The following is a 144,179-nucleotide window of genomic DNA, read 5'->3' on the forward strand; positions in this document are numbered from 1 at the left end:
CTCCATACCTCACTTGACTAATGCTGCCAAGTTCTAGTGTCCAAAGAAGGCAGTTAAGCTGTACTCATCCAGGACATTGCTTTAATGATTGGACTACTACATACTACTGTGAGTTCCAGAACCAAAGGTTTAAATTCTCCTGTTAGGAGACATAAAGAGGTCTATAGATGGGGGCCAACTGACCTAAGTTGTAGAAAGAGAAGACGTGTATAGTCAAAGAATCAGCACCCCTAATCTGGGTGTTTACTTTGTCTGAAATGGTCTAGGTGAACTTGCATACATCCTCAAATTTAATTAAATTTTAAGAATCACAAGACAGATGACTGTCGGCTTTTTTCACCACATCAATGCATAGCCACTTATGCTGCTTGAAACATGGCAGATGATCACGTTTGTGTAAAAAAAGACAGAACAGGAGGAAAGGACAGCAAGAAGGAAGAAAGTTATAAGGGTAGATTCAAATTCTTTGAATGTATGTGTGTGTGTGTGTGTTTGTGTGTGTGTGTAACTGGGGATTGAACCCAGGGGCTCTTTATGACTGAGCCACATCATGAGTACTCTTTATTTTTTAAGATTTTTATTCTGAAAACTCTGTAGTAAGAAGGCTTGGGTTGCAGCTTGTTTCTCTCATTTATTAGTGATGTGACCCTGGGAGAGTTTGTCATCTTCTCTGATTCTCAATTTCCTCCTTCATAAAACACAGATAACCAATAGGCCTTAAGTATCTTGTGTGAAATGTTTAGAACAGAAGCTAGAACTTGGGAAACATTCATCAATATGTGGAATATAGTATTAATAGTTAATTAATAGTTAAAAGAAGGAGTGACTTATTTAAATCAAACAATCAATGAAAACTGAAGAAAAACTGTATCAGCCTAATAACATTTTTCTATATTTTCTGATATATCCCTCTCTGAAGAAATTGCTCCAGAATGTTAATCTAAAAGAGTACATATGCCCTACCAAAGATAACTGTAAGGCCTGTCTTTGATCTTAAGACCAGATCAAGAAATTGGAGAATTCCAAGACTTTAAGGGACAGGTCCTGAAAACAAGTATGAAATATTTTATTCATTTCTCTCACTGCCAGCAACATGCCATCTCCCATTGTCATCAGATCACTTTTCTGAAAAGGGATCTCACTGTCATCACATCACTTTCTCTGGGGAGTCCCGGAGTGGCTGGCATTTGTCAGGGTTAGTGCCCAAGAAGATGTCCAATGTATGATGCCCAGATTAAGCAAACAAAAAGGTGGGACTCAGTTAATTTAAATTTCATCCAAACAACAACTAACTTTTTAGTATGTCTCATGTAATATTTGGGACATATACTACAAAATTATTTGTTGCTTATCTGAAATTCAAATTTTTGTTTTGTTTTTTCTCTTTCCACATTTTTTTATTGGTGCATTATGGTTGTACATACTGATAGGATTTGTTGTTACATATTTATACATGCACATAAAAATATAATTTGGCAAATACCACTCCATAGCACTTATCTCCTCCCTCTTTGCCTCCCATCTTCTAGTTCCTTTCCTCTATTGTTCTCCCTTTGATTTTCATGAGATCCCCACCTTGCCCCCATGTTTCTTTTCCATTTCCCTCTCTAGCTACAACATATGAGAGAAAACATACAACTCTTGACCTTCTGAGTTTGGCTTATTTCGCTTAACATAATGGTCTCTAGTTTCATCCATTTTCCTGCAAATGACATAATTTCATTTTTCTTTATGGCTGAATAAAATTTCATTGTGTATATATACCACATTTTATTCATCAGTTTATCTGCTGATGGACATGTAGGCTGGTTCCACAGTTTAGGTATTGTGAAGTGTGATGCTCCTTTTTGTTTTTTGAGACAAGGTTTAAGTTGCTCAGGCTGGCTTCAAACTTGTGATCCTTCTGTCTCAGTCTCCTGAGTTGCTGGGATTACAGGCACAGGCCACCATTCCCAGTTAAATTATTTGAAAAATAACAATCAGAAATAGTTGTGAAATCTTTGAAGTAACTGCTTAGCTGTTCACAAGAGAAGGCAATAAATTAGAAACCGTATTCTTCATATTGCTGAGTAATCTATATAAACATAAAATAAAACACTTGGAAATTCCTACTTTGATTATAGCCCATCTTCAGAAACAACTTCATGGAAGCAAGTTAATTTTTCAGGCTTGTCCTTCTAATGGAGTCACTAATTCATGCATACAAACATTTACTTATTCAACAAACATTTATTGAGGGCCTCCTGTGTCTGGTATTATATGAAAGGTGCTAAGGTTACAAAAATGAATGACAAGATTTCTGCCACTAAGTGCTCAGTGGCATAAATTGGGATGGTTGTGCAATTCTCTAATTTACTAAAAAAAAAAAAAATTGAAGGATACAATTTAGATTGGTGAATTTTATGTATATAAATCATATTTTGAAATTGCTTGAAACAAACAAAACTAGATGTAACTACATAAAACCAGGAAGAGGTGGCCATAATTCCTCCTCCGAAGTCAGGAGGGAGCCTTCGTCAATGAGGAAAGTCTGACCTGAAATCTTAAAAACAAAAACAAAAACAACTGATACTGTTACCTGATAATGTGGAACAATATATTTCAAACGAAAAGGACAGAATGAAAAAAGTCATGGAGGTGAGAAACCCCGTGTGTGTGTGTGTGTGTGTGTGTGTGTGTGTGTGTGTGTGTGACCTAGGTTGGGGGTGAACAGGGGATACGCAGAGGCCTTTAGATAGCCAGTCACTGGAGGGTTTTATTTAAAACTGGGAAGTGATAAAATCAGTGATTAGATTTGTTTTTGATAAACCACACGGACAGCTGTGACGTAATGGAAATGACATTTAGTTTTCTTGTTTTTTTTTGGGGGGGCGGGGGTTAGAATTAACCTGAGCGTAGGTCTCAGATCTGCCATTTTAAAACTGCACGCGTTACATAAATGTCGAATGCTGTATTATTATTCAATTGATCCTGATGGCACAGCTCGCAGGGCAGGGAAGGGAGGGATGTAAAACCGAATGTTAGATCAACATAAAACTATTACGGCTGATTTTGCGCTGAGCTAAAACGGAAGTTTGTTAGTGAGTGGGATCTCCCTCCCCTTGGGTGCTGGCGAAAAGCCGGGCGGAATTTGTTTTTTTATTTCTGCTGCTGGGGCCAGACCCAGGGCCTCGCGCCTGCTAGGCCAGCGTCTCCCTCGGAGCTACCTCCTCCGCCCAGCCGGGCAGGTTAGAGACATTCTTAACAAGGCTGGAAATGTGGCTGAGGAAACTGGTGGGATCTTCAGCTTTAAAAATATTTTAGGCTGGGTCCTAGGTTTCCTCACGATCTATTAAAATTATTGTACATAGGTAGCATAAAAAATAAAAAAAAAACCGAACAAAATAAAGTAATTAAAGCATCTCTAACAAGATCGTATTTTCCTGAAGGTGGTTAAGCCATCGTACCGGAACCTCTAAACGGAGGGTCCTAGGCAGCACCGAGGAGTGACAGCCACACCGCCACGCCGGCAGAAAAGCCTGTTTTGGTCTCCGCCCTGTTCCTCTTGTTCCTTCTAACCGCTTCCCTCCTCGCCAATTCCGGAACGGAACTCTTTTTTCATTCTCCCCAATTGAATTGTAGGACCAATTTCATCAACACAATCCGGAGTGGTCAACATGGCGGCGGCCGTAAGGTGCCTCGGGAGAGGTAAGGCGTGGGGTGTCTTAGGGAGAAAATAGTTCATTGAGTCTTGGGTTACAGCGGAATGCAAGCCAGAGTCCCCGAAGCACGGATCAGGTATAGGAACTCGACACGCCTCTTGCACTTTCTGGGCTCTAGGTTCTTTGAAGGATCATCACTACTTAAAAGCAACCTTATTGGAGGTTTCATTCCTTTCTGAAGCCAGTCACCTTGAGGGCGGATTGGCGGGGGAATGTATCATTGAAGTCCCTACAACCACCAGCGTGGAAGGCAGGGTTCTATCTCCAGTGTGTGGACTGGGGAGTGGGTAGGTGGAGTTTGATAAGTGAAGAAGTGAGTTTTCCTTAGACTGGTGGTACACTTAAGTGACCTCCATTCTTAAGCCTTAACAGTTTTTAGAGTGCTTGTTGTTGCTTTCTAGATACATCGTTTCAAGTGATTACAGTTTTTAAACATTATCTAATTTGGACCAACGTATATAATTTGGAAGGTATTTCAGCAACTCTTTTCAGCAGTGAATAAAGTCCAATTTTAGGCGGAGGCAACAGCGAGCATACCCTATCCCTTAATTTTATAGAAAGGGGGAGATGATTTTGTTGGGTTGTTGGTATGTGGCCAAATTTATATAATCAATAAGTGGTAGGGGAGGAACTGAAGCTTGCACTCCTAAACCAGTGATTTTCTGCAGTGCTGGCGATTGAACCCAGGACCTCACCAGCGCTAGATAAGGGCAGTACCACTGAGCTACACCTCCCAGCCCTGCTCTCTGCTTTTTGAAACACAGCATTACAGTTTTCTCTTTGAGCTTCTTACAAGAAAGCTGTGTCATCATGAGCATCCTTTACTTGGAATAGTTGTTCAAAAGTTAGGGATAGCATGGGTAGCAAGAGATCACAGTAGACTCAGACCACTACTAAGTAAGCAAACCAAAATGTATATTATTACTGAAAGGAGATTGGTGGCGTTATCTTCCCTGTATGACAGCAATCACATTGCATTAGACAAAACCAAAGAAATCAAAAGGAGAACCAAAGGTTATTATTCTCTTCTTGCCACATTTTCTTCTCTTAGCTTCCTGGATACCTTTCTCTTAATTTTTTTTTTTTTCTATTTCACCTGTCATTCCTTCTTATATTAGTTGACTGATTCCTCTTTCTCTCCCCAGTCTCATTTCTTGGAATAAATTCAAGTATAGTACAAAAAAAAAGGACCAATAAAATTGTTTTTTTCTCAGTCAAGAGGTTTGAATTCTAGAAGAGTACCTATCAATAATTTAATACATGAAATAAACTGTGTATCTTAATTTCCTTTTAATTCTGTGTCTTGATTTCTTGTTTACTTAAAACAAAAATATCACTGCCTGATGCTATTAATCTTTTTAAAAATTTATTTTAATTAGGTATATATGTCAGCAGAATGCATTTTGATTCATTGTACACAATTGCAGAACAACTTTTCATTTCTCTGATTGTACACAATGTAATGTTGAACTGTATGTGCAGCCATACATGAACCTAGGGTAATAATGTCCATCACATTCTACCATCTTTCCTGTCCCCATACCCCTTCTTTGCCCCTCCCTCCCCTTTGCCCAATCAAAGTTCCTCCATTTTTCCCATGCCCTCCCCCATCATGGATCAGCATCTGTTTATCAGAGGAACATTTGGCCTTTGTTTTTTTGGGATTGGCTTACTTCGCTTAGCATGACTTCATCCATTTACCTGCAAATGCCATAATTTTATTCTCCGAGTAATGTTCCATTGTGTATATATAACACAGTTTCTTTATTCATTCATCTATTGAAGGGCATCTAGGTTGCTCTCAGTTTAGCTATTTTAAATTGAGCTGCTATAAACATTGATGTTTAGTATGTTGACTTTAAGTCCTTTGGGTATAGACCCAGGAGTGGGATAGCTGGTTCAAATGGTGTTTCCATTCCAAGTTTTCTAAGAAATCTCCATACTACTTTCCAGAGTGGTTGCACCTATACTTGTTCTTTTTTTTGTCTTTTTTGGAACTGGGGGTCGAACCCAGGGCTTTGCGAATGCAAGGCAGACGCTTTGCCACTGAGCTACATCCCAGCCCATACTTGTTATTTTGAGGTATAGAGTTAATTGTTGCCAACTATAATTGCCCTGTTGTGCTATAGAATATTTGAAATTATTCCTTCTGCCCAACTATATCCTTGATCATATTTATCATCTTCTTTCCATTTCCCTCTCCTTCCCAGCCTCTGTTAACCCCTATTCTTCTCTCTACTTGTGTGAGATTAACTTTTTCTAGTTTCTGAATGTAAGTGAGAACATGCAGAAATATTCATTAGGTTTTGAAGGCTTAGTACAAAAAGTGTAAAATATCTTAATTTTCAAATACTGATAATGAAATGATAATATTATGGGAGGTTAGCTATAGCAAAGTATATTTGTTAATATCACTGTTTTTATTCATTTTTTATTGTGGTTATTAGAAAAAAATACAATTACATGTGGCTCAAATTCTGTTAAACAGCACTAGCCTATAGTTTTCCACATCATCTAGTGCCTGTCTCTTCCCCTAATCCCCAGTTTAACTTCTCTAACTTCTTCTCTAATTAACCTCTCTACACTTAACTCTTATGGTTACAGTTTCCTCCTGGTTCCATAAACACACCGAGAATTTCTGCCTTGGGATGGTTGACCTGGAACATGTTTCTAGGTATTAGTGCTGTTCACTTTCTTCTTTCAAATCTTTGCTCAATGTCACCTTTTTAAATAAGGCCAATCTTAACCACTTAAAGTTGCAAACCACTTTCCTTCTGACTTCATATCTTATCCTGCAGTCCCTCCATCCCCCAAATTATATTTATTGGTATTCTTTCCCAGTAGAACATAAGCACTTTGAGAATAGGATTTTTGTGTTTTGTTTATGAATGTATCCTAAATGCTTAAGGCAGTGTTACCACATATTTTGTTGGTACATTTGATATCTTATCCTGCATTCCCTCCTCCCCCGTATTATATTTATTGGTATTCCCTCCCAATAGAACATAAGCACTTTGAGAATAGGATTTTTGTGTTTTGTTTATGAATGTATCCTAAATGCTTAAGGTAGTGTTACCACATATTTTGTTGGTACATTTATTGTTGAGTGAGTGAATGAATGAATCCTGGATCATCAAGAAAAAATGTCCCCCCTTCAAGTGAGAACAGCTTAGATATATACCTTGCATCTAGGTTCATGTAGCAAAACTTGTTTTTTCTTCTAAAAATCTGCTTTCTCTGCCTGCAGTTCCTGTTTGTGCATAGCCTTCAAACAATTGTATTTTAAAACACCCTCACTCAAACTGCCTGATGAACTGGAAAGTACTTAAGCAAATGCACAGAAATGCAACCGAGTGGGGTACAAAGACATGACCAAAGAATTATGCAATTTTTACAAATACCCATCTTTAAGACTGAAAACTCATTCCTAATACAAGTTATCCACCATAATAATGCTGCAGTTAATAGAGTCTGGATTTTCACACAGATAGGTTTGACATTCAATCATATGACATTTTGAAAAGCACAATTATGAGGGAATTAGGGTATACTGTAATTTCTGGTTGCTCTTTGGTCTATGGACAATATTCTAAAGCACAGTATTCTTTTTTTATGCTTTTAATAGTACATTATAGTTATATATAATAGTTGGGCTAATTTTTACTTAATCATACATGTATGAGATTTAATTGGCTCCATTTCAGTCCCTTGTGCCTCCTCTTTCCTTCTCTTCCTCCTGCCTATTCCTCTTCCTTTACAGGTTTTTCTTTTGTTTATTTTTAATTGGTGCTTTGTAGATATACATAAAAGTAGAATTCACTGTGGTATTTGTATACTTGCTCATAGCATAATTTTGTTAAATTCATTTTACATTTCCTCTTCTTTCCCATCCCTTTTCCCTCCCCTTCAGTTTCCTTCTTATCCATTGTTTTCTCTCTATGCTTATGATATATGATCCCTCCCACTCCCCCATACTTTGCTCTAGCTTTTGCATATGAGAGAAAACATTGAATGCTTGATTTTTTTCTGAATCTGACTCATTTCACTTAGCATGATGCTTTCCATTTCTATCCACTTACTGGCCATAATTTCATTCTTTTTTATGGCTGAATAAAACTCCATTTTGTATATATATATATATATATACACATACCATATTCATCTATTGAAGAACACCTGGACAAAATAAAATATTCTAGGCTGGATTTCTGGCAGGAGCATTTCCTTACCTTGCTGAGAGGTGCCTTGCTTAATGCCCTACCCAACCATTGTCTCTACCTACTTCTGGTACTAGAGGGTATTGTTTTTTTTTTTTTTTAAATAACAGGGACCAGAAAACATTTTCTGTAAAGAGATGAATAGTAAATGCTTTAGATTTACAAGCCATCTGTCTCTTGCAGGTACCCATCTCTGTCATTGTAGCACGAAAGAAGCCACAGACAATAATGTTAATAAATGAACTAGCTGTTTTACAATAAAACTTAATTTTTATTTATTTATTTTTTTGTGGTACTATAGATTGAACCCTGGGCCTTGTGCATGCTAGGCAGGTGTTCCACCTCCTAGCTACATCCCCAGTCTTTTTTTTTTTTTTTTTTTTTTTACTTTTTAATTTTCACACAGGGTCTTCCTAAATTGCCCATGTTGGCATTGAACTTTTGATTCTCCTGCCTCAGTCTCCTGAGGAACTGGGATTATAGGTGTTTGCTATTGTTCCTGGCAAAACTTTCTGAATACATATGTGTGTGTACACACATACACAAGGCGTTCTCTTTGTGTGGTGTAATAGGTAATATTTAAAATAGTTTGAATCCAGGTTTTGCTTTAATTTGTTCATTCATTTAGCAGCTGTTTATTGAGTCTCCATTTGTCAAACACTAAGCTAGGTGGTTAGGGGTACAGTGGTGAACAAGCTATACACATTTGCTTCCTACATAGTATTTACCATCTATTAAGGAACAATTATTTCTTTAATTACAAATGTCCTATGTGTTGAGAAAGAAAAGTACAAAATGCTATAGAAATGTAGGGCAGGAGTTGTGGCTCAGTGATAGAGCATTTGCCTAACATGTATGAGGCACTAGGTTTGATTCTCAGCTCTGCGTATACATTAATAAAATAAAGGTCCATTGACAACTAAAAAAACATTTTAAAAAAAGTGTATATGAGAGACCTAATCTATTCTGAGTCTTCAGGGAGACTGTTCTGAAGAAGTAATGTTTAAGTGGAATATCTGAAACATGACTAGATTACTGTGAAATTCATCATGTGAAGGGAAAGTAGTAGGGAAGAATGTCACAGAGGGAAGAAAGATTTTGTACGAAAATCCTAAGGTGGTAAAGAACAGAGTAACTGTTCAGGTAACTGAAAGGAGGTGAGTGATTTGAAGCATGGTAAGCATGAAGGAATGGTTTTTTGTTTTTGTTTTTGTAACTTGGTTTCTTTTAGTCTGTAGCAGTTTAGTGTTTGATAGGTTAGAAGTAACTCATACAGTATGTTGGTAAGAATTTACTCTGTTCAAAGAGCCAGGTTGAGCTATACAAGTGATTTAAGGACATGGAGACTGATGTCCTTTAAAGAATGATCCTTTTTACTAACAACAGGTGGAAAAGAAACAGAGAGGGCCAAAAGTAGAATAATGGGAGAGTTTGGAGTTTGTAGTAATCCAGGTGGCCTGGTTGAAATGGGGTTATAAAAGAAAGCAAAGACTAGAAGGATGGATAAGATCTCCTGGAGAGTAAAGATGAGAGTTGAGTGAGAAGGCAGTTTACCACTCATTTCTGGGGAATGTAACTATTCAGTATCAATTAAAAGAGTAAGGTAACAAAGGAGGCCGATTAGTTTCCATTTTGTTACCAACATGGGTAGGAGTGGGCAAGACTTTGGAGAATGAGTACAGATGCAGATTAAGTTCTTAAGTAGTTGAGGAAGCTCTGAGGTCTATGAGGTTATCTGCTAAGGGTAAGTGGGTAATAAAGAAAGACTCTTAAAATAAGAATTGAAAATACAGACATCATGGTATAGTAGTCCTACTTAAATAGTGGGTTTTTTTGTTTTGTTTTGTTTTGTTTTTGTAACTTGGTTTGTTTTAGTCTGTAGCAGTTTGGTAGATCTGTAGCAGTTTCTGTTGGAAATTTTAATTTTTGTTTTTCATGACTGGGGATTAAATTGTGCCTACTGAATAGTGGTTCTGCCACTTGCTTTTTTTGGCTCAACATTATGTTTGTGAAACTCAACTATGTAGCATGGTTCGTTTATTTTTACAGTTCTATGGCTATTATAGAAATATACCACAATGTATTTATCCATCCTATTGTAGTTGCTTGAGTTCTTTTTTGTAGTTTTGTTATTACAAATAATGATATGATCATCCTTGTGCATGTCTCTTGGTAGACAGGTGCAAGGGACATGCTTAGAAGTAGAATTATTGCATCATTGGGATATGCATGCTCAGTGTCATTGGGTCGTGCTGTATTGTTTTCCAAAGTGGTATTCCAGTTACACATCTTCAGTGTCCAAAATTTATCCCTGCTTGATATTGTCAGTGACTTTTTGTTAAAGCTTTGTCAATCTGAGTATGTAAAATGGTGCTACTTAAATTATCTATTATCTGATCATAAACTGTTTACCTGTCCACAATGAGATCAAAGCAATTCCTCCTTTGAGAAAATTTTGTGGAAAATATATTGTCAAATACACTAAATAATTACTTAGTGATGTTTTATATGTTGGTGTAATCTTAATTTAGTTGCAAACTATAACAGGCCTCCTGATCACCACTAAGTAATACTGATATAAGATATTTATTAGGTTTTAAATTTTTATTTACTTGGTTACTAATGTGGTTGTGCATTTTTAATGTATTTATGCATTATTTGTGTTTCCTTTTCAATTAGAAGTCTTGGTTTTGTTCATTTCTCAATTCAGTTGATCATATATTATTAAATTATCTTTTATTATTAAAATATTAATCTTTTGTTAATTATGCATTTGCCAATATATCTGACTTATCTTTTCACTTTTTTAAAAATATAGTTTTAGTTGTAGATGGATACAATACCTTTATTTTGTTTATTTAGTTTTTTTTTTTTTTTTTTTTATGTGGGGCTGGGGATAGAACCCAGTGCCTCATGCATGCTAAGCAAGTGTTTTACCATTGAGCCACAACCCCAGCCCATCTTTTCACTTTTTTAAAAAGAATATTTAATAAACAAGCTCTTCACACTAATGCAGCCATATTTTAGTGCTTTTTTGTGAAATAATTTCTTCCCCAAAGTTCATAAAGTTATTTTTCTATATTTTGAAAGTCTTTTTAAGTTTTGGCATTTATGTAAGTCTTTTATCCATCTAGATTTGATGTGTGTGTGTGTGTGTGTGTGTGTGTGTGTTAGTGGTAGCATCTAAATATACTTGTTTCCTTATGGGTAATCATTATCTCTGCACAACTTATTAGATTCAAGTCAATGTGCAATAACATTGCAATAACATCGATTTTATTTCAAGTATCCATATATGCATGTATCTATGGCTGAACTATTTGTTGCTTTATTAATTTGCCTTTCTATACTAGTTCATGTATACACTTTCTATACTAAAGTGTTTTAATTTCTATAACTTTACAAATATTGATCTCTGCTAGGGCACGTCACCCACTTTGTTCTGATCTTCAGAAGGACAACTCTGTGAATCCATTATCTATTAAGAAATGAATGAATGTAAATTATTTAAAAATTCAGGGATACTTAATACTTGCTCCCTAAAAATAGAGCCTGCATACTTTGTTGAGCCTGAACCAGATTAAGTTAAAAATAAATAACAAAATTGTTTGAATAAAAAAATGTGGTTAACCAGGCACAGTGGTGAATGCCTATAATCCCAGCAGCTGGGAGGCTGAGACAGGAAGATCGTGAGTTCAAAGCCACCCTCAGCAAAAGCAAGGGACTAAGCAACTCAGTGAGACCCTGTCTCTAAATAAAATACAAAATAAGGCCGGGGATGCAGCTCAGTGGGCAATCCCCAGTACCACCCCCTCAAAATGTGTTCACCTAGTTTCTAGAAATGTGGTTTCTATTGTTAGACTTTTGTAGAATGGTTAAAGATCACAAAATATTGAATGATTTGGAAAAGCTAATCTTTATAATGTAAAGAATTTTAATATTAATATTAATATTAATTTTAATATTAATGTTAATATTTTTGTTTTTTCTTTTCAAGTCTTGATATGTCATCAGAGATGTCATCTTTCCAAGATGGTTTATCAGATGTCTCTTTATCCTTGTTCTTTAAACATTCAAGTGCCCAACAGACATTTTGCTGCTGCTGCTACAAAGTAAGTATTTTTTGTAATTACTGTTTCATTTACTATTATTTAAAAGTTTGATTAAAAAGAAAAAAAAACTTGCTTAGTTCCATAAAGATTCACAGGGGGATACGGTTGTAAAAGTTTATCATCTCTGCTTCTTTGACCTTGTAGTAATGAATGAAAGATAAGACTTATTACAGTAATACTTAACATTTATTGAACACTGACATTGAGTAACTAATTTAATCCCCACAGCAATCCTATGAGAAAGCTAGTGTTATTATGCTTTTTATTGGAGAAGAAAATCAAAGCACTGATAGATTATGTAACTAGCTCAAGGTCAGAGTTACTATATGTGCTAATGACTTGAACCCAAGAAATTTAGTTCCAGAAAGCCTTTTCCATATGCTTTCATGGCTGTTTAGAACACAACCCACTGTTCCAGTTAATGAATTTTAATTAAGGTATACTCTGTGTGTATATGTTTTTATTTCTGCTCTTTAAATTATTTCTTTTTAGGAACTTTTTATTAGCAGGTGTTATAGGATTACTGGTATTATTTTATAGTGGGATTTCAGATTTCCATAATATATGTATTAAAATATAAATATACCTTTTTTTTTATGTAGAATTTGAACATGTAGAAACCCAAAGAATGAATTTTTTTCCCCCCAACTTGTGATTTCCAAAAACAAGAACTGGTTTTATATTGGAATTAGAATTTAGTCCTTTGCTCCATTCATACTGCCATTGACTGGTTAAATTGAATGATGGTATGATAGCCTGACGGCATTATTGCTTTGTTCCCTGCTGAGGTAAGGGACTGAAAGGCAGGTCTGGGTTAAACTTCCAGGCTTTAGTCTTGTACCATCTGGTTGACGGGCATGGCACTAATTGTTTTTCTATCCAAGTAGCACTGATATTAATGAAGTGTAGAAACAGATAGTAACAGATAGTTGTAGTTAGCTTTTTTCTGAATGTCTCCCTGTATAATGTCACCCATTTTTGAAGCAGAAGAAGTGGCTCAGAGATAATTATAAGAAGATGTAGACTATCAATAATTAAAATTTACAGAATGCTTACTATATTAGAACACTATACAATGCACACTATACCTATTTATTTAATCTTCATAATAGCTCTATGAAGTGCAGATTTTATATAAGCATTTACAAATGAAGGAATGGAAGCCCAACAAAGATCAAATAATATGCCAGGGTTATCCGGCTTGAATGTGCTAGAGGAAGGTGTTCAGCCCAAACTGTTTGACTTCAGAGCTATTACTTTTCATAGCTAGTATGGAATAATGAAATCAGTGATTTTTGGAGAGTATCCTCTGAAAAGCAAATAGAGTTCAATCTACAAAATTTTTGACAAAAAAAGCTTTTTGACAAACTTTTTGACAAAATTTGATAGAATACAATCCTTAGATTACGGGATACCCAAAATGAAAACTAAAATTTAGAAAGTTTTGGTGACTTTCCCCTAGCACAATCAAGCCAGATAGCCCTGGACACATTACTTGATCTTTGTTGGGCTTCCATTCCTTCATTTGTAAATGCTTATATAAAATCTGCACTTCATAGAGCTATAATGAAGATTAAATGAATAGGTATAGTGTGCATTGTATAGTGTTCTAACACATAGTAAGCATTCTGTAAATTCCCAGTTGTTTAATATGTTTTTTGTTTCTTTAAAATTAATTGAGTATCTGGTTATCTTTGCCACAGTAGTTTCTTTCTCTGTCTCTCTGTTTTTCTCTCTCCTTCTCTCTCTCTTTTCCCCTAACCCTTTCCCTCTCCCTCTTTTATCCCTCTCCCTTTATCCTTTTTGTGGTACCAGGAATTGAACTGAGGGGTGTTTTATTACTAAGCTACCTCCCTAGTTCTTTTTACTTTTTATTTCTGAGACAGGGCACCTCTAAGTTGCCAGGTCTGGTTTTGAACATGTGATCCTTCTTCCTCAGCCTCCCAAGTAGTGGGGATTATAGGCATGTGCTATGGCTCTAGTCACTTTAGCATACTTTGATAAGCATTTCTCATTTCTATGTTAGGCACTGTGCAAGATATCATGTTGTGATATGAAGATGATGAGGCACATGTTCAGTTCTTTGCCCTTAAAGATTTCATAATGAATTGAGAGCAACATAAATAATTGCTTTTTGTTGTTTAAATTATTTAAAACAAAATAGTTAATTCTTTGAGAATATTTTATCTTCAAGTATTTGTCTTATAGAAATTTTTCACTTTCAGCCTTTCCCAAATTTTACTCCAGTACAATTGTAAAAGCACTTTTCACCAAACTAATAAACATAACACAAGAAATATGCATATTTTAAAAAGCTTCAAAATTTATAAGCAGATTAATTTTTTCTTATTTGCTAATGAGTTACTTATTACTCAGTAGCTAGATGAGAATCAGAGTGTTCATAAATTTTAGTTATAGTCTTCTATGTTTTAATGTACAGGCTTTAATAATATGCTAAAAATAGTTTTTTAATGCTATTTTTTTTTTTTTGGTCAGGATCTGAGACAGGGTAGAAATGCACATGCTTGTTTATTTCTTCTTCTGTCATTTTTGATCTTCCCAATCTATCATGTATGTACACCATCTATTCCCTACTTACCAGTTGCAGATGGTGATTTAAAAAAAAAAGATCACTGGGTCATCTGAGTCTGGTTCTCTTTTATTGCTTTGTGTATCTCAAAAATATTTTATTGAATTTCAAATATCTTATATAGAATAATAGAGACTGAAGAAATAGTTTTTATGCCAAAAAATGGTCATGCCTTTGATTTGCCAAGAGTGTTGAGTCAATCTAGATAGGGATTGACAAGATTTTGGTCTTGTAGTTGCTCTGGTTACCACCAACTATTGCTTTGGATGGGGGCTGTGTTGCTGGAGAGTTTTTCTCAGTGTTCTGTTCCATGCTCAGTTTTCTGCTTTCCCTGGGGAGGTGCATCTCTTACTCTCTATATTCTTGCTCCTCTCCTAGCAGTAGACTGTTGTTGCCTATTACTCAGTGCTTGCTAGACTGATGGTGGGCCGGAGGCATTCTCTGTGGTCCAAACCTAGCCTTAGTGTTCAGTATGCCTGTTGAGGCTGTATCTTGGAGAGAGGGTTTTTCAGCATTATTGTTCCTCTTCCCAACGCCTTCTATCTGTTGCAGCTCCTGAGGGGCTGTTTCCTGGTCATTCCTGGCTATATTGATATAGATACTGGGCTCAGGATTCTTCCCTGTCCTGCCTCCAAGGGTGAAAATTCTTGTGTTTTTTTTCTTTCTCTCTTTAGACAATGGATATTTACTTAAATCTTTTCCTCCTGCCTGTATGCTCTGGGGAGTCTGTCTGTCTCCAGCCCTGCTTCAGTCTTTCCTGGGAGCACTGGTGGAAGTGTGGAAAACGGCCTGCAAATTGAGTGTGAACTCCCTTATGTGTCTGTATCTCCTAGGGGGTTTATATTGTCATGTTAGCCCTAAATTTTTTTCTTCCTTGCTTGCCTTTCCTCTCATGCCCTGCCACAGCAGAGACCAGAGTGAGGGTGGGGATGAGGGTGGGTTTGACTCTGTTGGATTTTAAGTCTGCAGTCTTGCTCTGTGATGAGATCAAGGAAAGTTTTGATTTTATGCACTTTTTTCTTCATTATTAATACTCTTTCCAGCTTTTACATTTTAAGCAGAAACAGAATTTATGTGCTTGGTTTCAAAGGCAATGAATAAACTAGCATCTGAGAGTTTAGTGAATTTATTTTATTAATATGCCCTAGTCATTTTCCATTTGGTTCAGTTTCGTTGTATAGAGGTTGTATAATTCAACACCAACCCACCTGCCCCTAGAATTCCTCAGTGCAAAGTATTCTGTAGCATTGGAAGGACGTGGATTAGTCTCTTGGAGTCATAGATGTTCAAAGGTTTGAAGTGAACTTTATTATAGCAGTGGGTCTTTTTCTTTTTTTTTTAATTTCCCCTTTTTTATGGGGTCTGACCATGGAATTATTTTTCTTTTCATGTTTTTGAAGTTAGGGGACAGATAAGGCAGGAGAAAGTTATTAGCTGAGTACAATCTCTTATTACTCATTTAATCCGTGTGGTTTAGTTACCCAGGTAACTGCAGTTAAATTCTATTCTTTTAGATTTAGACTGCCAGGTGTTTTTCCCTACCTTCTCCCAAACCTTTCTGGTATGATTTATTTTATTATGAAAATCACAGTATTTAAATGCTTATGATAGTGCCTCACCTAATTGCTTGAACAACAAAGTTCTTCTGAATGTAATTCTTATGAATTAGGATAAACATTTTTGCCAGGGGGAGGGAGGCTGTGGAAAATAGGCAGTAGGTCTGTAAGATTAACTATTATTGAAGGAGTTTGTTCAATTGAAGTTTTTAAAATATTTGAATAATGCATTTTTCTCTCCCTGCTTTCTTCCTGTGTTAGGGATCAAACCCAGGGCCTCATATATACAAAGTACATGCTCTACCACTGAGCAAATGTGTTTTTCTGAGAGTATTATTTGATCTTTTATATTGATGTTATGCTATTTTTGTTTTATTTATATAATAACAATATTCCATTTGAAACTTAAAACTTTTTACTGAACCACCTCAAATGTTTTCTGAAACATTGCTATAATTATAAAATAAATTGCTCTGTAACTGTTTAGTCTCATTGCATATCAGATTTTTTTTGGTTTTTGTAAATATCTATGTTTTTTTTTTTTTTTTTTTTTTTTGTGGTACTGGGGATTTGACTCAGGGATGCTTCCCACTAAGTTGCATCTCCAGCTCTTTTTATTTTTAATTTTGAGATAGGGTTTTGCTATGTTGCCTAGTCTGGTCTTGAACTTGTGATCCTCTTGCATCACTGGGATTACAGGTATGCACCACTGTGCTTGGCTGTAAGTATTTATTAATTTAGAAAGTCATAATTCAGCCACTGGAGATTTCATTGCAGATTAAATGCACTGGTTCAACTATGACTGAAAATTTAGTAGTGAAATCAGCGTTTATATAAAGTAAGTTTGGAGACTGTAGGTAGGACATTTTATTTATTTTTAAATAGGAGACTTTATTCCTAAAACAGGCTTTCCAGTCTCCTATCTTGTATTTGCTTCACTTCTTCCTTACTGAATGTAAGGTAAAAATGTGGTTTCTCTATTTTGGAAGATTTCAAGATTTTATGGAGCACTTCTAAGGTGGCTAATGAGGCATGTTAAATCCATCCAGTTGGGCACTTGCTTAGACTTGTCATCAGTCCAAAAGTACACTTGCACCCCATTAAAATGAGGATTGTCATTATCTGCTATTCTGTTGAATTGCTCATTAGCTGGGAGGATACTCTTATTAGGTGGTAATAAGGATTTATTAAGTGCTAAACGTCAGAATAAAATTATGCTAGATTGGTTTTTGAGACCTTTTTAAAAAAATATTTACTATCCATATCTTTCACATAAATTTTATAGGACCCCATACCCATTTTATTATTGCCATACAAATTACCATAAACTTTGAGGCTTAAAATAAATTTTTTTAAAATTTCATTTTATGGTTCTTTACGTCAGAATTCTGACCTAAAATACTATAGGTTGCACTGGGCAAAAATCAAGGTGTTGATGGTTTTTTACTCAAGGGTGTGGGGGCCAATCCATTTCTTTGCCATTCTCAGCTTCAGGAAGCTGCCCACATTCCTTGGTTTGTGCTCTCTTCATCTTCAAACCAGTTTCAGGTTGAATTCCACTTATGTTTGATTTCTCCAGTGTCATTGTCTTCCCACCTCTGTCTTACATAGCTGGATATGGGGAAAGGTTCACATTTCTAAGGCCCTATGCGATTAGATTGGGCCCACATAGATAGTGATAATCTCTCCATCTTGAGATTCTTAACCATAGTCACATCTACAAAGTTCCTTTTGCTATGTAAGATAATGTATTTACAAGTTTTCAGAATTAGAATCTTGGAAGTACTCCACAAAATCCTAATATCTTCAAACTGGAGAAACCACATTTTTACCTGATTTTAGAAAGGGAGAAGTGAATCCAAGAGGAGGAGGGAGACTGGAAAGCTTGTTTTAGGAATGATGTCTCCTATTTAAAATAAACAAAATGTCTTAAGATGGTAAAATGTCAAAAATGTTTCCATATCTTTGGGAGGGCATTATTTGCCTACCATAGAATGCACATATCTTTCTAGAATACTGTTTTACTAATTTAAAAATTTATGGTTTGAATTAATGCTCAGTTTTGTTCTTACCTTTAAACTCTGACCTGCCATTACTTGTTGAATGTTCTTAGGTATTTGGTAAGTACCTTGATAGCTTTTGCCATGTAACAAACCTCCCCACAATTATTTATCAGTGCCCACTTGTGTATGGGTCAGCTGACCCAGGTTAGAGTCAGATGAATGTGTCTGAAATCAGGGCTTGCTGTGCATCTGTGAGTTTGTAGGTTAGCTGAGAATTGTCTATCCTAGCCTGGGGCTCTGTGGGGCAGCTCTGTTCTACCTGTCTCTCATCCTCCTACCTTTGGGCTAGTCTAGGCATGTTCTTCTTATTAAAATGGCAGAAAAGCAAACCTAGTCAAAACATGAAACCTTTTCTGGCCTAGGCTGAGAAAAGCTGAGAACAGAGAAACTGTCACTTCTACTTTACTCTGTCTGTCAAAATTAGTCACAGGGCTAAGTCAAGGTGCTGGGAAATATGTTTCTATCCCTTTAGTGGGAGGTACTGCAAAGTCACTTAGCAAAGAGGCTAGAATGGAGAGGGAGGTTTAAAAAAAATAGGGCAAATGATAAATCTAGCCTTTTCTCAAACTCTGTATATCCCAACTGTACTTATCTCTGTAACTGTTTGCTTTATTAGAAACCTGTTTTGTTTCTTTGTTTCTGGTCTTAGTTAATGATAGTATTCTATGTCTCATCACTTATCCTAAGAAGTATTTTAATCTTGTCTTTCTCCTTTTCCTATCTTCAATATTTTTTTAAAAATATATTTATTAGTTGTAGGTAGACACAATATCTTTATTTTATTTTATGTGGTGCTGAGGATTGAACCCAGGGCTTCGTGCATGCTTGGCAAGTGCTCTACCACTGAGCCACAGGCTCAGCCTCCTATCTTCAATATTTACCTTGTAAATATTTTTCTGTTCTGCACTCTTTTTCAGCTTCCTTACCATCACCATTCTTGTTCAGGCTCTCATGCCTCCTTGAGAAGTTAGGGAGAGAGTAGCTTTCTAGTTGTCTCCAATTCTGCTTCTTTTAGATCCATTTCTCTTATTTCAACCTTGAAATTCAGCCTCTTGTTCACTGGCTTCTCTTTGCTTTTAGAGGAGACCCTTGTGATGTAGATTTTCCAACATCATTTTATAGTGTTTTCTGCCCTCTCTTTTGCCCTTTTAATTCAAACATGAGCAAACCAGTGGATCTGATCTGATCTGCCACTTATTTTTGTTCAGCATACAAGCTAAGAATTGATTTTTACAGTTTTTAGTGCTTAAAATATAAAACAATGATATATGTGATACATGAAAACTATGAAATTCAAATTCATTGTCTATAAATAAAGTTTTATTGGACCATAGCTTTCTTCATTTGTGTATTGCCTACGGCTGCTTTTGCCCAAGAGCAGAGTTGAGTCATTGGGACAGAATACCACATGACTCACAAAGCTGAAACATTGACTACCTGTTCCTTTGTAGAAAAAGTTTGACAACCATTGCTCTTGTCATATAGAACTTATAATAGCTCCTCTTTTTTTTTTTGAGAGAGAGAGAATTTTTTTTTAATATTTATTTTTTAGTTTTCAGCGGACACAACATCTTTGTTTGTATGTAGTGCTGAGGATCGAACCCGGGCCGCACGCATGCCACACGAGCGTGCTACCGCTTGAGCCACATCCCCAGCCCAGCTCCTCTTGTATATCATTTTATTTCATGGCCCAGTGCTTTTTATTATGTTGTTTCTTTGCATGGCTCTTATTTTTAAAATAACAGTCATATTAAGATATAATGTACATGTCAGTAGTTTTAGTGTATTCAAGGAGTTGTACAACCATCATTAGAATCACTTAATCACTTTTTTTTTTTAACTGTATTAGGTGTTGAATCTAGTGGCACTGGACCTCTGAGCTACATCTCCAGCCTTTTTAAAATTATCTTGCTAAGTTGCCCAGGCTGGCCTTGAATTTGTAATTCTCCTGTCTCAGCCTCCCAAGTTACTGGGATTACAAGTATGCACCATGCACCCTGCTGTAATCACTTTTATTTGGAACATTTTCATTATTCTTCACACACACTCCATCCCCATTAAGAGTTACTCTCCATTTCCTCAACCTCTTTCAGGCCTGGATAATCACTAAATCTACTTTTAGTCTCTATTGATATGCCCATTTTTGATAAATGCATAATGTTTTTAAGGTTAAGTCACATTGTAGGGAGTAGTAATACTTCATTCCTTTTTTTGATTCCTTTTTGTTGCTGATTAACATTGCATTATATGGTTATACAACATTTTATGTATCTGTTCATCAGTTGATGGATGTTTGGGTTGTTTATTTCTTTTGGCTATTAATGAATAACATTGCTAGGGACATTTATGTACAAGTTTTGGGGTGAACATATTTTCCTTTTTGGGGGTGTATATCCAGGCTAACTTCCTTATTCCTCAATAATTGACTCTGGGGTCATCTCTTCTAGCACTCTTTTATACTCTCCTACAATGGGTTGTTTGTTTTCCTAAGACCTTTATAACACTTTCATAGTACTTTTCACATTAAGTTGAAATTATCAATTTGCATGCCTGTCTTCTCTATTCCTCTGTAAATTTCTGGAGAACAATATCAATGCTTTATTTAAGTTTTACTGACTGTAAACAGTAGAAATGTTCACTTAATATTTGTTCAATTTGAAAAACTATAAAGCAATCTATGCTTTTGAATTAAATAAACTTTCTTTTGTTAGTGTTCTGTGTCCTATGTAGATTGGTCTTTAAAAAATCTCCTAGGGCCAGGCATTGTGAAGCTCACCTGTAAACCTTGTGGTTCTGGAGGCAGAGGCAAGGAGGATCATGTGTTCAAGGCCTGGCTTAGTAATTTAGCAAGGTCCTCAGCAACTTAGCAAGACCCTGTCTCAAATAAAAAATATAAAGGGCTAAGGCTATAGCTCAATGGTAAAGTACCCCTGGGTTCAATTCCCTATACAAACGAAACAAAAAAAAAAACTCCTAGAATATTAATATAACTGATCTTGATAATTTTTTTAAGGCCTGCAAAGAAAACAAAAAAAGATACCAAAGAAAAAGCGACAGATGAAAAAAAGGATGAGATAGAAAAAATAAAATCATATTCCTACATGGAAGGTGAACCTGAAGATGATGTCTATTTAAAACGCTTATACCCAAGGCAGATATATGAGGTGGAGAAAGCTATTCAGTTACTTAAGAAATTTCAAATTTTGGACTTTACTCATCCAAAGCAAGGGGTTTATCTTGATTTGACACTGGATATGGCATTGGGGAAAAAGGTATGTAGACCCAATTAAAATATGTTTATTTGTGAACAGTGACTATATGAATTGATATTTCTTAGTTTTTAAAATTCTTGTACCCACTACGACTTTTAGAAAATCTCATGCTCTTTCTATAGTGTGTCATAAAAAATGTTAATTTTAAAATTTTCCAGGTCTGAAAGATGAAATATGAAATATTGAAAACATAAAATTAAAGACACTGTGGAGAGTTGATAAATATATATATCTCCTGTTCTCCTAAAGGATGACTAGTATAAATTTCAACAAAAGTAGTGTTAAAATTGAGATATCATTGTAACTTTGGAAAATAACTTAAGCTATCTGGGTATCATGTTTCTTCTTTGTAAATGAGGGTTTTGGATTAGCTCAAATGTGTTCCTTACAGTCTTAGATGAGACTAAGTTTACATGGCTTAGGTACCAAGCTCCTCACTCATGCTTTAATCGGAGCCTCTCTGCTTTTTATGTTCATACTCTGGATTTCTTCAGAAGACTTATGTTTATAAAACTCTAAAAGAGAGAAAACCTTGAGGTTAGTATTGAGGTCTATTACAGCCCTAAATTTTATAAACGTCTCTTTAAAAAAATCTAACATTTTAGAAATGATATTTTATTTTATTTTCTAAAATGTCTTTTTTGGGCCAAATTAGAAGATTTAAATTGTGTAATACAAATTAACAACCTGCACAGCAAAGGAAAGCAAGCACCTAGGAGGAAGCAGCACAGCATTATGTTTAAGAGTATAGGCAATGGAGTCAAATTACAGTATAAACCAACCCATATTATGCCGTCACCATATATTTTTTTAATTTTTATAGTTGTAGATGGATATCGTGCCTTTATTTAATTTATTTTTTTATGTGGTGCTGAGGATTGAACCCAGTACCTCACACATGCTAGGCAAGTGCTCTGTCATTGAGCTACAGCCCCAGCCTGCCGTCACCATATTTTGACCCTGGACTTCTTTGCTTTTTGGCTTTGGATTTATTGTTTAACCTCTTTAAGTCTCAGTTTTTCCATCTCTTTATGAAGAGAGATAAAATATTTAGTTTGGTTCTACTGAGGATTAAATGAGATAATACATGTAAAGGACTTAGTACTTATTAATTACATTTACTGAAAACTTTCTGTGTATCATTCACAGTACTAAATGTTTTGCACTTATTTTCTCATTTAATCCTATAATGATGTCAGAAGAGGAAACAGAGAAAGTGAAGTATCTTGTTCAAGGTTATAGAGTACGGGTAGAGTTAAGATTTGAATGAAGGTTTATCTCATTTCTTAGTTTTCATTAGAAACAGTTTATACCAGTCATGTTACAATTTTTATTTTGTATGTTATGTTACTCTTAGTTCTTTTTTGGAGGTGGGTACCAGGGATTGAATTCAGGGGCACTTGACCACTGAGCCATATCCCTAGCTCTATTTTATATTTTATTAGAGACAAGGTCTCACTAAGTTGCTTAGCATCTCACCTTTGCTGAGGTTGGCTTTGAGCTGAGATCCTCCTGCCTCCACCTCCCCGCCCCAGCCACTAAGATTAGAGCATGCACCACCACACCCAGCCTTACTCTTAGTTCTTTATCTTAAAAGTTTTGTAGTACAGATGATACTTTTCTTGGTCAACCATTAAAGAAGTTCATAACAATGTCCTGTAGGACAGACACAAGCTTCATTTTGTATATGGAAGTCATTTGAAATGAATGACATTAAAAAGGTACTGTCATTATCCTAGAGCTTTTCTTTTTCTTATAGAGTGCACAACAAGCCAGTATTCCCCGGGGGATGCTGTTATGATTGCTTTACTACTGAAACCAGTTATGACATAATAATGGCAAAGGAATGCAAATCAATAATAAGTTAAATGAATGATATAACATGTGCTTAAGAATTTATGCCTTCTTAGCCAGGTGCAGTGGCACATGTCTGTAATCCTACCTATCCTGGAGGTTGAAGCAGGAGGATCCCAAATTCAATACCAGCCTGGGCAACTTAGAGACACTCTGTTTGCAAAACTAAATAATTAAATAGGGCTGGGGATGTAGCTTAGTGATAGAGTACTTGCTTAGCATGTGGAAGTCCTGGGTCTAATCCCCAATACACATACACATACACACACACACACACCCATACCCACACACACACACACACACATACATATAAATAAATTTTTTAAAAAAGGAAATTTTAAAAATCCTTTTTGTCAGAAAAGAAATCCCCCCCCCCAAGTTGTCTCTACTCAAAAGAATGTTATCTTTCACTCAGTTTTATTAGCAGAATAATGTCTTTTCTCTCTCCTTTTCCCCTCCAAACTTTAAGGCTTGAACAGAACTGTGAAGGGCCTAGAACTTATTTCCATTTGTCTCCCTAAGAGACCTGAGCCTTAGATCTACAAATGCCCTTGGCCAAAATGATGGAGTGGATTAATTCTGAGGCCCTGTAGAATCTCTGCCCATATTAGAGTGCCTCAAATGCATGCTATTGTTTATTTTTGATTTCTGGTTAATACCCCCTGCTCCCTTCAAAAAAAAAATATGATGGTGGCCCAGGTTATTTCAAAACATTATCTAGGGGTTGGGGTTGTGGCTCAGCAGTAGAGGGCTTGCCTAGCACATGTGAGGCCCTGGGTTCAATCCTCAGCACCACATAAACATAAATAAAAAATTATGTCCAACTACAACTAAAAAATAAATATTAAAAAAATAGTATCTATTTTACCTAATTGTTTAGAGCAAGTATGACAATTAGGGGTATCCTACTAAGCAGATGAATTAGATGTTTTCTGTTGTTCATTTTGTATAGCTGTGTTCATATTTTTCTTGACTGTGTCAGAAAATTAGATGTTTTTTTTAACAATTTTAAGTCAATTTAGGAAACATCTGTTTATATCAATGAAATGGTAAACATCATACTAGGTGCTGGGGGCTTATAGATATACAAATATACCTCTGATAAAGAGATAGAAGCAGATGCTAAGGGAGTATGGAGCTGGGAAGAGAGATTTAGATTTTTATTATGTTTTCATAAAAAGGACATACAGTTTCTTGAGCTTTAATTTGTAATCAAAAGAATGGTTCTGGATTAATGACATATGGTAGAATCAAAGAATGAAAAACATGTCAGTTCTGGTTTTTATAGAAAGTGAGAGATAATAGAAAAAATGAACTTTTTATAATTGTTTTTCCTGTTGTATGTTTAGAAAAAAGTGGAGCCATTTGCCAGTGTTATTAGTTTTCCATACCCATTTGCATCAGAAATCAATAAAGTTGCTGTATTTACTGGGGTGAGTAACTTGTAATCTATTTGTATCATTTAGTTTATTTTAGAAATCACATTAATCAGTGGTTTGAATAACTGAATAGAGAAAATTTAGGTATTCATCAGCATCTTGTTTTCCCCATTTAGAGTTCAAAGCAGATGACTTATTTGGATTTATGGTACTAATTTGAGGTAGAGCCAAATAGAAAATTTCACTCATCATTACTAATCCATCACATTATATTCACAAGAAACTGAAGAGTACCGTACAATTTATCTGCGTAACTCCTTCTTACTACTAAAATTTCTTCCTTTATACAAGAGGATTATTTTAAAGCAAGAGTACCACTTAGTGCTAGGTATCCTCAGAAACCACATCTTCTAAAAATATCTAGAAAGTTAGGAAACCAAGTTCATAGCAAATGTTTATAACAAAAGTTTATAACAAATGTAGTAATCCATCTACATCTCTTTGCTAATAATGGATTTGTTAATTTGTTATACTGTGTTTATGTATGTTTTATATTTTGATTCTTCTCTATACAAAGTTCAAAATTGAGGCATTTTTCATTTGCTCTGCCTTACTCTCAAGGAAGATACTTTACTTCTTCCCAGAAAAGTGGGGAATATAGTTCTTGGAATGTCACAGAACTTTTGATACCTAAGAGATTGAAACATTTTCACAATAAAACCATTTTTTATAAAAAAAACTAATACTATTTATTTTTCTTTTGAAATTTTCAGACACCTGGTAAGTTTTTTTTTTTTTTAGTTCTTAAGTTGAAAAAAATTACCCTCTTAATATTGGTTTTATAGGGGCTGGGGATGTGGCTCAAGTGGTAACGTGCTCGCCTGGCATGCGCGGGGTGTTGGGTTCGATCCTTAGCACCACATAAAAATAAAATAAAGGTGTTGTGTAACCGAAAAATGAAAAATAAATATTAAAAAAAAATATTGGTTTTATAAAATGTTTCTGTTTAAGTTAGCAGAACTAAATATATTTTAACCTTTTACTTTTGAAAGGTAATATATTGATAAAACTGATACCTACCATTTAGTTGGTTTCTAATATGTCATTTTGGTGTATTTCATCATGTGCTGTCAAGAAACACTTTACGTACAAATTAAACATGTAATGAATGTCGTAAACTGATATATTTAATTGAAAATTGATGTCAAAATAAAACCATGATTTTTATTTTGAATGCTGATTATTTCTGACAGAATATTAAAAAATATATTAAAGTTGTTCAAAAAGATTGATGTTCACATTATTGTGTTTTGGTAGAATGCATCAGAGATTGAAATAGCAGAAGAAAATGGAGCTGCGTTTGCAGGAGGAACTAGTCTGATTCAGAAGGTATAGTGTTGTTTTCATGTTCATTAGTTATAAAGATTGTTCTGTTATCTTTGCCATCCACTGATTTATTACATGTTGAACATAATCACCAGGCTCATATCTTTTGATAAATTGTTAGTAGGGATTTTTATAGAGCAGGGAAAAACTTTCCTTTTTCAATCTCAAAATCAAGGTAAGAAAAAACAAAATGATGTTGATTATATTTGATTTATTTTGTGGTTTCTTGTCATGTCCAGGATGCACCTCTCTTCCTTTTTGTCCATCAGGGTTTCTTTTTTGGTATTAGGGATTTAACCCAAGGGTGCTTTACCACTGAGCTACATCCCTAGTACCCTTTTTATTTTTTATTTTGAGACAGGGTCTCTCTAAGTTGCTTAGAACCTCATTTCACTGAGTTGCTGAGGCTGGCCTGGAAGTTGTATTCCTCCTGCCTCAGCCTCTCGAATTGCTGGGATTACATGAGTGTGCCACCACTCTTGGCTCACTTTTTTATTTCAAAATGGGGTCTTGCTAAATTGACCAGACTGACCTGGAATTTGTGATCCTCCTGCATCAGCTTCCTGAGTAGCTGGGATTATGGGTATGTACTGTGCCTGGCTCTATTCATCTTCTGAAGATCAAATATCTGTTGTGCTTTCTGGGAGTGATTCACTTGATAGATCAAAAAGCATAGTATCTGACCTCTATAATATAGTGCTTTTGGTTCCTCTTAACTTTTACTCCCTACTCAGTTCTGAGTGGCAGAGGCTCACCATGGTAGCTGACAAATGACTGTGTAGCTGCCTGTAGAAAATAACAGAGCCTGTGGAGTGTTTTTTTTTTTTTTTAAAAGAACAAAATTTTTTTTTTAAGGTGGAAATAGTCACATAGCCTATCTGATACTATAATGATACTTTAATGTTCCATAAAAGCTCCTCTTCTAAAGATAATCATTTAGATTATGGATTTTTTTTTTTAAAGAGAGAGTGAGAGAGGAGAGAGAGAGAGAGAGAGAGAGAGAGAGAGAGAGAGAGAGAGAGAATTTTTAATATTTATTTTTTAGTTCTCGGCGGACACAACATCTTTGTTTGTATGTGGTGCTGAGGATCGAACCCGGGCCGCACGCATGCCAGGCAAGCACGCTACCGCTTGAGCCACATCCGCAGCCCGATTATGGATTTTTTTAGGGGGGAAAGGCAGAATAGGAAAAAGTGATTTAAAAATGTATCCTTTGTTCAGTATCCAGATTTTCATCTGGGGAACTTTTATCTGGGCTCATCCTTTGGAATGTATGGCAGTGCTGGTAATTTATTTTTTTCCCACTCCAATAATATTCTAAATTTGTGGGAGATTATAAATTTTTATATGGAATCTTAAAAATGAGTTTTGGGAGAAGAACTAAAAGAAATTAGGAAGAGAATATACTTTAACAAAGATTCTAGACCAAGTTGAAGGTTAGTACCCAATTCTTTTTAGCTTATCAATTTTAATTTGTATGTTTATTTAAAAAAATATCGTGAAGGCTTGGGGTTTGAGAGTGGAGCTTGGTTTCTTAAGTCAGAGAACTATTCATATTACATTTGTATATTGCCTTTCATCTGTTTTCTCCTGCAAACACAAGGTATCTAGTAGAGCTATCATAGCCACTCTTTCAATTCTCAAACTTTAAGTAAGAAGTTAAGTTACTTATCAAAGAAGAAATGGTAATGGAACAGAAAGTATTTTATATAGCGTTAAGTTCAGCAGAGGAAGCATATTTGAAAAAGTAACCCAAATAAGGAAACCAAATACACTTTGAAGTTATTTGACACATAAAACTTACAGGTACCAGCATTTTTTTTTTTTTAGGGACCTTAGTGGTGGATCTGTTATGAAAGGGACTGTGCCATTTGTATAAGTAATCTTAATCACTGTATTCTTGCAAGTTACCCCATAGTCTCTTTTAAAAAGAGTATCCATGTTATTTTTAGAAGGTATTCAGATTATGAAGTAAATTCTACATAGTTGTGTAAATAGTATCATGGCTGCAATTTTAAAAATGCATTCCTGTATTTTTATTTTAATTAACTAATTTATTTTTTGTGGTTCTAGAGATTGAACTTAGGGCCTTGTGCATGCTAGGCAAGTGTTCTTCCATTGAGCTGCATCCCCAATCCCATTCCTATATTTCTGAATGAGTGTACTATAATTACTTAGTTCTTATAAAATGTAAACTATGATAAAATTACTAATTTTTCAGTTGTTTTTTAGATAAGAACTTTATTAAATTTTATTTTGTAATATCACAAATATGCTTGGTTCTGAGAACTTTTGAAAGTAATTTCATGTTTTTACTTATCTCTAAGAGCATGATTTCCATCCACAGATTTGTATTATTTCAAGGTTAAGGTTAATTATGGCATAACTTTCAAACATAACTTTAATTTAATTTAAAGGAACATGACACAGAATTAATTTTGGAAAGTCTTTAAGTAGAAAACTTACATACAATTCTTTTGACATTTTCAAAATTGCCTCTGCTTTCCTATTTCCAAGGCTGAGAGCCCTGATTCTAAAATCACATTATCTGTGTTTGAATTCTGGCTCTCACTCTGAGGAGTGCAGAGACTAACTTGTCCTCCCTAAGCCGTCAGTTTCTTTATCTGGAATGCGTGGTCAATAGTAGTACCTGCCTAGTAGAGTCGTTGTAAAGATCGGATGAACTAAATCATGTAATATATTTAGCAGAATTCATGGCACTTGAGAAGTACTCATTTATTATTGTAAAGGAGAACATGGTATATTATTTAAGGAGTAAAGAATTTGTAAAATGAAATATTGGTAACAGAAAGATAAAATTCAAGAATCAGTGCTTTTTTTTATTATAAAGTTCAATTTTTTTGGATTCCATATAACCCTAAACCAAGGCTTTGAGTAACATATTTTGGTAGGATTTTATGCAAAAACAGAAAACAAACAAAAATTGCTGAAATACTTGTTGCCCAGGCAGTATTGTTCTAAAGAGTTCTTTCATTTTATAATCAATTAAATTTTTAAGTAGTGTAGTAGTATAATAGTTACTTTAGGTGCTTGCCTGAATCAATGAAAAAAATCTTTTAAAAATTGAATATTAATCCCCTGCTCTGAAAATGGAAATAGAATATGGATAATAAACTGTGCATGAACTTGTCTTTGACTGCCCCCCACATCTTTTATTTTTAGGTATTGGTGACAAGGAGAATTTTAGTTCAGTTCTTTGCGAAAATAATTATAGATTCAGCTCTCTCCATGCTCTAAATTTATAAAGCTAGTGGTTGCTAGTTAGTTTGGCATGTAGTGATTATTAATTTTACATGTGATCTATTGCAAAAATATAAGTTTATTTCTTCAATTCTAACAGACATGAATTCTACTTTGTCAAGTTATATGAGTTGTATACATGTTAGTGCTATATTCTAGCTTATAATGCCTTTTTACCTAACACAACTTCATGGAAAAATTAAAACCATTAAATATTTTGTTAAAAATGAATGTGTCTGTATTTAGAAGAAAATGTTTTGCTTCTGATTGTTTTCTTAATTGGTAAGTGCATTCATAAGGTCCTTGCATTTGACGAAAAAAATTGTGCTTAATGTCTCTTCTGTATCAAAATGAAAATTACTTGTTTTCCAAAAGATAATCTAAGATTATTTTTTTACCCTGATTTTCAGATTTTGGATGATGAAGTTCAAGTAGACTTTTATGTAGCTGTTCCAGAAATAATGCCTGAGCTTAATCCATTAAGGAAGAAACTGAAAAAAAAGTTTCCTAAGCTTACTAGAAGTAAGGAAGAATTTTTTGTTATTTCAAAATGCTGTCAACAAGTTTCTTCTCAATTTAGTTCAGTCAGAAAACAAAGTTGCTAATAATATATGTAGAGCAAATAGCATGTCCTGATGTTTGAGTTTTGTGTTATAAAAATTGTAGATTTGATCTCCCCCAACATTAATATTGATAATCTAATAGGAGAACGTAGTTACTTTACAGTACTGGTTCTTAAAATTTAGATCAGAGTTTAGCTCCAAATTAGTGGAATATATTACACTCAGTATGTTGTCATCATATTATTTTATTGACTTTTATACCTCTTTATTAATATAATATATATGCTCATTAATTTATGCATTTAGCTTATATATGTGTGTGTATATATGACTGCATGACTTTACAGGTATTTTACCTTACGGAATTTTCCCCTCATGGTTTTTCTCTCCCGTAAGAAATCTAGTAAGAGAGGTTTCTTTGTGAAGAGCCATGTTATAAAGTGGTATTACTTGATGAATTTACAAGGTTCTGTAGGTTTTCATTGAAGGAGTTTACATATAGATGGGGAATGGGGAAGGCATCATGAAGGAGGTAACATTTAAACTGTACCCTGTATCCTAAATAATTGGATAAGTTTGGGATTATTACTTTAAGTAGAAGGAGTTCATTAATCAGGGAAGTAGAAATTATAGGCCAGGTCCAAGAAATAACAATTAATTTTCGGGGCTGGGGATGTGGCTCAAGCGGTAGCGCGCTCGCCTCGCATGCGTGCGGCCCGGGTTCGATCCTCAGCACCACATACCAACAAAGATGTTGTGTCCGCCGAGAACTAAAAAATAATAAATATTAAAAAATTCTCTCTCTCTCTCTCTCTCTCTCTCTCTCTCTCTCTTTAAAAAAAAAAAAACAATTAATTTTCATTGTCCATAGGGAAGAGTACCTCTACATTAAAATAGAAGAGAAGTGATGTTGGAAAGGTAGATTGATGCTATATTGAGCAGGACTTTGATTGATGAACTAAAGAGCCTGGACTTTTATTCTTTATTAAAGCAGGAACCTCTTAGAAGTTTTGAGGTGTAGAATGACATGATCTGTCCTTTAGAGCTTTAATCTGGCAAGAGTTGGTAAAATGTATTGGTAAGATGGTAAGATGAATTGAAGCTAGAGACAGGGAGACCAGTTTGGGTCTGATTGTAGGAGACTAATAAAGGCGGTATTTAAACTAATGTTTTCATAGTGAGACTGGAGCTAAGAGGACAAACCTCAGAAGTATTAGGACTTTGTGAATAGTTAACAATGAATAGATTGCTGGGGGAAAAGATGCTGAAATTTTAAGTCTAGGAACTTCTAATGAGTGGTATCATTAATTGAAACGGAGAGAGAGAAAAAACAAGTTCACTTGTTTTAGGTGGTGTTGGGTATCTATGTAGATCGGAATTATTTTTAATAAAATTTTGTAGTGTAAATAGAAGTGCTTTAAAATTGCTTCCATAAATTTCTCTTCAAATTTCAATTCTAGTTAAGCTAAAAAAAAAAAAAAATCCAGCTAGAATTGTTTATACATGTTAGTCATTAACACATGTTAGTCACTAATCATGATCTGTAACTTAAGCAAATTCCAGTGGACTCTCCAGTTCTTTTGTTGTACTGTCGTTGTGTCTATGTTTCATAACTTACATTAAATCACATTTCCATATTAGATATTGGACTGGGGCTTGGCATTTTCATTACTGATGTTCATCACAGTACTATTTGTTGTCATGGAATCAGACTTACATTTTTTCATAAGTAAGACCTGAAATTGAACATTATTTAAAAATTAAAACAGAACTGAAGTTGAATTTGATGAAAATTTTACTCATATTTTTGTTTCTAATTAAATTCAAGCTCCAGTCAGAGCAAAACAAACAGTACTAAATATAGCCAGTTAAAACTGAAAATGAATACCGAATATATCTATTCATCTAGCTCCTTGCTTTGCTCGGTGAACTGGTTTTTCAAACAGACATTAATTTTGTCACCTTTGCTACTTTATCCATTCTTTTGTAACCTGTTTGGATTCTATTTAGCTTTGAGATTTTTAAAAATTGCTGATGGTAGCACAATGTTTAGGGCTATTTTAAATTTTTTTTTTGTCTGAAAGGTTTCCTAGATAACTTATTTCCTTATTCCAAATAGCAAATTTCCTGTTAAATTTTTTTTTTTTTATCAGTGGGCTTTACTTATTTCTCCTTTCATAATGAACCACATCTTCCGCATATCATGGTCAAGTACATAAGTATGTGTCCCCACATTTGCTTAAGAATGCATCTTCAAAAAACAGATCTTCTTCTACCCCAGCACTTCTTTTTACCCCCATGATCTATTTATCAGCCTAGCAAAACACTTGTGTTCTTTAAACATGAAGACAAATGATTAACCTGTCAAAAATATTAAGACAGGGGGCTGGGGATGTGGCTCAAGTGGTAGCGCGCTCGCCTGGCATGCGTGCGGCCTGGGTTCGATCCTCAGCACCACATACCAACAAAGATGTTGTGTCTGCCGAAAACTAAAAATAAATAAATAAATAAATAAATAAAGATTAAAAAATTCTCTCTCTAAAAAAAATATTAAGACAGAATATAGTAGATGTGCATTAGAACTATGAAGCTTGTATTATGCATTTTCACAGTTTATTCAGATTCTTATTTGGGAACATTTGATTCCCCTTATATCCTACAAAAGACATTAGGGTAAAATAGAAATTATGTTTTGAGCAAGTAAATGAAATTAAAAAACAAACAAATAAATCTCTTGCAGCTGAGCTCATTAGTTTCCCATTTTGTCTCAGTTTTCTAATAGGAGTGGGTGTAACCATCTTGTCTGTATTGAAAATGCACATTTTACAGCATGTTTAATGCTGAGATTTTATTCATTTTATTTTAATTGCTTTTATAACTGTAGGCACATTCTCTCTTTTTCAAATGTACATTTTCCATGTTTTCTTAATATTTCTATTTCATAAAAAGAAATTTAAAACTTGTTTTTTAAAATTTCTTGGAAGAAATTTGGCTTCTTTTGCTAATTACCTTGCTTTCCCCAAACCATGTCCTCTGAAAATCTTTTATCTGTAGTATAGAGATTTTTTTGATACTAAAATATTTTATTTCTATTATTGTTTTTACTTAGCATTACTAAACAAAAAATAGTAGTATGAAAAATATCTTGACTTAATGGAATCTGTCGTCCATTATGTATACTAACCTGTGGTAGGTACTATGACATATATGAAAACAGCTGAATTATTTAATTAATTTATTTGGTGCTTGGGATTGAACCCAAGACATTGCTCATGCTAAGCATGTGCTCTGTCAATGAGTTACACATTCCACTTAGGTGAATTATTTTAAATCATACTAAGTTATTGACAGATAAGAAAGAAAGGGATACAATTAGAAAACTAGAATTACACTAATGTGTATTTTTCTTAACATGCAGCTCTTAGAATTAGTCACCTGTACCTGCTTGGAGTCTTCTCCACTGGCTATTCCAGTAGAATTGTTCAGAGAGAATATTTACATCTATTGAGTAGAACACTTCTTTCTATAAGAAAGTTGTATCATAATTGAGATTCATGAATGTTAATAATATCAAAAATTCAAAGTACTTTTAACTTATTGAATAACATGTTGTATTTCAGATTATTGCTTACAGTATTGAAATAAGTAGAATTTTTTGCTTATATAAGGAAAAATACAAAACAAATTTTGCAGGGTAATCAATTTGAAATTTTTCTAATTTTCCCCCTTGCATTAATTTAAAAATTATTTATGTGTGAAAAAATTCATAAATGATTAAGTGTTGTTAAAATTATAGGTGAACTATGGATATCTTGCATTTGGTTCTGTTACTCTTTCCTTTTACTTCAATCTGAACGTTTACCTTGTTCTTCCTCACTACCCTCTAAGTGCTTTTTTTTTCTTAGATCTTTGGGTTTATTATCTTATCTGTCCACAGTGTTCTTTGATTATTTGCCTGACTTATTATACAGATAACATCTAAACAGAGAGGTTTTCCATTCCATGACCATTCTATATGCAATATTATTCGCTCCTTCCTATTAACAGTAAATATTATGCTTTTGTATTGCTTATAGGGCCTATTATTCTATGCATCTCCTACTTTGAAGTTTATAGTATGTGTTCAGTTCTTCCCATTAGAGGAAGGGCATTTTAAGTTTGTTTGTTACTATGTTCACATAGCCTAGAATAGTACCTGGCACATAGAGATCGTATACAAATATTTGTATAATGAATGAACATTTTAGTGCAGCATTCAATTGGTAGAAGATATAGAATTAAATACTGCAACTGAAACCTGGGTTTATTATAAAAAAATTTGTAATTTTTTTTGAATAAGTGTATTTATACTAATCATCTACTATGTGCCAAACCTTGGACATGATATCTATAAACATGACACATGAAGTTCTTAATGTCATAGAACAATTTGACTTTTGATAGTAGACAACTGGTTTTACTTTAGTATTTAATCATGCCCAGATTTGTCTAGTTAAACAAACAAAACCCAAAATATAACTGCCCTTCCAACCTTTATTTGATCTAGCTGTCCTTTTTAGCTATGATCCTAGTTCTTTCTGTTGTTTAATGCCAGTTTTTAAAATACATGGTCTACAGTGATTGCTTGTCTTCATTTCCTTAACAAGTGTTATTCTATCTCACAACCTTCTCTTCAACAGTTTGTTTAAAATATTTCTCTCAATTATAATCACACATCTTTTTTTTTTCTTCTACATTCAAAGGTCAGTCCTTTGTTTTCTCTTGTTTCTTGGAACTCTTTTGTATGTACAATCCTAACTCATCTTCTTTCTAACTATTCCTTCTTTGTCTTCCCTAGTAAAATACCAGGTGATCTAGTTTAGATTATGTTCATTGTGAAAATTGAATAGAGAAAGTTAGAGGAAGAGAAAAGGAAAGAAAAAGAAGAAAAACAGAATAAAAAAGCACATACAAGATAAAGTGGAGAAGGAGAGCTGCGATTGTGGCTAAGTGGTAGAGTGCTTCTCTATCATGCGTGAGGCACTGGGTTCGATCCCTGTCACCACATAAAAATAAACAAATAAAATAAAGATATTGTCTCCATCTGCAACTAAAAAAAATTAAAAAAATAAAAAGAAAGTGGAAAAGGAGGAGAGCAATTACATAGCAACAAGGGAAAACAAAGCCCTAGAGCAGTGACAGATTGACATTTGGTTGTATTGAAAAACAGAATAAATAATTGCCAACAGACCACCCTTAGTCTTGGCTGTATCACTTATTGTGACCTTGATCAAACTTAAAATATTTTTGTGCCTCCAGTTAATCATCTACAAAATGGGTTTCATGATAACATCTGTTCCATAGTATTTTTATGATAATGTATGCAGAGTTTAGCACAAATTAGGTATATAAAAAGTACATACTATATGTGAGCCACTGTTATTATTAACTCCCTACTATTTCTAAAGTTCCTATTCATTCTCCGCAATTACTTTAGGAGATTTAATCTTTCTCATGTCTTCATATAACAGTTCTGCCTTCACAACTCATTTGTTGAATACGAGAATAATTATTGAGTGCCTATTATGTGCCAGGCACTATACTTAATATGGAGAATTGAAAAATAAAAAGACCTTTCCTATTTTTAAGAACATAAACATTGAGAAAGAGGAGAGATGAGAACAAACCACTACACTAAAGGGTAGTAAATGTATTAGTAGAAATGTACAAAGTACTTAAAGGACTGAGGAACTACTTTATAGATTCAAATCATATAAACAAGATGACAGTTTAATTGAAAAGTTAAGTATGAGTAGGTATTTGCTTTCCTAGCATGCATAGGGAATACATTCCAGGCAGAAGAAATGGCTTTTATTAATGCACAAAATTATGAGAGAGCCAGTTGTGTTCAGGAAATTATAAGTAGCTTTCTATCATTTAGTACATAAAATATTATCAGATAGTGGTGTTTAATGGGGTTAGACAGTGATAGGCAGCGAGCCAGGTCATGGAGGGCTGTGTGTGCCATTCCATGGAGATTAGATTTCATCTTCTGTATAGGTAGGAGCCACTGAAAACTATTGCTCAAAAGAATAGGATAAAATTTTCTTACTAGAATGAGTATTTCAGGGAATGTGTAAGTGGCTGAATGAGAATGGTGAGACTTGAACAGAGACCAGTGAAGAGAGTATTACAGTAGCCTAGATACAAGATGATAAAAGAATCTGGAAGTGGCAATGAAGATGGAAAACAAAGGCTTTTGTGGCTTATTGAGGAGCTAGACTTAATAGGAGTAATTGACTAGATATAAGGTATAAGGGAGTGCAAGAAATCTAGTATGATTTACTAATTTTGGTCTTGAGTAGCCCAGTGAATATTATCTTAAAGAGATATACAGGGAAAAGAAGAACTTAAATTAGCACTATTTGCTGATGATATGATTCTATACCTAGAAGACTATACCTATAGATTCTGTACCCAAAAAGCTCCACCAGAAAACTTTTAGAACTAGTAAATGCATTCAGCAAAGTAGCAGGATATAAAATCAACACCCATAAATCAAAGCCATTTCTGTATATCAGTGACAAATCCTCTGAGAAGGAAATGAGGAAAACTACCCCATTTACAATAACCTCAAAAAAAAAAAAAAAAAGATACTTGGGAATCAACAAAAGAGGTGAAAGATCTATACAATGAAAATTACAGAACCCTAAAGAAAGAAATCAAAGAAGACCTTACAAGATGGAAAGATCTACCTTGTTCTTGGATAGGGAGAATTAATATTATCAAAATGACCGTACTACCAAAAGCACTATATATATTTTAATTCAATTCCGATCAAAATCCCAATGGCATTCCTCATAGAAATAGAAAAAGCAATCATGAAATTCATCTGGAAAAATGAAAGACCTAGAATAGCTAAAGCAATCCTTAGCAGGAAGAGTGAACCTGGTGGCATCACTATACCAGACCTTAAACTATACTACAGAGCAATGTAATAAAAACAGCATGGTATTGGCACCAAAACAGAATGGTAGACCAATGGTACAGAATAGAGGACACAGAGACTAACCCACAAAATTACAGTTATCTTATATTAATTAGACAAAGGTGCCAAGAACATGCATTGGAGAAAAGATGGCAACTTCTACAAATGGTGCTGGGAAAACTGGAAATCCATATGCAACAAAATGAAATTTTAAACCCCTATTTCTTACCATGCACAAAACTCAACTCAAAGTGGATCAAGGACCTAGGAATTAAACCAGAGATTCTGCGTCTAATAGAAGAAAAAGTAGGCCCTAATCTCTATCATGTGGGATTAGGCCCCTACTGCCTTAATAAGACTCCTGTGGCACAAGAATTAAAACCAAGAATCAATAAATGAGATGGACTCAAACTAAAAAGTTTCTTCTCAGCAAAAGAAACAATCTGTGAGGTGAACAGAGAGCCTACATCCTGAGAGCAAATTTTTACCCCTCACATATCAGAGCACTAATTTCTAGGGTATATAAAGAACTCAAAAAGCTAAGCACAAAAAAACAAAAACAAACAAACAAACAAAAAAACCCACCAAATAACCCAATCAACAAATGGGCCAAGGACCTAAACAGACACTTCTCAGAACCTCAGTCAGTCAACAAATATATGAAAAAAATGTTCACTGAAAATGCAAATCAAAACTACTCTAAGATATCTCACTCTAGTCAGAATGGCAACTATTATGAAGACAAATAACAATTAGCATTGGCGAGGATGTGGGGGAAAAGTCACACTCATACATTGCTGGTGGGACTGCAAATTGGTGCAGTCATTATGGAAAGCAGTATGGAGATTCCTTCAAAATCTGGGAATGGAACCACCTTTTGACCCAGCTATCCCTCTCTTCGGTCTATACCCAAAAGACTTAAGAACAGCATACTACAGGGACACAGCCACATCAATGTTTATAGCAGCACAATTCACAATAGCTAAACTGTGGAGCCAACCTAGATACCCTTCAATAGATGAATAGATAAAAAAATGTGGCATATATACACAATGGAATTTTACTCAGCAAAAAAAGAATAAAATCATGGCATTTGCTGGTAAATGGATGGCACTGGAGAAGATAATGCTAAGTGAAGTTAGCCAATTTCAAAAAAACAAATGCCAAATGTTTTCTCTGATATAAGGAGGCTGACTCATAGTGGTGTAGGGAGGGGGAGCATGGGAGGAATAGATGAATTCTAGATAGGGCAGAGGGGTGAGAGAGAAAGGGAGGGGGCAGGGGATTAGCAAGGATGGTGGAATGTGATAGACATCATTATTCAAAGTACATGTATGAAGACACGAATTGGTGTCAACATACTTTATATACAACTAGAGAGATGAAGAATTGTGCTGTGTATATGTAATAAGAGTTGTAATGCATTCTGCTGTTGTTTATTTTTTAAAAAATCAATAAAAAATGAGATATACAGGAGGTATAGCAGGTTTGGGTATGACAATATTGCAAAGTGAAGTGGGTAGGGGAGGATTAATTGGCAAGCACAAATTTACTGTCTATTAACACAGAATAATTTATACTAAATACATGTGCACATTGTGATCACTAGAGCAAAGAAAAACATCTGAAAGTTAGAGAAATAAAGATGATATATTAATTTTTTCATTTAAAACAAAAGGTTGCTTGCTATAAAGAAGGAACAGAGGAACAAACAGGATGAGACAAATAGAAAATACATACCAAAATAAAAAATCCAGTCATAACAATAATTATTAGGTCATTTGGAAATGGACTTTATATTCCATTCAAAAGGCAGAGATTATAAGATGATATAAAAGCAATCCAACTACATGCTTTTATAGGAAATATACTTTATTTTGAATCATACAAATAAGGGAAAGTAAAATGATGGGTAAAGATATACCATGAAAACAATAAGTATTAGGGAATTGGATTGGTTATATTACAAGGTTTACCTTTTAGATGATGAATGTTAACTGGAGAAAAAGATGGATATTCTATATTATTAATAGGACATACTCATCTAAAAAGAGCCCTAGAAGATATGAAACACAGCTGGACAATATTGAAAGGAGAAATATAGTAATTAAGTCCAGTTGGAGATTTTAATATTTTTCTTTTTATTATTATTATTATTATTATTTTTTTTTTTAAATTTTTGAGCAATTGGGCACAGAGGGAGGGAATAAGGGAGGGGAGGAGGAGAGAGGGAGGGAGGGAAGGAGGGAGCAAGCTCAGGGAAGGACCCCAAGTGGGCAGTGGGGGGAATGGGAGTGGGACAGGCAAGTGCCAATGTAACCAGCTTACAACCCCTTTTAGAAAATAATGAAAAAAGACCATTTACCAACTTATTTTATGTGCTGAGCTCTACCCCGATATCAAAGCCAGACAAGGACATCATAAGAAAACTGCTGACCATTATTTCTCATGAGCATAGAAGTAACAACAAAAATCCTTAACAAAGGATTAGCAAATTGAATCCAGCAATATAAACATAAGGGTTCATATATCTCAACCAAGGAGATTTATTTTAGGAATAAATTGATTTTATATCCAAACATCAGTATAATATACTGTGTTAATAGAATAAAAGAGGATTAGATGCAGAGAAGTACCAGTAAATAAATAAATGTATGTATGTTGGATTGAACTATGGGATTGAACATATGGGATTGAACTATGTCCCAGACCTTTTATTTTTTGAGACAGGGTCTTGCTGAGTTGCTTAGAGCCTTGCTAAGGTGCTGAGGCTGACTTGAATTTGTGATCCTCCTGTCTCAGCTTCCTGAGTTGCTGGGATTACAGGCGTGTGCCACCATACCCAGCTCCAACATCTGTTTATGGTAAGAATGCTGAAAATACTAGAAATAGAAATGTATTTCCTCAACTTGACAAAACATAACTATGCAAAAACAACATTCTTAATGGTGAGACTCTTAAGATGGAAGGCTTTCTACCTGAAATAACTATCAAGACAAAGATCTTTGCTCTCACCACCTACATTTAACATTGTACTGGAGGTTAGTGAAGTAAAGGGCATATACTGGGAAAAGAAGAAATCTGTATTTCCAGATGATATCTTAAGGTATTCTTGTGATTTCTAATAAGTAAATTTAGAGATATAGTATGCCAAGATCCAGCAACAATAATCGACCTCATTTCTATAGACTACTAACAGACAAGATGAGATTTATAAAACAGTTTCACATGAGGATAAACAAAATATGTAGGACTAAGTTGAGCAAAAGTTGTGCAAGAGCTAGTCACAGAAAACTGCTAAAAGTTGTTGAAAGTTTGAAGAATACCTGAGTAAATGGAGACATACAGTATAGCTATAGATTTAAAGGCATAATATTGTTAACATGGAGTTATTCCCAACTTTTTCTAGACTTGATGTAACCTCAGCCAGAAAGCCAACTGACAATTAAAAAAAATTTTTAACAAAAGACTTCATTGCATAGCACTATTGTAATCAGAACAGCGTTGTATGGCATTAACGATAGATGAATGTGGATCAAACATTGGTCAACTTCTTTTCATCAAAGGTGCCAAAATTATATGGAAAAATAATAAAAATTTCAAGGAATGGTGCTTAAATGCCAGATGTCCCTTTCTTTATATCAAACACACAAAAAAAATCTAAAATGGAAAATAAACCAAATTTAAGGGAAAAGCCAAGAAATTCTAGAACTTTGTCTTTTTAAAATATTATTTTATTGGTACATTAGAAATGAAGGTACACTGTGAGAAGCTGTAAAGGTATGCACCTTCAGGAAGGTGAAGAAGCAGTGGAAAACACCTCTTCTAAGTTAAAATTGGCTTGCCCTGTAGGGGGCGCAAGGACCACACATACAAAGGTCATCAGTGGTGAGATTATATGACAGCATCTACCATCTGGGATTTATGTACAAATAGGAAGTTTAAAATATAGATTTAAGTGAACATTGACTACTCTTGACCTCTTAGCCAGGGAGTACAGATGAGAGGCCATAGGTACCTAAAATTTATACAAACACACAGGTTTATAAAAATTAGCCAAGGCTCTCAGGCAGTGTTGAAATTTACTCTTGGGAAGAAATCCCAATGTTTGGGAACATTCTTTCTCCTGCTGGATAGTTTTCTTTGAGAGAAGCATATATTTGTTTTCCCTTCAGTATTAGTTTTATTCAGTTTTGATTTGTCAAACTTATTCACTTTGGACATGTCTTGTTTATCAACCATCTTAACTAGAAGAAAGACTGAAGGCTTAAAGCCTAGTTTAAGGTTGTCTTTGGGTTGATGTTGCACTCACTTTGAACCAGGTTCAAGGAATTCTAGAACATTTTATAGGAGAATACAGAACACAAAATACAGAATGCTTCACAAATTTGCCTGTTATCCTTGATCAAGGGCCATGCTAATCTTTTTCTGTATCGTTCCAGTTTTAATATATATGCCATGAAAGTAAACATTCTTTATTTCTTAAACCCTGTTCTTTCCTACTTAATTACCGTACATTATCACTATAATATTAAACTCAAAATTATGAAGTCATTTATTCATTTCTCTGGCAAATGTTTGTCATATTTATACCTCACTAATTAACTGTCTGCATCTACATGGGGATATCAAACAGGTGGTTGGAAATCATGAGTGATGTAGCTGGAGATGTAAATTTGTGATTAGGAATGACTAACTGGTATTTAAAGCCAGATGTCTGGATGAGATCATGTAGGTAGGTGTGCAAGGATAAAATAATAGGTCAGGTGACTGAGCCCAGAGATAGTAATGTTGGAAGAAGTCAGCTAAATGAAGGTGGCTAAGTTGATAAAAAGCAATGGGCCAGCTAGTGAATATGTGTGTTTGAGGAGAAATCAAGGTGTTATAGAAAGAGGAAAGATATTCTGTGACCTGCTGTTGATAGGTCAAGTCATATGAACACTGAGAAATGGCTAATGGATTTGCCCATTTGAAAGTCATTGGTGACTTTCACAATATTATTCTTGGTGGAATGCTGGGAAGGATAACCTGATAGAATACGCATAAAAGGAAATGGAGGAAAGGTCATGAACAACTTTTATGAGACCTTAATGCACTTAAGAAGAGTATTAGATAGTAACTGGAAAGCAATATAAAGTCATAGGAGGCTAGTTTATTTTGTATTGAAATGGGAAATTTTCTTTTTTTTTCACATTTTTTAATTGGTGCTTTATAGTTATATAGATTGATGGGATTTGTTGTTAAAATATTTGTATGTGGGGGTTGGGGATGTGGCTCAAGTGGTAGCACGCTTGCCTGGCATGCGTGCGGCCCGGGTTCGATCCTTAGCACCACATACAAAGATGTTATGTCCGCCGAAAACTAAAAATAAATAAATAAATAAATATTAAAAATTTTTTAAAAAAATATTTGTGTGTGTACACAATATAATATAATTTAAAACGTGTAGAAAATGTGAAAAATTTGAAGGGTAAGAAATATAGTGAGCAATGTGCCACTAAAGACACACTACTTCCTAATGCTGGACATGGTAACTTGGGAGGCTGAGGCAAGAGGACAGCAAGTTCAAGGCCAACCTTAGCAACTCAGTAATACACAGTCTTAAAATAACATTTGAAAAGGGATGGGGATGTAGCTCACTGGTAGAGTGCCGCTGGGTTCAATCCCCAGTACTGCAATTTTAAAAAGAGAGAAGGAGAGGGACAAAACTTCCATGGTGCCTCAAGCCAAATGTTCCCTTCATGAGTAAATGTGAGGGTCTGATTACATGAAGAGCAAACATACCTTCACCATACATTACTCCCAAGTATTATCTCAGAAGTTGTTCAGGATGGCATGAAGAAAAGCAACTACCCACAAGGAGCTTACAATCTAATTGAGAGATAAGGGACACAGAGATGGAACAAATACTGAAAAGATATTCATTACATTCTGATGTAACTGAGTACTAAACAGTATGACATAGTTTAACAATAAACAGTAAGATGTTAATAATGGTATACAAAAAAGAAACACATGGTTAAACTATGTCTATTTAAACGTCTTCATATTTAACATACACCTATGCTTTTAAAGTTATTTTTTCATAGGAACCAGGCTTGTACTTAGTACAAGAACTCAAGAATCATTCAGTGATACTTGAATATACCCACAACACTGCCTTCCTTCCTGTCACTTCAAATGAATTCTCTATGCTTCTACTAACTGCCACCTCTGGTCATTTGTGCAATGGATTCCACTTTCACTCACCTATAAGAGGACACTGTTTCTCCTCCTACGCTGTTCATTTTTCCTGCTTTCCTGGATAATCCTTCTTAGTTTAAAAACTTACCATAAAATTTCCTGCTTCAGGAGAAAATCTTTGCTAGCACTTTTGTGACAAAAGATTAATATCTAGAATGTATAAAGAGCTCAAAAAACTTTAAACCAAGAAGTCAAATAACCCAATTCATAAACGGGTAAATGAATTAAACAGATCCTTCTCAAGAAAAAAATATAAATGGCCAATAAATACATAAAAAATGTTCAGCAACATTAGCAATTAGGGAAATTCAAATCAAAGCTACACTGAGATTTCATTTCACAACCATCAAAATAGCAGTCATCAAGAACACAAATAATAATAAAGGCTGGAAAAGATGCAGAGAAAAAGAAACACTTTTATGCATATATTAGTATTTCAGTATACTGAAATATAAATGCATTTTGTGTGTTAACTCTGAGTTAAAATGATAATGACTAAATCATAGTGGTTATATAGTTTATTTTTTGAATCTTCTATATAATTTGAACATTATCAGTTTTTACCTTGATTTTGTTCTTTTCTTTAGTAAGTGACATTATAACCTGAGAAGGAAGTTGCAGGCTTCATCCACACACAGTGGGAGGAAATCACTCAAGAGCATGAGCACAGGAAATTGTGACCACAAGGGCCACTCTAAAGTCTGTCTGCCACAATTTATTTACTATATCTTCACATGGAATATATGGTTATCACATTCAGTAATTTTTGCTATGGTTTTAGATGTAGTGATAATTTGGATTTTTTATTTTTCTAACCAGATTCCATTGGCCGTGACATCCCTAAAATGCTTGAATTATTTAAAACTGGACATGAAATTCACGTAGATGAAGAAAGGGAGAACTTTCTCAGTACCAAAATAGCCACAGTAAGTTATGGTGGAAATTCATTAAATAATCCTTTTTTGTTTAATTTATTAATAATTTATACTATTGTAATATACCAGTCATTTGCATTTGCTTTTGAAACTAACATTAAGCATATATGTTGTATATATCCAGAGATATGAAAAATTGTGCTCTGTATGTGTAATATGAATTGAATGCATTCTGCTGTGATATATAACAAATTAGAATAAAAAATTTAAAAAAGAATGGCATTAAATATACACATGGAATTTTTTTATTTGAGGACTTCTTCCATCCAGAGTTACTGGGTATTCACTAGAATTTGCTTATATTTTGCCTTATCTATTCTAAGTATGTATTTTTGTTCCCTAATAATTTAAGCATATTGAGAGTTGGGTTTAGATCTTGTGTGTATTCTATAGAACATTATATAATGCTGAGCACATAGTGGGTATTTAATACTACATAATGGAATTGAATAATTTGCCTTATCTTAATAATTTATGTCTGGTTATTTCTTTTCTTTTCTTTTGTACTAGTGATTGAACTCAGATATACTCAACCACTGAGCCACACCCCTAGTCATATTTTGTAGTTTATTTAGAGACAGGGTTTCACTGAGTTGGCTTAGCTCCTCACTATTGCTGAGGCTGGCTTTGAACTTGCGAATCCTCCTGCTTTAGCCTCTCAAGCTGCTTGGGATTACAGGCATGTGCCACTGTGCCCAGCTCTTCTGGTTATTTCTGTTTGTTTTCAAAGTTGTTTGCCTATTTATAGAAGATACTAGAAATCAATTTCCAATGTCATTTTTAGGACACTAATATTGACCTGTCAGAATTATAGAATGATGTTTTCAATATACAGGCATTAGAAACAAGTTATTTGCAAATACAAACAATCTCTAAATAACATGTAATTTTTTTTCTGTCCATAATTATAGGAATAATATAATACTGATAGAATAATTTTAAAAAGTGCTTATCAAGTGTCAGGTGCTATCCTAAACACATTTTGTGTATTCTCTCTTTTAATTCTTAAGTATGTGAGAGGTAAAATTATCATCCCTATTTTATAGATCAAAAGTTGGAAGCCCATAGTCTGAAACTTTTCCAAGGTTTCACTGCTAAAATGAGGCACAATAGGTAGGATCTGGACCTTGAATATTCTTAAGCATTCAGGTTTTTTTTTTTTTCCCTATTCTACCTTGTTTTGTGACTAGAATAATTTGAATTGCTGCTGTTCTTTCTCTTTTTCCTCCCATTTGACTCTTAAGAGGAATTCTGCATCATACACAATAGCTAGTGATCCAAGTGAATTGAGCTATGTCCACCTTTAGATATTCAGAAATAAAGAAAAAGCACTCAGCTAGTTTCATGGTAGGAAAACTTCCCTTAGAAAGGAAATAAAGTAGGCTTACTGCAGTCAAAGGTTGAAAAGTGTCTACTTGCCACATTATCATCAAAGCTCAGATCCAATTTACTTGGCCTGAGCTCTGCTGGAATCTGATGATGAAATTTCTTTGTTTCCAAAGGCCCTTGGCAGTGCTTCTTTTTTTTCTTAGAGTTGAAAATATTGGAATCTGACAAACAAACAAACAAACATGGTATTTAAGGAGCTTTTTTTGAGCTGTAGAGACCTGAGTTTGAATATCTGCCATGCTATTTAAGGAATATTAAGCAAGTTTCTTAATGTTGCTTTTCATATTTTCTCATCTGCAGAATATCTATGATATTTCATATTTCACAATGTGGTTAAACATCAGATAAAACTGTAAGAGGGTAGTACCTATTGTAATAGTTTGGGTTGGTCTTTTGGGACTATAGAATATCCTTATAAGATCCTTTCTTAAGTAATAGTTCAGTATATTCAGTAGTATAGTTTATATAGGTCCTGACTTAAAGTGTAAGAAACCATGGCATTTTATACTTTTTTTTTTTTTAATAAATACTATAGAGAGTAAGACATGAGCTCCAGATCAGAGTACTTGGATCTTTTGGAGACTAAATGTTTTTTTTCTCAATAAAAAAGAAATTAATCTACGTGTTTAAAGAGAATCTTCTTGAGTACAAGTTTAGTATTATAGTATAGTAGGAGATTAAGAGAGTAGATTTTAGATTCATGCTGTCATGATTAAAATCCTAGTTCCAGTTTAGAAAGAACTATTCTTCCTTGCTGTCAGTCTTGATTATTTTCCTCTTTTCTGCCATATGTAATGTGATAGTAATGACAAATACTACCTAGGCTAGGAATGATTAGATGAGGTAATAACATAATAACTATGTAGCACACTTACTTCTTCTGGCTAAGATGAAGGCCCTGATTTACCTATGCGCCAAAACCAATGAGCATTATCTTGATACCAAAACCAAGGAAAACTACAGTGCAACGTCATTCATGAATATAGATGTAAACATTTAAAACTGATTAATAAATAAAATCCAGTGATATATAAAAAGTATAATTTATCATGGCTACCTTAGAATGTTTTCTATTGCTGTAGTAGAATACCTGAGACTGAGCCAGGATTACAGTCACAGACCTGTAATACCAGTGGCTCAGGGAGCTGTGGCAGAAGGATAGCAAGTTTAAGGCCAGCTGGACAGTTTAATGAGATTCTGTGTCAAAGATTAAAAGGGCTGGGGTTGTAACCCAGTGGTAAATTGCCCCTGGGTTCCATTCCCAGCACCCCAACACACACATAAAAAAATACCTGAGACTAGATGATTTATATAAAATAGAGGTTTACGTTGGCTCATGATTCTGGAGGCTGGAGAGTTCAAGAACATGGTGCCAGCATCTGGTGAGGGCCTCATGCTACACCACAGCATGGCAGAAAAGTGAAAGGACAAGAGACATGTGTTGAAGAGGCAAGAACACTAGGAGTTGACTTGCTCTCTGGAGAATGAATCCATTTCAATGAGAAAGGCATTAATCCCTCTTAATGACTTCATTACCTCTTACAGGCCCCACCTCCCAGCACTGTCACAATGACAGTCAAATTCCAACTTGAGTTTTGGAGAGGACATATCATATTCAAATCATAGCAGTAATCAAGTACCGTTCACTTTAGGAATACAAGGTTGGTTTATGATTCGATAATCATTATAATTCATTTTATTAACAAATTATAAAATCAAAGCCATATGATCATTTCAGTAGACACAGAGCTAGCATTTGACAGAATCCAAATGCTGATTAAGTAATCTCAGCAAACCAAGGATAGAAGTTAGTGTCCTTTGGGTTAGATCTACTGCTCAGTGGTAGAACATGTGCTTAACCTGTATGAAACCCTGTGTTTAGTCCCTAGCACAACACCCACCCCTGCACCACCACCAAAAGTCAAGTGTCCTCAATCTCATAAAAGATATCTAAGAAAAACCAATTGCTGGCATTATATTTATTGGTGAAAGACTAAATGCCGTTATCTTCCTAAGTTTAGAAACAAGATTAGGATATATGTTCTTAATGCTTCTGTTCAACCTTATATAGGATTTTAGGCAGAGTAAGAAACAGGCAGAGAGACATCTAGAATAGAGGAAGAGGTGAAACTGCCATTATTTATAGAGTATATGATTTAGCTAAAAGAACAAAGACATGAGTTAAGTATAGTTGAAGTATATAAGCTCCATGTATAAAAATCATTTGCATTTCTGTACAGCAGTAACAATAAGAAACAAAAAACAGTGAATGTCATTTATAATACTATAAAAATATGAAAACTTGAGGATAAATATGACAAGAGATGTGAAAGATGAATGCACTGTAAACTTCAAATATAGTAGAAAGAAATTAACGATACCAATAAAAGGTGAGATGTTCTTTGTTTATGAATTAGTAGACTGAATGTTAGTAAAATATTAGTTATCCCCAAGGGAGTCAATAGACTCATTAAATTCTCAAATTCCCATTCAAAACTTATTTTCAAAAAAATAGAAATTGATTCTAAAGCTTATATGGAAATGTGAAGGATCTAAGATAGCCAAAGCAACTTTGAAAAATAATGAAGTTGGAGATATATATGATTTAAAAGGTACAACAGTTAAGACAATGTGGTATTGATGTTTAGAGAAAAAAACAGTCAATTGAATAGACGACCCCTCCCCCCAAAAAGACAAAAAACATATGGATAACTGATTATCAACAAGGTATAAAGGCATTTTTTTAGTGAGAAAACCACATAAAGCAGTCTTCAACAAAATGTACCAGAACAGTTAGATATCTACATATAATAGAATGAACTTTGAACCACATTTCAAATCCTATATAATAATTAACTCAAAATATATCAAAAATCTAAATATAAAGCCTCAAATAACAATACTTCTAAAAGAAAAAATTGGGTTTGGGAATTATTTCTTAGATGTGACACCAAACATATCCATAGAAGAAATTGGTAAGTTGCCCTTTCATAAAAATTAAAAATCTGATCTTTAAAAGATAGCATTATGAAAATGAGGACAAATTAAAGACTGCAGAATATATCTGATGAATCCAGAATATATTTAAAAAACTTATCAAACCCATTAAAGAGACCCAATTTTTAAAAAATTTGGCAAAAGATGTGAACACACTTCACCAAGGAGCTACAACACAAACATATGAAAAGATGCTCAACATCTTTTATTATTATTATTATTTTTTAGTTGTAGATGGACACAGTACCTTTATTTTATTCATTTATTTTTATGTAGTGCTGAGGATTGAACCTTTTTTTTTTTTTTTTTTTTTTAAAAGAGTTTGCTTTTTTTTTTTAAAGAGAGAGAGAGAGGAGAGAGAGAGAGAGAGAGAGGAGAGAGAATTTTTTTTTTTTTTTAATATTTATTTTCTAGTTCTCGGCGGACACAACATCTTTGTTGGTATGTGGTGCTGAGGATCGAACCCGGGCCCCACGCATGCCAGGCGAGCGCGCTACCGCTTGAGCCACATCCCCAGCCCGAGGATTGAACCTTGAACCCAATGCCTATACATGCTAGGCAGGTGCTCTACCATTGAGCCACAACCCTAGCACTGATGCTCAACATCTTTAGTCACTAGGAAAACATAGATTAATACCATAAAGAACTGTCAGTACACATATACTAGAATGAATAAAATTTAAAAATCTGACCATGTTGTTTAGGATGTGGAGGGACTAGATCACTCATATACTGTGGGAATGTTGAATGATGCAATCTCTTTGGTGAATAATTTGTCCTTCTCTTAAAAAGTTGATTCTACTATATGATCTTGCCATACCACTTTTAGATATTTACAAGAATTGAAGGGCTGGGGATGTGGCTCAAGCGGTAGCGCGCTCGCCTGGCATGCGTGCGGCCCGGGTTCGATCCTCAGCACCACATACAAACAAAGATGTTGTGTCTGCCGAAAACTAAAAAAAAAAAAAAAAAAAATTAAAAATTCTCTCTCTCTCTACTGCTCTACCTCTCGCTCTCTCTTTAAAAAAAAAGGGGGGGGGTTAGGAAGATGAATTTCAATAACAAGTACATTAAAAAAAAAAGAATTGAAAACATGTCCAAAGACTTAGAAACAAAAGTCCATATCAGGTTTGTTTGTAAAAATTCCAAACTGGAAACATTCTAAATAGCTATCATAGGTGAATACATAAACAAAAATATTCTTTAGGAATAATAATAAGATCAATATATACAATAAAATGGATGAATTTTAAAATAATTATGCTGAATAAAGGAGGTCAGAAAAAATATATACTGTATGATTATATTTATATAAAATTATGGCAAATGCAAACTTCTATATAGTGACAGAAAGCAGACTCATGGTTGCCTTGGGGACAGAGGTGGATAGAGAATGGCAGGTAGCAGGATTATTAAGGGGCACAGTAAGTTGTGGAAATGAATGATTATTATGTGGGTGATATCATGATTGTATATGTGTCAAAACTTAGTAAATTGCATCTTTTAAGAAAGTGCAGCACATCTAATGGAATACTACTTCATAATAGAAAAACAAACTATGGATCCATTCTACAATATGAATGAACCTTAATAATATTATACTCAGGGAAAGAAGCCAGATACAGAAAACATTTATGTGATAACATTTATATGATATATCTAGAGGAAGAAAAACATAGGAAAGATTAGTAGTTCCTTGGGAAGGGAGTGGGAGGAAGTAGGCATTAACAGTAAATGTGCATGAGGGATGATATTGGGGTGATGAAGATACATTAAACTGATTAATGGTGATGCTTGTACAACTTGATAAACTTACTAAAAATTATTGAATTGTACATTAGAAATTGATGAGTAATATGCAAATTATGCCTTAGTAAAGTTATTAAAAATGTGCAGTATGCCAAGAATAACTCAATAAGTTATTTAAAAAGTATTACACTATTTACTATGCTATCTGATACAAAACCAAGTGTTCAATGAATTTTATTATTATAATTATCAGAGGTGCAATACATTTTTTAAAAAAGATTTTTAAGCAGAATAATGAGGTTTTCATGTGTGATATTATTTTCATTGTACATTTGGGAATATGGAAGATGTGAGGTTTTTGTTTGTCTTGTTTTGCAGCCTGTGTTTATGAGAATTTGATTAAGAGTGAGAGTACAATAAGGGCACTGACAATATCACATGCTTATTAAAAGTCCTCTTCATTTTGGATAAAAGAACTATATCAATGAACAACAGCCTATGGGCCAGATTTAGTCATGGCTATGGCCTGCTTTTGTACAACCTGTTAGAATGGTCTTTATCATTTTAAAAGGTTGTAAAAAACAAAACAAGAGGGCTAGGATATATATAGCTTAGTTGGTAGAGTGCTTGCCTTGCGTGCACAAGGCCCCGAGTTCAATCTCCAGCACCACACAAAAACAAAGCAAAACAAAACAAGAATATATTATAGAGAATAGATGTGGTCTGCAAAACCTAAAATATTTACCATCTGTCTCATTACAGAAAAGGTTGATGAACCCTAATATGGAAAGATTTTTTGAGTGAACAAAAGATTAGTTTCGTGTTTCTGTTTGCCTATGTGGGAGGTACTGTATCTAGCTAAATCATCTTGATGTCTCTTGTTATGATTGTGTAAAGGGTCTTACTGCCACATTGCTTCAAGATCTAGTTCTAGTGTCAGGGTATTATGAAATTGATCTTGAGTACTTTAAGCTACATTTTCTTCTGTATCAAAGTGATAAATACAATCAGTTGAATGATCTTTCTCGATTAGTATCTAATGGGTGTCTAATACCTGAGATTAGAACTCAGTTACTAATGTCTGGGGATTGAATCCAGAACCTTGTGCATGCTAGGCAAGTGCTGTACCACTGAGGTACATCCCCACCTGCAAGTACTCCTTTAGATGGTTAGTATGTAACATTTGTCAGCAGTACTTGTTAGATAAATTTGTTTCATTTAGTTTTTTAAATTTTTCCTACAATTTGTACCTGAAATGTACATAGTTCATGAAATTGGTTATTTCTGTGTGTTCTCAAATCAAATACTCTTTATCAGTGAAAATCATTTAAACACTATGTTGAACATGATGAAGAAAGAACAAGTTATTATTGGAATATTTTGTTTTTTACCAGTTATATTGCTATCATGTCAACATTTACTTTCTCTCTTGGCCATGGATCATAATTGGCTGGAAATAAAAATAAGTTGCTAAGTGATCATATTTAAAGAAAAGATCTTAAAGTATAAAACTAAAAGGGCTACAAAGAAGAAAAATGTATTTCTCCTACATTTTTCCCCAATGGCTCTTTGCATGAAATGGAAGTTAAACTAATATGGGTTCTCAGAAAGTGAAGTTGAGACACAGGTATCTGCTCAATGTTTATAATCTAAATAGTATAATTTCAGATAGTAAATAATTTTAAAAGTATCAATATGTTTATACTATAGAAAACAATATAATAATCAATTGAGTTATTCATATAACTTTTTAAAATTATTACTTGTCAATGGACCTTTCTTTCTTTCTTTCTTTCTTTATACATATGTGTACTGAGGATCGAACCCAGTGCCTCACATGTGCCAGGCAAGTGCTCTACTACTGAGCTACAACCCCAGCCCTCATATAACTCTCTTGATATTTAAAAAAATTCAGATTAATATGTGTACATGGTTAAATTTAGACAGTTCATGAAAGTATATAAGGAAACACTGAAGTCTCTCCCTGCAGTTGTTTTCCTATGGAACATCTACTAATAGTTGGTTAGTCCTTATAGAAATATTAAGGCATAAAACATAAATACCCTTAAAAATTAATTTATGTGCAAATTTTTATGTCACATATACAGTTCCTTAACATTCTTTTTCTTTCTTTCTTTTCTTTTCTTTTTTTTTTTTTTTTTTTTGTGGTTGTAGGTGGATAGCATGCCTTTATTTTATTTGCTTATTTTTGTATGTGGTACTAAGGATGGAACCCAGTACTTCACACATGCCAGGCAAGCACTCTGCCACTGAGCTCCAGCCCCAGCCCCTGTAACCTTCTTTTCAGTGGACGAAAATACAGATATAGCATGAATATCTTCGAAAATGTGAAGAGATCTGCTTGCCATGTCCTTTTTTTTTTTTCTCTCTCCCTTTTTGGCAGGGTTAACTGAGGGAGGAATTCAGGGAATCAACCTATACCATGTTCTTCTTTTTTCTCCTCAGGCTTCCTGGGCTTTAATGTGGGCTGCCATGCCTACCTCCCCCAACCCATAGTTGCAGATGGACAGCATGCCTTTATTTTATTTTTATGTGGTACTGAGGATTGAACCCAGTGCCTCACACATACAAGACAAGTTCTCTGCCACTGAGCTATAGCCTCAGCCCATGCCATTTTAATGCCTGCATATTTTAGATAGCTATGTAATCTATTTTATTCTTCTGAACATCCCGAGTCTCATCTGTTTTTTTTTTTTTTTTTTTTTTTTTGTACCGGGGATTGAACCCAGGGATGCTTAACCACTGAGCCACGTTCCCAGCCCTTTAATTTTTTTTTTTTTTTTTTTTTTTTTTTTTTTTTAGAGACAGGTTCTTGCTAAGTTGCTTAGAGCCTCACTAAGTTTCTGAGGCTGGTCTCGAACCAGCGATCCTCCTGCCTCAGCCTCCAGAGCTGCTGGGATTACAGGCATATACTACTCAAATGGCTTGTCTGCTATTCTCATTCCTTTTCTATTCTCATTCTTAGCCCTGCTCACTCTGATCCTCCACCACTCTTTTTTTGGGGGGTGGTCTCCTGTTGGTTCCCTTTACTATGTACCTTGTATAACTTACCTGTATCATATGTGCTGTTTACTAGTACCTGCTGAATGAAATTGACAAGAACCATGGTCACCAAAGGATGATTACATTGAAGTGTTGTAAACATTAAAGTGTTTATAATGCAGATTCCTTGCTAACTACTGAAAATAAAACCTTTTCTAACTCATATTTGGGACTGATTTTATCTGACCCATGAAATATTAGAGACTTTTAGTGTATCCTATGTATTTAAAAAATTATTCTCATGTAATGACTTCTCATGAACTTTGTTTCTGAACAAGAAAAATTATTATTAACTCATTTATAATCTAATAAGAAACAAAGAACAACTTAATGTATAAGTTCTGTTTAACAAATATTTATTGAGTACTGATTGCAGTAGGCACACTGCTGGTGACTAACATTTTTCTTTTTAAGAAGGACACACCTAGTGGAGGAGATAGATACAAAAGTAAATTACATGTGTAATAAGTATAGCAGTATATAAATGTATATGTAAGATATAGAAGTTACAGAAAAGCAATGATTAATGTAATCATGGCATGGAGTAGGCCAAGGATGGCTTCTTGGAGGACTTTAAAAATATACTCCAGGTAAATTAAGGGTCATTATTCTTATTTCAAAATAACATACAAGACGAAGAATGGGCTACCACACAACTATATTGATTCAGCTATTTTAAAGGAACCAAACAACAGCGACTTAACCATGATAGTTAACTTTCTCCAGAGTCTGAAATGGCCAGCTCAGGACTGCTTTTGATCTGCAGAGTTATTTAAGGATCAAGGTTCCTTCCCTTTGTTCTTTTGTTATCTCCAAGCTTTTCTATTCTTTGTGGTTAAAGCATGCTGACCACTATGTCTGACTGATTCAGGGGGCAGGAGGAAGTAGAGTATGCAGCTGTTCTTCAAGCATGTGAGATGTTGCTTTCACCACCTTTGTTCCCATCCTTATCCAGACCTTAGTCACATGGCTTAGCTGATGACCTGTGTTATATACTATGTAGCTGAATGACCATGTACTGAGCTAAAATTTTGCTTAAAAGAGGGAAAGTTAAGGTTTTATTACAACTGAGGAGGAACCAGGAAACCAAAAAGAATAAGAAAATAAAAGGCCAAAATATTTGTTCATTTTGTTTATTGCTGTGTACTCAATCAATAACTGTTGAATGAATGGATGTACATATGTATGAATAAACAATATGCCAACTGATATTAGTTAGAAATTACTAAAAGATGTATCAATTTAAATAATCAAAATTTGACCAATTTACACTGAACTTTTCAAATAATCCTTGTGAAATAATACAAGTGAAATATTAATTGCTGTAGTTTAACAAAATGAAATAATTAAAAATCTTGTTCACTGTTTATTATAGAAGTGCTTAGCTAGATTTATATTTTGACATTATGTAAGAAAATTAAACTGCAAATATTGAAGCGTAAACCTGTCAAAATAGATACTTTGGAGTAATTTTCAAAAAGTATCTGTTAGTATTTTATAACATACTGCAAATTCATTTTATATCTGCTATTAGGCTCTTAGAATATTCTTTGTTTTTTCTCAGTGATAGATTCCTTGTGTGATTTAAGATATTTGCCCTTCAGCCTGCTCTTCCGGTACACTCCAAAGTTTAATTAAAGGCCACTTGCAATGTTGATTGGTTTTCTTGACTTGTTTCAGATAGTTCTAATTTTCTATTAATATTGACGCTCTCATTTCACAGTGGCACATTTAATACTTTTATATTTGTGAAAAACTAAAGTTTTTTTTTCCTTACTCTCTTCCTCTCTTTTTTTGTTAATGTTGATTACCTCACATATTTCAAAAGCAAACAAATGTGATAGCATTGTAGTTGCAGTTTCTTTTGATGAGAGTGGCAGAGTTCCAGGAATAGCACTTTCCAGTAGAAAAAAAGTTACTAGAGTATAAAATATAGGATTTGTGGTAGGAGACATTTGTCAGTTGGAAAGGGCATGAACTATGATTTTCAATCAAGGGAGAATTTAGAATGTGTTTATTTGGTATATTTAACCTTTCATAGGATTTAATACCATAATAGGTTTGTTTTTCTTTAAAAAATTTATTGTTTAATATTACTATTAAATATATACTGGGGCTGGGGATGTGGCTCAAGTGGTAACGCGCTCGCCTGGCATGTGTGCGGCCCGGGTTCAATCCTCAGCACCACATACAAACAAAGATGTTGTGTCTGCCGAAAACTAAAAAAAATAAATATTAAAATTCTCTCTCTCTCTCTCTCCCCCCCCTTAAAAAGAAGGTTTAAAAAATAAATAAATATATACTATTTGTACATAATTAAGGGGCACAGTATTGTAATTGAATATGTGTGTGTATATATATAGCATAATGATAAAATCAGGGTAATTAACATTTTCTTTTTTTAATACCATAATAAATTATATGACTCTTGCTGCCTATTTATATATATTCAGACACATGTAACAAGTAACTTTTATGTCTGAAATCAATTGAGTTGAAACTCACACGTAGAAATACTTAATGTAGTTTTCATGGGTTTTAGATTTTGATTTTTAAATCAATTCTAACTGAAAATTCTTTGTGTTTGAAAAAGTGAAAGTCAAGGTGAAAGTCAAAGATAAAAACATGTACATATTAATGTACACTAGACCTATTTTTAAAAATGTTTTTTTGTTGTTGTTGTTGTCGATGGACCTTTGTTTATTTTTATGTGGTGCTAAGGACTGAACCCAGTGCCTCACACATGCTAGACAAGTGCTCTACCACTGAGCCACAACCCCAGCCCTAAGCCTTTTTTGATAGGTGCACTGTACTATGAAATCTACTTAGTTTCAGATCATTTTTAAAAACAATTTTGGCCTTTTTATAAGTATTTGGCCATCAGCATAAGAACTTGGTGGAATTTTATACACTTGATAAATATGGCCTTAAAAAACGTGTTTATAAAGGGGCTGCTTTATTTCTAATCCCTTTTTTGGTTTTAATCTTTCATTTCAAGGAAAATTCTTTTTCTAATATACATTTACACACAAGTGAAGCTTGTAAAATGACTTCTGTTTTCTAAAAGTTAAAATCAGAAATCTTGATGTTTTATCTTCATTTCATCTTAGAACATTGGGACTTCTTGTCTTCATAGCACTTTTCAGACGAGATTGGGTACATTCAGGGTAGTGTGGCCATAGACAACATCAGTTTTCTGTTTTTTAGTGTGAAAATTGAACCCAGGTACTTTACCACTGAACCATATCCCCAGTCCTTTTTATTTTTTGAGGCAGAGTATTGCTGTGTTACTGAGGCTGGCCTTGAACTTGTGATCCTCCTGATTCAGCCTCCTGAGTCACTGGGATTATAGGCATGTTCTACTGGGCCTGCTGACAATACGTTTCAAAATAAAATCTAAAGAAAAGCTAACCTGTATTCATAACATTTCAGGACAGAAAGTTAAATGAAACATCACACACTTTCTTGGAATCTGTTGCTCCATAAAGCCTGGTTAGGCTCTTATCTCTAAAATGGTAAAATTGCTAAGCAGAGAATGAAGCTCCTGGCTGTGGGAGCACCCTGAGGTTTAGATTTTTGAGTTAGAAGTTCAAATACATACACAGAAAGTCTGGCTTCTGCTAAATAGCATATGCTTTTGTTATGTCCAAAACAAACTTTCTTTTTCCCCATTTATTTTGCCTATACTTCCTCTGTAGTACCCTTTTCCTTTCATTCATCCTATTATTTAGTATTTTAGCTTGGCATCACACTAAAGCTAGTAAAGGCAAAAGAATAATTTTAGTGGCCCTACATGGACTGATTCTTTCTTGAATACTCTGTTCCTTTCTTACTTTTCTGCCACAGAATACACTCAAAACATATCCTAGTGCTTACTGAGTACCAAAACTGTTTTTAACTGTGATGATGTACTGTCTTGGAGAAAACCCAGAGTCCTAGTCCTCAAACGGCTTACTTTTCTAGTTTGGGAATATAGATAATATGCAAATATGATTTTATATATTTAGGTAAAGGGACAGAATGATGGAGATGTGTATATGGGGAGGTGCTATTTCAGATAGGTTTGGTAAGGAAAAACATCTCTGAGATGTGACATTTTGAATAGAAGCTGAATGATGTCAGAGAATAAACTGTGGAGCTGCTTGGGAGAAAAGTATTCTTGGGAGAGATGGCAGCAGGTATGAAAGCCCTGAGGAAGAATATTTTTCTCTGTTTTGTAAGGTTAAAATATCCTCAAAGAAGTACATGCTGAAAACATTCTGAGAACAGTATTAAACACACAGAGGAGAAATACTTTGATATAGAACGCGAGTCATGTATTTTATTGGCAATACATTCCTTGATATCATTACCTAATAATGTTGAACCCTGATGCAAAGAAAAGACCAAATTCAATTTTAAATCAAATTAAAGCAAGCTTGTATTTGTGTACACAAAGAGAGCTATCAGCAGCTGTCTCTCCTAACATGGGCTAGAGATCAGCACCCCAGCTCTCCAGGAACGAGGTTTTATAGCACAAAAAGTTGCAAAGGGGGTTTTCTTGAGAACTTACAGATTAACAGGATTTTGACAGCCATAATACAAAGGCAGATAGTAGGTTAATGATCTACATGGCATGATTTTTAAAGGTAGGGAGTAAATTTAGATTCCAACATCAGAATTTATGAGGCACCGATGAGGTTTCAGAGAGGGTTGTTGTCTGGTCAGGGGGAGCCAGGATTTATGCAGCACTACTAAGGTTTTAAAGAGGGTTGTTATCTGGTCAGGGAAAGCCAGGCGTAGGTGAGTTCAAGGCACAGGCAGGAATTCCAAGCAAGTTTATAAATTGCAGTAATTTATAGTAAAACAGAAATTAACTTTTCATAACTTTGTGATGAGATGGCTCCCTATCTTAAAATGGAATTAGGCTGGGTTCATCAATAATAGTTTTGACTTGCTGTTATTTTAATAAGAAGTCAGTTGTGCAGAAGTTCTTAACCCCAGAAAACTCCAATGGAACTAACAATGGACTTCAAGATTTTGTGATTTTCCTCAAATTGTATGCAGTATTTGTGTGTATGCATTCATACATTTTTCTTTGGTGTGAGATTTTTCATTAGGAATTCATGACTTACGCATGCATTCAGTGACTATGTATTGAGAGCCTAATAAGAACAGTCAGACACTATTCTTTGTAGTGGTTAAATAAACATTACCAAGATATACTGCAGTCCTGTCTTCATGGGATAAATATGTGGATAGTGTGTACATGACATCAGATACTGGAGATTAAAACAGGATTTCTAGACTGAGGGACATAAGGAGTTGAGGAATTGAGAATAGCGAGGTTATATGAATATATGTATTCTAAAATGCTGAGAAACTCTTCTCATCTCCCTCCGTTATCCCTGTTCCTTGACTTAGCTCCCAGGACTCTGGTAGCCATGCTTCATCTTCTAAGCAGGAGATTAGAAGAGGTATATTTAGTAGAGTAATAATATAAGGCATTTGTGCCAGCTTTACTCTATCTCTGGTTAAAGTGATAGTTGTTCATTTCTTAGACTCTGAAATTATGTGACATAATTAAAAATTTTGTTTCTTTTTGATACTTGTTTTTAGGCTTCCTTTATTTCCTTTCCTGACTTTCTCCTTTTAGTTCTCTTTTAATAAATTTTTCAAATTTTTCTTTTTTGTTTTCTTGTTCCCTCTCTCTTTTTTCTCATTAATACTCTTGTTTTCCTCCTTTGTTTATCACCCCCATTTCAGAAGGACATGAAAAATAGTATTAAATTTATGGAAAAATTAGTATGAACTGGTGGAAGTTGTATATCACAGAGTAGTTTTTAAATGTAATTTAATCAATTTTGATTAAAAATATCTTTTTTTTTTTTTTTTTTCTGGTACCAGGGATTGAACTCAGGGGCACTCAACCACTGAGCCCAGTTAGTATTTTACTTAGAGATAGGTCTCACTGAGTTGCTTAGTGCCTTGCTTTTGCTGAGGCTGGCTTTGAACTCACAATATCCCTGCCTCAGCCTCCCTAGCTGCTGGGATTACAGGTATGTGCCATTGTGCCTGGCTTGATTAGTGATATCTAATAAAAAATGTTTCTTTGGTGCTGAATGTAGTGGCTCACCTATAATCCCAGTGACTTGGAAGTCTGAGGCAGGAGGATTACAAGTTAAAGGCCAGCCTCAGAAATATTTTCATGAGACCCTAGCTCACAAATACAAAGTGCTAGGGATGTAGCTCAGTAGTAAAGTGTCCCTGGGTTCAATCCTTAGTACTGAGGGAAAAAAAAAAAAAACTTGGTAGATATTACCTGCATTAATAATGTCATTTAATTAAAAATCAATTGTTTACATTAAACAAATTTTTAATAGATTTTTAAAAGTTGATTTCTAATGATGTTTAAACATTTAACTGTAATTTATTTATTTTATTTTTTTTCTGTGCCATAAAACTTTTAAAACCTATTTAGCACAGACTTTCAATTATTATTAATTCCAGTTAACAACATCAGTAAGTTTATTATGAAACATTGATTTCTCTTGTGAGCAAGTAGAATCTTACTTTTCTCATTTTCATACATCACAGAACATGTTCCTACTAGTATACTATAAAATTGTTAAGTCAATAACAGAGAATAAAGTATTATGAAGAAAAAACATACTTTAAAATTTTTTTCCATATTTTTATTGGTGCATTTTAGTTGTACATAATGGTGAGATTCCTTGTTACACACTTGTTTGTACACACAATATGAGAATACAATTTGGCAAATATCATTCCCCAGTATTTCCCTTTTTCCTCTCCTCCTCCCTCCCTCTGGTCCCTTTACTCTACTCTACTGACCTTCCTTTCATTTTCACCATATTCCTCATCCCACACTTTCCCTTTTTTCTCTTTAGCTTTCACATATAAAAAGAAAACATAGGACCCTTGATTTTCTAAGTTTGGCTTACTTCACTTAACATAATGTTCTCAAGTTCCATTCATTTTCCTGTAAATGACATAATTTCATTTTTCTTTATGGGTGAATAAAACTCCCTCGTGTATATATACCACATTTTCTTTATCCATGAATACATTGACAGATACCTAGTCTGGTTTCATAGTTTGGCTATTGTGGATTGTGCTGCTGTAAACATAGTATGCATGTATCACTATAGTATGATGACTTTAATTGTTTAAGGTATATTCTAAGAAGTGGTATACCTGGGTAATATGGTGGTTTCATTACTCATCTTTTGAGGAACATCCATACTGATTTTCATAGTGGTTATACTAATTTACTATCCTGTGAACAGTGCAAATGTTTCTTTTTGTCCACATCCTCTCTAACACTTATTATTGCTTGCGTTCCTGATGGCTGCCATTCTAACTGGAGTGGGATGAAATCTCAGTGTAGTTTTGGTTTAAAAACAATAGACTTAAAATAGGAATGTCACTTGTTCTACTTGTTCTGTTTTATTTTTTTAAATGCTACCATATTATTTTTATTTTTTTATTTTTAAAAATTTTTTAAATTTTTCCAAGTTCGGGGTAATTTATTGCAGCTGTCCTAGAAAAGTCATACACTATTTTTCATTTAGTAGGCATTCTAATATTTGTAGAAGGAACCTAGTCAGTTCAATTCAATACAGTGGTTCACTAAGGAAAATATTTAACAATAAATCTGTAAAGAGGAGAGAGATGCTTATAACTGAGTGTAATATTATTTTTTATTTTTTGGTGTTAATTATTATTTTATTTATTTCTTATATACATGACAATAGTGAAGTGCATTACATTCATAATTATCCATTCACAGCACAATTTTTCGTAACTCTGTATATAGAGTATGTTCACACCAAATTATGCCATTATACATGAGCCTCTCTCCTTTTTTTTGTATTACAATTCTTAAAACACCTTTATACCACAGTTTATCAAATCTCTGTATATGAGGTATGTTGACACCAAATTCACATCTTCATACATGTATTTTATATAATGATGACCATCTCCTTCCACTATCCTTGCTATTCCCCTTCCCCTTCCCTATCCTTCCCACCCCAATTTCCTATCTAGAGGTAATTTCCACCCATGCTCTCCCTCCCTACCCCACTTTGAGTCACCCCCCTTATATCGGAGAAAACATTTGTTTTTTTGGGATTGGCTAACTTTACTTAGCTTAATCTTCTCTAATTGTTCTACTTGTACTGTTTTATTTTTTAAAATGCTACCATATTATTTTAAATTATTTTTTAAAGTATTTTTTTTTTTTTAGTTGTAGTTGGACACAATACCTTTATTTATTTATTTTTTAACATGGTGCTGAGGATCAAACCCAGGGCCTCACACATACTAAGCGAGCACTCTACCACTGAGCCACAACCCCAGCCCTATTTTTAATTTATTAATGTGTAATTAGAACATAAAATCTCGAATCAATTGGAATAGGAATTACAGAAACATCATCTAATATGATTAAAATTGTGAATGCATTTATGTAATAGCCTAACCTTGACCTTAAGTTATCATACATAACATTGAGGGAAAAAAAGCTCTTTTACAGTCATACAGATATTCAGATATTGAGGACTTGTAAACAATAATTTATTGGAAAGTGAAACCTAAACTTGTTTTTCTAAAAAGGAAAAAATATTGGGTAGCACAACACAAATGTATATGTATACCAAATCATGCCAAGACCTGATTTAACCAGCATTTCTTGTCTGTGTCTCAATTGAATTTGGAGCTTTGAACTCTTCAAAATTAAAGCAATGTCTTTGATGGGTTTTGGTTTTTGTTTTTCCCTGTCTTCTTTTTAAAGTTGTAGACATGGTCTATTCATAGGTGAGTATCACTGTGTTTTGCTTGCCTCATAGTTGTTTTGAAGCAAGAATACTATCTGCTTGGCAGCTGATAAAAGCTGAAGTATATTGTAACAAAAATAAACAAGTTCAGGGCAAGAAAATATAAACATAGTATAATCTTGTGTTGAAATCAGGGCCTTCAGTTTTAGTGAACATGTTAGAACAGGAAAAGTGAATGTATTAGAGTTCTAACAACAAGACATGGATAGTAGAGGTCATAGAATTTGAAGGCTTATTTTAAAGCAACTAAGTCCATGATCTGAAATAGTAGCTTGCAAGAAGTGTAATTTAAATCAATTAGATATAAACAATAGCTAAAGAAAGGCAGCAGCCCATTAACTCATGTGACTTCCTCCTCTTTTCCTTTATTCCTTTCAGTTAATCATTAACTCTGTTGCCTTACATTTGGTGTGCTGTGTTATAAATAAGGGAATTAAAGAGAGGAAAATATACTGTAGAATGTAAGATAAAGGCAGTAGGTTGGTAATAGATCTTAGATCTCCAGGATATGGGGCCAAGAGGAGAAATTATTATTTATCCTGAATCACTATGTTCCAGCACCATCTTTGATGCTTTATCACGAGAGAGACTTACTTGCAATGACTCATCTTTATAGTATTTTAGGTTATATTCTTTGGATAGATTTTTGCTAGTGTTCTTACCAGAAGGAATATTAGAATAAAAAATAGTTATTTTCTTTTCCACTTTTCTTACCCGTAGTGTCACAAAATCAAATGGAAATTTCCCCAGAGTTTGGGGGATTAATAGTATGACTCTCACCCTTTTCATATATGAAAAATAGCCTAAGAAAAATCATACCATTGGAGAGAAACAGCTTTTCTTATTAATCCATGCAATAACTCAACAATGTGGTAATCATTGATTAAAAGAATGATGAAAAATACAAATATAGCATAACATGTAAAAGAAGTGTCACTAATTTGTTTTCCAGTGGTTGCCAACTCCTTTGTTGGCAATACATTTGTTAATAAGTAGTTGTTAACATACTGGAAACATAGCTTTCTTTCATTAGCATTATTTTAAAAAGAAAAATAAAACTAGTGATAAATGTGATAGCTTTTACTGAATTCTTTTTTTTTTTAATCTAGGTGAAGTTTAATGGATCTGAAAGATAACTCAGAGTGTCATTAGTATTATATTTAAACAAATTATAACATTCATTAATATGTATAGTAGACACACTACAATGTTTGTAAGGCCCTATTATAAATTATTAAATATAGACAAAAAGTTGAACATTTTCCAAACGACATTATCATAAGCAGTTATCAAAACTGCTTCTAAGGTCTGGAGAAGTAGCTCAGTGCTATGGCCCTTTCCCAGTATTAGTGAGATCCTTGGTTCAATCTCCAGCAGCAAAAGCAAAAAGAAAAAAATATTCTACCTAAAAGGATCCTTATTCCTCCATTATAGATTTTGTTAAATGTATTAATTTCTCAGTTACATAAGGGATAATTCACTCATACCACTAGTTGTCTGTGTCAATAAGTTTCCAAATACTTGTAAGGAAACACTGTATTTTAAAAACATATAAGCAAATAATGTATCCATGGCTTGTTTTTTATGCCTGTCAGCTTAGAGAGGTCTACTACAGGGCCTTGTTTAAAAAAGAAGAAGAAGAAGAAGAAGAAGAAGAAGAAGAAGAAGAAGAAGAAAAGAATTGTATTGGGGACCTTTAAAGCTTAATATATTTATTGTCCAACCCATCACAGAAAGAGTTTGCCAATCCTAAAATATAAATTCATAACACATAAGTCTGGCAAGTTCCTATATCAGGTAAAATGGCATAATCACATTATACCCCTTTGTTAAACTAAATGAAGGTATTATAAAACATGGACAGAATGTATAGAACAATTCATTGAGGACTCTGAAAATTAAATAGTATTAAATTGGAGACAAAACCCAGACCTGAAGTACCACCAAACTGATAGTGAGTTTGTCATTTTGTAGTGGCACCCTCCTCCTCCACAGAAAATCTTAATTAAGCTTTTCCAGAAATCTTCACCATAATTGATTTTAGTACTATCAGCAACAGAGTCTCTACAAAAGAGTTCAATGTAGTTAAACTTCCTATTTTCCTGTTGCTCTATTTTACTTGGCCTGGAAGAGATCAGCAATCCAGGTGCTGGATGCCCCTTTTCTTATAGTATAGTAGTTTGTAAAAGTGTGTTTGCAAATGCAAAATGTGATTATTAAAAAAAAATCCTTTAACAAGGCCTCTGACCTTGAGCTGGAGCTTCAAAGATATATCTACATTTCTAAGATAAGAGAAGTTACCAATTGGGCTCCATGGTAACAGCTGGCAGGGGGAGGAAAGAAAGGGGAGAAGAAACTTAAAAATCAATTGATTATATTAAACACATTTTAAAAAGATTTTTAAAAGTTGATTTCTAATGATGTTTAAACATTTAAATGTAATCTTATTTATTCTTTTACTATGCCATAAAACTTTTTAAACCTATTTAGCACAGACTCAGTTATTACTAATACTTCTCAGGTGTTGTCCTTGAAGGGTTAACTTGCCCAGAACAGTGAAAGAAAAAGCTGCTTTTATGTAAACTTCTGCAGACTGAACTTCTGAGCCCATCCCCTTACACACTGGGTATAAAGTTCTGAAACAACCTGAACACAGGGTTCAGGGGATTAATTGATTACTGCAAAAGCTGTACCCTCTGAACCTGGCTGCAGCCAAATAAAACTATTTCCTGCTATCTTTGGTGCCCTGCCTCGTCTGTTCCCTACAACATTTTGTCCCCTTCCATTGTCACCTGGCCTAGTCTCAACATAGCTTGAAACCTGGTAGTGGGCATGGTTCCAGTAGAAGCCCTCTAGTCACAGACTTATCTCCTTGTAGTCACATCAACTGTGGAGGAGGATATAGGTATATGTCTTTGAGGGAGGAGAACCTTCCTATCTGTTTTGAGGAGATATAAATCACACAGTTTACCTCAGAAGGGAAGGGTGACACAGACAGAAAGAGAATCTTAGTAAACAAATTTAGTATAGGAGAGTCTGTGGAACAGAGAAGTAGTCTGGATTTTTTTTTTTTTGCTTTTGGATAATTTTTATTTTCCTTTACATTTGTTAGCATTTTAAATATATTTTTTTACAGATAATATAAAAACATTATGAAATAGTATACAAACAGGAATTATAAATAAAGCCATTTATAGTATCAGCAGAATGGAAATGGTTTGAAAAGTTTGAAAAATCAACCACAACATCTTGAAACATGAAACATTGAGAACTCTCTAGATGTTCTCAGGTTTGTCACCAAGTGTTAAGAATTCTGATTTGTCTATTTATTTATTTTAATTAGGTATATATGACAGCAGAATGTATTTTGATTCATTGTACACAATTGCAGTACAACTTTTCATTTCTCTGTACACGATTAGCATTATACCATATGTGCAGTCATACATATATCTAATGTAATAATGTTTATCACATTCCACCATCTTTCCTACCCCATCCTTCCTCTTTTCCCCTCCCTCCTCCTTGCCCAATCAAAAATTTTCCATTTTTCCCATGACACTCCCATTATGGATCAGTATCCACTTATCAGAGAGAACATTTGGCCTTTGGTTTTTTGGGATTGGCTTACTTTGCTTAGCATGATATTCTCCAACTCCATCCATTTACCTGCAAATGCTATAATTTTATTCTCTTTTAATGCTAAGTAATGTTCCATTGTATATATATATACACCACAGTTTCTTTATCCATTCATCTATTGAAGAGCATCTAGGTTGCTTCCACAGTTTAGCTATTGTGAATTGAGCTACTATAAACATTGATGTGGCTGAGTTACTATAGTATGCTGATTTTAAGTCTTTTGGGTATAGATGGAGGAGTGGGATAGCTGGGTCAAATGGTGGTTCCATTCCAAGTTTTCTAAGGAATCTCCATACTTCTTTTGAGATTGGTTGTATGCAGTCCTACAGTAATGTATGAGTGTACCTTTCCCCCCACATCCTTGCCAACACTTATTGTTGTTTTATTCTTTTTTTAAAATTTGTTCTACTTATTTGTAGATGATATCAGAATGCATTTCAATTCATTTCATTTCGTACACAAATGTAGTGCGCAACATTTCAATTCTCTGGTTGTATATGGTATAGAGACGCACCATTCGTGCAGTCATACTTGTACCTAGGGTAATGTCTGTCTCATTCCACCATCTTTCCTATCCTCAGTACCCGTCCTCACCCTCCCCTTTGCCCAATCCAAAGTTCCTCCATTCTTCCCATGCCTCCTCCCCCTGCCCTGTTAGATTAGCATCCATTAATCAGAGAAAACACTCAGGCTTTAGTTTTTTGGGATTGGCTTACTTTGCTTATTTAGCATGGTATTCTCCAACTCTATCCATTTACCTGCAAATGACATAATTTCATTCTCTTTTAATGCTGAGTAATATTCCATTGTGTATATATACTACAGTTTCTTTATCCGTTCATCTGTTGATGGGCATCTAGGTTAGTTCCACAGTTTAGCTATTATGAATTCAGCTGCTATAAATATTGGTGTAGCTATGTAGTTGATTTTAAGTCCTTTGGGTATAGACCTAGGAGTGGGATAGCTGGGTCAAATGGTGGTTCTATTCCAAGTTTTCTGAAGAATCTTCACACTACTTTCCAAAGTGGTTGCACCAATTTGCAGTCCCAGCAGTAATGTATGAGTGTACCTTTTCCCTGAATCTTCTCCAACACTTACTATTGCTTGAATTCTTGGTAACTGCCATTCTGACTGGGGTGAGATGAAATCTTAGTTTTGATTTGCATTTCTCTATTTACTAAAGATGTTGAACATTTTTTTTTAATATATTTGTTGATCGCTTGTATATCTTCTTCTGTGAAGTGTCTGTTCAGTTCCTTAGCCCATTTACTGATTGGGTTATTTGGTTTTTTGGTGTTAAGTTTTTTGAGTTCTTTATATATCCTGGAGATTAGTGCTCTATCTGACATGCGTGTGGCAAAATTTGCTCCCCAAATGGAGACTCTCTCTTCAACTCATTGATTGTTTTGTTTGCTGAGAAAAGCTTTTTAGTTTGAATCTGATCATTAGCAATCTGATCTTAACTGAGTCAGTGGAGTGTAGTGAGCTTATGTTTGAAAAGGGCTCTGTGTTTCTTGGCTGTTGAGTGGAGAGCTGAGGTAGGTAGCCATCTTGAAGTGGCAGTGCTGGGGCTTTCTGTTATGGGAACACAGGAGATCATAGAAAATACCAGCAGGCTGTGCCAGCAATTGCCTGCCATGGGGTCCAGATTGCTACTAGTGTGGTGCAGTTAAGGGCAGGCACTGAGAAGATTGTGCTCCCAGGGATTCAGTGTAGGGATATGTGAGAAATGTTTCTTGCTTTCCCTTTTGGTCTAGTGGTTTACAGGATCATCCAGGGAAGGGTCCAGAAGCTGGACAGGTGGGCACATTTGCACTCAGGGTCTGATCCTGGAAGACCACATTCATCTGCAGTGGAGTGTGTAATAACTATTCAGGGTTATTTACCCAATCCCACAAGCAGAGTTCTTTTGAAGGCTCTTAAGATCTGCATGCTCATCAGAGATCAGCTAATCTACCTAGCTAGAAGTTGTGTTAATTTAATCTCTCTGGAGCAGACACCACCTGACAAAATTTCAAAAGATGATGGGAACTAAATACCAGCCACTAGAGCTTCTCATTTAGAACTCCGTATCATCCCTGCCCTGGGAGAGCATTGACTTTGTCTGGACAAAATCTAATTGTTAGTACTTCCCATTCTGTCCTACTGTATACAGGTGAGAAGGAAAACTGAGAGATATTATAACTAGCCAATTTGGTGAGCAACACAAAGAGGACAGGTTTCACAACCCCCCAGCCCTTGCTATCTCTATAGTGTCACATAATCCAAGAGGCAACAGAGGGCAGTATGGCACAGACAGCGAACATCTATCCTTGTCATCAGGTTTGACCACCCCAGTGGAAATAATTCCTTTATTTTTCATTAAGAATCTTTTTTCTTTTTCTTTTACATATGTATGTGTGTCAGAACTCTTGGAAATGAAAGACACAGTAAATCAAATAAAAAATTTGCTTCAAAGCATCACTAATGGATACGATTACATAGAAAACAGAACTTCAATCTTAGAAGACAGGGTATGTGAACTTGAACACTCAGTATGCAGTTAAGAAAAAAAAAAAGACCATGATGAGAATATACAAGAACTCTGTGACAGTATTTCAAAACCAAACTTAGAGTCAGTGAGGTAGAAGAAAACATGGAGATACAGACTGATCACATTAAGAACCTTTTCAGTGAAATAATAGCAGAAAAATTCACAAGCCTTAGGAATCAGACGGACATCCACATACAGGGCACTTATAGATTCCCCAAATAGACAAAGACAAAAAAAAAAAAAACTGTATCTAAGATACATTATAATCAAAATACCTAACAGAATAAGGATAGAATATTAAAAGGCTGCAAGAGAAAAATATCGGGTCCCATTTAGAGGTAAACTATAAGATTTACTTCTGACTTCTTAGCTCAGCCTTTTAAAATCCAGGAAGGCTTGGAATGAGATAATCCAAGCTCTGAAAGGAAACAGTTGCCAACCAAGATTGCTAGTTCCAACAAAGTTATCATTCAAAATCAAAGAGGATACAAAAACTTTCCACAATAAGGATAAACTAAAGGATTTCTTGATCACTAAGCCAGTACTACAAAAAGTATTTACACATTGAGGAACTCAAAAACAAACCCCAAGCTCTCAATTGGATGAATCTCTCATGATGAGCAGTTAAGTAAATAAAAACTAAGATTGGATTAAACATATGAAACAAACCAAAATGGCAGGAAATAATAAACATTTCTCCATAATAATGTTGAATGCAGACAGGTTCAGCTCTCCAATTAAAAGACAAACTGGGGCTGGGGTTGTGGCTCAGCGGTAGAGCGCTCGCCTTGCACGTGGGAGACCCTGGGTTGGATCCTCAGCACCACATAAAAATAAATAAATGAAATAAAGGTATTGTGTCTAACTACAACTAAAAAATAAATATTAAAAAAAAGACAAACTGCCAGAGTGGGTTAAAAAACAAGACCCAACTATATGCAGTTTGCAAGACTCATCTTATAAATGACATCCACAAATTGAAAGTAGAAATATGGAAAAAGATTCAGTGCAAATGCTGTCCAAAAACAAGCAGGAGTAGCTACTCTGATGTCTGATGAAGCAGATTTCAAGCAACAATTAATCACAAGAGACAAGAAAATCACTACGTACTGGTAAAAGGGAACAACCAATAAAAAGATATGATAGAAAAACTGTATGTCCCAAATGTTGTTGCATGTAATTATATAAAACAAATTCTTACCGATATCAAGTTCCAGAAGTGCAATAATACTGGGTACTTTCAACACACCCTTTTGATCATTAGACAGGTCATCCAAACAGACATTTCTGACCTAAATAATGCTATAAATTAAATGTACTTAACAAGACATCTATAGAATATTTCATCCAACAACAACTAAAGTCACTTTCTTCTCAGTAACTCATGGAACCTTTTCCAAAATAATCCATATTTCAGGTCATAAAACAAGTCTTAGTAAACACAAAAAATTGATAGAATGCTGTACATTTTATCATTTCATAATGGAGTTAAATTAGAAATCAACAGCAAGAAAAAAAATAGAAACTATATAAACGCATGGAAATTTAGCAGTATTCTTTCAAATGAACAATGAATCATAGAGTAAATGAGATAAAAAATTTTTTTTTAATTCCTAGAATCAAACAATAGTGATACAATGTACCAGGGTTTCTGGCACACCATGAAGATGGCTCTAAGAGAAAAGTTTATAGCATTAAATATCTACATTTTTAAAAAGGAAGAAGATCCCAAATAAACAATTAAATGTTATATCTCAAGATCCTAGAAAAGAAGGAAAAAATTATAAAACCAGTAGAAGATAGAAAATAATTAAGAGCCAAAATTAGTAAAATAGAGAATAAAAGCAATACAAAGGATTGATGCAACAAGAGTTGGTTCTTTGAAAAGATCAACATGATTGATAAACTCGTAGCCAAACTAACCAAAAGAGAGAAAAGACATAAATCATCAAAATTAGAGAAGAAAAAGAAGATATTACCACAGACATTGCTGAAAAAATAGAGGTACATTTTAAAAACTTGTAATCTAATAAATTGGAGAATATAGGAAATATTGATAAATTTTTTAACACATATGACCTACTCAAATTGAACCAAGAAGAGATTTTCTTTTTTTTCTTTTTTTTTTTTTAGAGAGAGAGAGAGAGAGAGACAGAGAGAGAGAATTTTTTTTAATATTTATTTTTTTTTAGTTCTCGGCGGACACCACATCTTTGTTGGTATGTGGTGCTGAGGATCGAACCCGGGCCGCACGCATGCCAGGCGAGCGCGCTACCGCTTGAGCCACATCCCCAGCCCAAGAAGAGATTTTCTTAAGCCTGAAGAAACCAATAATAAGCAATGAGATTGAAATAATAATAAAAAGCCTTTGAACAAAGAAAAGCCCAGGACCAGTAGATTATCAGCCAAATTTTCTATCAGATCTTTAAAGAACAAATGTCAGTTCTCTTCAAATTATTCTATGAAATAGAAAGGAAGGGAACACTCCCAAATTCATTCCATGAAGCCAGTGTTGCCCTGATACCAAAACCAGATAAAGACACATCAGAAGAAAACTACAACCAATATCTGTGACAAACATTAGATGCAAAAATGCTTAATAAAATATTAGCAATCTGCATTCAAAGACATATTAAAATTATACACACAGTCAAGTTGTATTCATCCCAAGGATGCAAAGGCTAGTTTAATATACATAAACTAGTAAACCTAATTTGTTATGGTTTGAATACATGGTGTCCCTCAAAGCACACATGTGAGACAGTGCAAGGATGTTCAGGGCTGGGGTTGTAGCTAAGTGGTAGAGTGCTTGCCTAGCATAAGTGAGGCATTGGGTTTGATTCTCAGCACTGCATACAAACAAACAAACAAATGAATGGTTTATCAACAACCAAAAAAATTTTTAAAAAGATGTTCAAAGATGAAGTGAATAGATTATGAGAGTTGTGACATAATTAGCAGATGAATCTACTGACATGGATTAACTGAGCAGCAACTTTAGGCAGGTAGTGTGTGGCTGGAAGAAGTAGGTAATTGGGGCCATAACTTTGAGGCTTATATTTTGTCCCTGGTAAGTGGAGCTCTCTCTCTGCTTCCTGGTTGTCATGTCTTGAGCTGCTTTCTTCTGTCATGCTCTTCCACCATGATGTTCTGCCACACCTTGGTCCCAGAGCTCTGGAGTTGGCCATGAGCTTCTGAAACCATGAGCCAAAGGAAGTAGAGAGTGTAGAGAGTGGAGGTAGGGAGGAAATAAAAGTATGAAAAGGATCTCACAAAAATTAAAGGAAGACCAATAGAGTAGAAGAAGGGGATCAAGAGGGAAGGTAGCAGGAATGGCATTGAGAAGTACTAAGGAATGAAATCTACCAAATAATGCTATGTCTATATATAAATACACTACAATTAATTGTGTGTGTGTGTGTGTGTGTGTGTGTAATTATTACACTAACTAAAATAATAGAAGGTAGATCAGTGGAGTAGAGCAAGCAGAACTGGGGAGGGAAGAGGGGAGGGTAAGGAAGATACTGGGGAATGAGATTGATTATTTATATGTATGAATATGGCAAAATGAGTCCTACTATTATATATAATTATAATGCTCCAATAAACAAAAGGGAAAAAGTATAATTTGAAAAGTATAAAAACAGTTGGGTGTGGTAGCACATACCTCTAATCTCAGTGACTTGGGAGATGAGGCAGGAGGATTGCAAGTTCAAAGCCAGCCTTAGCAATTTAGCAAGGCTCTAAACAAACTTAGCAAGACTCTGTTTCAAAATTTAAAAAAACAAAAAGGGCTGGGGATGTGGCTAAGTGGTTAAGTGCCCTGGGTTCAATCCTTGGTACCCCCCCCCCCCAAATGTATCAAAACATGTAATAACATAAAGCTTGTTATGAGTGTGGTAGTCAGGTAGGGATTTGAGTCTATTCCCCAGTACCAACAGGGAGAGTAAGTCCTATTACTTTGTTTCTTTTTCTTTTTTAAAATTTTTTAGTTGTAGATGGATATAATGTCTTTATTTATTTTTTATGTGCTACTGAGGATCAAAACCCAGTGCCCCACGTGTGAGAGGCAAACGCTCTGTCACTGAGCTGCAGTCCCAACCCTGCTTTGTTTCTTTATGAAGAAATAAAGCATGCCTTGTAGTTTATAGTATCTTGGTTTTATACTTTTCCTTTAAAAAATTTTTTTTGACAGTGCTGAGAATTGAATCTAAGGCTTTGTGCATGCTAGACAAATATGTTCTACCACTGAGCCACACCCTCAGCCCTGGTTTTATAAATTTGAATGCTAAACTGAAAGTAATGTTTTAATTGAGTAATATATGTACATAATAAAATATTTGGAAAATTCTGAATAGTATAATTAAGAATATAAAAGTCATTGAGAATTTCTGAAATTATGGTGAAGCTGCAGTACTTTTCATTGCTGCTCTTTTTCTGTACATGCAATTTTGTTTATGTAATTGCTATTACATATTGTTTTATATATGCTTTTTCCTTTAACACTGTATCTTAAATGTTTTTTCATGTTATTAGAATTCTTGTAAAAGTATCATTTTAATAGCTGTTTTATACTGGGCTGTATGGATAAATCATAATTATTCAACCTTATACCTTTTGGGCATTCTAATATCTCATTACTGTAAACATCACTTCTATGACTGTAAATCCACATCTCTCTCCTATCAGAAAAAGCATTTTGTATCTGGGTATAAATGTTTATTGAAAAGTCTGAATTTAGTGAAGTAAACCATGAAATAGATTTTTCCATTTTCTGCTTCCAACTGTGTCTTGTACAATTTCCCTTATTTGTTAGGCACAGGCCTTTTAGTTCATATAGTTCCAGTGATTGTTGGTAATTGGAAGTGCAGCTGATCCAGTTCAAAAATACTAATCTCATAAGCAAAGTCTTCCCTTGTCCTATTTGGAGCCAGGCTTTTATGGCTCATGTTACCCAGAATGGGGAGGACTTACTTGGTTTTCAACCTTCTTCTACTCTTGAGACCTTGGAATGCTCAGTTCTAAGGTATCTTGACTAAGGTGCTTTTTTTGAGGCTAATTCCTCTGGAGTAAAGGAAAAGAGAATAAGAGGAACAATGCAAATGCATCTGCTTATCTGTCTGTATTTGTGGTCACTGTTACGATTATTTTTACTTTTCTACCCATCTCTTATGGGTTAAATGTTCTTCATTTAGCACGTGTTCCACCAGCCAGTCTCCCCTTCTTACAGGTGCTCTCCCCCTTCCCCAGTTTCTACATATGAGCCCTTTGGATTCTTGCCACCTCTGTTGTTTGCTGCTTCTAATTGGAAAGGGGGTTAATTATAGTAGGACCTTTTTAATGGCCTTAATGTTGATATCTTCTTTTAGAATATAGGACACTAAATGTACTTTTTTTTTTTTTTTTGCTTTTGATTTATAGCCTGTCACCAATCCTAAAGAATCGTGTTTCAAATGCACACATTAAATTTACAACAGATGTTGAAATTGTAGCTAAGCATTTTTTCTACTGTTATTTTTAAATGGCAAAGCAATTTTTAGACTGATGAAACATTTTGCCTCATCTGCATAGTAGATGCATAGTAATAAACTAAAAGTCTATCAGCATCCAACAAAACATTTCTTTAAATGAAACAATACAAAACAAAAGTCTTTTTTGCCCTAGTAAAAAGTTATGGTTTTGCTCATTCACTTCCTTCAACACCTTTAGTTTATTCACTACCCTATAGATGAGCAAACTGGATGGACTGTGGGCCAAATCCAGCTATCCACCTGTTTTTTTTTTTTGTTTGTTTGTTTTAATAAAGCTTTTGTTGGAACACAGCTGTACTCATTTATTTATGTATTGTCTATAGCTTCTTTTGTGCTATAACAGTAGAGTTGTAACAGAGCTCATTGGGCCTGCAAAGTCTAAAATATTTACTCTCTGACCTACGAAAACACCCTCCTGTTTTACACCCCTTCTCTAGAATTGTTTCATTAACGGACTAAATGTACTATTTACATGCTAGGAAACATTTAATATCTTTTCACTGCTGATGAGAAGCTTATATCCTACGATCTTTTCATTTAGAACCCTTTGCAATCTAGTCTTAAGTCACTTTCTGAGGTTCAAATTCAGTATTTTCTGCTATTTTCAGTGGTGCAACCTTGCCACAGTCTTGGCTGGGCACCGAATCACGAGCCACCACACACCTTGTAGATTCAAACAGCAATTCTTTATTCCCGAACTCACACCGGCCTCTACACACGTTCTGGGGAAATCTAAGTTCTGGTGTCGCCCAACTTCCCTAAACCCAAGTCTTAAACCAGGAACGCCTTAAACCCAAATTATCCTAAACCGGGATACTTCCTAAAACCTGCAGGATAGACCCTAAACCTGGATCCACCCTCGTCCTTGAGCAGGGTCACCTTTCTCAAACACACATGCAATGTCACAGCGAATTTCCAAGGCAAGTCCATTTAGCATGGGGTACGCTGGCAAGGAAATTTCGATGCGTCATTCCTACTTGGTAGTGGCCCTCAGCACAACCTGAAGATCAGAGTTACATACATATTGATAGCTTGCAGGCTGTATTTGGCCCCCCAGACTTATTTTGTTGGACCCACATAGTGATTTTGTTTTGTTTTATTGAAACCTGAACATTTAAAAACTGAACATTACATAGAAATCCAAATTTTGATATGTTTTTTGAAAAATCAGGAGCCATAATGACACCAGCCCCATAGCTTTCATCACAATTGTCTATTAGCCCTGAGTAGCCACTGCTTCTCTCACATGGGGTGGTTGCTCTCCAGTTCTGCATGACCTGTATTATGTAAGTGGCATTTGTGCATGCACTTAAGTCCAGAAGTCTTCAATAATGCTGTCCCTAAATACAATGAGTTACATCATGGTTACCTCATGTCACCTTTTACTGGTTTTTCTGCTTAGAAATTTTTATTTGTTCTTCAATATTCTTCCTCTTTAAGAATTCAGCTTAAATATTCTTTGTAAAGCCCTCCTGGTCAAAGCCAATCACTTCTTCCTCTGTGCCCCTGTGTTTATTCATTTGGAATAGCACCTGTTGTGTTATATTTAATGACTAGATAGTAAGCTCCTGAGGGTAGGGTTTGAATCTTCCCTTCTTTTTGTTTCTATTTTACAGCATTGTTGCTTGACAAAGAGTGTGAACTAAATAAATGTGCTGAATTATGTGATGTTAACATCTAAAAATTAGGAAAGTGGTAAAGGATTCATTAGGCAGAAAGAAAAATTGTAGTTTTCATCTGAATGTTCTTCTCCTTCCAGTGTCTAATATAGTTTCTTTTCCTCCCCTTACCTTCCAACAAACTCATTTGTGTTTTTCAGACAGTCAAATAGTCATTTTTTGTAAGGATCAGAATACATTGTAGCTGTGTTCAGGGTTACAAGCTAGCAAGTAATGGAAATGAAATTTATCAATGTTTGCTTGCCTGAAGAGTTCACCAACATAGCTGATAGGCCAACTTCTTACCATACATGTGCTTTTAGATAGATGAAACATTTAAGTGCTATATGATAATAGCTACATTATAGAATTCTTGGAAGAAATGAAAAAATATCTATGTAGATATGAAATTGTAGCTAAGCAGTTTCTGTAGAACAGAGTTTGACCCAGAGTAAGTACCCTGATAAGTAGAGTTTTATAATCAATTATACTTATTTCATATGTAATTATAATGATTATTTATAAATACTCAATTATTATTATTATTACTACTTAATTAATGTTTTGTAGGAAACATGGATTTTCTTCTCTTTCTTGATTTAGATTGTTGGAAGTCACGGAGGTTGAGTATTGGCCTTTCTGCAGAAACCATCTGCTAGGCCACACTTAATATAACTTAGAATATTGCATTTGGAAGGGATTTTGGAGGTCAGGTAGTTAAACAGGTACTTATCGAAAGCAGTAGTCTCTTCATTTTCCAGTTAGAGGTGATCAGTTATCATCTAAAGACTATCAGGATATTATAGTGACATAAACTGTTCTTTTTAGAAGGAACATGTATTGTTTAAAAATCATTTATATTGCCTTTTTAAAGTTCTATCCTATGTAGAATTTAAATATCATTTTTATTTTTTACACTGTAGTTTATAGTCTTCCAAAATAGTTGAACAAACTTACCTCTTTATTGGTGGTTCTCAAAGTCTGACCCAGGGATCCCTTTTAACTAAGACACTTTCCTGGTAAGTCTTTTTCTCTCTACTTTTCTTTTAAATCAGAGAATTCATAAAGATCAAAAGCATAGGCTAAATTTTTTTTTATTGGTTGTTCACAACATTACAAAGCTCTTGACATATCATATTTCATACATTAGATTGAAGTGGGTTATGAACCCCCAATTTTACCCCAAATGCAGATTGCAGAATCACATCGGTTACACATCCACAATTTTACATAATGCCCTATTAGTAATTGTTGTATTCTGCTACCTTTCCTATCCCCTACTATCCCCCCTTCACTCCCCTCCCATCTTCTCTCTCTACCCCATCTACTGTAATTCATTTCTCTCCTTGTTTATTTTCCCATTCCCCTCACAACCTCTTATATGTAATTTTCTATAGCAATGAGGGTCTCCCTTCATTTCCATGCAATTTCCCTTTTCTCTCCCTTTCCCTCCCATCTCATGTCTCTGTTTAATGTTAATCGTTTCTTCCTGCTCTTCCTCCCTGCTCTGTTCATAGTTGCTCTCATTATATCAAAGAAGACATTTGGTATTTGTTTTTTAGGGATTGGCTAGCTTCACTAAGCATAATCTGCTCTAGTGCCATCCATTTCCCTGCAAATTCTATGATTTTGTCATTTTTTATTGCTGCATAGTACTCCATTGTGTATAGATGCCAAATTTTTTTATCCATTCATCTATTGAAGGGCATCTGGGTTGGTTCCACAGTCTAGCTATTGTGAATTGTGCTGCTATGAACATCAATGTGGCAGTATCCCTGTAGCATGCTCTTTTAAGGTCTTCAGGGAATAGTCCAAGAAGGGCAATAGCAGGGTCAAATGGTGGTTCCATTCCCAGCTTTCCCAGGAATCTCCAAATTGCTTTCCAAATTGGCCGCACCAATTTGCAGTCCCACCAGCAATGTACAAGTGTACCCTTTTCTCCACATCCTCGTCAGCACTTGTTGTTGTTTGACTTCATAGTGGCTGCCAATCTTACTGGAGTGAGATGGTATCTTAGGGTGGTTTTGATTTGCATTTCTCTGACTGCTAGAGATGGTGAGCATTTTTTCATGTACTTGTTGATTGATTGTATATCCTCCTCTGAGAAGTGTCTGTTCAGGTCCTTGGCCCATTTGTTGATTGGGTTATTTGTTATCTTATTGTCTAATTTTTTGAGTTCTTTGTATACTCTGGATATTAGGGCTCTATCTGAAGTGTGAGGAGTAAAAATTTGTTCCCAGGATGTAGGCTCCCTATTTACCTCTCTTATTCTTTCTGTTGCTGAGAAAAAACTCTTTAGTTTAAGTAAGTCCCATTTGTTGATTCTTGTTATTAACTCTTGTGCTATGGGTGTCCTATCAAGGAATTTGGAGCCCGACCCCACAATATGTAGATCGGAGCCAACTTTTTCTTCTATCAGACGCAGAGTCTCTGATTTGATATCAAGCTCCTTGATCCATTTTGAGTTAACTTTTGTGCATGGCGAGAGAAAGGGATTCAGTTTCATTTTGTTGCATATGGATTTCCAGTTTTCCCAACACCATTTGTTGAAGATGCTATCCTTCCTCCATTGCATGCTTTTAGCCTCTTTATCAAATATAAGATAGTTGTAACTTTGTGGATTAGTCTCTGTGTCCTCTATTCTATACCATTGGTCCACCCGCCTGTTTTGGTACCAGTACCATGCTGTTTTTGTCACTATTGCTCTGTAATATAGTTTGAAATCTGGTATCGCTATACCGCCTGATTCACACTTCCTGTTTAGAATTGCTTTTGCTATTCTGGGTCTTTTATTTTTCCATATGAATTTCATGATTGCTTTATCTATTTCTACAAGAAATGCCGTTGGGATTTTGATTGGCATTGCATTAAACCTATAGAGAACTTTTGGTAATATTGCCATTTTGATGATGTTAGTTCTGCCTATCCATGAACAGGGTATATTTTTCCATCTTCTAAGATCTTCTTCTACTTCTCTCTTTAGGGTTCTGTAGTTTTCATTGTATAAATCTTTCACCTCTTTTGTTAGGTTGATTCCCAAGTATTTTATTTTTTTTTGCGGATATTGTGAATGGAGTGTTTTTCCTCATTTCCGTTTCAGAAGTTTTGTCGCTGATATACAGAAATGCCTTTGATTTATGCGTGTTGATTTTATATCCTGCCACTTTGCTGAATTCATTTATTAGTTCTAGTAGTTTCTTTGTAGACCCTTTTGGGTCTTCTAGGTATAGAATCATGTCATCTGCAAATAGTGATAATTTAAGATCTTCTTTTCCTATTTTTATGCCTTTAATTTCTTTCTTCTGTCTAATTGCTCTGGCCAGTGTTTCGAGAACTGTATTGAATAGAAGTGGTGATAGAGGGCATCCCTGTCTTGTTCCAGATTTTAGAGGGAATGCCTTTAACTTTTGTCCATTCAGAATGATGCTAGCCTGAGGCTTAGCATAGATAGCTTTTACAATGTCAAGGTAAGTTCCTGTTATCCCTAGTTTTTCTAATGTTTTGAACATAAAGGGATGCTGTACTTTGTCGAATGCTTTCTCTGCGTCTATCGAGATGATCATGTTTCTTATCTTTAAGTCTATTGATGTGGTGAATAACATTTATTGATTTCCGTATATTGAACCATCCTTGCATCCCAGGGATGAATCCTACTTGATCATGGTGCACAATTTTTTTGATGTGTTTTTGTATTCGATTCGCCAGAATTTTATTGAGGATTTTTGCATCTAGGTTCATTAGAGATATTGGTCTGTACTTTTCTTTCTTTGAGGTGTCTTTGTCTGGTTTCAGAATCAGGGTGATGTTGGCCTCATAGAATGAATTTGGAAGAGCTCCCTCTTTTTCTATTTCCTGAAATAACTTGAAAAGTATTGGTATTAATTCTTCTTTAAAGGTTTTGTAAAACTCCGCTGTATACCCATCTGGTCCTGGGCTTTTCTTGGTTGGTAGTCTTTTGATGGCTTCTTCAATTTCATCCATTGATATTGGTCTGTTCAAATTGTGTGTATCCTCCTGACTCAGTCTGGGCAAATCATATGACTTAAGAAATTTATCGATGTCTTCACTATCTGCTATTTTATTGGAATATAGGTTTTCAAAATAATTTCTAATTGTCTTCAGTATTTCTGTAGCATCTGTTGTGATATTGCCTTTTTCATCCCGTATGTTAGTAATTTGAGTTCTCTCTCTTCTTCTCTTCGTTAGCATGGCTAAAGGTCTGTCGATCTTATTTATTTTTTCGAAGAACCAACTTTTAGTTTTGTTAATTTTTTCAATAGTTTCTTTTGTTTCAATTTCCTTGATTTCCGCTCTGATTTTAAATATTTCTTGCCTTCTGCTACATTTGCTGTTGTTTTGCTCTTCCTTTTCTAGGGCTTTGAGATGAAGTGTGAGCTCATTTATTTGTTGGTTTTTTCTTTTTGTGACGAATGTCCACCAGGCAATGAATTTTCCTCTTAAAACTGCTTTCATTGTGTCCCATAGATTCCGATATGTTCTGTCTGTATTTTCCTTTATTTCTAAGAATTTTTTGATCTCCTCCTTTATGTCTTCTGTAACCCATTGATCATTCAGTAACATATTGTTCATTTTCCATGTGATGTAGGATTTTTCCTTCCTTCTTTTATCATTGATTTCCAGTTTCATTCCATTATGATCAGATAAAATGCAAGGTATTATCTCCACCTCTTTATATTTACTGAGGGTTGCCCTATGGCATAATATATGGTCTATTTTTGAGAAGGATCCATGTGCTACTGAGAACAAAGTATATCCATTTGATGATGGTTGATATATTCTATATATGTCAGTTAAGTCTAGGTTATTGATTGTGATATTGAGTTCTATAGTTTCTTTATTCAACTTTTGTTTGGAGGATCTGTCCAATGGTGAGAGAGGTGTGTTGAAGTCACCCATAATTATTGTGTTGTGGTCTATTTGATTCTTGAACTTGAGGAGAATTTGTTTTATGAATGTCGCAGCACCATTATTTGGTGCATAAATATTGATAATTGTTATGTCTTGTTGGTGAATGGTTCCTTTTAACAGTATATAATGTCCTTCCTTATCCCTTTTGATTAACTTAGTCTTGAAGTCGATTTTATTCGATATGAGGATGGCCACCCCTGCTTGCTTACGAGGACCGTGTGCGTGGTATATTTTTTCCCATCCTTTCACCTTCAGCCTGTGTATGTCTTTTCCAATCAGATGTGTCTCCTGGAGGCAGCATATTGTTGGATTTGTTTTTTTAATCCATGATACCAGCCTATGTCGCTTTATTGGAGAGTTTAAGCCATTAACATTCAGAGTTATTATTGATATATGGTTTGTACTTCCATCCATGTTTGATTATTTATCCTTTTTTAAAAAAATTTAGTTTGTTTCTCCATGATTATCTTTCCCCTCGCCCTCTGTCTTTACCGAGGCACTTCCCACTGATGGTTTTGGTTATTGTTTTTCATTTCTTCCTCGTGTAGTGTTTTGCCCAAAATGCTTTGCAATGCTGGTTTTCTGGCTGTAAATTCTTTTAACTTTTGTTTATCATGAAAGATTTTTATTTCGTTGTCATACCTGAAGCTTAATTTTGCTGGATACAGAATTCTTGGTTGGCATCCATTGTCTTTCAGTGTTTGAAAAACATTGTTCCATGACCCTCTTGCTTTCAGTGTCTGTGATGAAAAATCTGTTGTTAACCTTATTGGTTTACCCCTGAATGTAATCTGTCTCCTTTCTCTTGTAGCTTTATATTTTCTCTTTGTTCTGTATATTGGATATCTTCATAACAATGTGTCTTGGCGTTGGTCTACTGTGATTTTGTGTGCTCGGTGTCCTGTATGCATCTTCAATTTGTATATCTGTTTCCTTTTTTATTTCTGGAAAGTTTTCTGTAATTATTTCATTCAGCAGGTTACTCATTCCCTTGGTTTGAATCTCTGTACCTTCTTCTATCCCGATGACTCGTAAGTTTGTTTTTTTTTATGTTATCCCATAACTCTTGTATGTTTTTCTCGTGATTTTTTACCAGCCTTTCTGAGTTGGCTAGACTCTTTTCAAGATGATATATTTTGTCTTCATTATCTGACGTTCTGGCTTCTACTTGCTCCACTCTGTTAGTGATACTCTCAATTGAGTTTTTAATTTGGTTTATCGTTTCCTTCATTTCTAGAATTGTTTGATTATTTTTTATAATCTCTATCTCCTGATAGAGATGCTTAACTTCTTCTTTTATCTGTTTATGTAATTCATTCTCAATGTGTTCTTTCGCTGCTTGAATTTGCTGTCTTGTATCCTCTTTAAGGTTCCATTCCATCTGTCTAAGGTGTTCCTTGAGTTCTTTATATGACCATTTTTCTGATGACTCTAGGTCCTCCTGAATATTTAGGCTGTCCTGCATTGTTTGTACTCCTTTTCTTCCTTGCTTTTTGAAGCTGCTCATGTTACTTCTTGTTCTGTTTGACTGATGAATTACTGTTTACTCCTATAAATTTATTAGATGCTTGGGAGGAAAGGTATTAGAAGGGAAGGGAAGAAGTCACTAAAGAGAATGAGAGTAAGCAGGTAGAATTCAAGGAAGGGGGGATAAGATAATTGAAAAGAAATGAAAAGACAAAAGAAGAAAAAAAATAGGAAATAAAAAAAGAAAAAAAATTAAAATTAAAATTAGATGAAAAAAATTTTAAAAAATTGTAAAAAAAAATTTATAAAAACAAGAAAGAAAAATGAAAATGAAAGAAAAGCCCAAATCAAAAAAAAAGAGAAAAGAAAAAAAAGAAAAAAAACACTAATAAATGCAGTCTTAGAGTTTGATTAACTTCTCTTCCAGTAGGTGACGCTGTGCCCACCAGGCCAAGTTTCTCCTGTCAATACGCGGGAACCAATCACTGTGCAGCAGCTCCTCCCAGACTGGGCGAGTCTCCAATCTTGAGTGCCTAGGGCCTCCTCTTGTGTCTAGTCACTTCCCACTTTTCCTCTAGCCAGGTCCCTCTCACGGGTGCTGCTCACCACAATACTGGCTACACGCCAGGTCTGCTGCTCCCAGGAGCCCTGTTTTCATGAACGACTGGGCACACTCTCCCAGTTTGCTATTCCCTCAGACCCTAAGTTTGTAGAGCTTGGGGCTGAGAATCCTCAGCGAATTTTACTTGCCCTCCAGTAGCCACGCCCCCGGTAGCTGGTGCAAGAGGCCTCAGCAGTCAGCCCTGGTGGGAGCGGTAGTTCCGCCCCGCGGGTCCCGCACCACCTCTGATTCCCTCGGGCTGGCTATAGCGCTCACGGGAGAGCTGGGAGGGGCCCTTAAGGTTTCCTCGATGTGTGGAGAGGGAAGGCTAGGGAATTACACACCTGTAACCGGAGGTTTCAATGAAGTTATCTCCTCTGCCGAAGTCTGATGACGTCAGTTCTCTGCCATGGTGGTGTCTCTTGCAAATGGCGACAGTTCGTTTCCCTTTGCCGGGCGACCAATGCAACGGGTGGGTCCTTACTGTCTCTTCCAAGCCCCGTTTCAAACCTGTGGCCACTACCTATGAAGGCTCGGTTGGCATTTACCTCCGTAGGAACAGAAGGGCTGACCAGTTGTTTCAGCCGGATGGATTAGTGCTGAGTCACAGCTGTTTGTCTGCGGGAAGCAGGCGAACGGGAGCTTGAATTCAGCCGATCCGGGCTCAGTGTGTGTTCTGAGAGGCCCAGACTCTTTGCCCCAGATCCACGTCAGCTCAGCATTGCCTAGTGATCCTGAGCAAACAGATTTAGGTTGTTTACGACTCCCTATGCCTGCACAGCTGAAGAGGTCAGAGACTTGATCTCTCTGCGCCCGCTGCCATGTTGTAATCTCCTAGGCTAAATTTTTTATGTGCATTCTTCTGGAGCAAGGTTTGATGACCTAAAAGAGTTTAAAAATTACTGCTTTGGACATGTTCATGACTAAATTTTGCCCTGAGATGAAATATAACATGCATCTCAAAGGGACAAAGAATGACCAATTTTTTAGTTAGAATGATAAGAAGTTTTTTGAAAGTAAAGGTTATGAGTTGCATGGAAAGAGAAGAATGAGTTTAAAAGCAATGAGATAGAGGCAGAGTTCACTTATATCCAGAAACTCAACCCTTGCATTTTTGGTAAAAAATCTTTTGTAAGGAATGTTAAGCAGAATGTAGGATTCACTAAAAAAACAGTCTTTTGAAAAATTTGTGGTACAGAATGAGAAATAACGATTATGCCCTGCAGTGGATGATCACTGTAGCTCAACATAAATAGTATTACAACTATTTATGGGGGTGGGGAGTGGGTACTGGGGATTGAGCTTAGGTGCACTCGACCACTGAGTCACATCCCCAGCCCTATTTTGTATTTAGAGACAGTATCTCACTGAGTTGCTTAGTGCTCATCATTGCTGAGAATTTTGCAGATGTCGTTTTCCTGAGTTATGGTCAGTTCAAATAAATTTCCCATGTAAATTAAAAATTTTTTTTTGTCGTTGTAGATGGACAGAATGCCTTTATTTTATTTGTATATGGTGCTAAGGAATGAACTCAGTGTCTTGCACATGCTAGGGAAGTGCTCTGCCACTGAGCCCTAGCCCCAGCCCCTCCCATGTAAATTTTAATGAAACTAATATAGGGATATATATTATTTTTGTACGTAAGTTATCATTACTGATTTCCATTAGTAGCTAATTAAATAATCAATAGTAATGCCCATAAAATATGTAACTTTTCCATAATTTTGCACAATATTTAAAACAAAAATGAAGTGAAGTATTATGTTTATAAATATATTTTAAAATTCAGTAGAGGGCACAGTACTAAAGATCAGAGGTGCTAATAAAATTTGGATAAAAGTGTAAACTATATTTTAAAACATTTTTATATTTTTTAAAACTTAAAATAAGGGTCCAGTGGTATAGTTCAGAATCAAAGCTTATGGAGGTCTGAGTTCAGTCCCCAGTACAGTCCCCCAGAACCACCCAAAACCCTTAAAGTCACTGAGGGAATCTTAATAATGAAAGTTGCAGGAGAATTAATAGTTTTGTATTTATTTTCTATAGCATATGTTATTTTGGCTTTCTATGGGAATGGCAATATAAGACTGTAAAAGGTAAACTTAAAAATTTTGAGAAGTTTAGTATATATAGTATAACAGTATAGACCATAACTGTTAAAAAAGATATGTTGGACATAATTGCTTTTTCTGTCTATTTCCAAATTTAAGGTAGGTGCTAAGGTCTTAACAAAAAATAAAGGAACTTATTAAGCTATGATGATCTCTTTAGTTGGTAATAGGAAGAATGACACTTTGAGGTAATAGTGGAGAATCAAGAACACTGAATGGAGGTAAGGACTCCTTTAGCTTTTTCTTTTCTTTCATGTAGAGTGTGGAAGATGTCTTCTCTGCTAGTGAATGATTGCTTCATTATATTTAAAGACTGCAAGGTCTGTGGACTTATAGGATAAACTAACTAGTGATTTGAGTTTTTTCCTCTCAGAACTCTCACTTATGGATTAGGATGAAGTGAGAATTCCTTCAGTAATGTTTAAACTTTCATTTAGGGTTTGGTACTGTGTCATTCCAAGTGTGTGTTGAATAAATGTTGTTTAATGACGATAAGAGAATAATTTTTTCCAGGAGGGGTTCTCCTTATATTTACATGGCACGTTTCTCATAATGGTTTCACAATCATGGGAAAATAGAAATCTTGTTTAAACTTTAACTCTTTCACTATATGATTTTTGTTTGTTATGCAATTATAAGTTTTTGATGAAATATTAGAAAATAATTCATTTCACACAACCCAAATCCTCTTAACATTTGAATGTACTATAATTGAGTTTAACTGGTATATTTAAAACAAATAACATTCATTGAATTTGATTAATAAACGTGGACTTTTTTCCACATTTTTATTGGTGCATTATAGTTGTACATATTGATGGGATTTGTTATTACATATTCATACATGCACACAATATAATAATATAATTTGCCCAGTAATACTTCCTACCACTTCCCCCTCCCTCTTGCCTCCTACCCCTTGGTCCCTTTCCTTTACTAATCTCCTTTTGAGATTTTTCTTTTTGAGATTTTCCTTTCTAGAGAAAACATATCACCTGACCTTCTGAGTTTGACTTATTTCACTTAGCATAATGGTCTCTAATTCCATCCTTTTTCCTGCAAAGGGGATAAATTTCATTTTTCTTTATGGCTGAATAAAATTCTGTTGAAGCATGGGCTTTTCAAGGATATAAGTTGGGTTTAGGAGTTTTATGAATACGACTTATTATATATTATTATAGTTTTGCTAAATGGCAAGATAATTGGTATTGCCTGGTTAGAGTGTTTTAAAAATTAGAATGTTAGCCCAGCATCCTAAAAATATCTCTATATGTATTTCCTTAATGCATGTAGTAAAGTAGCTATATTTTGAATTCATGAATGCATTAATTTCTAAACATTTTTTTTTGTAAATAAATCAGCAAATGACCTTAAGAAAATAACACTAATTCCTTGAGGTGTGTATGGGGAATGGTATATGTATCCAAGATATGCTTTGTAGAAATTACTTGAAAATCAAGGAACCTCAAATGGAAAAATTTTAAAACACTTTGGTATAATACATTCTATAAGGTAATTAAATCTTTATATATAATATATAAAATGTAGCTTTTCAAAAGAAGTATGGAAGTTTTTGCTTTCAAAATAGGGTTTCTTTTTTTTTTTTTTTTAATTTTTTATTGATTATTTAAAGCATTACATAGCTCATGATATATCATCTTTCATACATTAGACTCAAATTGTGTTTTGAACTCCCATTTTCACCCCAAATATAGATTGCAGAATCACATCTGTTACATATTCACATTTTTACATAATGCCATATTAGTGTCTGTTGTATTCTGCTACCTTTCCTAACCCCTACTATCCCCCCTCCCCTCCCCTCCCCTCCCATCTTCCCTCTCTATCTCCCCTGCTGTTGTTCAATTCTCTCCCTTTTTTTTCCCTCCCCCTTGCCCCTCATAGCCTCTTATAATTTTATGTATCCTTGAAGGTCTCCTACCATTTCCATATGCTTTCCCTTCTCTCTCCGTTTCTCTCCCCCCATTCGTCTTTGTTTACTGTAGTCTTTTCCACATGCTCTTCCTTCCTGTTCTGTTCTTAGTTGTTCTCTTTATATCAAAGCAGACATTTGGCATTTGTTTTTTAGGGCTTGGCTAGCTTCACTTAGCATAATCTGCTCTAATGCCATCCATTTCCCTGCAAATTCTATGATTTTGTCATTTCTTAGTGCTGCATAATATTCCATTGTGTATAGATGCCACATTTTCTTTATCCATTCATCTAAAATAGGGTTTCTTAATAGTTAATTGCAGCTGGGCACCATGCACCCTGTAATTCCAGTGACTTGGGAGGCTGGGGCAACAGGATTGCAAATATGAGGCCAGCCTCAGCAATTAAGTGAGACCCTGTCTCAAAATAAAAAAATAAAAAGGACTGGGGATGTAGCTCAGTAATGGAATGTTCCTGAGGTGCATCCCAGCATCACTGCGGGGGAGGAGGGGCAGGGGTGAGGATAATTGCATTAGGTGAATACTTGAAATAAATACTAATAATACTAATCCAGAATAAATACTAATACAGTTACTCAAATGGTGTCATCTTCTCACATTCATATCATTAATGTTATACACATATTTTTCTTTCAGTTGGAAATGTCAAGTGACCAGATAGCTACCAATCTGCAAGCAGTTATTAATGAAGTGTGTAAACATAGACCTCTGAATTTGGGTAAGTGGTGTGCTGAGGGTGGACTTCCCTGTAGCACTGTGATTCTTTAAAAAATATAAAATATTAGGAAAACAAGTAGATTAATATGCAAATACATGTTCTAGGAATTAAATAAATAAAATTTATTTCTTCAAAGTATTCCTAACTACCTTATTAATGAGTCATAGTTTTTAGAGAGGGACTTCTTTATCACTTATACAAATACATTTACACATTTCCATGTTATTTCTATCATTAAATGTAATAAAGTTTGAAAGAAAACAGATTGCCTTAAACTTATAATGGTATTAAATAGGAACAAAAGTCATTTAAGAAATGTTATTTTGAAGCTAGATCATTGACTTTGTCTCTGACACTAGTACATGGCTTTCTTATTTATTTATTTTAGAAAAGAAAGATCATTTTTGTCATGTTATGAAAGTCACTTCTTATAAATAGGTGATTCATGGAGAATCACTGACTTGGTCAAGATGTGGAAACTAGAACACAGCTAGCCTGGCACCTTTATCATTGCATTGCTTCATTCAGATTCCTTCCTCAGACAAACTTCATTCATGGATAGCTGAAGCTAAGCCAGGATCCATTATAGTTAATTGGCTAGTTAATTGACTATTCACTAATAGGTTAACCATGACAGAAATTTGTCAGGGTTAGTGTTATAACTACATTAATAATTAAAGCACAATCATAAGCTGTTTTGTTTTCTTTTTCTTTTTAATGTTCTCTGGGAGTTAAACACTTCATTTGTTCTATGGCTATAGTACCTAGTCATTGTATGTTTATGGATTTTTATCTTCCACAGAAACTTTGATTTCAGTATAGCATCCTCTGAGACTATAGCAGAAGTGGAATGGTAGACAGTAAATCGAAGTAGTGCTGTTATTTTATTTTTTATTTTGTGTCATTTAAAATGAAATCTCTTAACATTGTTCTTGTGAAAAGCTTTTTAATTTTTAGAGAATTTTACCAACTGTTTGGTAACAAAAGGTAGCATCTGTGCAGACTGTTTTAAATATTTAGAGTATTTTCATCAAATGTAAATATCACCACCTGCTCCCTTCACTGTTGACTTTGCAATAAAATAAATTCTAGGTGATCATCTTCTGGAAGAAAGAAATAAATTATTAGTGAGTGTGTGGTTTTAAGGATAAATCTCTAGTACAGCTAGTTTTGTCTTCTGCTCTAGAAATGAATCTATCTTTCCTTTCTTAGAATTTAAAATATTACTCACCAACTTAGTACTTTTCAAGTGAAAATATGATGTGAGTCCTATAAGGTTTCCTGTTGTTTATTTGTATTCGCACCTTAGGAATCTATAGAATAAACATCAAAATTGATTCTTGACTTTGTTTCTAGGTCCCTTTGTGGTACGTGCCTTCCTTCGTAGCTCAACAAGTGAAGGTTTGCTACTAAAAATTGATCCATTGCTGCCCAAAGAAGTAGAAACTAAGGAAAGTAACCAAGAAGCTGCCTAAAAGTGTTGAATTGTGAAATTCTTTTCAACGGATTAAGAAACAACAAAGAAAATTATAAAACTGCATAATTTCTACATTTGATGTCTTATGATTTCTTGAACATTGCACTTAGAAGTAAATTTTAACAATGAAAATTTATACAGTTTCAAAATTAAGGAAATATTTTCTCTGAACCTACTTTTTAAACTCTTATCACATTTACATATTGGTAGATATAAAAGCAGTTTCTAGCTTACAACAACTTTCCTTTGGAGCCATAACCACCTGAAGGAATGGTAACATCCTTGGTTCTCACAAGGCAGAGAATGGCCAAGTCATGACCTACATTACAAACAACCATTTTTTATAATTTTAATTCATTTATTTGTTCTAATCAGTTATACATGATAGCAGAATGTTCTTCGATTCATTATACACAAATTGACTTCTCTGGTTGTACCTAAAGTAGCATCACACCATTGTGCAATCATACATGTACCTAGGGTAATGATGTCTGTCTCATTTCACTATCTTTCCTACCCCCATGTCCTCTCCCCACCTTTGCCTCATCCAGAGTTTCTCCACTCATCCTATCCCCGCCCCACCATTATGGATTAGCATCCACTTATCAGAGAAAACATTTGGTATTGGGGGATTGGCTTACTTCACATGATATTCTCTAACAAACTTAACTGTTTTTTAAAGAAAATAATGTGGAAAGTATTCATTCTAAGGAATTCTTTTCTTCTTCTAACCCCCCCCCCCTCTATTTTTTGTCAGTACTAGGCATCGAACCCAGGGCCTTGTGCATGCTAGGCAAGCACTCTACCCCTGAACTACATCCCCAGCTCTGGTTACCATCTTCTGAAAGCTTTGATTAATCATTAAAGATCCTAAATCATAAAGTAGGAGCTGTGTTATTTTATTTATTTAGGGCTTTGTGCATGATACATATAGTCAAGGACTGTACCACTGAGTTTATACCCCCAACCCAAGAATTCTGCTATTTTTTTTTGTAGATTTTCTTCTGATTAATGGATAATATTCATTATTGAAAAACTTAAAACACTGGTAAATTTAAAAAAATTCATAATACTACTACCCAGGGATAATCAGCATTAATATTTCAGTACTTCCTTGTTTCTAATTGAGAGAGAGAGCATGCGTATGGGGGCGGGGGGGGGGGCAGAGAGTGTATGCTTTCAGTCTCATGGGCTATTACAGTCATTTCTCTATATTATTTAAAATCTCATATGAAAAGTATCATTTTGGTGATTGAGCAACATTTCATCCTGTTGATATTCTGATTTATGGAATCATTCCCCCAGTTGGTAAGCATTTAGCTGGTTTCAGAGTCCCCCATCCATTATTTGCCATGCATTAGAATATAATTTATTTTCCTCTTCATTTCTAGAAGTGGTGTTCTAGGGTGAAAAGATCTGATGTGGATAAAGGTCTCATGTCTTTAGAAAGGTGCCTTGTGAATCAAAATAAACCATAAAAATAAAGCTTTCTTTAGACAGGAACATTCCCTACTCTTCTATTAGAGCATTTGTTGAAATTGTCTTAACTAGAAACTTGTTGAAAGTTTATAGTGGCATGCTTCTGGAAAAATAGTAGAATTCCACTATATTACTCTTGGTTTTTTTTTTGGGGGGGAGGGACCAAGAATTGAACTCAGGGGCACTCAATCACTGAGCTACATCCTCAGCCCTATTTTTTGTATTTTACTTAGAGACAGGGTCTCACTGAGTTGTTTAGTGCCTTGAAGTTGTTGAGGCTGGCTTTGAATCCCCAATCCTGTCTTAGCCTCCAGAGTTGGGATTACAGGTGTGCAAGCACAGTATTACTCTTAGAGAACAATAAAGTAAATCCATTTTAAATTCTTCTTAGGGCACAATGAGTTAAAGCCTATATTAAAAAAAAAAAAAAAGACAAAAGTTTTTTATAGGAAATACTTTTTAGTTTGCATCCAAATCACCTGAAGGGTTTACAAAACATAAATTGCTAGGCTTCAGCAATATGGGGAGGACCTTGAAATTTTTATTTTCTAACTGGCTGTTTCTGCTGCTGATGGTTCAGGGACTATACTTTGAGGCTGGTATAAACTGATATTTCTTTTAACCATGGATAAAATAAAAACATCTCTTACTTTGGAGCCAACATCAGTTTATTTAAAAGTTCTGCAAGTGATTCTGAACTAACAGGATTAAGAATTACTATTATATGCTAACAGCCAAATTATAAAATAATAATATATAAAGGTTTTTAAAAACTGAGCTGAAAAAAATGGATAATGCACTGAGCTTAAGAACTAGAATTAGTTTCTAACTTTCTGGTATATTATTTATTTGTAAAAATAGTTTAAATTCTTGAATTCTAACCTTGTGAACAAACAACTCAAGTTCTGTGACCTGAAGTAAGACAAAGATGTCATATAGTGGCACCAATGTGATTTCTAACCAAAATTTTATAATACATCTTTTAGCAGGTGGCATTTTACACTGTTTGAAGTGATGTAATAAGACATTATTAGGTAGCATTACTAATATATGCACATATCAGAACATGAATTTGATGGTATTATTTAAAACCTTATTAAAAACTAGATACTTTGAGTAGAATGGGTTTATTTCAATGTTTTTTTTTTTTCCAAATCTTAACTTTTATAGCAAGTAGTGTCCAGTAGATGGCGATAATTGCCTTTCATACAACTTTTAAATATTTGTGTACTTACTGATAAATTCTTTTTTTTTTTTTTTTTTTTTCATTTTCTTTTTTTTTTTACTGATAAATTCTTGATTTTTCACTTAACTCTACAAATAAAATAGCAAAAGTAATTTTTATAGACCATTTGGGAGCTTTGTTTCGGAGTGAACTTTTTTCTTCATGTTTTACTATTTTGGGCATGTTACAGAGGTTGTTTTAGGTTTCTAATAATGTAAATTTAGAAGTTTTAAAAATTTGTTTTTATTAAATAATTTTTCAAATACACAGAATATAATTAAATAATGAATACCAATTTACATATCACCCACATTCTGCAATTAACAACATTCTGTTATTGTTCTGTTTTCATCAGTTCCTTCCAGTTACCTACCACCCCTCATTCCTGCTATAGTAATTAAAGCAAATGTCACATATTGCTTAACCTATAAAGTTCTAAAAGTAGTCAAGCTGTAATTACCCGAAAAATCCATTGTTTTTTCTATTCTGCTTGGGCTATTGAGGGTTATGTTTTTTTAAATATATATATTTTTTAGTTGTTCATGGATCTTTATTTTATTTATTTATATGCAGTGCTGAGAATCGAACCCAGTGCCTCACACATGCTAGGCAAGCACTCTGCCACTGAGCCACAACCCCAGCCTCATTTTTGTTTTTATTTTTGAGATGGGGTCTTGCTATACTTCACAGGCAGTTCTCAACCTTTGGCTCAAATGAACCTCCTGCCCCAGCCTCCTAACTAGCTGGGACTACAGGTATATACCATCATGCCAAGCTAAGTCCTTAGTTTCTTTGGATTATTTTTTTTCACGTAATGACAATATACCCACTTCTAGCACTTTTAAACTTGGAGTGTGTGTTAACATAATTAGTAACAAAAGGTATGTAATCAATAAAAAATGAGAAATTGGTAAAAATTTTAAGTCGATATAAAATTAGATATTTATTTTATAAGGAATAGAAGATATGTTTGGGTGTCTTCATCTAATAGTATTCAAAAGAACAAAGATTTTACTATATTGTTTATTTTTAAAAATAGAAGCACATTACATAAAAATTGGTGAATAGAGACATGAACATAATGAAAGATTTAAAGAAAGAACTCAATGACCCATAATCCCCTAAAACAACAATTTAGCATTTTTGTTGCATTTTTCTTTTTCCTTCTCCCTATGTGGAGGTCTCCTTTCCCGGTAAAGTTACATGTTTATGATCAGGTTAGATGCAAAGTAGAAAGGGAAACATCTTGGCTCTGGAGGATTCCCACATTTCTAGCTCCTCAGTCACTTTTGGTTGACAGAAGAAAAGAAAGCTATTTGCTCAGTGAAAAGTCTAACACTTTGTGTCTCATTTTGTGCTACATAAAGCTTTGTATAATTGTTTCCTGAGTTGGTGTTGCTTTGATGAAAATTAATTTATATAAAATCATAGGTTAAATACAACAACCTAGTGTTTCCTCAAAGAGCAATATGTATACTATTGGTGGTATAAAAAATGAATTTAGATAAGAAGTGACTCACATTTAAAATTAATAGTAGGGCTGGGGATGTGGCTCAAGCGGTAGCGCGCTCGCCTGGCATGCGTGCGACCCGGGTTCGATCCTCAGCACCACATACCAACAAAGATGTTGTGTCCGCTGAGAACTAAAAAATAAATATTAAAAATTCTCTCTCTCTCTCTCTCTCCTCTCTCACTCTCTCTTAAAAAAAAAAATTTAAAAAAAAATAAAATAAAATAAAATTAATAGTAAAGGGACTGGGGTGGGGTTTCAATCCCTAGTACCAAAATAATAAATAAATAAATAGTTAAGTACGTTTTCAGTGTATTGGTAGAAAAATGTTATGGTTTAGATATTAGATATCCCCACCAAAACTTGGGTGAGACAATGCAAGGAAGTTCAGAGGTGAAATGATTCATTTATCAAAGTCTTAACTTAATCAGTACATTAAGCCTGAAAAGGATTAACTGGATGGTAATTGTAGGCAGGTAGGGTACAACTGGAGAGGGTGAGTTCCTGTGGGCATGCCTTTGGGTATATATTTTGGTTTTGGTCAAGGGAGCTCTCTCTCTGCTTCTCTTGGTGCAATGCCCTTAGTTGCTTTCTTCCTCCACATCTTTCACCATGATGTTCTGCCTCGCCTTGGACCCAGAGCAATGCAGTTGGCTGTCTGTGGACTGAGACCTCTGAAACTGTGAGCCTCAAGTAAACTTTTCCTCCTCTAAAATTGTTCTTGTCAGGTCTTTTGTTCACAGTGGTAACAACTGACTAAGACAAAAAATATAACCTGCACATAAAGACCATGATTTCATTTGGCATCTAATATGAGTAAGATATGAGGTCTTGCCCAAAAACTCATATGTGAGACAATGCAAGAATGTTCAGAGGTGAAATGATTAGATTATGAGAGCTGTAATCTAATTAGTGAGTTAATCCACTGATATGGATGTACTGGCAGTAACTGTAAGCAGGTATAGTGTGGTTAGAGTAAGTAGGTCATTGTGGATGTGACTTTTGAGTTTATTTTGTCCCTGGTGAGCAAGGCACTCTGTTTCCTGTCATCAACTGATCAGCTTTTCTCTGCCATGGCCTTCCACTATAATGCTCTGCCTCACCTGGGGCCAAGAGCTCTGGAGTCAGCTGATCTTGGACTGAACCTCTGAAACCATGAGCCAAAAATATTCTTGTCAGGTCTTTTGGTCACAATGATATGAAAGCTAAAATAGTATCATTGCCTAGGATGACATTATAGTAAGTAATTATATTTATTTTTTAATTTATGAAAAAATTGTTAAATAAATGTGTAAATTATATAAACTGCCACAGTTCAAAGTGGCTGTATCATTTTACATTCCCTCCCATAATGTGTGAGTATTCCAGTTTCTCCACATCTCTGTCAACCCTTAAAATTCTCTTTTAGCCTTTCTAGTGGGGGCATTTAATAGTCATATGTAATTTACTTGAGAAAACAAGTTATTTTACTGTGTGAAAAATGATAGTAGGTTTAAAATATGTGCCATTTAGAGAATAAAGTACATTTATACCATGAAGACTCAGAAGCAGAGGTAAGCAGTACTAATATAGACCTTACAGGGAAGCAAATTCTGGCACAAACTAAAGCAAAGCTTACACGCTGTGAACTCTTGCAAAGTAATAAGTGAACTTTTTATTGAGTATTCATATACAATATAATCGGTTATCATATACAACATAATTGGTTATTGTTCATTAGCTGCAATCAACAGAAATTGACTGATTTAAGTAGAGAAGGAATGTATTATAAGGATATGAAGTGAATCACAGACTCCAAGGAAAGCCAAACAATTAATTGGTCCTTAGAAAGTGCAGGAAGCGCAGCAGCCCAAGAGATCTAACTTGCAGAAACCAGTGGAATATCCCCTCAAAGAGTAACTGTTTTGGTGAATTTTTTCAGACCTTGTGTCACTCCTATCAAGATTGAAATCTGCCTGGTATAGTGACATGCCTATAATCCTAGCTACTTGGGAGCCTTGCAGGAGAATTGCAAATGCAGGTCCAGCCTGGGCAACATAACATGAGAAAGCCCGTCTCAAAACCCAAACAAACCTGAAGATATTTAAATTCTAAGAGAGGAGAGTCCACTTGGCTCAGTTTACATGACCAGTCGTTGGCAGGAAAAGGCAGAAGAGATAATCTCAAGAAAAATTCATGTAGTAGGGTAGAAGATATTTCTCAGAGGAATACTGAAATGATTTTTACCAAATGAAGTGGTTGTTAGAAACAACGATAGGAGACAACTGGTGATGTGGCTCAGTGGTAGAGCACATGTCATAGATGTGTGAGGGCCTGGATTCAATCTCCAGCACTGCCAAAAAAAAAAAAAAGAAAAAAGAAATAAGAAACAATGATAGGAGAGTCAACAAAACTCTGACCCACCTATTCCTTGAATATTTATTAAATGACTTCTATGAGTCTGTGAAGTCAATAGTATGGGGTATTGAATTCAAAATATTAATGCCACACCCTGCTTTATCAGTCCTCTGTTGACAGACATTTAGGGTTTTTCCAGTATGTCATTTTACTTAATGTAATTGTTATGTGTTTGTTTATGAGCATGAGCAGGTAATTCTATAAGGTAGATTACTAGAAATAGTATAATGTGATTAAGAGCACAGAGCACACACTTGAGAGCCCAACTATTGTGTAGCTGTACTTTGTTTTTGTTTGTTTGTTTGTTTTGATATTGTTTTAGTTGTAGATGGACACAATATCTTTATTTATTTCTTTATTTTTATGTTGTGCTGAGGATTGAACCCAGTGCTTCATACATGCAAGGCAAGTGCTCTACAACTGAGCTACAGCCCCAGACCAGCTATATTTAATGTTGATATTGCCCAGTAAAGAAGTATTTTGTTAACATACAACCCAAATTTTAAAATATGAACTAATAGTAAGTATACAGATTAATGAATTTATATTCTATATCCTAATTCTATATTCTATATCCTTACCAATAATTGGCTTGTAATTTTTTTATTTTCATGATTTTGCTGAATGTGACATTGTCTAGTAATGTTTGGAGAATTTCTAAATCCCTTTAGTGGGGGAGATAGCATTTAGTATATCACACCCTATTGATTAAAGTTGCAATATGGTTATTGTTTTAGTCTTCTTATCGCTGTGACCAAAAGACCTGACATAAACAATATTAAAGGAGGGAAAGTTTATTTGGGTCTCACAGTTTCAGAGGTCTCAGTCCATAGATGGCTGACTCCATTCTTTGGGGTCCAAGGTGAGGCAGAACATCATGGTGGAAGGGTGTGTCAGAGGAAAGTATGGCTCAGGACATGGCACCAGAAAGCCATGAGAGAGAGTTTTCCTCATTATGTACAAAATACAAACTCCAAAACTACACCCTCGATGAATCACCTACTCCAACCACACCCCACCTGTCTACAGTTACCAGTCAGCTAATCCCTTTCAGGGATTAATCTCTGAACCAACATAAAGTCTCATAAACCAATTGTTTTACCTCCAAACTTCCTTGCATTGTCTCACACATGAACTTTTGGGGGGCAATATCATAACTGTAACAGTGATCTAGAGTTTTATGGGACTCACAGAATAACTTTTTCTTAAAAAATAAAAGACTTGAGATAGAAGAAGACAGTTATTTTCTCATTCCAACAAGTTAATGTCTTGTTTGGAGAACAAGTTTTGTTTTGTTTGGATTATCCTGGGAATAAAGGGCTATTTGTCAAGTTGGTCAGGATGCCCAGACTATAGGACCTGGTTTTGAAAATTACCCTTTCTTTATATCTAAACCCCAATGTTTGGTGAAATGAGATCCATTAGTTTTTAAAATTATATTTCTAGTACATTATGCAATTCAAGTATTACTGCTATTAATGTAGAGTGGAAACTGCAAATTCATGGCTCATGCTCTATCATCTCCCATCTTCAACCAGGCACTTGACAGATGGTATGAGTCACAAACACCTTCCTACAGGTTTCTATGTGGTCTCAAGGTTTTTTAAAAAAAATGTTCTTTAAAAATTTGACCTATAATTATACATATTTATGGAGTTCAAGGTTATATTTCAATACATATAATACAATGTCAGATTTTTTCCCCCTCATTTCAATACTCCACAGTTACACTGTTGGTTAGAAGTGTGAAAAACACTTTTTCAGCTGGACCCTGTGGTACACACCTGTAATCCCAGGGACTCAGGAGACTGAGGTTAGAGGATGTCAAGTTTGAGGCTAGCCTGAGCAGCTAACAAGACGCTCTTTCAAAATTAAAAACAAAAAGGGTTGGGGATGTAGCTCAGTGGTAGAGTGACCCTGGGTTCAATCCTGGTATTGACAAATCTTTTTCTAAATCAATCAATCAATCAATCTTTTTCATTCTGTACTTTAAGGTAGAAGGTAATTTGCTGAGTCTTATAATTTTCTCAAGTATTACCATTGTTGGTTGGCCCTAAATTAGAGTGACCAAAATGTGACTCATTACTAGAAAGCTATAATTTAAGTCTATTTATTACTTAATTATTCAGATTGAGAAGTTGGCTTTGGTTTTGTTTCACGTTTTTTCCTTTGTTTTCATTTTCTCATCATTTAAAAATATTGGACTAGGCAAAATTCTGAGATGGTTGCTATGGCTTTATAGGTTACAGTATTTAGGGGAAGTGACTTGACTGGGAAGGAAAGATGATACAGATACCAGATTAAGCATGATCTTAACAGGTTCAGGGCTGGGGGGTAGGATCGATCTCAAAGTCTATAAGGTTGTAGAATGTATTGGTCATGATATATTATAGAATGATAATAGCTTGTCACTTGAAGTTCTAATTAAAATTATTAGTGGTAGTGAATTAGGAATTGTTTTTTGAATTGGAAAACTAAAAGATGGGTTACTTTAAAACTTTTGGCCATGCCACAATGAAAAGCTGATAATTAACACCTAAAATAAAAGCTAATTAAAAGCTGAGGGGAAAGAGGGAAGAAAGGAAGACTAGTTCCAACTCCAGCCTTACTAGGAGTGCTATCCGAGCATACACTGGCCTTTCTAAGCCTTAATCTTCTTGGCCAAAAAAATGGTCATATTAAAAGTCACCTTTTTAAACTCCCGGTATTGTGAGGATCAAATCAGGTAATATAAATGAAGAAAACCTTATAAACTAATGTAATCAATTATGTTATCATAAATACTAGGGTAATTTTTTACATTTGAGGTGAACCTCAATATGTAAAAAAAACCAAATTAGATGAAAAAAATTCTAGCTTCTATTTCTGTCCATAATGGAGTAACCTGGACTGGACTTGACCTCTACCTGTAAACAATCAGAAGACCAGACAGAATATATGAACTATACATATATGCACTATTTTCTGATATTAGAAAACATGCAGTGCAGGTGTGTGCTTTCTTTATAAATGGAAACCAATGAGAGGAGACATACACATGCCCTGCGTTCTGTCTAGAGTCAGTTTGCAGATCAGCCAGGAAAGCAGAAGACCAGCGAGAGCATGGAAGTCCCTGTAGAGAAGAGACTGACAACAGATTTGGGGAAAGCTGGAGCAGCTCACTTTACAAAGCCTAGCACTAGAAATGCAGGAGCTAGAAATGCAGTGAAGCTCCAGGAACCTGCATAGGGTTGCACTGACTATCTTGCTATGTGCTAAAGTGCAAGTGTATAGAGTGAAGGGTCACAAGATTAGACCCAAAGCGACCTACTGGAAAATTCAATATGGCAGATTAAAGGAAGTTCTAATTTCCAGTTGCTCTATGGCTCATGATTCAAGCAGCAGAAGTACTGCTTCTCAGGTAGGTGGGTGAAATACTGAATTCACTGAAATTCAATACCGGGTAGTTGGAGTCTATCTTATAGAGACTCAGAAATTTGGGTGCATTGAACAAAGAATGAAAGAGTACCTTGGAGCCAAGAGAAGGGAAAACATAAAGGGAAACACAAAGGACAAATTCAGCACTAAAAACCCTGTAGATCAGAAAAGCAACCTAAACTTAGCTGACTCAGGCTGCATAGCAAACTAGCATTTGAAAAGTGCTGTTTCTCAACTGGCAAGTGGAGAACTGAGACAGAGAACTCTCTTGAAGAGTCCACACTGCGGTTTGCTGCTGCAAAAGCCCAGGAGTCAAACATTGCCATACAGTCCCTACAAGCACCTACTGTGTGCCTTAGCAGGCACCTGGCAGAATGTGAGTGAAACAGGCACATAGAAGATTGTACAAGGGAATTCAAGTCAGAAAAACAGAAGTGAAACTTGCTTTCCCTTTGAGACTGGCAGCTCATGTGATCAGCTGAAGAGTGCCAGGAGACTGAACAGGCGGTGTGAATACACTCTGGGACTGAGCCTGGGCTGGCCACATTCATGAGCAGTGGAGAGTGTGAGGCCTGTGAAGAGTTGGTTTCCCTGTCCTGGAGTAGAATTCCTGCAAGGATCAGGAGAGCCAGACTTCCAGCAGAGATCCATATCTGCATGGCCCTTAAGGGTGTGTTGATCTCTCCAGAACAAAACTCTAAGGTCTAAAAAGAACTAGAATTCCTCTCATAGAACTCTGCAGTAGCCCCACTCGAGTAGTGCATCAATCTGGTCTGACAAAACTCTGATCCACAGTACATCCCATTCTGTCCTACCTTATACTGCTCAGAAGGGAAGCTGAGAGCTATTTCATCCACCTTCTATATTAGCCCACTCCAGCTGGCAGCTTAGTGAGCAACACAAAAAGAACAGGGGTTAACAATCTCACACACACACACGTCAATCACCCAAGGAAGGACAGTTGGACACAGTGACCATCAACCTCCTCAACTGTTTTGACTACCTCTATAGAGATTTTTTTTTTTCATTTTTCATTAGGAATCTTTTTTTCTTTTTCTGTGCTGATTGGTGTGTGTGTGTGTGTGTGTGTGTGTGTGTGTGTGTATTTGTTTCTTTTTTAAGACTTTTGGATAATAGTCATTTTTCCTTGTCTTTTGAGGGTTAGTGGCTTTGGTTTGTTTTTCTGTTTCTTTTTTTTTCCTTTTTTTCTTCACTAACAGTCAAATTCTTGTTCTTTCTACTCCCCCACCATTTTCTCCCTTACAACCAACACAATGCATCCTAAAGACCCTCTCTTTTACATTCTCTCAATTCACATTTTGAACATTCGAAACTTAAATTATTTTAACTTCCTGTATTATTTTCTTTTACTCTTAATGAATTGTATTTTTACCATCTTTTAGAACTATTTGGTTTAGATAACTCCTGCCCCAGTCATTCATGTTGTTGCAGTTATTAGTTCTGTGAATGACCTAGTTGACACCTGCTGTCTTCTTTAATGCCCTATCTAGTTCATGGCTATTGATCTTACTGTGGGCAACTGCTGATCTCTACCTTTCCTGTTTTTGTAGTAATTAGCATTGTGGCTGTCATATTGGACATGGGTATTTATTTTAATGTTGTATATTATTTGCTTCAGTTGTTGCTATTGTTTGTTTCCCCCTTTTCTGTGAAGAGCTGGGAATAGACAGGGGCACTACAAGTTCACAGGGTAGGCTCTGCTGCTGAACTAAATCCAACCAAAAGACAGTTCACTTTGCTCCACACACAAATCAACCACACTCAAACTTCAGCTATACTTTAATACAAAGAACAGAAGAAACAAAAAATCCCAAACTAATGTCTAAGTCCCTAGAAGGAATGGCTGGAAGGTGGTGCTCTCAGTTACCACTCATGAGTATCCACTGCTACGGCAAAAACAGAGAAAATTAACACAAAAGTTATTGATACCACATATATGAGGGCTCTCAATTTAGATCACTATAGGACACTTTGCAAGAGAAGGCTGTTACTTAAAAAGGCCCTCACATAAGAGTGGAAGAGAATTTATCCCAAGAGATGCATAAAACCCAACATAGGAATACAAAAAATATGAAAAAAAAATAAGATAACACAATGCCTCCTAAAGACCCTAATTTGCCAGCAACTGACTCCAAGGATATTAAAGTGAATGAAATACCAGATAAAGAATTCAAAAGATGAATATAAAAGTGATCAATAAATTCCAAGAAAACAAAAAAACAACCAAATGAATTAACAAAGTCAGTACAGGATATGAATGAAAAAGTCAATAAGGAGATAGAAATATTGAAAAAGGACCAGTCATCTTATCCTTGATAGAGGTGCCAAAAACATACCATTAACAAATGGTGCAGGGAAAACTGGTTATCCTATGTAGAAAAATTAGACTAGATCTTTTATTTCTCACTTTGCACAAAAGTCAACTCAAAAGGGATAAAAGATCTAAGTAGTTGACCAGAAACTACTATGCAACTACTAGAAGAAAACAGGATCAATACATCAACATATAGGCACAGCCAATGACTTTTTCAATGGGACACTGAAAGTTCCAGAAATAATGCCAAGAATTAATAAATGGGATGGCATCAAATTTAAAAGTTTTTGCACAGCAAAGGGAACAATGTGAAGAGAAATCTACAGAATTGGAGAAAATCTTTGCTAGATACTCTTCTGACAGGATTAATATATAGAATATATAAATAACTCAAGCATTTAACTCTAGGAAAACAAATATCTCAATGAATAAATGGGCAAATGTACTAAACAGACATTTCTCAAAAGAAATACAAATGGCCAACAAATATATGAAAATATGTTCAACTTTGTTAGCAATTAGGGAAATACAAATCAACGTAACTGAGATTTCATTTCACTTCAGTCAGAATGGCAGCCATCAAGAAAAAAAACAAAACAATAAAATGCTGGAGAGGATGTGGAGAAAAAGGAATACTTTGACACTGTTCATGGGATTGTAAATTACTACAACCACTTTGGAAAACAGCATGAAGTTTCCTCAAAAGACTAAGAATGGAACCACCATATGACCCATCTATCCTATTCTATTATATTTATTTAAAAGATCTAAAATCAGTGAACTATAGTGATATATGCATACCCATGTTTACAGCAGTTCAATTCACAATAGCCAAACTATGGAACCAGCCTATGTGTCCATCAATGGATGAATGAATAAAGAAAATGTGGTATGTATACACAAAGCAGTTTTATTTAGCCATAAAGAAAAATGAAATGATGTCATTTGCAGGAAAATGAATGGAACTTGAGAACATTTGTGAAATGAAGTAAGCCAAACTCACAGTCATATACTTTCTCTCACATGTGTAAGCTAGAGAGGAAAGAGGAAAAGAAAGGTGGTGGGAGTGGATCTCATGAAAATCAAAGGGAGATCAGAAGAGTAGAGAAAAGAGATCAAGGGGAGAAAAGAGGGGAAGGCACAGTAGTAATATGGGGGAAAGATATTTGTCAAATTATGTTATTTTATCATGTGCATGTACAAATATGCAACAATGAATTCCATCATTATGTACAACTATAATGCACAATGAAAAATGCAAAAAGAAAGAAAAAAAGCAATTACCAGGTAACTGTAAAATTGAACAATTGCCAAGCTTAAATACAGCTGAGTGACATTTGAGTTTCCATATCAGTGTAGCAAGACCTCAATAAAAATGCTGGGCATTCAGTAGATACCCCACAGTCATGCCTTAGAAGGGCTAAAAGAGCTTTATAATAAAATTTTCTCTAGACCACCACCAAAAAAGTTTAAAAGCTACCTCAAAAGGATCAAATTTATTGGCAGGAAACTGCCTGCAAAATTCAACACTGTAAATGAAGAAAGCAAAATCATACTGTGTCATTCCTTCTTTTGTTTAATGTTTTTGAAATTCATCCATGTTGCTATGTGTATCAACAGGATATTTTTCTTTGTCATTAAGAAATATTCCATTGTGGGGCTGGGATTGTGGTTCAGCAGTAGAGCGCTCACCTAACATGTGTTAGGCCCTGGGTTTGATTCTCAGCATCACATAAAAAGATAAATAAAATAAAGGTATTGTGTCCATCTACAACTAAAAAAAATCTTTAAAAAAACAGAAATATTCCATTGTATAGAATACCAAAGGTATTTACCCATTCAACTGTTCACAGGTAACTTGCATTATATTCAATTTGGGGGTATTGTAAGTAAGACTTCTGTGAATATTCATGTAGAAGCTTTTTTTTTTGGTGTACCTTTGTTTTATTTAATTAGACATTAAATTGTGTAGTAAGTATATGTTTAATTTCACAGGGAAACAACCAAATAGATCCCCAAAATGGTTGTACCATTTTACACTCCCACCAATAACATATGAAAGTTGAAATGATTTCATATCCTCAGAAATAATTAGAATTTTTAGCTTAATTTTAGCAATTCCAGTGGGTGTACAGTGGCATCTCATTGTGATTTTAAATGGTAATTCTCTGGTGGCTAATGATGTTGAACTTTTTTGGGGGAGGGTTGCTAATTAGCTATTCTTTTCTTTCCTTTAGTAAAATGTCTATTTAAATCTTTTGCCCTCATAAAAATTTTTTGGGTTTTTTTTTAATTGCAAGAGTACTTTATATATAATCTGATTTGAAGTCAGTTGTCAAAGATGTATGTTACAAATATTCTCTTCTAATTGTTACTTTTCATTTTTTATCTTTCAATAAGCAGAATTTTATAATTTTCATAAAGTCTGCTTGAATATTTCTTGCATACTTAGTGCTTTGTGTTATCTAGGATATGTTTTCCCTCTCCAAAGTTACTAAATTTTTCTTCTATGTTTTCATCTATTATATTTTTTATAACTTTTAATGTTTACTTTAGGTTTATGATGCATTTCATATAAAATTTTTCAGTGGTTTAATGATCAAACTATATACAAATGGTCCCAGCATCATTTGTTGTAAAGACCATCTACTCCTCCATTTTTGGATCTTGGTTTAAAAAAATCATTTGAACATATATATGTAGGTTGATTTCTGAATTCATTAATTTGTTCCACTGTCCTATTTTCCTAAGCTTATATTAACACCAAACAATCCTGATTACATAATTTATAGTAAGTCTTGAAATCAGATAATAAGCGCACTTCAACTTTCCTTTCATGATTTGTTCTGGCTATTTTAGGTTATTTGTACTCTTTAATACAATTTAGAATCAGCTTGTCAATTTTTACAAAAAATAGTTTTAGTTGAGATTTCTTTGAACCTATATTTGAATTTAAAGAGAACTGATACTTTAACAATATTGATTTTTCTAATCCATGATAGTATATCTCTCAATTTATTTGGGTCTTCTTTAATGACTTTCAGAGAGACAAATGTTGAGGAAATTCTTTTGTATCTTAATATGATCAGAATTTTTTTCCTGAATAGGTGTTAAATTTTATAAAATGTTTTTTCTAAATCTATTTATAGGAACAGTTGGTTTGGGATTTTTTTCTATAGTTTTTAAACATGGAGAACTATATTGTTTATTTTTCAAAGGTTAAACCAAGATTTTGTTTCTGGGATAAATTCCATTTGATCATGATGCTTTATTCTTTTTATATGTTGCTAATTCTGATTTGATAATATTATTGGAAACTTTTAAAGTTAGGTTAAAAAGAGATATTGATCTTTAATTTTCTTGTAATAGCTTTACTTGGTATCAGTATAATACTAGCCTCAAAATAAGTTGGAAAATACTACCTCTATTTTGTTAAACTTTTGTAAGATAACCATTGTATCTTACTCAAATGTTGGATAAAACTCACCAGTGATACCTCTGGAAGTAGAATGTATTTTGTGGGAATATTTTAAAGTACTAATTCAATTTATTTAATTGATACAGAATCATTCAGATTTTAAAAAATATTTCTTCTTTTACCAGTTTTTATTTTATAGTCTTTGACTATCAAGAAATTGATCTGTTTTGTATGTTGTCAAACTGATTAGAATTAGTATGTCTAAAATATTCCTTTATTATCCTTTTAATGTCTATAATAGCTAAGGTGATGCTCTTGTTTTATTTCTATTTTGGTAACTCATGTCTTCCTTTTCTTGGCCAGTCCCACTAGAAATTTATTACTTTATCAATAATTTTTTAAAAGCAGCTTTGATTTATGGATTTTTATTTATTATTTATTTTATGTTTAGCCAAAAACTTTATGGTAGTTAAAGATATAATTCAGCTATACAAGACAGAGATGTCAAATCCATCTGCAGGCCTGAATTGAAAAAAGTCAGTGTTTTCAGCAAAAATGGACTTCAGGTTCCTGAAGAGTAACCTAGGCGACCATTATCGTTATATCCCACACATTGGAGGTGTTATCTACAGCAAAGCTAATAGGAGACTAACAATATATTGTCCAGCCATGAGACCTCAAAATCAACAACTGATAAATCAACCAAGAGCAAGTGAAGCTAGAGGGGGTGTTTAGATTTCTCCCTGTAACTATAGTTATTTTAAAAATAGCACTGTCATTTTCTTTTTCACACTCTCTGATATGAGACCTTTTTACTCTTTCCTGGATGTGTGTTAATCTCTGGAATTGAATTGACATAAGTAATAAATGCAAAGTAAAACACCCCAAAAAATTCAGCTATACATCATAACTGTACAATCTGCCCATTTGAAGTTTATAGTCAATGTTTTTAGTATAGTCAGAATTGTACAACTATCATCATAATGAATTTGAGAATAATCTTGTAACCCATTTTAAAAAAAACCAAACCCTACCCAGTCACTTTTCTTTTTTCTCAATAGACCCATCCCCAACCCTAGACAACCACTAAACCACTTCTTATTTCTGTAAATTTGCCTCTTCTGGACATTTTCCACAAAAGATTCAGGTAGTTTGTAGACTATTTCATGGAGTATAATCCTTACAAAGTTCATTCATGTTGTAACATGTATCAGAACTTCATTTATTTTCTTTGTTGAATAATATTCCATTGTATGGATACATCACCTTTTGTACATTCATCAGCTGATGGACATTTGGGTTGTTTTTATTTGCCTATGTTGAATAATGCTGCTATAAACATTGATTGCTTCTTTTTCTGGGCAGCTTTTTTTTTTTAAGTTTAATGCAATCCTGTTTTGGCTATTTTTACTTTTATTGCCTATGCTTTTGGGTCCTATTCAAAAAAATTATTGCCCAGAGCAGTGTCAGGATACTTTTCCCCATTTGTTTTTTCTTCTGGAAGTTTTACAGTTTCAGGACCTACATTTAAGTCTTTAATCTATTTTTAGTTGATTCTTACGTATGGTGTGAAATAAAGATCCACTTTCACTCTTCTACAAGTGTATATTCAGTTTTTCCAGTACCATTTATCGAAGATACAGTCCTTTTCGCATTATGTGTTTTTGGCACTTTTGTCAAAGATCAAGTGTCCTTAAGTGCAAGGATTTATTTCTGGGCTCTCTATTTCATTGACTTACATGTTTGTTTGTTTTTTACCATACCATGCTGTTTTAATGACTATGCTTTTTAATATATTTTTAAATTAGGTAGTATGATGTCTTTAGTTTTGTTCTTTTGGCTCATTTTATCTTGGCTATTTGAGGTGTGTGTGTGTGTGTGTGTGTGTGTGTGTGCGCGCGTGTGTGTATGTGTGTGTGTGTGTGTGTGTGATTGCATATTAATTTGAGGACATTTTCCCTCTTGCCATCTTTACAAATGGCAACAGCTCTGTGCTTCTAGCTGCAGCACGCAAGCCTATTTGTAAACGCAGCGATGGCAAGAGGTGGAGGAGCTGCTGAGGACCCAAGGCCACAACTCTGGATCCCAGGAAGTAAGCGATGTTTGCCTGTGCTGTGGCCTAAGGAGAAAGTGTGTGCTGCAGCTTTACTCACACCAGGATTCTCCCTAGCCACTGAGGAAAAAGCATTAACTATTTACCTTCAGGTGACTTATTTATTCTGTAAAGAAAATGTGTAAATATTTTGTACAGAGAGCCGTGTATGAAATAAACAGCCATACGTGGTTACTAAAACAAAACAAAAAAAATTTTTGAGGACATTTTTTCTGTGAAAAATGCTATTTGGATTTTCACAGGGATCACATTGAATATATAGATCACATTGGGTAATATAGATATTTCTAAAAGGGAAGTTTATAGTAATAAATGCCTACCTGAAGAAAAAAAGATGTAAAATAAATACCTTAACTACATAGCTCTAGAAATTAGGGGGGAAAAGACTGAACCTAAAGTTAGCAGAAGGAAGAAAACATTAAAGTTCAGAGGAGAGCAAAATTAAGTAGAAACTAGAAAACTAGAATATCAATGAAACTTAGAATTGGTTTTGATAGACAAAAATTGACAAGCCATTAAGTAGCCTAAGGGAGAAAAACAGAAGACTCAAATGAACAAAATTATAAGTGAAAGAAGAAACATTACAATTGATGCCACAGACACAAAGAATTATAAGAGACTACTATGAACAATTATATGCAAACAAATTGAATAATAAGAAATGGTGAAATTCCTAGAGACATACAACCTACCAAGATTGAATGAAGAAATAGAAATCTGAATAAACCAATAAGGAATAAATAGATTGAATTAGGGGGGAAAAATCTCAAAATAGAAAAGCCTAGAACCTACTACCTTTATCACTGAATTCTACAAAACATTTCAGGAATGTCAATCTTTCTCAAATCCTTCCAAAAATATCAAAGATGAGGGAACAATTCAAAATTCACTTTATGAAATTAGCATTACTCTAATACCAAAGCCAGCAAAGACAATGTAAGAAAATTGCAAGATAATATCCCCCAAAACACAAGATGCAAAAATCCTCAACAAAATACTAGTGAACTGAATTGAAGAGCATATTAAAAGTATCATATACCTCAATGAAATACCAGCAAATCAAATTCAATAGCATGTTGAAATGATTCTATACAATTTGTGTGGAGTGTGTGTATATGTGGAATGTGTTGTTGAGAACTGAATCTAGCGTCTGCCACATGCTAGATAACACTCAAACACTGAGCTATCCCCCCAAACTCCATATATAATTTTTTTTATGATCAAGTAGGACTTATCCCTAGGATTCAAGATAAACAAATTAATTAATGTGATACCAAACATTAACAGAATGAAGGATAAAAATTGTATGATCATCTCAATGAGTGAAGGCTGAGGCAGGAAGATTACAAGTCTAAGGCCAGACTCATTGATGTAGCAACCTAAACAACTTGGTGAGACCTTGTTTCAAAATAAAAACCAAAAATGACTGGGTATGTAACTTAGTAATATTGCATCTCTGTGTTTAATTCCCAGTACCCCCACAAAGTAACATAGTCTTTATTTACAGATGACATGATCTTATATACAGAAAATTCTATTAAAGACATGTAGAAAAATCAACATATAAAAATGAGTAGCATTTTTATTACAATGAGCTTACAATGAACTATCTGTAAAAGAAATCAGAAAACAATCCCATTTATAATAGCATAAAAACAATACTAAAGAATGAATTTAACCAAGAAGACACGAGTGGGAAAATATCCCATGTCTATGGGTTGGAAGAATTAATATGTTCACTTTTTAAAAAAATGCTTCTGGGAATTAAGCCCATGGCATCAGACATGCTAGGCAAGCACTCTACCTTTGAGATACCACCCTATGCTTTTTCACTCTTGATGGTGTCTTTTGAAGCACAAAAATTTTTAGTTTTTTACTTTTTCTTTTTTTAAAATTAAATTGCACTGCTGAGAATTAAACATAGGGCCTTGCATATGCTAGGCAAGTACTCTACCACTGAGTATATTCCCAGTCCTACATTTTTACATTTGGTGATATCTGATTTTTATTTTTTGGGGGTGTTTTATCTAAGAAAACCTTGCTTAATCTAAAGTAGTGAAAACTAACACCTGTGTTTTTTTCTAAGCATGCTTTAGTTTTAAGCTCCTACATTTTGGTCTTTGATCCATTTTTAGTTAATTATTTGCATGTGTGAGCTACAGGTCCAACTTCATCCTTCTGGTTCAGCACCATTCTTTGAAAAGACTATTTTTATTGTAAGTAATAGCTGATCATATAATTTCTATTTGTTGTGACAACTAACATTGTAGACAAGAATTTTTATTTAATGCTTATATTGTTTGCACTGTTTTTTTTGTTATTATTTGTCTCCCCCCAAATGGTGGGTTACTGGAAACTTTCAGAATGTAAATAGTTAAACTGATATGCAATGTAAAGAATGATGTAAGAAGTGTAATCAGAGCAAAAATACAGGAAGTGAAAGATCACTTTAATAAAGAGAGATTATGAAGAGAAATAAAGCAGAAATTCTTGAAATAAAGGAATCAATAAACCCAATTAAAAATCCAAAAGAAGGGCTGCAGTTGTAGCTCAGTGGTAGAGCACTTGCCTAACATTTATGAGACACTGGTTTGATGCTCAACACCACATAAATATAAATAAATAAAATGAAGATATTAAAAAAAAGTACAATGGAAAGCATCACCAACAGACTAGACCACTTGGAATACAGCATTTCAGGCAATAAAGACAGACTATATAATCCTGAAAATAAAGTTCATTATGGAGAAAAGTTGTTAAGAGACCACAAACAGAACTTGCAAGAAATATGGGATAACATGAAGAGACCAAATTTAAGATTTATTTGGATAAATGAAGGCTCAGAGATACAAACCAAAGGAATGCACAATCTTTTCAATGAAATAATATCAGAAATTTCCCCAAACCTAAAGAATAAAATGGAAAATCAAATACAGGAGGCTTACAGGACCCCAAATATACAAAATCACAACAGAATGCACCAAGGTACATTATTATGAAAATGCCTAACATACAGAATAAGGGTAGAATTTTAAAGGCTGCCAGAGAAAAATGATGAGGTTACTTTCAGAGGGAAACCAATCCAGATCTCAGTTGATTTCTCAAGCCAGACCCTCAAAGCTAAAAGCTCTGAAAGAAAATGGATGTCAGCCAAGAATACTATACCCATCAAAATTAAGCTTCAGAATTGATAATGAACTAAAAACTTTACATGAAAATCAAGCTAATAGAATTCACAATTAGAAAGCCTGCACTGTCTAAAACATACTCAATAAATATTTCATGAAAAATAAAAGTGAAAACCAGCAAAGGGAGGAACTACACTAGAAAAATAGTCAATCAAAGGAGAAATTAATTCAAACTAATTCAAAATAAAAACCAGACATAAATCAAAATGACTGGTAATAAAAATGATTTCTCAACTATAACATAAAAATACCTGGCCTAAATTCATTATTTGAAAGACAGACTGGTAGATTAGATTAAAAAATAAGACACAACTGTATGCTGTCTCCAAGAGATGCACCTCATAGGCAAAGACATCCACAGGCTAAACTTATAAGAATGGGGAAAAATATCATTCACATGGAGCTTGTAAACAAGCAGGGATTTCTATTCTCATACCAGATAATGTGGGCTTTAAGCCAAGTTAATTTGAGGGGAGAAAGAAGGACATTTCATACTGCATAAGGGAATTATACATCAATAAGATATAATAATCCTAAAAATTTATGCCCTGAACAATGGAGCATCTATGTACATCCAACAAACCCTTCTCAGTTTTGAGAATCAAATAGACCACAACACAATAATACTGGGTGGCATTAACACACTTCTCTCATGATTGCAAAGGAAATATCACAACAGACACCACTAAAATACAGATGATAATCAGAACCTATTTTGAAATTTTTTATTCTAATAAAATAGAAAATCTTGAAGACATCAACAAATTTCTAGAGACATATGACTTATCCAAAATGAATCAGGAAAACATTGAAAATTTAGACAGATAAATTTCTTGTAATAAAATTGAAGACTCTATCAAAAGCCTGCCAACAAAGAAAAGCCCAGTATCAGACAGAATTTTAGTTAAGTTCTATCAGACCTTCCAAGAATAACTAACAACATTCCTCCTCAAATTATTCCATGAAATAGACAAGGAGAGAACACTCCCAAACTCTATGAATCTAGTATCACTCAGATACCAAAACTAGACAAAGATACATCAAGGAAAGAAAATTTCAGACCAATATCCCAGATGGAACATTGATGCAATAATTCCCAATAAAATACTGGCAAATGGCATACAAAAACATATTAAAAGATAGTGCACCATGATCAAGTAGGGTTCATCCCAGGGATGCCAGTTTGGTTCAACATTCAGAAATTGATAAACATGATTCATCACATGAATAGACTTAAAGAATCACATGATATGTCAATAGATGCAGAAAAAGCGTTTGACAAAATACAGCATCGCTTCATGTTCAAAACACTAGAAAAACTAGGGATAGTAGGAACATTCTTCAATATTGTAAAAGCTATATATGCCAAATCAAGGACAACATCCTTCTAAATGGAGAAAAAATTGAAAGCATTCCCTTTAAAACCTGAAACAAGACAAGGATGCCCTCTTTCACCACTTCTTTTCAACATAGTCCTTAAGACTCTAGCCAGGGCAACTGGCAGAAGAAAGAAAATAATGCGATATGAATAGGAAAAGAAGAACTCAAACTATCCCTATTTGCTGGTGACATGATTCTATATCTAGAAGATCCAAAAAATGACCTGAAAGCTTCTAGAACTCATAAATGAATTCAGCAAAGTAGCAGGATATAAAATTAACACCCATAGGGGCTGGGGATGTGGCTCACGTGCTAGCGCGCTTGCCTGGCATGCATGCGGCCCGGGTTCGATCCTCAGCACCACATACAAAAAAAACAAAGATGTTGTGTCCGTCATAACTATAAATAAATAAATAAATATTTTAAAAAAATTAACACCCATAAATCAATTGTGTTCTTCCACATCAGTGATGAATCAACTGAAGAGAAATTGGGAAATCTATCCCATTCTTTTTTTTCCATTTATTCTTGAAGTATGTATTGCACACCAGAGTAGTAGTTGGAGGCTGTCAATTCCTTTCTCCTTTTGTGGAACTAGTCAGTTTTTCCCCTTCCCAGCAGTATGAAGTGGGGTGGATTGGAGGGTGTTGCCTCCTCCTCTCATAGAGGGGTGGCTACAGAGTTCTATGAAAGGGGTTCCCAGATGTGGAGCTCCTAGAGGCAGGGTTTTGGTCTAATTAAACTCCTGGTGTTTTTGTGGCATGATGTTTGATGAAGCTTTTAAATCAGTACACCTCCAGAATCCAGCTTCTGATTCACACTGGGCATCTGTATGGTTGGAATCTCCCCTAGGTTCTGCTCAGGCAAGGAGGAGCCAGTCCTTTGTGACACCCACACCCTCCCCCAGTCCCCAACTGGTCCTGTGAACAGCAAGAGATCCTGGGAGAGGTACCCAGGATCTCTCAGGTCTGAGTGTCTTTAATTCCCTGGGTGTAACACTTTCCATGCCTGAATTTTACCTGGTTTTCTAGTCACACTTTGGGTCACATGGAGGACTTCTGCCAGGTCAAGTTTTCCAACCCAGCTGGAATTACACAGGTCTGGTGCCTGGATTTCTACACACACTCAAGGGCTGCTCAACCGGAAAAGATGGCAGCTGTCTCAGCTCTCTGTAGGCCACCAGGAGATGTGCAGTGTCCCTCTAACGTGAAAACAAAGTGCAACTCACCTTCTGGATTCACTTGACAATGTTCCTGATCACCATTCTCTCTGCTTCAAGGCATGCCATGGTGCCACGTGGAATGCAGGTTTTCTTAGACCCCTCTCCGACCTGTCCACAGGCTGTTCTGAGAGTCCACTGTTAAATCTCAGTAGTATTTCTTTTTCTCATTGACCTCAAAGAGAAGCTGTTTGTCTGCTTTCCTGGTCTCGTGCCATAGAGCAACTTGGAAAGTACCCTCTACTCTGCCATCTTGCCTTCCATCATATATATTTTTAAAGGCATATTTTGAAACTTAAGGCACAGGTCATAATAGAAAGGTCAATAATAATTAATAGAAATAATTTATATGTATAAATAATATAATTTATCCATAATCTCATTTATTTTTATAAAATATTAATATTAATATAAAGGTAAAAAATCATTGAGCTTCTAGTTGTGAGAACTGTAATGGCAAGGATGAGTGACTAGTGCTGTTATTGTTTTTCCAAATTTTAATTATAATAGATGTGTCTTTGATGATTAATTCTAGATAACTTTGTTGTTTTCATAGTTTGATGATGGAAATAATGATATATACATAAAAACAAGGAATGAATGTTCTCTAAAAATACACTTCACATCAAAAGAGTGAACTGGCTTTTTAAAGATTAATTTTAACTTAAACCTTTAGTCCAGTTGTAAACTAGGGTACCTTCACCTGTTGTTTTCTCATCAGATATTCTTCTAACTTTATAGCACTTATTACAGTTTATTTGTGTGTATTCACTCCTGTGTTCATTTATTTAATGTCTAAGTCTCATGTCCAACTCCCATGTATATATTTTTACTCCCATGTATCCAGCACCTGGCACTACACTTGGCATATAGTATTTAACCTCAAAAATTTGTTGAATGACCAAATAAAATATCAAGAGACCCGCCTCCAAATTCAGTTTTAACCTCATTCCTATTTACTAAATTACTTGAGCAAATCATCTCACTCTTTCAGTCTTGGCTGCCTTCCTTGGCTTAGAGAATAATAATGATGCCTTAAATATAATAAATTGCATCTTTATAATATTCAAAACATTTTGATAGCATTTGTCAAGAGATCAGTATGTTCTAGGCAGTCCTTTAGGTATTAAGGATACATCAGTGAACCATAAAAGATAAAAATCTTGACTTTCACGTAACTAATATTCTAGTGAAACTTGTTTGTTTTGGTCTTCATGACAACACTGTGACGTGAGTGGGACTGATGTTTTTATTAATTTGCTAATAGAGACTATGTGAAGTTAAGTACTTACTGAAGGTCACCCAGCTAGCGAGCCTAAGAACCAAATAGTTCATGTCCAGTGCTTTTCCCATTATGTTTTCCTCCCTCCCCTCTATCATGCCAGAAGTTTTTGAGAAAAAAATAAGATCCAGTTTCAACAAAAAAAAGATTCAACATCTTTTGTAAAATAGATGGCATAAATACAAAATGATGGCATAACTTGGGTTTTAAAAGCCACGGCATTTCAAAGTATCTTAAATCTAAAGAAAATTTAAAACTAAGTCTGAACTCTTTTTGTTTAAATATGGCCTGCTGCTATTTATGTAACACCTGACACTTATACCCAGGCCCTTGACTGTAGGAGTTGGGGCTTCCTATTGCTAAATGTTCTAATACTGTACATTAGTATGGAAATCTTGACAGTGCCCATGGTGGATAACATATTAGTTGCTAAGTAAGGGAAATTATTATGCCATCTGCTGCCTCTTACAGGTTGTGTTGTTACCCAACTTATTTTTTGAGTCAACATACTAAAGGAACTCTAAGTAAATCATAGTAGTTTGCATATTTTTTCAACTGAATAAGCAATTTATAATGGGAAAAAACCCACCTAATTTGTGCCTTTTCTCAATTTTAATAAATGCCTTGAAAAATTATCTTTGTCTTTTAAACTTTGTTTCCAAGAGATGATTTTTTATTAGACCCTCAGTTACCTTGTATTTAAACTTTAGAATTTTTCTTTGTTATGAACTTCCAGGAGCTCTTTACCATCATTAGTAAATTATTTACAGAAAATCAGTCCTTTATTTTTATCTAATCACCTCAAATTCTAGAAAGAATTGAAGTGGCTGAAAATATGCTTAGGCTTGCATTAGGGCATGCTGGGTATGAAAAATACAACTACTAGACAGAAATGACTAAGTAATCTCTTTTAAATCTGCCCAAGTAACCATATACATTTGATGCAATTCTACTTGACTTTTGTCCTACCAAACTATTGGATTAATACCACAAAAAAACACTTCTCAAAGTGTATCTGCTCAAGAGTTTAATTCTTGGGAACGACCCCTCCCATCCCCTGCAAAAAAAAAATGTGTGTGGAAACAAACATAGATTTCATATCTTCCTCTCTGGTCAAGGAATAATCCTGGGAAAAAATTGGAGTCGCTGAAAAGCATTCCAGTCAGTCAAAACCAATTATCTGTAGTAGTTATGAAATTTCTCACAGGACTAAGATCTAGGGAGAAGACTTCTGAAGGGCTTTAATCAACATATTAAGGATTATTTTAATTAACTATCACATAGAAGATCCAAAAATAATCTAGTAAAATTTCAGTCTTCACATCTCACTCATTTATTTATTCATTCAAACAACATCAGGACCTATCATGTCAGACACTGCTAAGCAAAAGGTTATTAAGGCAAATTAAATAGTCTTTGCCTTCGAAGAACTTGGTTTTGTATGGAAATAGTTACGTGTGGACAATGGGGAGAAATTGTAGTAAGCTGCATAGAAGAAATTTGGGGTAGGATGAATATGGATTCACTTAGTGGAAATGAGTACTTGATTCCAGATAAAGGGAATAGCAGATGTGGAGTCACTAAAACAGAAGCTACATACATGTAATTCAAAATTGTGAGAATGTAGTATGTCCCTATATTTGTATTTTGGGAGAGATGGGACAGAAAGAGTGGTGAGAATGTCTAGACATGCAAACAAGAGCCAGACTGGGACTATGAATTAGGGGATTAAATATTATTTCGTGTACAATGGGGATGCTTGAAGCATTCTAAGCAGAGGACTGAGGTGATTCAATTTTCATATTACAACAAGCATTCTTTTCTTTGCAGGTCTGGGATGGAACTCAGGGCCTCACACATGCTTTGCAAACGCTCTACCACTGAGCTACATCTCCAGTCCACAACTAGCATTCTAATGGTGTTGTAATCAACATATTCAATAGAAAAGAAATTAAAGTCCAAGAAACTCACTAATTGCCATATGGTAAAATTAAGCAGAAGGCCAGTAAAGCTTGACACATGGAGAGAAGGAAGCAGAAAAAAATATAAGGTACGATAGACAAGATATTATAATGGAAGATTTTTGTTTATTAGTTTGTTTGATTTCCATTAACAGAAAACTGAATTCAATAAAAAGGAGTTCATTGGTTCACATAACTAGAAGATTCAGAGGACAGGTGTTATGCTGAACAGTGTTATTTAAAATGTTTGTTTTCATCTCATAATTCCGCCTTCCATAGTGTTGTTTCACTGGTTTCCTTTTCAGACTGCACTCACAATACCACAAGATCCAGAAAGGGAGAGGGTGTGTGGGTGGCCTTTTGGAGATTTTTTTAAAAGAATGAAAACCAAAAGCTATCTTGATCCAATTTCTGAACTGTGGCCAGGGAAATTTCAATTGCAACTAAACTGGGTTATCTGAACCTATTACTTTAACAAGGAGGATGAGCCTGCATTTGGGAATACATAGGATTGGCTCCCTGCAAGCATTGAAATGGGCTGAAACCCCAAACTGGAAAGCTTTGGAGCAGAGGAATGCTGGGAAAGACTAGTCAGGGAGAATGTCTACCATGGGATGTACTTCCCAGGAAACTGACGTTGGGAGGAAGAAGAGGCATGTGGTGAGAGGTGGGGTGAAGCGAGGTTCTTTTCTTTCATCTTATATTCTCTTATTAAGATAATTAAGCATATTTATAGTCTGTCTAGAAGATTCAACAAAGAAGAGATGGAAGATAGAGAGCAGCTGTGCTAAGGAAAGGCTGGGAGCCAGAACACACGCATATAGGTAGCTTTGTCTAGCAGGGTCTCTTCATATAATGAATTGAACAAGAGGGGACCTCCCTCTGGAAAACCTTTGTTTTCTCTGTAAAATGTAAAGAGATGATGGGAGCTTGAGAATAATGAGGATTTGAAAGAGTAGATATAGAAATCAGGAAAAAAATGATCAAGAATAACTAGAAGAACTGCTGAGCAGTATTGAAAGGGCAGCTAGTGAGTGAGCTAGGATACCTCACACAGGTGCTCTACATATTCAGTGGCTCCACTACACAGTTGGGTTATTTTTATCAGCATTTCTCAATAGCCCAGATGGAGCAGGGTTGAAGATGGGAGATTAGCTTGTTTCATAGGAGTCACAGGGTGGAAGCTGCTTATGTTGAGATGGTCAGGGAGTTGAGAACACTCATACGCCATGGTTGCCAGCACTCATGGAATGAAGGTAGATGCTATTAACACAGTGCAAATGAAAGACTAAGAGACTGGTGTATTAGAATGCCCACTGATAGGAAAACTAAAGCACCCAAATAAACATACTAAAATTATTATTATTGACACTGTAAATTTTTAGTGCTGGAGATTCAACCCAGGGCCTCGCAGATACTAGGCAAGCACTCTGCCACTGAGATACATCCCGTAGCCCCCTACTAGAATTATTACTATTAGGATTAGCTATAAGACTTTAATATGGACTTGTCTGATTTATTAGCAAGCCATTAATTTCAGCACTGTAGCAATTAGGTATGCTTTTGGATGCAGGTTAAAAAAAAAAAACAACTCATAGTGACTTAAGCAAACTGTTTTATTTTTTCTCTTTATAAACCAAAGAGAATCCATGGCTGGTGCAGGGACTCGAGGATGTCATCTACAAATCCAGGTATTTTCCAAGCAATCATTATTTAATGTTAGCTTATGTGTACTCACAAGATACTTCTGTAGCTATAGGAATCACACTCAAGTGCAAGACAAGAAGAAAAGAAAAATATTCCAGCCATGTCTGTTCCTTTTATGAGGAAATTGAAAGCTTTCCCCCAATCCCCTCTAGGTCTCATTGGCCAGTACTGAGCCTCACCATGCTGCAAGGGAGGCTGGAAAAGGTAAGGGAGAAAAGAAATGGGAAGAGGTGAACATGAAGGTTTGCTATAAGGACTTCTCTGGAAGTCTCTTTTCTTCCCCAACCCCCAAGATTTTTGCAGTGGTTTTTCTTTGTGTGTTTGAGACATTTGGAATTATATGACAACATGGTAGGTTTACTATAAAGTCAGAGTTCGACAGTTTAGGGGAAAGGGAAATGCATTCCCTTCCTTTTTACTAAGATTGCAAAATGAGTGAAGGGGGAAGTGGGAGCTCACATTCCAGGTTTTACTTTACAAGGCAATGCTGAGGCAGGGATTTTGTTTTCTTGGATGGACAGTCAGCCAGCATGAAGTGAATGGCTCCATGGGATATGTGAATGGAGTCATGGTACATTAAGTTCTGGCAATCAGTGTGTGGACATAGTAACTCACTCTTTGATCAAGCACTGTAAGAACCAATCTCTCGAAGGAGTCAAGCATCTGCTTACATATGAAACTCTCATACCACCACAGTGACAGCCAATTCAGATGGCTAGGGAATCCCAAATTGCTGAGCCTTGTTTCTTCCACCAGAGATAGCATCAGAGATGAAGATGAATAAAAACTGATCTCTAATGTAAGATATATAATCCAGCCAGAGCAGACTGCTTCTCAATGGCAGGAGTGCTACTCTGGCCATGGTTCTGCTGTGTAAGCCAGCCTCTCTGACAATAGACATCAAGTAAAAGTAAGGTGCAAAAGCGCCTATTGATCCTGCAGGCATCTATTGAACTAACATGATTCGTTCTTCAACACTCATTCCTGATAAATAGAAACAAAATCAGAATGACCGAGGGCTTTAAAGGAGGTAGTGTTTCTAGCTCTGGAAATACCATAGCGCTTTGTTTCTCCATTTATTTCTCATCAGTGGATTTGCTTCAGCTGTTTTCCAGTAGGGAGAATGTTATTACATAAAAATATTTTGTTACAGTGACACTCATTCAGTTTCGTTTAAGCATGGGCCCTGAACTGTCTGGATTCCTCACAAAAATATAATACAAGTAGCTTACATTTAAGTAGTGATTAGACATTTTAAAAATTTGGAAAACAACTTATGCATATTTAATGATAGCAACAGCTAAATTTCCATTCTCCAGGTCAGAAGGCCTGGAGCTATAATGACCATTAAAATTCTCTGATATTTTTCTAAAATTATACAATTATATATTCTTTAATATTGTCTCCTAACAAACTCCTTCATCAGAACCATTATAGAGTTGCAAAACTGATGTTGGACTTCTGCCTTTCTGCCTCTTTATAGGCCCAGATGAAAGTAGTAAATAGCCGTTGGGGAAGCCCCAAGCAGCATGGGGAATTAAAAGGAGAGGAAAAAAATTGTCTAAATAATCCACAAACTCTTTAGTCTATCACTACATTACCTAGGGTTGATTATTTCCCTAAGGCATTTATAATTGTAAACAGATCTGCTCATTTGAATCCTTCTTGGACCAGTATCATGTATGATGTGGCATTCATTCTCCTATTATGCAAACAAAGGCACTGATTTTAATTACATGGAAATTGGTGTTTACTGTGAGCTTTTATGAGGAGTAATTATTGCTTTGGAAGAGGATCTAAAGAGTAGTCAATTTTACAAGCTTTGATTTGGGTGTAAATGCATCTGATCGCTAGAGTTCAGTAGAAAGAAGTGGATTTGTGCATTCAATCCACATTCGTATCATTTTTTCAGATATCAGATTCCTCCTAGTCTATCTGGTGTTTTTGTTTACACAAATGCTGATTTCAAGGCTTTGTTTAGTTTACTTCCTTCTTAACATATTGCTGCTTTTATTTCTCTCTAAATACATTTGGACACATTAGCAGAACTTTGCTTCCATGAAAAGATTTTGCCTTCCTTAAGGTCAAGAGATCCTGTTTTTATCACCTTTGCAAATCAACAAAACACAATGTCTAGCTTATAGGAGGCAATCAAATAAAAGTTGAAGGAAATGAACCTTGCACACATAGTTGATTTGAGACAAATGAAAAGAATCTGTTTGTGTGCTTTGCCCTATCTGGAAAAGAGCAAGTATTTTTGATTTACATCACAGGTGTATTATGAGATCAATATATGGTAGTAAGAGAATAATTGCTCATAAGGTCATATAAACTTCCAGGAAAAAAAATCACCCTCTGCTTCTCTGCTCTGATATGCCTGCATAAAATCCTGTTCCCCTTGTTTTGCTGATGTTGCAAATACCTGAGCAATCTGCTACTCCCACCCATCCCTGGATCTATATAATATAAATGCTTTACAGATTTCTCATTTCCATTGAATAGCTGTTCTTTGGTATAGTATAATCTTACAATGTGATTAGGAATCAGAGCAAAGGTCAATTGGTGTCACAATATGGACTGAGAGAACAAGAAGGATGGAAGACAATTACATTTTTGCCTGAAGCCCATTGCTCATTCTAAAGGAGAACTTGAAGCCAGCAACAGTGTGAGTCCAGGTGTGTTTATCCATCTGCTGCCCCTAATAGCTGAAGCTGCTTCATCAACGCTGATTAATATGCTCTGGCAGGTGCATGTCTTTAGAAATCAGTATAAATGATTAAAGGCCTTATTTACCCAGGGGCTTCTAGAACCTATCTCAACTTCCCTTCCTGCCCCTGATCAAGGGATCATGAGGGGAACTGATCAATCCTCTCCTGACTCTTTTTGCTCCTCCTGGGATTTGAACTTTTATTTAGAGTCTCAACATGTCTTAAATATATTTTTACCCTTTGACCCAGTAAGTCCACTTATGGGAATTTAATAGAATGAAATTATCAGAAATTTATTCAGATATATGTATTTACGCTTTGTTTTATATGATTTGTTGTAACATGGTTACAAGATCAAAAACCTGTGAGCAGTCAAAATACTTAAGTAGAAGATTGATTAAATAATGATATAACCACATGGTGGAATCCTATGTTGCCACTAAAAATCACTTATTTAACAAGATGGGGAAATGTTCATTTTATATAGGAAGTGAAAAAAACAGAATACATACGTGTGTAGATAGATAGATAGATAGTATTTTGGAAAATGTGTTTCCATTTCATTGGTGGCTATACATGTTTATAAGTTTTTTTTTCCATTTAAGCCTACCTGTATTTTCTAGGTTTTCTATAATTTTATTAAAAGAGTAATTTTTAATAATTCATTATTTCAGCTATTTTTCCCTAAGTGAAACTCAAAAGGTGGTTTTTACATACAGAGAGTTGGGGGTGCATCCTTATCTGTCAAGAGAGAATATAAATTTGAGAAGCAAGTTTGACAAGCTCAGCAGAGGTCAAGGTATACCAGTGTGAGAGAAATACTCACAGATTGGGGTCACCCTGGCCAGAGAATCTCTGAGAAAATTTTGAAAATTCCCTACTAAGTCAAACAAATAAAGAGTCCAACTTTGATTTCAGATAATACGGTATTAATGTACTGTTGAGGTTGATTAGGAGTCAGCCACGTGTGGCTATGTTCACTGCAGCAGACAGGCCAAGAAGGGAGAGATGCTTATGTCAGCAGGTATAGCTGCCTTCCTGCCTAAGGTGGGATGTTGGAGACAAAGATGGAGGAGCAGAGCTTGTTGTGGGAGGTGAGGAGAGGAAGTGGACCCAGCAGGCAGAGCAAAAATAAAGTTTACTGCCAGAAACAGCAATGAGAAATATAGGGGTGAATAATACTCAGAGACCCAAACCCAGCAGCTAGAATGACTTCGGAAGTTAAGTCTAATTTGTCATTCTTCTTCCAAAACCCTCCAGTAGCAACTCATTCACACACAGTGAAAGCCATAGTTATAAAATCTAAATTTAAAAAATGTGCCCTTGGAAACTGGCTATAAGAACCATTTTGTTCTTGACTCCTGTGTGAATTTTGGATTGCACAAGTATAACAGAATTTCCTTGTTGCTGTCAGCCACACTGACCTTTTCATTTTTAAGTTCCCTAGGACCCAAATGAGTCCCAATCACAAACCTGGAAACCTATAGTAGATTTCATCCAGAAAGGGGCCCAGGAGAGGAAACTTTCATAAGCAGATGCAACCTGGAGGGACTGTAGGGAATGCAGTGAAACTGAGGATTTGGGTCTGGCACATAAAGTATCATTGTGCCCTTGGGGCATTTGCAGTTGTGCAGGGATCGTATCCTCTCCTTCAAACAAAGAGTTTCACCAGTGTGTTCAGCTGCTTCAAGCAGGTTCATGAATGAGACTGTGTATTTCAGACTTCCATGACTGCAATTATTTGCACTCTCAAGATCTGAAATGATACCACAGTTACCCTGGTATTAAATCTGTCTGGTTAAATCTGTACATGATAAGTAATCATTATGGAAAAGTATGGGGAAAGCAAGGGATGATGGGAGAGGAGAGAAGAGAAATGATGTATCTCTTAGGAAGTAATATCAGAAAGTGGTCCCTGGGAAGCCTCAGGAGCTGGTCAAGATGATATATGGCTATACTCCAACCTGCTTCATGAACGCCAAGTCAGAAGTGCTGATATGAGAATTTCGAGAAGGAAAGCAAAGTCGGTAGCATGCACACAGTCTGATTGTACACTCAGGAGCCCTTGGTTCTAAATCTACACCAATTTTCCTGAGGTCAGAGTCTGAATCAGTGAGATAGCTCAGAATAGAACCTTTGAGCACCTGATGCCTGCCTGTGACCTATCTGCTAAACCACACAGAGCAAGGTGTGTGCACACAAAGCATTTTTTATTATTAGTGATGGGAAGCAGGGGTCACCAAGTTTAGAAACTCCTTTGAAACCAGAGCTTCAGTCTTTGCAACCTGAAGGCTGACAACCGCACAAGATGCATATTCCTTTTTCTTCTTAGTAAAAAGGATCTTTTCAAATAATAAAGGACTTAAAGATGTTTTCCTGGACATGAATGGTTATTTTAAAGCAGCATTTTTTTCTTATTTAAATGTAAATGAATCTGAAAGGGCTGGATTTAAACTGTCACATGCATTTCTAATCACGTCCTCTGTCTAAGCCAAGCCTGAGAAATTCAGTAGTGAAGCCTGCTCAGAGCTCATCATAAACAGACACCAGTATAATCACACAAGGAACAAATGCTTGGTTCCACCTGCCTGTTTTAGGTCTTGTCTAGGTCTTGTCTCTGAGTCAAAAGAAAATCCTTGTATGGCACCAGCATTGGGCTGCCAATATGTGTTTCCCAGGTAGGCTGATAATTTTGTGCACCTGCATACCATTACTAAATAAAGACTTTTTTAGCTTAATGTGGCAAGGAGCAAGAGGACTTTTGTGGAAGCATTTGCCATTTCTTATCCTATGCTGTCCACTATAGTAATTATCAGACACATCTGGCTCTTTAAAGTACAAATTAACTAAATTAAAAATTAAAAATCTAGTTGTTTACTTATATCAGTCATATTTCAAGTATCTAAGAGCTACATGTGGGCAGTGGCTATTGTATTGGACAGAACTGATAGAGAACTTTTTCATCAGTGTGGAAAGTTCTACTGGGCAACACTGTTATATCCCAAGTAATTCAAGTTCCAAATATATATGCCCCTTAGTGCATAGCAAGAACCCTGATGTTCATGTACTGACAAGGCTGTCGAATGGCAATTATACTCTAACATTCACTCATGCAACAAATATTTATTGTCTACTAATTCCTGACTTTCTTTGCCTTTAGGCCAATTAGGTACCTGTAGCTTCATATTTCAAAGAGAAATCCGAGACAGAAAATGGGAAGACAGGCTGCACTGTTTGAAGTGAAAAATATCATTGCTTTTCCTCTCACCCCTCAATACCTCACTTCTGACACCAGACACACGTAGGGGGTTTTCCCACTCCAAGCAATTCTCCCATGCTCTGCAGACACCACTTGGGTATTCTATAATTCAAGTCGGTTCTAATTCTAAACAAAGGTAGCATTAGATCCCTTAGGTTGAGGACTCAATCCCACAAGACTTTCTCCACTTTAGATGTCAATCACAAGTCCAGATTGTCACCTATGTATCTGACCAACTGGTTATAAATCGGAAATTCCACAATCTCCTCCTAGATCCATCATTTGTTCAACTGGCCAACAGAATTCAGAAAAACAGAATACTTTCTGGATTACTGGTTTCCTAAGGATAAATTAGAAATTTTACTGTCTAGGGATGTTAAGTTATCTCCATTCAACAAAGAATTGAAGAACAGGATATAGAGGTAGCAAGCAAGCGACAGGTTTACTGCGACAGAGTGACAAAGCCAGACTTCTCTGAAGAGACAGGGCCCCAGAACTGAGAGTCCAGTGGGGTTTTGGCCTTTTTTTTTTAATGGTCTTTGGAACTTCCTCCTTTCCTATCTGCTCCCAGGTCCAAGCCCTCTTCACTATTATTGATTGGTGTCCCCATCTGTCCATGCATCAGTTCTAGTTTTTCTATTGATCTCCTGCTTAGGAGCATGAGCGTAGAAGTGTCTGCCTGATTGGGTCCCCCACTTGAGTCTATGAGTGCTTTCATTAGCCAGGAAGTTGACCTCATCAGAAGACCCTTTCCAGGCTCCTTTGTTCTGGCCCTGACCTCAACCTCCTCACTTACCATCTATCTTGTCCTGGCTGCCTAAGCCTTTCTATATCCCCCTCAGAAAAAGCCAGATAGTTTGAAGAGATGTATAAAGCAAGGTACTAGGAAGGGGCACAGAGTTTCAATGCCCTCTCTGGGTGCACCACCTCCCAGTGCCACCACATGTTCACCAACCCTGAAGCTCTCCGGGCCCTATAGTTTAGGATTTTTGTTGAGGTTTATCATATAGGCATGATCAGTTATTAACTCAATCTCCAGCCCTTCTCCCCTTTCTAGGGGATGAGAGGTGAGGCTCAAAGTTCTAAGATTTTAAGTATGTTCTGGTGACTGCCCCTATCCATCAGCCCACCAAGAATCATCTTGCTAGAATAAAAGACATACCTGTCACCCAGGAAATTCCAAGGGATTAGAGTTTAGTGTCAATAATTATGGTCAAAGACCAAACAGTAGAATAGAACAAAATATATAACTAGCACTCCTATTGTTTGGAAAATTACAAGGGTTTTAGGATCTTTGTGCCAGGAACTAGCAGCAGAGATTAAATATATATATATGTATGTATAATGTAACACTGAGACTATCACTGCAGATCAGACATGGGCTAAGGGGATGTGATCCAAGACACCAAATATGTTGGTTATGAGAAGACATTTTTTTTTTGATCCTGGGGATTGAACTCAGGGTCACTAGACCACTGGGCCATATCCCTAGCCTCATTGTGTATTTTATTTAGAGACAGGGTCTCACTGAGTTGCTTAGTGCCTTGCTTTTGATGAGGCAGGCTTTGAACTCACGATCCTTCTCCTCAGCCTCCCAAGCTGTTGGGATTATAGAATTGCCAGATGTTTGTTTTTAATTTAACATTCATTGTTATTGTGACTTAAAATGTTTTTAGTATTCAATAGTAATGCCATCTAAGCATTCATTTGGTCCAATGATTGAGACAAGAAAATGGACCTGAAAATCAGTATCTTTGGAATAGAAGTCAGACATGCTAACACCTGAACACATTGAGCTATGAATTTTGGAGGAAACTGTATATGTATAGTATTTCATGGTATGAAATGCTAAAAGTAAACTTGAGAAACTATAAAGCAAACATTAAAGTAAAAATAGGCAATAATGACAGGTGATGCATGTGCTATGAGAATTTATCTCTAGTTTCCATTTATTCTTGTGGGAAAATTAGTCTGGAATTATGCAAGGCTTAAGGAACATGATTCTCACAAGGGATAGCTCTCTAAATATTCTTCTTCTAGGTGAATTTCCAGGGAAATCTCCCTATAGTTTGGCACCCTGCGCAAACTGCCCAGCTAGCCTAAATTGTCGTTCAGCTTGGGTCTGGTATTTGATAATAGAATATATTGTGATTGGTTCTACAATATCCATTTTATTATCTTACTTTAGATAGAAGCTATGTGGCTGAATGGGATCAATTTTTTCCCCTATCTCTACAGGTGATTTCTCATTAGTGTAGCCCTCAGTATGTTATTGAGTCAGCCATGGGCTTATTTCCCAGGCCTAAAATTACTGTGGTACGTGACCTCCAAGACCACAGTAATTTTTCTTCAGAGAGGGAAAGTCCAGTCAGGGCAAAGCTTAATAATTTGGTTTTATGGTTGGAAGGGAAGCCCTTTTTCCCCCAATGTAAATGAGAAAGAATTTAGTTCTGCCATCTTGCTACCACAAGGAAAGTCAGCCTAAGTTAAAACTAATACAAGAAGGAGGGCATGGCCAAGGGAATTAAGGGTAGAGGAGAAAGGAGCAAAGGCCATAATGATATTACAGGCCTTTGCCTCAAACTGACTCAAAAGTTTAGTTACATGAGTCAATAAATCCCCTTATTCTCTAAGCCAGTTTAAATTGTGTTTGTGCTACAGAAAGCTTCCTAACTGATAAATTAACAGATATTTTGAAACATCCTTTCCTTTTTCTCTACCAGTGATGTCTTCAAAGTGATCAAGACTTAAAACAGGGGACTGGGGATTTAGCTCGGTGGTAAATTGCCTGCCTAACATGCATCAGACCCTATGTTTGACCCCCAGCAGAACAAAAGCCCCAAACCCATTACCACCACAATAACAAACAAACAAACACACACACAAAAACACAAACAAAAAAGTTAAGACAGGAAGCCCATACAGGAAGCTAATAGAAGACTCTGTTTTTTTTTTTTTTTTCCAAGACCTAAATCAAATGTTCTGGTGTTTTTCCATTCTGATTTTTTATAACCTTATTATTTCATTATTAGTCCCTAATCACTGGCATTTTTCACTCCTAAATGGATTTACATTGCTTATAAAATGAAACATCATCTACAGCTTGGCTTAATTACTACATTCTGATTGCCTACATAAATAAACAACTCTCTGCCTGTGACAGTCTGGGCACTGCTGACCTCAGATTGATTGAATTCACTTGCGGTCCCACTGGTGGTCAAGGATGTGCATGTGAAGGGGTTCTGAGAGTAAAAATCCTCTGGTGCAACGAGGTGATGCGTCACAGTTTCATCTTTCACAAAGTGAATAATTGCTTCCATTTGCCTGGATTTATATATCTCACAATGACGAGTTCAAAAGATTCAGCAAGTTATCTCCCAACAGAAGGGGCTGAAAGTATAAATAATTTACAGTTTACACAAAGGCATTGGTGTAAATGAAGTGTATACCAATTTGGACTCTTTCTGTTGCCTGTGATGTACAGCCTAAATTAATTGTTTTTATCAGAGAGGGGGAATTCATTGGTCCACAAACTGAAAAATTCAGAGACTTCATTTGGGGTAGAGTTTGAGGCTGAAACAATGCTATCAGAATTCAGTTCCTCTCCATCTTCAGTCCTGAGCTCCTCTCTAACATATTAGCTCTATTCTTAGGCTTCATGGATGTCCTCATTAGCAGCTTTGGTTTCCCTTGGGAGTCCAATTAAAGGGGTAGTCCTCTTCCCCTAAAAACTCAAAGAGAGATGACGATCTTGGGGTTGTTGGTATTGATTGGCCTGGCCAGTTATTGTGTCCCAGAGATAGAATGCTCAGATGGGCTTAGATTAGGTCACAGCCTCAACCCTTGCATTTAGTGAAAATGTAATTCTTTAGAACCACATCCATACCTACTGGAGGTAAGGAGGAATCCTACATATGTGTATGTTCTACATTCTTATCTCAAAATAGGAGGTCTGTATCATAGAAAGTGAAATGACATTAACCCACTAGAAAGTGAGGCAATATTCCATGTTTTTTTTTTTTTTTTTTTTTTTTTTTTTGGTACTGGGGACTAAACCTAGGGACATTTAACCACTGAGACACATCTTCAGCCCAAAATTTTTATTTTAATACAGGGTCTTGCTAAGTTTCTTAGGGCCTCACTAAGTTGCTGAGGCTGGCCTTGAGTTTGTGATCCTCCTGCCTCAGGCTTCCCAATTGCTGAGATTACAGGTGTGTGCCACATATCCAGCCTATATTCCACTCTTGTCTGTGCATTCCAGCAATCTGTGATGGTGGAGCCAAAGTTTTTTCCACTTCCTCTGCCTTTTCACATTCAAGATTTTCCCTCCATAGTCACCAAGTTTGCCTTTGGTGGGCATCTTTGCCCTTTCTTCTGACCCTGTTCAGGTTCCATCTGAATGCTGATTTCTCTGTGAGTTCAACTCCTGCCTTGTCTGCCAAAGTTCATGGTTGCTTAAGGTTTTGATAAAACCACCACTGTTTCCTTTTTTTTAAAAAACTCATTCTCCTTAGACTTACAATATAATTTATGAACACCAACAATGAACTGGAAGAGAAAGAATATGAGGCAGCCAGTTGACTAATATTTTTTAGAAGTAACTAACCCCGGAGTTGACTAACTTTGACAAACAGAAGAAAAGTAGATTAGGAGAACAGGAAGAGTGTATCAGAGCAGCCAATATGAAGCATAGACTCTGTTTTATTGTTTGCTTTTTCAGAATATGTTTGAATTGGTCCGATATATTTAGTGGTCTTAGGATGCTTCCTGATGATCTGTCTTGGAACCAGTGTCCTGAACTGGGGTGGATTTTATTTCTAAAGAGCGTGGTGGATATGCAAGGACATTTTTGGAAAGTTAAACTTGCCCACTAAGAAATTCGCTGAGCTTCTAATTTGGCTGTTAATCAAACAATCTAAAAATAAGGGATTTTTAAATAAAAGATTAAAATAAATCACTCAAGAAAAAAAAATCCCATATCAGTTTCTGCCCAGCAGCCCAATTACACCATCTGGTCACTTATTTATTCCCTAAAAGCTAATGTGATTGCATTTGCTCTTTTAGCTTAACTAATATGGGCCACCCTTTTTTAGGTATGTGAAAAAATATACATGTTCCTTTTTGCCTATTAAGATATCACTTTGGGGGAAAAAAGATATCAATTTGGTCAATTTTATTTACTTTTTGTGAAGAAAGATGTTTCTGAGGGTGAATTCAAGGAGTCCCCTAGAAGGAAACAGAGGGGGAGATGAAATAATGTGAGACAATTGGGAGGTGACTAGAAAAATACTGAAGTTGAAATAAAATTTTTTTAAAAATTGGAGTTTAAATTTAGTCTAGTCATTGCCCTATTATCATGATCAATGTACCTAATCACTCTGAGCATCATTTTCTGAAGAAAACAGAGAAAGCGATCCAAGAAACATAATAATTAGACCCTTTGTACATCTGGAGAAGTATTGGTCTTTCAATTTGTTCTCTAAATACTTAAACCACTGTGGCTTTTTGTTTTTTTCAGAATATGTTTGAATTGGTTCTGATATATTTAGTGGTCTTAGGATGCTTCCTGATGATCTGTCTTGGAACTAGTATCCTGAACTGGGGTATATTTTATTTCTAAAAAGCGTGGTGGATATGGATGTTTATTTAAATTTGTAACAATGATACCTTTGATTTTACAAAATTTTCTCTCAGTGAAATTTTATAAAACAGGAATAATTTGTTCTAAAATATTTACTATGACTAGAACAAATGACACTTCTTTATACCTGCCAGTGTTTCATTATCATAATGTTACAGTGATTTGCTGTACGTTCTGAGAACTGGATATAAGCTAAGCACAACTAAGATTGTAAGTTCTCCTAGGTACAAATCCAAGTCTAATTTGGGAAATGTCCAAGAATTGATGAACCTTTCACCCAGCCTTAACATGAAGATAGAGGAAGGAATGTGATGAGCTCGGGTGGAGAAAGCATTCCACGTGCCAAGTTGAGATGTTTTACATTCCAGATCCCAAACTCAGCATTGTAAAATTAGCCTCTCTATTTTCAAGAAAGGCAGAATTTTTCTGGCTCCATTCTATGGTTCTTTCCCACTTCTATTTCTTGAGATTTTATATATCACACATAGCAATTTATAAAATATACTGCTTGACAAATATTAATTTTTCTTAATATTTTAGATCTAGTCAAATTTCACCCAAGCCAATCTAAACTTCAAACCTGAATCAAAGAAAAAGGAGAGGAACAAAGAAAAACTTTTAAGGTATCTTTTTTTTAAAATTAATTTTTAAATTTATATGTGACAGTAGAATGCATTACAATTCTTATTACACATTTGAGCACCAATTTTCATATCTCTGGTTGTATACAAAGTATATTCACACCAATTCGTGTCTTCATACATGTACTTTGGATAATAATGTCCATCACATTCCACCATCATTTCTAACCCCATGTCCCCTCCCTTTCGCTCCACCCCTCTGGCCTATTCAGAGTTCATCTATTCCTCCCATGCTCCCTCTCTTAAGGTATGTTTCCTTTTATTAAAAAAGTAAGTTCTGGGCTGGGGTTGTGGCTCAGTGGTATTGCACTTGCCTGGCATGTGTGAGGCACTGGGTTTGATTCTCAGCACCACATATAAAAAAATAAAGGTCTATCAACAACTAAAAAAAATATTAAAAAAAATAAGTTCTAATTTGTTGGAAACCTTTCCATGCCAATTTTTCAGATATAGTCCTACCTTTTTTTAAAAAATGTTGTTTTTAGATATACATGACAGTAGAGTATATTTTGACATATTATTCATACATACATGGAGTGCAACCCATTCCAATTAGGATCCCAATCTTGTGGTTGTACGTGATGTGGAAATGCACTGGTCTTGTATTCAGATATGAGCACAGGCAAATTAAGTCTGATTCATTCTATTGTCTTTCCTATCCCCACCTTCTTTCCCTTCCCATTCATTCCCCTTTGTCTAATCCAATGAATTTCTATACTTCTCCTCCCCACCCTCCCTTGTTATGGGTTAGCATCCACATATCAGAGAGAACATTTGGCTTTTGGTTTTGTGGGACTGGCTTACTTCATATAGCATGATATTCTCCAGTTCCATCCATTTACTGGTAAATAACATAATTTCATTCTTCTTTAAGGCTGAGTAGTATTCCATTGTGTATATATACACTAGATTTTCTTTATCCACTCATTTGTTGAAGGGCACCTAGGTTTGTTCCATAACTTGGTTATATGAGTTGCTATAAACATTGATATGGCTGTGTCTTTGTAGTATGCTGCTTTTAAGTCCTTTGGCTATAAGCCAAGGAGTGGGATTACTGGATCAAATGGTGATTTCATTTCAAGTTTTTCTGAGTAATCTCCATACTGCTTTACAGAGTGGTTGCACCAATTTGCCATCCCACCAGCACTGTGAATGAACATTTTCCTACACAGCCTCACCAACGTTTATTATAACTTGTATTCTTGATAATTGACATTCTGACTATAGTAAGATGGAATCTCAGTGTAGTTTTAGTTTGCATTTCTCTAATTGCTAGAGACATTGAACATTTTTTCATATATTTGTTGATTAATTGTAATGTTCTTCTGAGAAGTGTCTGTTCAGTTCCTTAGCCCATTTGGGTTGGTTTTTTTTTTTTTTTTTTTGATGTTAAGTGTTTTGAGTTCTTTGTATATCCTGGAGATTAATGCTCCATCTGAGGTGCAGGTGGTAAATATTTCTCCCATTCTGTAGGCTCTCTGTTCATGTGCTTAGTTGTTTCCTTTGCTATGAAGCTTTTTAGTTTGATGCCATCCCGTTTATTGATTCTTGATTATATTTCTTTTGCTGTAAGAGTCTTATTGAGGAAGTCTGTTCCTGAGCCAACATGAAGGAGAGTTGGGCCTACTTTTTTTCTTGTAGGCTCAGAGTCTCTGGTCTAATCTAGGTCCTTGATCTGCTTTGCATTGAGTTTTGTGCAGGATGGGAAAGAGGGGTCTAGTTTCATTTTGTTTCACATGGATTTCCAGTTTTTCCAGCACCATTTGCTGAAGAGGCTATCTTTTCTTCAATGTAAGTTTATGGCGCCTTTGTCTAGTATGAGATAATTGCATTTATGTGGGTTTGTCTCTGTGTCTTCTATTCTGTTCCATTGTCCTTCAAGTCCAGTTTTTGATGATTGGAATTAAAACAATACTTTCTAGGCCTTTTGAAGTTATAATACCAATTGTTGTTACTTTTTCAATGAATTATCTCTTCCTGTTGTTTCCTTTCTTACTCTATACCTGCTTTTCATCACACCCCATAAATGGTATTATAGAACTTATTTTAAAGTTAAATGCATTTTATAACAGCTTTAGTGAGGTAAAATTCACACATCATACTGTTCACCCTTTAAAGTGTACAATTTAGTCTTCTTTTTAAACACATCCACAGAGTCATGCAATCATCACCAGTATCTAATTCCAGAACATTGTTATCACTCCCCTCTGTACCCATTAGTAGTCACTCCTCACTCTCTCTCTCTCTCACCGACCTCTTAACAGCCACTAATCTGCCTTCTTTCTATGGATTTACCTGTCCTAAAAATTTCATATAAATGGCCTTTTGGGTTTGGCTCTTTCATTTATTAGAAAGTTTTTAGGATTCATCCATATATGCACCAGTACTTTGTTTCTTTTTATTGCCTAATATTCCCTTGTGTGGGTCTGCCATGTTTTATTTGTCCTTTCACCAGTTTATGGACATTTGGGTTTTTTCCATTACGAGGCTATTATGAATCATGTTGCTGTGAGTATTCCTGTACACATTTTTGTGTGAATATAGTTATTTTTTAACTTCTCTTAGGTGCATACCTAGGGGTGGAATTATTGGGTTACATGCTTAGCATTTTGAGGAATTGCTGGCCTGTCTTCCAAAGTGGCTGACCATTTTACATTCTCACCAGCAGTGTCTGAGGGTTCTAACTAATTTCTGCACATCCTTGCCCAAACTTATCTGAATGACTGTTCTTTAAAATCAGAAAATCTTGCACTATGGTATGAATCAATCTAATACCTTGAAGAAGGAAAGCCAGAGATTTCGTAACAACAGCTGCCCTTAAGACGCTGTTTCTATGACTTCCTCTCTTTTCACTTATATTGATACACTCACCTTATAGACTATATTGCCTATGCCCTTAAAAAAGAGTCCAGTCTGTTTGTATTCATGATTAAGAGTAATATTCCCTTGCCTTGTGCATTCCACCTTCACACTTTTCTCTGGAGTCATCATAGTGGGGAGCATGTGGTAGCCAGGAGGCACGAGAGAGGTGAGGCCAAAGACAAAATATAAACATCAAGGACAGTCCAAGTAGACCCCCCTAAAGTTCCCACCACCTCCCAATGTCCCATTGTTATGGATCCTCAATAGATCAACCCATTGATGAGGTGACAGCTCTCATGATCCAGTCACATCCTTCTCTGAACACTGCTATATTGCAGACCAAGTGGACAATGCTTGAGCTTTTGGAGGACATTTAAGATCCAAACCATAACACTCAGCTTTCTTCAGTGTCTGATTTTGTCCTTACTGAAAGGAGAGTGACTCACCTGAGATGGAAATTCAACCAAGAGATTTTATTGAGGGGCTGCCCAAAGGAGAAGAAAGGAGAGGAAGAGAGCAGCAGCCTGAGCTGGCAAGCTTCAGCTTAAGAAGGGTTGCTTAGGCGATGTGGTGGGTGCTGATTGTCAGGGTGACTCAGGAACGGGTGAGCAGACACTGTGTCCCGCTGGGATTGGTCGGGAAAACTTTTGACTTTGGTGCCTTTTGGTTTGGTCCTTCAGAGAGGAGGGGCAGGGGTATGGAATTATGTGACGGAAACTTGACTTCAGTGGAGAGAAACCTGATGGGGGAAATAAAACCAAAAGGCAAAGTCTCCCACACACCCAACACCTATTGTTTTGAGTTGGTTGCTCGCTTCTTGGTACAGGTCAATTCCTAGATAAATTATAAAAGGGATCTGGGAATCATTGTCTAGTGTTTAGGATTAATGAATGTTCCCATTATGAACTATAATCCTATTATAATAAGTGTATTATTTCCTTTATTTTCTCTCAGAGAGTTGATAGTGGTGGAGTAGTTAGCTCTAAGTTTGGGATGGAGAGTAGGAGAATGAGAAAGGGAGAAGAGAACCAAGTGATCGTTTTTTGGTCAAGAACAGTATCTAGATCACGAAAGAGAGTGTTAACTGATTTCCATCCTTAGTAATGAGAGACAAGAATAAATAAGCTCATCTTCAACAAATGGTGCTGGGAAAACTGGAAATCCATTTGCATCAAAATGAAACTGAATCCCTTTCTCTCGCTATGCACAAAAGTTAACTCAAAATGGATCAAGGAGCTCGATATTAAATCAGAGACACGGCGTCTGATAGAAGAAAAAGTCGGCTATGATCTACATACTGTGGGGTCAGGCCCCAAATTCCTCAATAGGACACCCATAGCGCAAGAGTTAACAACCAGAATCAACAAATGGGACTTACTCAAACTAAGAAGTTTTCTCTCAACAAAAGAAACAATAAGAGAGATAAACAGGGAGCCTACATCCTGGGAACAAATCTTTACCCCACACACTTCAGATAGAGCCCTAATATCCAGAGTATACAAAGAACTCAAAAAATTAGATAATAAGATAACAAATAACCCAATCAACAAATGGGCCAAGGACCTGAACAGACACTTCTCAGAGGAGGACATACAATCAATCAACAAGTACATGAAAAAATGCTCAACATCGCTAGCAGTCAGAGAAATGCAAATCAAAACCACCCTAAGATACCATCTCACTCTAGTAAGATTGGCAGCCATTAAAAAATCCAACAACAACAAGTGCTGGCGAGGATGTGGGGAAATGGGTACACTTGTTCATTGTTGGTGGGACTGCAAAATGGTGCAGCCAATTTGGAAAGCAGTATGGAGATTTCTTGGAAAGTTGGGAATGGAACCACCATTTGACCCAGCTATTCCCCTCCTCAGTCTATTCCCTAAAGACCTAACAAGAGCATGCTACAGGGACACTGCTATATCGATGTTCATAGCAGCACAATTCACGATAGCAAGACTGTGGAACCAACCTAGAAGCCCTTCAATAGATGAATGGATTAAAAAAATGTGGCATTTATACACAATGGAGTATTACTCTGCAATAAGAAATGACAAAATCATAGAATTTGGAGGGAAATGGATGGCATTAGAGCAGATTATGCTAAGTGAAGCTAGCCAATCCTTAAAAAACAAATGTCAAATGTCTTCTTTGATATAAGGGGAGTAACCAAGGACAGGGTAGAGACGAAGAGCTTGAGGAAGATTAACATTAAACAGGGATGATAGGCGGGAGGGAAAGTGAGAGTTAAGGGAAATTGCATGGAACTGGAAGGTGAGCCTCAGGGTTATACACAATTACATATAAGAGGAAAGGAGGAGTAGGAGGAAAATTATATAAGTGGAAGAAACGATTTATAGTAGAGGGGATGGAGAGAGAGTAGGGGAGGGGAGGGGAGGGGAGGGGTGAGGGGACAGTGGAGAATGGGATAGACAGCAGAATACATCAGTCACTAGAAAGGCAATTTGTAAATCAATGGAAATGTAACTGATGTGACACAGCAATCTGTATACGGGGTAAAAATGGGAGTTCATAACCCACTTGAATCAATCTGTGAAATATGGTATGTTAAGAACTATGTAATGTTATGAACAACCAACAATAAAATAATTAAAAAAAAAAAAAAGAATAAATAAGCTAAAGTTGTAACTTGAGAGGTTTTTGGAAAAACTAAAAAATATTTCTGAGTAAGAAAGAATTCTTGTAAAAAAAACCACAAACAAACAGGTATTTTCCTTTCCTTTAGTATCTTTAAAAATAAGAGGGATTCATTTTGTTTTCTATAAGTGTTTAATGTGATCCAAATTAGAAGCAGATGGATAAACTAGAAAACCTCTCTAGCTCCTCTGGTCTTTGGCTGATGACCATAATATCTATCATTGATTAAATACTTACAAGGGCCTGCTTCTGGGCTAAGTGCTTCACAGGCCTATCTCATTTAATTTCAAAATGAGCCTGTGAGGTAAGAAAATTAGCATTTCCACTTCACAGCTGAAGAAACTCATTGTCCAGAGCCCTAAGGTAACAGATTCTGGGTCTGTGCAATCACAAGATCTGTGCTGTGAATTACTATGCTAATTTGCCTCTTCTAGTATGCATGCCTTATGTTTTCAAACACATCACCTTTACCTAGGACTAACATCCCTTCCTGTTCTAAGCAATATTTGTAATAATTTTTTAGGTAATTTTTCCTTTGGCTTGAATTTATCATCTAATCAGAAAGTGAGGTGGTGCCTCATTGTTTCTAGGAGTTGAACTAGTTTTCCTATGTTATAAAAATATGCCACCTTCAGGCAATCTTTCAAAGTCTAATTACTTTTCACTAGCCACAGACAAAAAAAATTCTTTATCTGGGCTGGAGTTTAGCTGTTTCCTGGGCTGTTTTCAGGAAGTGGCTTTGTGGCCCAACCCTACAGCAGCCTGCTGGATCTTGACAGTCTTGGGAGATACTAGAAGATCCTTAATCAGAGTAGGGAGTTTCTCTTTCTCATAAGGACTACCTTCACATTTGAGTTTTAAAACTGTGGCTGTGGTAGGGGAAAAAATTGTTGGGTAAAAGGAAAAACTTAATCCATAGTGTGATGGTTTTATGTGTTGATTTGACTAAGAGATGCCCAGAGAGCCTGTAAAACATCTCTGATGAGTCTGTGATGGTATGACTGGAAGAGTTAGCATTTGAATCAGTGGGTTGAGTAAAGAAGATCACCCTCCCCAACATGGGTGGGAACCATCCAATCCATTGAAGGCCAGAACTGACCACAAAGGAAGAGATAGGGCAAATTCAATCTCTCTTCTGAGCTGGGACATTCATCGCCTGACCTCAGACATTGGAGCTTCTGCTTCTAAGGTGTTGGACTGAGACTGGGAGTGGCCCTATTAGCTTCTCCAGTACCGAGGTCTTCAAACTGTTGGATTACACCAACAGTTTTTCTGGTTCTCCAGTTTGCAGATAGCAGATGGTAGGACCTATTGGACTCGATAATTTTGTGAGACGATTGTCTCTCCTCTAATATATCTATGATATTCTATTGTTTCTGTTTCTCTGGAGAACCCTGATTGATACAGAGCCTTAGGTTGTATTCTGTTTCACTTTATGAGCCTCAGCTACATATTTATTTCTGCTTTTATTAAGTTAATTATCCAAAGAGTTATTTGCCCTTTTCTTATTTATCCATATGAGTGAATTGAAAGTTGCACACTTTTTTTAAAACTTCATTTTAAAAGCACAAAGGCAACAGAGACCAAAAAAAAAAAAAAGTGGGGTGGGGGGAAGAAAACCATCTTAAAAACAAAAGAAAACCATCTTTTATCTTTTGCTATAGAAGTACAGAAAAATTCAGTTTATAGAAGATTCCAGTTATAATACAAAGCATTAATTATATCCCAAATTAAATTGCAGATTTCATTTAAATGAAAATATATTTGCACAATTGCAGTTGGCTAAGGTGATTTTTGTTACAATGGAATTTTAAAGTCCTTTCAAGCTCCTTCACCTTTTATTTTTCATTGGTAGTATTTTTCCTGGGGGTAAACATTTAGGATCCATGCCAGGCTGCTGGTTGGCATTGATGAACCCAGCCTAATTCCATTTTAAGATTGGGAGCCATCTCGTCACAGTCATGAAAAGTTCATTTCTATTTTACGGTAAAATACTAAGATTTCTTTTTTTTTTGTTAGTTTTTTTTTTAATTTTAATTTTAATTTTTTAATTTTTATTTTTTTTAATGATTGTTCAAAACATTACAGAGCTCATGATATATCATCTTTCATACATTAGACTCAATTGGGTTTTGAACTCCCATTTTTACCCCAAATACAGATTGCAGAATCACATCTGTTACATACTCACATTATTACATAATGGCATATTAGTGACTGTTGTATTCTGCTACCTTTCCTATCCCCTACTATCCCCCCTCCCCTCCCCTCCCCTCTTCCCTCTCTACCTCCTTTGCTGTTGTTCAATTCTCTCCCCTTCCCCCCCCCTTGCCCCTCATAACCTCTTATAATTTTGTGTGTCATTGAAGGTCTCCTACCATTTCCATATGCTTTCCCTTCTCTCTCCCTTTCTCTCCCCCCATTCGTCTTTGTTTACTATTAGTCTTTTCCTCATGCTCTTCCTTCCTGTTCTGTTCTTAGTTGCTCTCTTTATATCAAAGAAGACATTTGGCATTTGTTTTTTAGGGCTTGGCTAGCTTCACTTAGCATAATCTGCTCTAATGCCATCCATTTCCCTGAAAATTCTATGATTTTGTCATTTCTTAGTGCTGCATAATACTCCATTGTGTTATAGATGCCACATTTTTTTAATCCATTCATCTATTGAAGGGCATCTAGGTTGGTTCCACAGTCTAGCTATTGTGAATTGTGCCGCTATAATCATTGATGTGGCCGTATCCCTATAGTGCGCTCTTTTAAGGTCCTCAGGGAATAGTCTGAGAAGGGCGATAGCTGGGTCAAATGGTGGATCCATTCCCAGCTTTCCCAGGAATCTCCATACTGCTTTCCAAATTGGCCTCACCATTTTGCAGTCCCACAAGCAGTGTACAAGTGTACCCTTTTCCCCACATCCCCGCCAACACTTATTGTTGTTTGACTTCATAATGGCTACCAATCTTACTGGAGTGAGATGGTATCTTAGGGTGGTTTTGATTTGCATTTCTCTGATTGCTAGAGATGGTGAGCATTTTTTCATGTACTTGTTGATTGATTGTATGTCCTCCTCTGAGAAGTGTCTGTTCAGGTCCTTGGCCCATTTGTTGATTGCGTTGTTATCTTATTGTTTAATTTTTTGAGTTCTTTGTACATTCTGGATATTAGGGCTCTATCTGAGGTGTGAGGGGTAAAAATTTGTTCCCATGATGTAGGCTCTCTATTTACCTCTTTTATTGTTTCTCTTGCTGAGAAAAAACTTTTTAGTTTAAGTAAGTCCCATTTGTTTATTCTTGTTATTAACTCTTGGGCTATGGGCGTCCTATTAAGGAATTTGGAGCCTGACCCCACAATATGTAGATCGGAGCCAACTTTTTCTTCTATCAGACGCACCGTCTCTGATTTGATATCTAGCTCCTTGATCCATTTTGAGTTAACTTTTGTGGATGGTGAGAGAAAGGGATTCAATTTCATTTTGTTGCATATGGATTTCCAATTTCCCAGCACCATTTGTTGAAGATGCTATCCTTCCTCCACTGTATGCTTTTAGCTCCTTTACCAAATATAAGATAGTTGTAACTTTGTGGATTAGTCTCTGTGTCCTCTATTCTGTACCATTGATCCACCTGCCTGTTTTGGTACCAGTACCATGCTGTTTTTGTTACTATTGCTTTGTAGTACAGTTTGAACTCTGGTATCGCTATACCTCCAGATTCACTCTTCCTGCTTAGAATTGCTTTTGCTATTCTGGGTCTTTTGTCTTTCCATATGAATTTCATGATTGCTTTATCTATTTCAACAAGAAATGCCGTTGGGATTTTGATTGGCATTAAATTAAACTTATAGAGAACTTTTGGTAATATCGCCATTTTGATAATGTTAGTTCTGCCTATCCATGAACAGGGTACATTTTTCCATCTTCTGAGATCTTCTTCTATCTCTCTCTTTAGGGTTCTGTAGTTTTCATTGTATAGATCTTTCACCTCTTTTGTTAGGTTGATTCCTAAGTATCTTATTTTCTTTGAGGATATTGTGAATGGAGTGGTTTTCCTTATTTCCATTTCAGAGGTTTTGTTGCTGATATACAGGAATGCCTTTGATTTATGCGTGTTGATTTTATAACCTGCTACTTTGCTCAATTCATTTATTAACTCTAGCAGCTTCTTTGTAGACCCTTTTGGGTCTGTTAGGTATATTATCATGTCATCTGCAAATAGCGATAATTTAATTTCTTCTTTTCCTATTTTTATGCCTTTAATTTCTTTTGTCTGTCTAATTGCTCTGGCTAGTACTTCGAGAACTAAATTGAATAGAAGTGGTGATAGAGGGCATCCCTGTCTTGTTCCAGATTTTAGAGGGAATGCCTTCAGTTTTTCTCCGTTTAGGATGATGCTAGCCTGAGGTTTAGCATATATAGCTTTTACAATGTTGAGGTAAATTCCTGTTATCCCTAGTTTTTCTAGTGTTTTGAACATAAAGGGATGCTGTACTTTGTCAAATGCTTTTTTTGCATCTATCGAGATGATCATATGGTTCTTGTCTTTAAGTCTGTTGATGTGGTGAATAGCATTTATTGATTTCTGTATATTGAACCAGCCTTGCATCCCAAGGGTGAATCCTACTTGATCATGGTGCACAAGTTTTTTGATGTGTTTTTGTATTCGATTCACCAGAATTTTATTGAGAATTTTTGCATCCAAGTTCATTAGAGATATTGGTCTGTAGTTTTCTTTCTTTGAAGTGTCTTTGTCTGGTTTTGGGATCAGAGTGATGTTGGCCTCATAGAATGAATTTGGAAGAGCTCCTTCTTTTTCTATTTCTTGAAATAGCTTGAAAACTACTGGTATTAATTCTTCTTTGAAGGTTTTGTAGAACTCCGCTGTATACCCATCTGGTCCAGGGCTTTTCTTGGTTGGTAGTCTGTTGATGGCTTCTTCTATTTCTTCCTTTGTTATTGGTCTGTTTAAATTGTGTGTGTCTTCCTGTCTCAATCTGGGCAGATCATATGCCTTAAGAAATTTATCGATATCTTCACTATCTTCTATTTTATTGGAATACAGGATTTCAAAATACTTTCTAATTATCTTCTGTATTTCTGTAGTGTCTGTTGTGATATTGCCTTTGTCATCCGTTATGTTGGTAATTTGAGTTCTCTCTCTTCTTCTCTTCATTAGCATGGCTAAGGGCCTGTCTATCTTATTTATTTTTTCAAAGAACCAACTTTTAGTTTTATCAATTTTTTCAATGGTTTTTTTTGTTTCAATTTCGTTGATTTCTGCTCTAATTTTAATTATTTCTTGTCTTCTACTACATTTGCTGGTGTTTTGCTCTTCCTTTTCTAGGTTTTTGAGGTGTAGTGTGAGTTCATTTATTTGTTGGTTATTTCTTTTTTTGAGGAAAGAACTCCAAGAAATGAATTTTCCTCTTAAAACTGCTTTCATTGTGTCCCATAGATTCCGGTATGTTGTGTCTGTATTATCATTTGTCTCTAAGAATTTTTTCATCTCCTCCTTTATGTCTTCTGTAACCCATTGATCATTCAGTAACATATTGTTCATTTTCCATGTGATGTAGGATTTTTCCTTCCTTCTTTTATCATTGATTTCCAATTTCATTCCATTGTGATCAGATATGGTGCATGGTATTATCTCCATGCCTTCATATTTACTAAGCGTTGCCTTATGGCATAATATATGGTCTATGTTTGAGTAGGATCCATGTGCTGCTGAGAAGAACGTGTATCCACTTGATGATGGTTGATATATTCTATATATGTCGGTTAAGTCTAGGTTATTGATTGTGCTGTTGAGTTCTATAGTTTCTTTATTCAGTTTTTGTCTAGAGGATCTGTGTAATGGCGAGAGTGGTGTGTTGAAGTCACCCATAATTATTGTGTTGTGGTCTATTTGACTCTTGAACTTGAGGAGAGTTTGTTTTATGAACGTTGCAGCTCCATTGTTTGGTGCATACAAATTGATAATTGTTATGTCTTGTGGGTGGATGGTTCCTTTTAACAGGATATAGTGTCCTTCTTTATCCTTTTTGATTAACTTAGGTTTAAAGTTGATTTTATTCGATATGAGTATGGCCACTCCTGCTTGCTTGCGAGGGCCATGTGAGTGGTATGATTTTTCCCAACCTTTTACCTTCAGCCTGTGTATGTCTTTTCCTATCATATGAGTCTCCTGAAGGCAGCATATTGTTGGATTTGTTTTTTTGATCCAGGTTACTAGCCTATGTCTCTTGATTGGTGAGTTTAGGCCATTAACATTTAAGGTTACAATTGAGATATGATTTGTACTTCCAGTCATGCTTCTTTATTTATTTAGTTTAGTTTGGCTGTTTTTACTTTTTGGTTATTTTCCTCCCCCTTTATTGAGACACCTCCTGCTGTTAGTTTTGGGCACTATTTTTCAATTCCTCTTCTTGTAGTATTTTGCTCAAAATGCTTTGCAGTGCTGGTTTTCTTGCTGCGAATTCTTTTAGCTTTTGTTTATCATGAAAGATTTTAATTTCATTGTCAAATTGAAGCTTAATTTTGCTGGATACAGTATTCTTGGTTGGAATCCATTATTTTTCAGCGTTTGAAATACATTGTTCCAGGATCTTCTCACTTTCAAAGTCTGTGATGAGAAATCAGTTGTTAACCTAATTGGTTTACCCCTGAATGTAATCTGCCTCTTTTCTCTCGTAGCTTTTAATATTCTCTCCTTGTTCTGTACGTTGGCTCTCTTCATAATTATATGTCTTGGAGTTGGTCTATTATGGTTTTGAATGTTTGGGGTCCTGTAGGCTTCCAGGATTTGGCAATCCATTTCATCTTTCATCTCTGGGAAGTTTTCTAGAATTATTTCATTTAATATGCTGTCCATTCCTTTGGTTTGAGTCTCTGTGCCTTCTTCTATCCTGATGACCCTCAAATTTGTTTTTTTTTATGACATCCCATATTTCTTGAATAGATTGCTCATGGGATTTAAGCATCTTTTCTGTGTTGACTATATTCTTTTCAAGTTGATAAACCTTGTCTTCATTATCTGATGTTCTGACTTCTACTTGATCAAGTCTGTTTGTAATATTCTCGTTTGAGTTTTTAATATGGTTTATATTTTCCTGAAATTCTAGGATTATTGTTTGATTTTTTTTAAGATCTGTATCTCCTGGTAGAGCTCGTTCTTTGCCATTTGAATTTGTTTGTTTAATTCGTTTTCAAAATATACTTTTATTGCTTGGACTTGCTGTCTCATGTCTTCCCTAATATTCCTTTCCATTCGAATTAGGTAGGCCTTGAGTTCATTCCCTATCCCTGCTTCTGATGTTTCTATGTCCTCCTGTAGAATTAAGTTGTCCTGTATTGTTTGTACTCCTTTTTTCCCTTGTTTTCTCATGTTGTCCCCGTTACTTTCCAGCTCTATTTGATTGCCGTGTTTCTGCTCTCTTCTATAGATTTGTTTTGGTTCTGTATTACTCTGTTGTTTCTTCTTTGTGTTATTAAACTGTGCCTGCTAACGTGGATTCTGCTGGGAAGGAATTCCGACGGCCGAGCTCCAGTGACATCACTACTCTGCTATGACGGGCCCCAGGCTCCTTGCTGGGGTGTCCTAATGGGGCTGTGTGACTGGACTGTCTCTGTTTGGTTTCAGCTCCCCGACGAGGCAGGCGGGCAGTCTCCAGCCGCCCAGTATCTCAGGCAGCGGGCGGGTGATCGGTCACCGGCGGGGGAGTGGACTTCAGCCGCCCAGTCGCGCAGGCAGCGGGCCGGCTGTCGCCGGTGGGCGGGCAATCTCTAGGCACCCCGTCCTGCAGTCGGTAGCCGGCGGGCGCGCGTTCTCCTACCGCCCAGTTACGCGGGCAGTGGGTGAACTGTTGCCGGCGGACCTGCGGTTTCCAGCCGCCCAGTCGCGAGGGCCTGGCCTCTAGTCCCCTAGTTTCTCCTGCTAGTCTTGGTTTCTCCTGCTAGACCAGATTTCCCCTGAGTGATGGCTCTTGGTAGTTCAAACTGTACTCTGGACCTGCCGTTTGTTGGGTGTGGAGGGTGTCTATTGGGGACCCCGGCACTCTATTGTTTTGTTCCCGTTGTGGGGGATAGAACTGTACCGCTTCTTTCCCCCTCTGAAATCCCGTACTCAGCCCGGGGGTCAGTGCGGGCTCATCCAGCAGGATTCCACAGAATTGCAGCCACTTTTCTCCCTGCTTGCTAATTAATTACTTCTCTGCGGCGCCCCACCTTCTGTAGCGGTGGGGAAGGATCCAGTCAGCCCGGATCCCTGGGGTCGCACAATTGGCTATTGGGATCCCTGGCACTCTATCGTTTTTTGATTTTTTCTGCTTGCCCCTCCCCCAGCGCTGGCTAGACAGGTTTCGTTTTGGCTGCTGATGGGAGGGGGAGTTGAAGGTCAGGTGTCTCTAGTTTTCCCCTAGTCTTTATGCGGGCTCACTCTGATACTCCCTCCCCCGGAAAGCCTAGGAGAGCCTAGGAGACACAGACCTGTTTTATTGTTGCAGTCTGTCGGAGAGTGGCGGTGGATACTTCAGCTCTCCAAGATGGTGGCCGCTGATTGCCTTGGAGGAGTTTCCGTTGTGGGGGACAGGACTGTATCGCTTCCTTCCCCGTCTGAAATCCCGTACTCAGCCCGGGGGTCAGTGCGGGCTTGGCCGGCAGGGTTCCACCGAATGGCAGCCACTTTCCTCCCTGCTTGCTAATTCAAATACTAAGATTTCTATTTGGCCTGACCATACCTTTGATGTTTCAAAAACTTGCTTGGGATTCTTGCCCAACTTACCTACCCATGCCCAGCTCTCCTTGACCGGATATCAAAACCCTGAAATCCCAGCTGCTCCTCATTAACTCTGATGTTAGAATCTGAGTTTCTCCCTACCTTGAGATGTTAAGCCATGCAGATCATTAACCTGCTATCTGCCCTTGTATTGCGCTTGCCTGAATCCTGTCAGCTATAAGTTCCCAAGACACCCACCTTTGTAACTTTTGTTATAACACCCCACCTTGCCCTTAGACCGGACGCTGTCCTCTGGCC

The 144,179-nt window shown here is 35.5% G+C and overlaps 1 protein-coding gene and 1 pseudogene across 4 annotated transcripts; one reads left to right on the forward strand and one right to left on the reverse strand.

The window, feature by feature from the left end:
• Positions 1-3,546: 3,546 nt before the first annotated feature.
• MRPL1 (mitochondrial ribosomal protein L1) lies at positions 3,547-88,892 on the forward strand. Of its 3 annotated transcripts, none has more exons than XM_081303390.1 (9): positions 3,547-3,687; positions 11,916-12,030; positions 21,253-21,511; positions 24,715-24,798; positions 26,062-26,133; positions 29,802-29,913; positions 43,984-44,090; positions 87,198-87,279; positions 88,636-88,892. In XM_081303390.1, the coding sequence occupies exons 1-9, from the start codon at positions 3,657-3,659 to the stop codon at positions 88,752-88,754; spliced, it is 981 nt and encodes a 326-aa protein (XP_081159516.1). In that variant the 5' UTR covers positions 3,547-3,656; the 3' UTR covers positions 88,755-88,892. The 3 variants fall into 3 exon arrangements, with proteins under 3 accessions (XP_081159516.1, XP_081159518.1, XP_081159517.1); XM_081303391.1 differs by having other exon boundaries at positions 3,668-3,777; XM_081303392.1 differs by lacking the exons at positions 87,198-87,279; positions 88,636-88,892 and adding an exon at positions 52,410-53,447.
• Positions 40,940-41,163, reverse strand: LOC308654258 (thymosin beta-15C-like; annotated as a pseudogene). Its single transcript has one exon. The product of its transcript is annotated as a thymosin beta-15C-like (transcript).
• Positions 88,893-144,179: the final 55,287 nt, after the last annotated feature.

Source organism: Spermophilus citellus (assembly GCF_964194105.1).
Source record: "Spermophilus citellus genome assembly, chromosome: 8".
Lineage (NCBI taxonomy): Eukaryota > Metazoa > Chordata > Mammalia > Rodentia > Sciuridae > Spermophilus > Spermophilus citellus.

What these genes read in the sequence shown, in the direction of transcription:
- MRPL1 (XM_081303390.1), top strand. Translation starts at nt 3,657, where the DNA reads ATGGCGGCGGCCGTAAGGTGCCTCGGGAGAG. An exon ending in AAGTTGCTGTATTTACTGGG is followed by an intron (nt 24,799 to 26,061) that starts GTGAGTAACTTG and finishes GTGTTTTGGTAG; the next exon opens with AATGCATCAGAGATTGAAAT. An exon ending in GTTTCCTAAGCTTACTAGAA is followed by an intron (nt 29,914 to 43,983) that starts GTAAGGAAGAAT and finishes TTTTCTAACCAG; the next exon opens with ATTCCATTGGCCGTGACATC.